General features: G+C 41.1%; 5 protein-coding genes across 5 annotated transcripts in view; 2 read left to right on the plus strand and 3 right to left on the minus strand.

Moving 5' to 3' along the window:
• Positions 1–15,775: 15,775 nt before the first annotated feature.
• On the plus strand, positions 15,776–44,758 carry rock2a (rho-associated, coiled-coil containing protein kinase 2a). The gene is made up of 31 exons (XM_080042336.1): positions 15,776–15,890; positions 16,635–16,735; positions 17,160–17,297; positions 17,907–18,167; positions 19,003–19,147; positions 20,795–20,933; positions 21,201–21,292; positions 21,643–21,802; positions 22,143–22,197; positions 23,052–23,140; positions 23,270–23,318; positions 23,803–23,938; positions 24,830–24,921; positions 25,630–25,876; positions 28,046–28,152; positions 28,888–29,047; positions 29,666–29,826; positions 30,340–30,524; positions 31,940–32,009; positions 32,444–32,547; positions 32,751–32,937; positions 33,987–34,080; positions 34,186–34,280; positions 34,691–34,882; positions 35,443–35,590; positions 36,184–36,254; positions 36,367–36,455; positions 36,608–36,686; positions 37,137–37,395; positions 37,922–38,135; positions 42,334–44,758. Exons 2-31 carry the CDS (start codon positions 16,670–16,672, stop codon positions 42,335–42,337), a joined length of 3,888 nt encoding a protein of 1,295 aa, XP_079898462.1. The 5' UTR covers positions 15,776–15,890; positions 16,635–16,669; the 3' UTR covers positions 42,338–44,758.
• A 14-nt stretch (positions 44,759–44,772) lies between these two features.
• Positions 44,773–50,832, minus strand: slc66a3 (solute carrier family 66 member 3). Its single transcript, XM_080042338.1, has 7 exons — positions 50,598–50,832; positions 48,212–48,294; positions 47,466–47,535; positions 47,087–47,144; positions 46,340–46,460; positions 45,656–45,697; positions 44,773–44,883 (listed from the first exon to the last, which is right to left on the minus strand). The coding sequence occupies exons 1-7, from the start codon at positions 50,741–50,743 to the stop codon at positions 44,783–44,785; spliced, it is 621 nt and encodes a 206-aa protein (XP_079898464.1). The 5' UTR covers positions 50,744–50,832; the 3' UTR covers positions 44,773–44,782.
• A 1,679-nt stretch (positions 50,833–52,511) lies between these two features.
• cimip5 (ciliary microtubule inner protein 5) lies at positions 52,512–54,142 on the minus strand (the record flags this gene model as incomplete). Its single annotated transcript, XM_080042308.1, has 3 exons — positions 52,512–52,709; positions 53,747–53,786; positions 53,910–54,142. 3 exons carry the CDS (start codon positions 54,140–54,142, stop codon positions 52,512–52,514), a joined length of 471 nt encoding a protein of 156 aa, XP_079898434.1.
• A 1,224-nt stretch (positions 54,143–55,366) lies between these two features.
• On the plus strand, positions 55,367–87,954 carry LOC307262196 (CAP-Gly domain-containing linker protein 4). Its single transcript, XM_080042982.1, has 15 exons — positions 55,367–55,439; positions 58,379–58,510; positions 59,563–59,702; positions 60,177–60,270; positions 60,474–60,635; positions 62,797–62,915; positions 66,312–66,560; positions 71,333–71,468; positions 72,100–72,231; positions 79,021–79,176; positions 79,275–79,409; positions 81,136–81,259; positions 84,350–84,414; positions 84,563–84,641; positions 86,505–87,954. Exons 2-15 carry the CDS (start codon positions 58,393–58,395, stop codon positions 86,866–86,868), a joined length of 2,073 nt encoding a protein of 690 aa, XP_079899108.1. The 5' UTR covers positions 55,367–55,439; positions 58,379–58,392; the 3' UTR covers positions 86,869–87,954.
• A 16,849-nt stretch (positions 87,955–104,803) lies between these two features.
• Positions 104,804–125,000, minus strand: part of LOC307261367 (ALK tyrosine kinase receptor-like) — a gene marked incomplete at its 5' end in the record, with an annotated part of 326,954 nt that continues 306,757 nt past the window's right edge. Inside the window, 10 exons of the mRNA XM_080041892.1 lie at positions 104,804–106,287; positions 107,606–107,696; positions 108,636–108,770; positions 109,079–109,180; positions 113,136–113,228; positions 118,639–118,736; positions 120,088–120,217; positions 120,320–120,384; positions 120,560–120,650; positions 122,632–122,818. Coding sequence (XP_079898018.1) covers positions 105,241–106,287; positions 107,606–107,696; positions 108,636–108,770; positions 109,079–109,180; positions 113,136–113,228; positions 118,639–118,736; positions 120,088–120,217; positions 120,320–120,384; positions 120,560–120,650; positions 122,632–122,818 — 2,039 coding nt within the window. The 3' untranslated portion in view covers positions 104,804–105,240. The remainder of the gene's footprint in view (positions 106,288–107,605; positions 107,697–108,635; positions 108,771–109,078; positions 109,181–113,135; positions 113,229–118,638; positions 118,737–120,087; positions 120,218–120,319; positions 120,385–120,559; positions 120,651–122,631; positions 122,819–125,000) is intronic.

Genomic DNA, 125,000 nt, shown 5'->3' on the forward strand with positions numbered 1-125,000 from the left:
AAAAGTGCTGAATCAAAATCACTTGTAATATGCATGCATTTGTGTAAAACAGAATCCTTAAACTTCCTACAAGGACATTTTAAATCTTAAAGAAACAGTAACATTTTCCCTGTGATGATCATAAACGACCTGTATCAGAACATCTGCTAAAACAATGCTATTTTTGTATAGTTATTATTAATGCCCTCGCACGGGTTCCATCTTTCCCGATTCATGGCAGGCAGACCGAAACAGCCTGTGTTTCCCCAAAGGTACTGCAACGAAGTGTACTTTGCTTCAACATTGTCATATTACCATTATTAATCTGACATAGTGTGACATAAATACATTACCCTTCTCGACGCATCCTGAGGTCTCTCACGCATATGTCTTAAAAACACTACCGCTTTTATCCAAAACATTGATAGTTCCTCGTAGCTACTTGAACATATCACTGCATGTCCTAACTGTTTATTTTAAGGGTTGCCAATTGCATACAGTATATGAATCACAGGTATTCCACTTAAATATTTCTGTCTTGCATACCCCACGTATACTTGTGGGAAGTGAGCTGGTGGCTGGAGGTGCATCATCACTGTCTCTTCTGAGGTGATGGATGTAAGATGTATTCACATGTGTTTATACAGCCCTTAATGGGTCACACAACAACTGACCATTTAAAACATCTATAGTCTGATTATCAAGCTCTGGATAGAGCAGTACTGTGGACCTCTTTCATTAGGTGTCAGCACGTTTCATCTACTGATACAATGTGATGGAAACGTGTATCATGTCAGATACTGAGGCAATAGCAAATCATTGTCCCCTTTGGAGATAGCACAAGTTCAAGTTTTCTTTTTGAGAATGAAGTTATTCTATGCTATTGCAGTGGAGACAAGACTTTGATTGTAACACTCCAAACTAGTATACGAGGCTGGATGCTTTATGGTGAGTTTTGTGTAGAGATAAAGTTGTGTAAGGAAGTGGAAAACTCCCCCGATTGTTCCAGTGTCTGTCATGTAGCTAGGCTGAAATGGGAAAGAGGGTCTTTTGACACTTAAGATTTTGTTAGTTTTCCCCAAAACCGAGGCTCCAATGTGTGTGGACGCAGGGAGACTTATTACAAAGCTTCACCACTAACTGTAATTCAGATTTAGCTTGCGGCACTGTGTCACAGAACCTGCTTTGGCTGCGAAGTCACTTCCGTTTTAGTGGTGGTATTTGAATTTGCGGGCCCCCCTAACTGGACCTGACAGAGGGCAAACACACTGTCGGCCCTATCTTAAAAAGCATCACCTCACCCCTTTTTAATGGGCCCCATCTAGCTTGGGGCCCCATGTACATCACCCTCACCCCCCCCACCCTCCCACATCCACACACTATTTGAGGCACTCCTGGTCTAGTCCCCCTTCCCCTAAAACATTTAGTGAAAATACTTGCTCCAACACCGGTGGTGGTGTTTACTTCCTGCACGCGGACGTGTTGAGTGTTGGAGACAAAAGTGCAGTGGGAAGCATTGCGTAGGAGAGAGCTGGCTGCAGTTTGCCATTTTTAGCTGCTCTTGGGTTGCTGTCGCTACTGGGATCTAGAAGTTTTGCGCGCGCACACACACACACACACACACTCACACTGAGGGGCTCGGAAATGTCCTTTTTTGCAGGTGGAATAAAAACATGCATACTTGAAGTGCCGTAATAATTGCTCACAGGCTCATATTCGGTAAACAATGACTCACAAAGCTCCTGCTATTGTGGCATAGCAACAGCAGGAGTGAGAGAGAGGAGGGAAAAAAACATTAGAAGAATCTGCTCTGTTGACTATTATTTAATCTCCTAAATAACAGCGTAGTTAAAGAAACATGTCCTTTTTTAGTCCACTGGAAGTGAAGATGTATTTACTTGCCAAGGAGCAGAGGGGCTGCCTACCCCTGAGGATACGGAAAGCTGACATGGAGGAATCTAGAGCATCTGTCAAGTCAACTCTGTGACCTTCCTGTAAAGAAAGCTAGAATGTACAATATTAGAACTCCTATTATTTCTCTGTCAAGTCTGTCACCTTTGCCCACTTTCAAAAAAGATCAGAATACCCTGTAGGAATCACACAAATGGAGTTTTAATGGCCGCCATATACACTGTGCTCACGTAACACTGTATTGCCTCTTTCAGCGTTTGATTGATGGTGAATGAGCCTGAAGTCTCAGCGACCTTCTGCCGGTGTAAACTCTATAGCGATCATTATTTGGCAGCACACACCGCCGTGCCGTGCCGCTGAGTCAAGTCCTGCTCTCACTTGTTGGCAGGCCCACAGTACGGGCCTGGGTGGGGAGTGATTGTTGAGGGCGAGCGCTACAGATAAAGGGCATTTGTCCAGATTAAAGAAAAAATACGGACACTTGATTGCAAGTCACATAAGTTTGTGCCTGCCGTCCTGGAGGAAATGACCTCACTGAGTAAATAGTTGGCCAGCTATATATGGAGCTCAAAGTCCCTGCCAATGACTGCACTTTCCCCCTTTCACTATTTTAGCCTTATCTCTTTTTCTCTGCTGGCTCTGCTTCTCTCTCTCTCTCTCTCTCTCTCCCTCTCTCTCTCTCTCTCTCTCTCTCTCTCCCTGTGTGCATGCAGCTCGGCCCCTCCTCTCTCTCTGGCTTGTCAAACACACTGCAGGTATTTTGGCCCCAAGCCTTTTGACTCAGCTGCAGACCGACTGCCAGATGACTTAATGCACGGTGTTTAGATGTGAAGGATCTGAGATATATGGATGATCAAGAAGAGCTGGTCTGATGCATTGTAGATCATGTCTTTGGTTGGGGACAGTCCCTGTCTGGCTGTCTCTAATCTATTCATTCACTATGGTACTCTTCTTACTCAGCAATGAGGGGTGATGCCATTTAAGGCCAGACACTGCAAAAACGTTGTGGTTTTTCAAGCACTGGTCCAATTTGAGATTTGTTTGCTATTTTGCCTCCATAGCATGTCTTATTTCATACGGTCCAAAATGTACATTTAGGTGTTTATTTTTCTAAACCTTGTCTGTTTGCGTTTGTATATTTCTCCTATACAACCATCTTTTACAGCCGTTATCTCAACATAAGTTTTTTTGCAATACTCTGAACCGTAAATCACAACTTGTAAAAACACTTACATCAACTTAACTTTCCATAATCATTCTTAACACTATTCTGAAGGTTTTTACAGAAGGATAGGTTCATGTCGTTTGTTGTCTGATTTGTGATAGCCTACATTTTGTTCTTCTAAACGTGCTGTATAATTTTTTTTTTTTTCTAAAATTAAAAAAGGCTGCATATTAAATCTGTTCAGTAAAAACTTTGGTAATGACCATTATAACTCTGGCTTTATCTAACATTTAAATTTTTAGTTTAAAATATATATAAATAAAGATACTTTAAAATAGATATTGACAAATGTCCATATCTATTCAAACATTTCTTTCACAATGATCTCTATAAGTTTAAGATTTGACGCCATTCTCCTGCAGGGCCTTACCTTAATAACTCTGCACTGGTTGTGTTTCTGCATAGTGTTGGTTATTCATTCCATTCCCTCCACTGCCCCCCTTTCCTCTCTTTGTTTTTCTCATCCATCTCCATTCACATATCCCCCGTTTGTTCCTTTCTTGTCCACTCACCTCCCACCTAATGTTTATCATGTTTATTATCTCCTCATCACCCAGAAAGCCTTGTCTCCCTCCTTTCTCAATCTCCTCTGTCCATACTGCCCCCTCCCCCCTACCCATACCTCTTCCTTAAGGCCCGGACACACCGGCCCGATAATCGCCGTCGTAGAGTCTGGAGGGGGCGGGGACACAAATCTGTTTGGTGTGTGCCGTGAAATCGGTCGTCGGGCTTCTTTTGAGCCGATTGAACATGTTCAATCGGCGGCGGGCAGTCTTTCAGTTGGAGCAATTTGATTTGTGGAGGGCTAGCGAATCAGTGAAGCCCTGAAGTGAGGCGGGTAGCACAAACGGCTAACAACAGTTAGCCATTGTTTTAATGTGTTTGTTTGTTTCGTTCAGCGAGTACTCACATGCATCAACCCTTGTTGACTGCTCGACACCATGCTCAACACTCTCTGCTAAAAATTATGCTCTTCATGGTCCATAAATATAAATACGTATTTCTATCTATGTTTATGGTCTAGAGAGCCGTCCCATCATTTCCGGCTTCCGTATTTGTTCGGGTCACAATACAGATTAGCGCCGCCTGCTGTTATGGAGACATTACGTCCCACGCAAGCGCAGAGCGTACGGAAAGTCAGCAGTCGGCTTGGTGTGTTCTTTGCACTTTTTTGTCCGCGACGGGAAGACTAGGGCTGCCTGAATCGGCAAACTCCATTTTCGGGAAGTCGGACTGGTGTGTCCTGGCCTTTAAAGGTGTAGCCCTCACGTGAGCTCGGGGATAACCCTGTGTGTGTGTGTGTGTGTGTGTGTGTGTGTGTGTGTGTGTGTGTGTGTGTGTGTGTGTGTGTGTGTGTGTGTGTGTGTGTGTGTGTGTGTGTGTGTGTGTGTGTGTGTGTGTGTGTGTGTGTGTGTGTGTGTGTGTGTGTGTGTGTGTGTGTGTGTGTGTGTGTGTGTGTGTGTGTGTGTGTGTGTGTGTGTGTGTGTGTGTGTGTGTGTGTGTGTGCTGGTCCCTGTCTTTGCCCTGATAGTCAACCTGAGTGTCCACTTTGGTCTCTGGAGTGCAGTTGAGTTGCTCTCAGGCAAGCAGCAGCACTCCAGGCTTCAATGTGCTAGCTGGATAGAAACGCTGCCTTATAAGGCACTAGGGACGGTGGCCCCGGCCAATTTCTTTTTTTTCTTTCTCTCCTCCTGCAAAACAAGCCAGTCTCTCTGCTCCACACCTCCTCTGGGTGAGACGGGCCGGTTCTCTCCGTCTCAGTCTTTGTAGGCCTTTTGCTCCACTCCAGTGAAAAAGACCCCAACGTCTTCTGTTGTGTTCAAGACCCTAAAGCGTCCTTAAAATGCCACACTCCACTTCAGCTATGTACCAGGCCTGCTCTTCTTAAGTGGTCAGTTCTAAGAAACTTTATCAGGGATTTCCCTGTTTATTAGAGCCATACATGGCCCCCTAGAAGTTTGTCTATAGAGGTTGTGTGTGTGTGTATGTCATGGCTTAAGTATTTCCCATTAAACATACATAACATGTTCTCTGTAGAATTGAATTTAAGAGTGTATGTCCTTGAAGGAATTAGTTCAACATCTGCTTTCTTGCCAAGAGTAAGATGAGAATTTGATCTTACTCTCATTTGTGTACGGCAGATATGTACATCGTGGTGTGCATTTTTATTTTTATGGATGTAATGCCATTGGATTTCAGATCATCTTAACTTTTCCCATTTACATTCCTAATTTTTGATTGGTGGAAAATTCCAATTGAAAGTCAACATCTGTTGTGAATGGGCTGCTCCTAAGTTGAATAGGCTAGACTGTTGTTGATCTCCCAGCTGCTGTGATAAATCAGAGCACTGTTTAGTGTTCACCTTAAACTATCTTCTAACTGGAAGGTACAATATGTCCAGAGGATTTAGGATGTTATGTCTCTGGAACAAAAATGACTGTACATCCTGAGTCTTGTTATTTTGCTGTTTAAAAGGTAAAAGGATTCCCCCACAGCCCTCTGTAAACCATTCATTACAATCTCACACACAGACAGACAGACAGACAGACAGACAGACAGACAGACAGACAGACAGACAGACAGACAGACAGACAGACAGACAGACAGACAGACAGACAGACAGACAGACAGACAGACAGACAGACAGACAGACAGACAGACAAATAGACACATCCTTGAGCACCTTGATTACACATTATATAATACTGTGGGCAAATTGAAAAAGACATGAGCCATGGTCCAAGATCCACCTAACAGGGATGTGAGAAGGAATGCAAAAAATTAGGAAGAATTCAATCTCCAGAAATGAATGGGTGTGCATATCATTCATCGCTTAAACTTGAGTGACCACTCGCTCTATGCTGCGACCTGGTTGCTCATTCAGTCGCATGATAAAGCGTTTAAACAAACTGCGGTGGAGCACAGTTGGAAGGGGGATTCATTGATGGTGTTTACAATGGTACAGTATATATGGCTCATGTGAAAGGAAATGTATACACCCAAAGATTTGTCTTAATCTGGCGGATCTGGTTGTCTAGACATAAAGACCGTGGCTGAGATAATGTGGCTGTGAACACAACGGGGCCATTCAAGAAAAACGCATCCCGTTTTTTTTTGCGTTTAACAGCGAATATTTGTGCAACGTTTATGGATATATACCAGCAAAAACGATTTGACTTGAAGAACTTTTCACTTTCAAAGAGCTTATGTGGTGGTGACATAAATCTTCTAAATCTTTCTAAATTCTGTTGTTGGCTTGCGAAAAATCTTCGACCCAGTGTGTGAGTGTTTTGCAGAGATCGATACCTGAGTCTCCTTGGTGTATTTTTAGTTTGAAATGAGGGTGTGAGTGAGTGAGCAGAGAAGAGGACAGCAGTCTCCCACGCATAACACACCAAGCATCCATCTGGCCCTCAGCATTATCATTCCATCACAACCTGCTGCTGCCTCCCACACTAGTACACACATAAACGCATGTGCACACACACACACACACACACACACACACACACACACACACACACACACACACACACACACACACACACTGTCTCACATACATGCATGCACACGCACACACTCATATGCACTGGCCTGACCACTCACGGACACACATTTTCACAAGCAAACAAAATAATCACTTGATCTTGGCAACACATAAGCTGCATTGTGTGAAACCAACAGCAACCATAGAGTCCAACACATTACCAAGCAGTTCTAGATGTTATGTCACTTCAGATTCCATTTTCTTTAACAATCTTAAACAAGAGCATTTGTGTCCAGCAGTGTTATAGTGTTGAAGTTGGAAGTTATAATGTAAACAGTTTGTGCCAATACTAAAAAAACATGTATAGTGTCAAGTTAACTTGCCCTTGCAGATGGGTTGAAACTGAAACTCTCAGTCGATAGCCATGCTAATGATGTCATTCAAGTGTTAATGGTTTTATTAGAAGTTGGCCCGCTGAGGTTCTGTCCTGCTTTAGATAAGGAGTTGTGTACGTGATGAACAAACTATCAAAAAATAAACAAGTAAGGACATAATCATTTCAATGTTTTAAAGCACAGTCACTTGAGTCCAGCTTTTTAAAATGTGAATATTTAGCATTTTTCTTTTACTCCTCCAAGATGGTAAAAAGAATTTCTGGCAGAATTACACTGTTGTTGGTCAGACTAACATCTTAACTAAATACATCTTCATTGGCTTCGGGAACCTGTTGTGGCCGGTTTTTACTATTTGCCGACATTTTATAACACTTTAGATTATTAAAGACAAAATGCTCGCCTCAAAATAAGGTCATTTCTACTTGTGCCCCTTTATCAATGGTAACAACCGTTGAATCGACCTACATTATGTGCATCAGTAAAGAGATTTATTTTAATCTTGAGGCATGACGGGGTGAAAGTATTTTGCTATAAAAAGGAAAACTTGTGGGGGTGTCTCCTCCTTTGGGAACCACTTTGTTAATCAATAATAAGAAGAAATTGTTAGTTGCTGCCATTTCGAGCTGTACATCATGTGAAACCAGCAGACATATTGTCCTTACCATCTGATCTGACACAGATTGTATATTGTATTGTCCATTCGAATGGACCATAGGCATACATGTCTGACAACAATGTGGTTTGTTTGCAGTTAACAACATAACTCTACGCTGACTACTGCCTCTGTAAAGCCCTCCTCCGTCATGTTTTCCTTCATCTAAGTGGAACATTATGAGCTTTTAGCAAGCTGAGTTTAAGGTTAACACACAGCAGGACCTTGTGTACATGCAGTCCTCCCTTTGCTATTTATGATTCCCTGCACATTCCTCACTATATTTTATAATATAGCACCGGTGCCAGAAATGCGCAGGGCACAGGAGCATGGGACAGAAATCTGTCAGATTTATGAGTAAAGACATACTCTGGTTATTCCCCCTGCGGAGACATTATCTGTTTGTGTTTGAGTGAGCCTCTGCATGGTTCTTTCCGTTGTGTGTGTGTGTGTGTGTGTGTGTGTGTGTGTCTCTCTCTCTTGGTAGAGTTTACAGGTCCTGCCTGGCACGGTCCCCTGGCTGTGCCCGGCCCGGCCCACACCGATTATCCCCCACAACTATTTTTAAAACGGAGCTGGAATTCAATCAAAAACATTAACGTTCTGCTCTAGCCTTTTAAAGCCCAGAGCAGCCGCTGCTTGTTTTCTGTTCCACATGCCTAGTGATGAGATGGGTATGAGGGGAGGAAGAGGGTATTTTATATATTTTTTTTAATATATTATTATTTTTGGGAAATAGCTGCAAATGGAGCAGTTGTGTGTGATGTTAGAGAGGGGCTTTGAATAGCTTGTGTTGTTCCACTGGTGTGTTTTAGCTTCTTTCAGGTTAACATCATCACCACATTCCAGCCTGGTGGATCCACGTGGGCTTTTTATAGGGTGATAAAGAGTGGAAGCAGGCGAATGGGGGGGAGATTGACAGTGCGGTAATGTCAGCGGCAGGTTGGGTAAATAAAAATGGAAAAAGAATAGAATGAGCTCAAACCGCCGGGCTAATAAAACCTCTTGGCCCGCCGCCGCTGCTGCTGCTGCTTCTCTTTCGCTTCAACTGGTTTCAACTCTTTGTATTTTTGCCTGCAGAGTTGCCTAGCGACCGGTCCATAACCCCCATTCACTGGATTAGAGTATAGCCTGAGATAAAATCCGCTGAAGTGCTCTCTAATAGATATACATAACACAACAACTCATTGTGATAAGCCTTGACTGCAGCAGATACTCCTATCAGCTCAGGAAGACATTAGTGTAAGCCTGTCGCTGTCTTAAGTTGTTCAGGGGAAGTTTTCCCGTATATCAAGCCCTGCTAGAGGACCTGACATCACGCTTTGTAATTATTTAGATCCATTGTTACAGAGATAGCGTTGCACTCTTTTGATGTAAGTGAAGGAAAGGGACGAGCGCTGTTTGTCTTTAGCAGATCCAGATATGTGCCAGATGCATTCAAGTTTAAATGGTCAATTCGGCTTTACCCTTCCCCAGACACTTGTCGGTTATTTAATATTTATAAATAGCCGCGCTTAGACTGAGTAACTGATAAAATGTCCCCCCAGAGTCTGGTTGGCATTTTTTTTTACTGGAATGCCAATGGAGGCTAAATGGAAAAAAAAGCGGCATGCAGCAGCCATTCCTCTTGGAACACACTGCACAACTTATTATGTATGACCTGTCTTGAAATGTTTGCTTAATAAGGTTTTAAAAAAGCACTTTAAGGGGGGATGGCCACCTATTTTCAGAAGCAAAAATATGTCATCAGCCAACCACGAACAGGCCTATAGCTGACACCCCTCTCATAGTAGTTTGTCTGCCTGGATGTTTTGAACAGTTTTGAAGTGCAGTGTGATTTGCAACAGAAAGAAAACTATTGTGCCTCATAAAGATCCACCAACTTGATCCTTCACAGCAGATGCCGCCTCTCGCCATCACCAGGGCAACAACAGGCCTTTATTTATCATTCCGCTCCGCCACACTTGATTCATCTTGTTTAATACGGAGATGTAGGAAATGACAGACGCAGTAACAATATGTCACCACAGACGTCCAGTTTGTTGATAAGGAGTGTTTTGCTACATCATGTCTGTAGCCAGTCGCAGCGTTGCAACAGAGTGTTTACTTTGTATTTCTCTCGCTGCTAGCAACCCTCTCTCCACCAAACAGCCTTTCTCATCGTTTTCATGTCCAAAGTTGGAAATCTGTAAAAATGAATCAGCTCTCTCTACTTTTACCACTTTGGCAACAGAGCACCATATCTTCCATTTCAACTTCATAAACGGTGGATTGATTATAAATGGATCTTTTTGATGTCGAGTGACTTTTCTTCACAAAACACTTAAAGGAATACTTCACCAATACGGAACCGGCGTTCTATCATTATAAAATCGCTATTATGATATAATGAATTAAGTTTTTCTTCCCTCAGTCTTTCCTCAGTCTTCCCTTGGCCCAACTGTCCTGTTAATCCTTACCCTACATGTTCCCATGTGTGATGACACACATGGGGAAATGTGGTTAGACAGTGAGACCATAAAACACTCTTTCTGCCTTTTCTCAAGTACATTTATACTACAAAGGATCTCAGAGTTCAATACACCTTCATATTTCCACCAGTGAAGTAGGTCTTTAAGACTTGTTCTGAACTACTTAGTGACACTTGATCTCTGTGTGCTTTGAACAAGCATTGTTTCCATCCTCCTTTGCATTGGACAGAAAAGTAGACGCACCCCAGGTACATATACTCCACACGTGTGCCAGTGCTCCAGATGTGTCTTCTTGCCTCTATCAAAGTTTTTGCCTTTTATCACAGAAATTGAGTGACAGGTGCACATGCTTTACTGCTGAAAGTAGGCAGCAGCAGCAGCCATTAGTTCACTATACAATACTCCTGGCTGGAACATATTGTTGTGGTTTGATTGACTCATTTTGCTTCATAGTTATCAGCGTGGCCACGTAGGTAGTTCAGAGCTTTTAATTTGACCAAGTCTTGATCGTACTTCACCAGCATCAAATATATCTGTCTGATACTTGAGGCTGCTGTGGTTTTGGTTGCTACAAACACAGTGTTTTAAATGATAACAGCAATACATCAAAATGACTTGACGGATAAGCCAGCATTCATTTTATCAGCACAGAACCTCCATGAAGAATGATTCAAAATGGATTTTTTTTAAACAACATTGAGACTAAATGCATGTCTTATTTGAGGCCTGTAGCATTATGGCAATGATATCGGAGGGCCTATATCATTGTTGTTGCAGTGCTTACCTTCCTGCTCCTTAGACCCACAGTATACACGTGCCATTCTGCTGGCATCACTCACAGAAATGGAAATGACTCATGATTCAGTACATAGTCTGTGTCATTATTAGGACATAACCGGATACAAAGTCACAGAGGCTGGATAAAAGCCAGTTATGCCTCGTTTCCACCGAGTAGAGCGGGTCGGATCGGAGCGGCTCAGAGCGGGACAGCTCACTTTTAAGAATCTCGGTGTTGTTTCCACCGCCGACCCTACCCTTACTGGTAGGGCGGGGTTTAGGCTGGACTGCGATAGCCGACGCCAGAATGTGGGTCAAACTATCGGGCTGTGGGAACAACTGTGGTCAAGCCAGCGGTCTCTTGTTTTTGCTTGGTCAAACCAGCCGCTTCTTTATATATTCCCCCCGTGTTGTGAGCACAGAGACGGCTCGGTGCAACTGATAGAGACAGTGAGCGAACAGCACTGGCTGCGGCAGCTACGTGACATCGTAGCAGTGGGACACAGTGTAGCCAACTGATTCATTTAATGACGAGGAAAAACACCACACAATAAACAGTGCCGCGCTCACATTTTCGCCAAAACTCTCTTCACTCTAGCCGAGGTGACTACAAACGGCGGAGATGATTCAAACCAGCCGCTTCTTTATGTATTCCCCCCGTGTTGTTGTGAGCGTGTATTTTACTACTATCTATGGCGTAAACACACAGAGACCGCTCGGCGCAACTCATAGAGACAGTGAGCGAACAGTGCTGGCTGCAGCAGCTACGTGACTATGGGACACAGTGTAACCAACTGATTAATTTATTGACGAGGAAAAACACCACACAATAAACAGAGCTGTGCTCACATTTTCGCCAAAACACAAGACTCTCTTCACTCTTGCCGAGATCTACACATGGCGGAAATGATTCTTTCGACCAATCAAATGACGGCAGTGTGTAGCTCCGCCTTCTCATGCATTTTCGGCCCGCTTTCAGGCCGCTAGTACCCCTACGGAGGAGTACTGAGATCGGGAGCGGCTCAGAGCGGTTAGGTGCGCTTAAACCGTACCCTACCCAACTTTTGGCAAATGAAAAGCCAAACTACCCGGACCGAACCGCTCCGACCCGACCCGCTCTACTCGGTGGAAACGAGGCATAAGTAGACAATACGTGGTAACGTAAGGCTCCTGATTCAATGTTATTGTCCAAAACAAATATTTTGAAGAGAAGGAATCAGGAAAGTAAACCCAATGTGAGTCTATAATAGAACTTAAAGCTATATATCACCTGTGGTTAGTGCAGTTGCTGTCTTGTTTCCCCTGTAGCTTGACATAAACCACAGTGTTATGGGTAACGTAGCCGAGCCACCACATCAGCTCCACCTTTCACACTGAGCTTCCTGGCCCTGCCGTGTGTATATGCACACATCTATTGAGTGAGTAGGCGTTCGTCCTTGCCCAACTAACCGGTTGAATAAATCATTTATGCCTGCTGCCATCAGTCTGGTCAATGACCACATGTAAATATGTGATCTGTTTGTGTTGTTTGTTGTCTTATATGTTTGCTGTTCTTTCTTACTGCTGGCTGTACAACAGATTGCCCCTCTGGGATAATAAAGATACCTAGAACCTTGAACCTTCAGAACAAATGCCATTGATTTCAACTATGTGTAATGTAAATTGTGTGTCTAACACAAAGTGGAGTGGGTGCTGTATACACCTGGTCATCACACCTTTTAGCTGTCTGTCAGGCATGTGTAAATAAAGTTTTTGGCTGCAGACGAATGGAGAGCAGCAGCAGCAGAGAATGCTGCCTCAGAGGAAATGACTTGCACACAGGGACTGACACAGTCAAGTTATCTGCCAGCCTCGGGGTGGGGTGGATCGTTTCCTGTATTGCCGTGCGCGTGGGGGAGATCCTCGCGCTTGTGTGTGTGTGTGTGTCTGCCTGTGTGTGTGTGTGTGTGTGTACGCGCCCGGCAACCCCTCTCCACCCCCACCCCCCTCCGGCGTGTGTATTTTTTTTTCCCTTAAATAGTAGTTTTGTGTGAGGTCAGTCCTTTAATGGGGAAGTTGATATGATGAAACGGAGTGTGCAGACTACAGACTGTAGCCGAGCGGTGGAAAGGATGGAGAGAGCGCAGGGAGAGGCAGATAAGACGAGAGAGAGAGAGAAGGGCAAAAGAACAGTGGGGGAGAAAGGAGTGCAGAGGAAGGGAGGGAAACAAAGTGTGCCATGCTGTCTAGTAATGACAGGAGAACCAGAAGAGAGAGGACAAAACAGACAAGTCCAGAACAAGTTAGAGAGAAAGCAGTTCAGAGCACTGGGTCAGAGAGTGGGCTTCTCTGTTTGGCTTGCTCCACTGTTCTCAAAGTGCTCCTCATTGACCGTTGAGGAATGCTCAGCTGACAGAAGTTGATAGATGACTTCCTTATTGTCACACACACTGTACCGATTAGGGGTTAGAATGGGTTTGTCTTTTGCTTATTTAATGGTTTGTCTACATTGCCCTGGGTCACACTAACTATGTCCATTTGAAAATGCTACAAATAGGCAGCTTGTGTTCGCTTGACCAAACATGCTGCTGCAGTCCAGTTCCCAGCCTCTGTGCCTGTTCAGGCTGCTCAGACACACACATACACAGTCATACACACTCTCTCACACACTCTCTTTGTTGATTTCCCTTTCCTCAACATATTTCCTCAATTTTTTCTGTATCATGTGAAGAAGTTGAAGTGAAGAAATGACCAATGAGAGCTAGCTGCCTAGCTGAAGCTAACTTTATGATATACTGTACAAGTACACTAGCCAGTGCATCGTTACAATGGTAGTTTATAGCTAACAGCTAACTAATGCTATTGGAAATTCACAGACACCATGCTTCTAACTTCATGTTCAAGCATATTTCCCTTGTATTCATCAAGGACGTCCATACAATCAGTCTTGGACTTATGTCATCATTATGTGGCAACATTATTTATTGATGAATTTAATTTATATTCGTAAAATATCAGATTTCTTTTTGGGGCTCTGTAATATGATACCTTAAATTTTAATTCCAATACGTGCATATTTACCTTTGAAGTACAGGGTGATAGAGAATTAGATGTATTTAAGAGCAAAGGTTTAGGTCTGTCTTTGAGTGAGTGGGATAGCCTGAACAATAGTGGATTTTTGAGGTCAATAAATACAGAATGTTTTCCCAGTATATTGACTGTGTTATATTACTGAGTGCAAACCAACTAAAAGCTAAAAGCTGTTGCACTTTTGTAAAGACTGTATCTACACCTCGGAAATATCGAGCATGGTTTTGCTTGATGGTTTCAGAAAGCATCATATCATCAGCTGTCATGTGTTTTACTGAATGCTGGTCAAAGGGAGCCATGTCTGTATTGTGTTCATGCAGGAACATATAGAAAACAATACGTTACTATGATAGTGGTAAATGTAGTCCTGAGCCAGTGACTACACACTGTGTGGGTGAGATCATCCCTGTCAGACTGACTGGCCACTGAAACAGTAACAATGTGTTCATCATTTGTCAGAAGGCTGCTGCTGATGTAAGAATTAGTCATGGTGCTGCCTAGCTCTCTCCTGCACCTAATAGTTCTCCATCTAACTTGCTGGGTAGAACAGGGATGTGTAACTGTTTATTTCTTCTGCGCAGTGGTGAGAAAATAAACAGAAATTGAACTCCTTAGAAATGCTGTGTGTGTGTGAAGGCACCTGTCAGTTCTCCTGCACTCAGCGACCTTAATGTAATGAATGTAGTAGAGTGAAAGTTGGATAAGGGAATCAGAAATGAGAGCATTAGGCTAATGATAAACATGTAAGTAATAGAACCCAGAAAATAACATGTTATGTCAATTTTAAGTATCATGCCCTTCTGCTACACAAATTTAAGGAAATACATATATTTCCAAATCTACTCTATTATGATATTTTTTTTGGCATTTTTATGCTTTATTGATAGTGTAGAGACAGAGTTGGAATGGGGCAGAGAGGGGAGTGACATGCAGAGAACGACCGCAGGCTGGAATCGAACCCGGGTCTGCTGCTGGCCGAGGCCCATGGGGGGGACGCCTTACCAACTGAGCTAAGGGCGCCCCTACTCTATTATGTTTAACGTTATAGCCTGAAATCAAGTGTATGTCTCATGTCAAGACAATGGATGGCCACCTCATCTGGGTTGGTCTTTGATTAGCTGTCTGGTTTAATTGCGACACAATAACTTGCAGTATGACTGGTTTTAGAATGGAAGAATGTGTTCTAACTTGCTAACTGCTTGCATCTGCTCAGATACTTAAATGACTGTACACTTGAAAAAGAAGTCATAAGAGCAGCTGGGGGTCTTGTATCATGCTGTGTGATCACACACAATCTGCTCTCATTGTATAATCTTAGTGCCGCACTACTTTACATAGTTTAATGCTGCATCTCATGTCACTCAGATGAGACAGATGGACACACAGGAAAGCACTGGGTCCTTGGTCTTGTGTTAACTGTTAATTTTACAACATAGAAATGCTTGGCCTATGTTCTAATCCTAAACATAGTGTTAAATCTTATGTGTTTTTAAACAGGCACATCACTGCCTTACCAATGTGTAGCCTATATGTATGTTGATGTCACACTGCAGTATAATTGTATATTTATCACACCTTCATTCATTCATCCATTCCTTGTAGCTTGAAACAAATTCTTCTTCCATTTCAGTGATGATATTTTCTACGTGTTCTCTGACATTTTACATTAACTTCCCTTTTGGTCATAATATTTTACATCATATTATGAGATGATGGAGATTGTCACCATGGTTCATTGTTTTGGCTATCTGCAGACAGCTGTTGAGGATGTTGCACTTTGTTTACCTTTTGTCTGTCTGTTGTGACTGATGATGACTCATTGTTCTCTCTCTTGCTATGTAGGACTCCATAAACGCCCTGGTCCTAGACTTGGACTACCCCGCACTACGCAAGAACAAGAACATCGAAACCTTCTTAAACAGATGTAAGTTGTTTTTTGTGAAAGAGAAGGAAACGGTGGACATTAACCCATTGATGACGGCTGCTGCGCGATGCCACATTGCCTCTCCTGCCTGATGCTGCATCGTGCAGCATTGTTACTTTATCTAACTTTCATGGCATGCGCAGCATAGAATGCACTGTCATTGGTTCAAATACACATGAAGTGGGTTTTGTTGATTTTTTAAGACCACGTGACCACCCAAAAGTTGTGTGGTTTGCCGAAAATCACATCAATCAAAAAAATAAAAAATAAAACAAAATAATAATAAAAAATAAGCCGGCTGTGTCAGCGATAGTGTATTACAGAACAGTTAGTGGCGTTTGGTGCGCAGAATCAAGGTCCACTATAGGCTACTGACGAAAATCACACTAAATATTTTATATTATGTATTCTTTTTTTTCTCCCCCATCTAATTTTGACGATTTTTAGAAAAATTTGTTGGTGTGTAAGCGCTAAGGGAGCATGTTTAAATAAAACCTGTGAACCTTAACTTTTAAATGTATTTTATTTCATGTTTCTATATGGTACACAGGCTTAGATATTAAGGTTTTGGTAGACTTGACAATTCGTACTATTTTTTCAGAAAACCCTCAGGCATTAAGGACATGCATCCTAGATTGCCATAGTCATCAATGGGTTAACCTTTTTAAAAAAAGCCGAAATAGATTATTTTGGTCAATTAATTCACAACATGATTAAAGGATGATTAATTCTCTTTGTGCTCAGATGAAAAAGTAATCAGTCAGACCCGGGACCTCCAGATGAAGTCTGAAGACTTTGACAGAGTGAAGGTGATTGGTCGAGGGGCATTTGGTGAAGTCCAGCTGGTGAGTAGTATTGGCTTCTTTGTCAGCTGTCTCTAACAAGGGTTCTGTAGAGTGATGAAAGAGAAGGTTTTCTCCAAGAGTACACACACATGCATTGTATCATTATAAGATTGTTTTGTAGTCAAAGCCTTTCAGCATCTACGTAAATATTCCTAAAATTAATTGACATGAAGCTGTTCATTCCACAGTGATAAAGCATTTTTATCCCACTACATTGAATAGAAGATATGAAAGCATCTATCGTGTTAACTGACATTTAAAGGCAGGCGGGTGATTTGATATACCCTTTTTTAAATGTAGTTTGCAGTTATGTGTAACATTTACAATTTAGCAAAATGTGTGTAAGAAATAAAAGTTAGACAAACAATCTGAAATTCTCCATTTGCTTTTTGGACTCTGAATAAGTGTTTCTCACTGCCATCAGGTCCGACATAAAGCCTCTCAGAAGGTCTACGCCATGAAGCTGCTGAGCAAGTTTGAGATGATCAAGCGCTCAGACTCAGCTTTCTTCTGGGAAGAGAGAGACATCATGGCCTTTTCCAACAGTCCCTGGGTTGTACAGGTAAGACATTCATTTACTGTGCAGCTTTACATGACTTTATGTTGCTTCCACAGTTGAAAGAGTTGAAAGATGGCAGATATTTTCTGCTGTGAGACTGAGTAATGTCCCCTCCAGTTAATGAGACTGTTACTTTTTTATAGTGCGTAACTTTTTGATATAAATGAGTGTCGGTGACATTCAAACCCTCGCCAAATGAGTTGACACAAAGTTGATTAAGCCTATCAGCTTCACAAAACTCTCTCTGTATATCTCAGTATGGCAGCGTTTACAAAACGGTGTCACCCCCTGACACTGACACAGGAGCTCAAGAAGCGCCTACGAAATGTTTCAGTTGTTGACTTACCCGCTAAGTAAAAACCTGGACGCACAGCAGAAGGTATAAAATCCCCAAAAAGAAAGTGACCAACGATCACCTAAGGCTTACGTCATGTAGATGCGCCTACAGTGTTGCTTTAATTACTCAGAATTCCTCTTGGGGGGTTGAAAACAAGTTACGCACTACAGCTTTAAGTATTCAAGTAACGTTACATTGTCTCTTTGTGTGTTACCTGTACCAACATACAGCAGCTGTCTCTAGTAATGCAAGCTTTTTGTCTCTGTGCTGTTCAGTTGTGCTGTGCGTTCCAAGACACGCACTACCTCTACATGGTGATGGAGTACATGCCCGGCGGCGACCTGGTCAACCTCACCAGCACCTACGACGTGCCGGAGAAATGGGCCAAGTTCTACACAGCCGAGGTAGTAATGGCCCTGGACGCCATCCACTCCATGGGCTTCATCCACCGAGACGTCAAGCCAGACAACATGCTGCTGGACAGCCTGGGACACCTCAAGCTGGCTGACTTCGGCACCTGCATGAAGATGAACTCTGTGAGTAGTGGGTCCCATCGCTGAAAATGTGTCGAGTCACAGAATGATGCGTTACCTAAAAGTTAGACCACAAAGAATATAGATGCCAGACGACTGTTAAGCAGTGATAACAGTTCCATATACATTATCATGGATTGTGACAAACAACGTGCCAAAAATAATGAGCGCAATATAACCTGGTGAATATACGAGCCGGAACAAGCACACAGGAGTGATTAGTTCAGTTGATCTTCTTGCCGCCAGCAGAGGCAGGCTACATGTTCTCATTAGCTACTGGTGCTTGAGCGAAGCTAAACATGTCAAATGTTGAAGTATTCCTTTAAGGTTGATTTGCATGCTTTCTTGAAATTTCCCACTTTTGCTACTGGAACGCAGTAAAACTAAGATGTGACGTCGCTCCCAGTTCCGACCTCCAGATTCCAATGTAAAAGGAATGCAGCGTAGCAGTCAGTAGTATGTTTGAGATTTATAATAATAATAATAATAATTCATTTTATTTGAGGGCGCCTTTCATAGCACTCAAGGTCACCTTACAGGGCAGTGTTTAAAAACAAAAAAAAAAAAAAAAAATCAACAATCATAAAAAACACAAGAACAAGATACATTGAAACAATTTACACAAGTGGGGTGAAATGGGTGGGAGACAAGGACTGATACTTATAGGACTGAAGGGTAACTTGGTCAGAGCTGCTGCTGACACATATCATAAAGTAGTATGTTTGAATGAGTGGCCATCCATTGTCTTGACATGAGACATAAACCTGATTTCAGGCTATAATGTAAACCATAACGGAGTAGATTTAGAAAGATACTTATTCCTAGCTTTGTGTTGCAGACGGGCATGGTGCACTGTGACACGGCCGTGGGGACTCCAGACTACATCTCTCCTGAGGTGCTCAAGTCCCAGGGAGGAGACGGCTACTATGGGAGAGAGTGTGACTGGTGGTCGGTGGGGGTCTTCATCTTCGAAATGCTTGTTGGTCAGTGAACATTTTTTATTTATTTTTTCAACATTGTATTTATTGTTTTTTAACAGTTTTGCACATACAAAGTCTTACACATTAATCAGCAAGTTTATAGGGTAGAGTGGCCTAAGTTGTGCATTTTGGAAGTTGTTCCACCCCTTGTTTCTAGAAAACCGTGGAAGAAATTGGAAATGTGACCACATATTTAAGAAGAGCCATCCATTTGACTCATCCTGTAAAAAAGGGAGACACAAGGAATAAGATATAAGCACATTTAAGCTAAAAAAAACTGTGTTTTGCCTTTCAAAGTAAAATTTCCATGATCAAGGTTTTTTGATTATTGTGTCTGAACACTTATAGACAAGTTTGAAAACATTTGACACATGTTTTAGTGCTTTAGTATGCTACATTTTGAGTCTATACAGTTAGCACGATGTCAGCCCTAAATTGCTGCATCATGCTTATTATCCAAATTTCTGGGATTGGGGTGATTTGTGCCAAAGGGTTATAAGTAAGTAAGTAAGTAAAATGTATTTATAAAAGCACATTTATGACAGTTTGCACTGTCCAAAGTGCTGTACATAGTGCATTCAGTAGGTAAACAATGAAGGTAAAATAACAATAACCAAAATAAAAGACGTAAAGCCCATACATCCACATAAACACAGATAGTAGTGCAGAGGTAAGATAGTTAATGGGGAGGAAAAACCAGGGTGTAAAGATGGGTTTTGAGCCTTGATTTAAAGGCAGAAATGGAGGGGGAATCACATTTGTCATGTGGCAGTTGGTTCAACAAGCATGGAGCAACTAGTGCGAAGTACATTTCTGAGAGTTGTGCCATTGGCATGGCTGTATACGCTGGTCACCAAAAGAAAGTGATCGTTTACAGTAGCTCAGAAGAGAGTGACATCTCCATTCCACTTAACGACACCACTGATGAGAGTTCAAATGGCCAGAAAGATGATGATGGTGACTTTGTCATTGTGAGCTTTGCAGGTAAAACCATTAGATCTGCTAGGCCTTAAGGTTTAAGAAAATGTTCCTTCAATCTTTGTAAAATATTTACTTTATTTACTTTAAATAAACCTTAAATAAGTGATTGACTAATGGATGTGTCTTGCATTACAGTTTAAGAGATATATAGCAATGGCACAATTTACCCCATGGTATTCTCTCCAACCGCACAACTTACACCACACCGGGGGCAAGTTGTGCAACAAGACAACTTTTTTTCTGAAAGCTATATTTCTTCAACAGTTTATTCCAGATCCAAAGTTTGTATTGCCAGGGATGCACAACACCCTGAAATATATGTACATATTTGAGTTGGAGACTTTACTGTCAAGGCCTTACTTTAAAGTCACTTTGAGTGAAAAGTTGCACAACTTAGGCCACTCTCCCCTACTATACATTAGCACAAATGTATAGGACATCAAAAAATAATGATAATAAATAATAATATCACAAATACAATAACAAGAAAATAAAAAATAATGCAAGATCCCCCCCATCCTCCTCAAGACAGGAGTCGGTCAGGGAACATTTAAAAAAAGTCGCATTGCTTTAACAAAAAAAAATAAAAATGGAAAGGTGTTTTTCTGAAAATGTATATGCGTCTTAAGCGTTTCATTCTAGCTAACTGACTGTACTTGGGCTGGCTAGGCGACACACCGTTCTACGCCGACTCTCTGGTGGGAACCTACAGCAAGATCATGGACCATAAAAACTCCCTCAACTTCCCCGAGGAGGTGGAGATCTCCAAGGACGCCAAGAATATCATCTGCGCCTTCCTCACTGACAGGTAGCAAAGAGTTACAGTCTGGTGAACTGCAATACTCAGACATTATATAACATGTTGACGTTATCGAGCTGCACTCAGCACCCTTTTAATGTTTGCTCTGTGACGCGCTAGGGCCAAGGGGAAATCAAAGTCTGTATATTTTTTGCTGTGGGATTTAACTTTGAGCAGGGAATATGTATCAATAGGTCATGTTTGCCTGCTGCTACTGATACCGCTGCACTGAAGGATTTTCTACAACTCTTTCTCTCTCTCTCTCTTTGTTTTGAGGGAGGTGCGATTGGGGCGGAACGGCGTGGAGGAAATCAAGCGACACCCTTTCTTCAAGAACGACCAGTGGACCTTCGACACCATCAGAGACAGTCAGTATTGCTGCTGTTGTTCCCGTGCCAACAGAATTAGCCTTTTTTCTTTAAATACGTCAAAACACAAAGCAAAGAATTTGTTTGGCACAGCAGAGTACGAGATTAAAAAAAATATATCAGACCTGAAACTACACCTTTTATGTTTATACAGCACTTCCTCCTCCTTCCAGCCATTGACACGCTGCCATGTTTCCTTTCTGCCCCCCTCTGTCTGTCTGTCTGTCTGTCTGTCTGTCTGTCTGTCTGTCTGTCTGTCTGTCTGTCTGTCTGTCTGTCTGTCTGTCTGTCTGTCTGTCTGTCTGTCTGTCTGTCTGTCTGTCTGTCTGTCTGTCTGTCTCCTTCCTTAGCGGTGGCCCCCGTGGTCCCGGAGCTGAGCAGTGACATAGACACCAGTAACTTTGACGAGATTGAAGATGACAAAGGCGACGTAGAAACTTTCCCCACACCAAAGACCTTTGTTGGAAATCAGTTACCCTTCGTTGGCTTCACGTACTTCAAAGAAGACCAGTAAGTCATCTCTTTTTAAAGCCAGCTGTCGTCCTATTTAGGCCCACGATACTTTCACGTATAGTAAAGATAAATTATATTTATTTTATTTATTTATTTTGGTGACCTTTTATTTAACAAGGAGATCTTAAATCTCCTTTTCATGAAAGTTCTGGCCAAGAAAGCGGCATCAAATCATAAAAGTTTCACTTAAAATTTCACATTTAATCATAAAAAACAGAACACTACAAAACACATCAAACACAATCACAATAAAATCACAATAAAAAAAAAAAGATTGTTATAGGCTTCTTGGCTGTTGTGAACCTTTGGCTTTTATTTTTTTTAATTTCTTTCTTAGGTTACTAAATGCTTCCAACAATGTCTCGGTGACTCGGGAGAATTCCAAAGGAGAGGTAGGCACTTTCACTTCCACACACACACACACACACACACACACATACACACACACACACGCTTGACTGCCATGTGCACCTTCAGCAACTCCAGCAATGCCGTCCGTCCACCATTTTATCCGGAAACAAATAAGCCAAGTTTACATGCCCACACCAAACAGGCCTGTTGACATTGCGATCAGACTATTGGGGATTAGGATGGAAATGACTCAGAGAAGGATTTATTCCTCTGATCCCATGCTTTAGTTGTACTTTGTTAGAATTTCAGTGTTCTTAGCCACACAGAAAAAAAACCCTTAAGCAGCTTTTAGTTTTAAGTGGCTGAGCTAAGGGCTGATCTCCTATTGACTTCAGTATAAACTCAAACTCAACAAATTACCACTAATAAAGGCCCTGGTTTTACTTACAAAGTCATATGTTTAGTTTCTAGCTTCTATCATATGTGTCTGTAATTAATATATACTAATATAATCTAAATATTTTACCTTGAGAAGATTGAAGGAGCTTATCCTCCATTTAAGTCAAAACTTAAACGCTAATTTCATCATACTTTTTTATATTTACTATGGAACAATAGACTTAATTTGTGTGAGTGGGTTGCTCTTGCTCATAGTGTCAAACACCCACAGATAATTCTATCCATGCTAAAAGGAACAAAACGATTGATAAATGATTCCTGTCTGGTTGTGTTGACTGATCACATAGTCCTACATTGTGAAAGTTTTGAAGGTTGTGATGTTCAGATTGTTTTGAAACTTAATTGATTTATTTTTTTAAATCAACAGAAGTGTATTTAAACTATCGTCCCTTTTAAGTCACAGTGACATGTGTGATTGGTTGTTCTCTGTCCACAGTCGGCGTTACTGCAGAAGAAACTGCGCCACCTGGAGGGGCAGCTGAACAATGAGAAGCAGGTCAAAGACGAAATAGAGCACAAATACAGGTACAGGAGTTCAAGAGACATTACTTAACAGTTATCGCTATTGTTCATGTTAAAGCGCTCCCAGACTTTTAAGCACAGCGAACCTCACTGCTGTCAAAGCTCATGTTATGTGGTGTTTTCACTTTACAGAGCTGCCACCGGCCGCCTAGACAAAATCTCCAAAGAACTCGAGGAAGAGGTAAGGCGATCACGGAGAAAAACAACAGTGAACCAGTAAATCAACAGCGCAGAGACACCTGTTAGTGTTGGAGATGACTTGCATATTCTGGCTCCGTCCAACTTTTTTAATATTTGCTGTTGCAACGGCCTGGTTTCCCCCTCTCAGGGCTCGTACAAGTTACGGCTTCTCCCAAAAAAAAAAAAAAAAAAACTTATTACAGACAGGATAATGATTTTCTCATCTCTCACTGGGGGCCATGTTTTTTTTGTTCCAATGGCAATCGTGTCCCATCCAGTGAGATTCATCATGGGAGCGCTCGGTGAATACTAACAGCTACATTAACATGTCTGTCGGGATTGGATTTTTACATTGACCCCCCCTCCCTCTACCAATTGGATTGTCAGAAAGCCATTTGCCATAAAGCGAGTTATGAAATGGCAGTACAGTGGAAGCAGCCTCTAATGGGAACGTGTTGAACAGAGTATTGACTGATTGCTTTCAGGTGAGCGGTAGGAAGAACCTGGAGTCCAGTGTCAGGCAGCTGGAGAGAGAGAAGGCGCTGCTACAGCACAAGAGTCTAGAGAGCAACCGCAAAGCAGAGAGCGAGGCCGACAGGAAGCGCTGCCTGGAGAATGAAGGTGACACCCACACACAATTAGTTTAGTTTGTTACACGCATACATACTGTATATGATTGTGTGTGTATAAAAATATGTATTTATATATATATAGAATGTCGATATGCATTAAAGGTGGAGTCAGGGATTCAGGAGTATATGCTTGTTGACAAAATCCCTTTTTGTCAAAATCAGTACACACAGAGTACGGACAGGTAGAGGATCGGGGGGAGATAATATTCACTGATTTGGATAAAAAGTGATTTTGACAACAAGCATTCTCCAGAATCGCTGACTCCACCTTTTAATCTAAAAGTCAAGAATGTAGAAGAAGTATAGAAGTACGGATAGATGTTGAAGGGCGATAAAAAAAGTAAGTGTTATCAGATGATATTATGGAAAGACAACTTTCAGAGTGAGACGTTAAATTGTTTAAAAAATGGCAGCTGTGTTTTGGTATCACAGTTTTCAGAAGCTATCGAGTCAACACATTCGGTGACTCACTTTCATTTAGCTGTGTTTTTGTTTATTAGGGTTAATCTGGAACCAAGTGAAACATGACATTCTGCTTGACAGCTTCCTGAATGAACATACCAAATACCTTTTTTAATTTGGCTTGTTTTTTTTAATTTGAATTTAAACAGTTTTGATGGAGGTTAACTGACAGACTGATATAATGTGGATGATACTGCCATCACCTGGTCAAATAGTCAGACTTTAACCGTGTGGAAACATACAGTTAACTTGTCTCTGCTACCCAAACCCCTCATTGATCAACACTAATTAAGGCATAATAATCCAATATTGTGTAACTATTTCAGTAATATAATAGAAGACCTTTTCATTGAGATTTCATTGAAGAGAGAGTGAGTTTACTATAACCAATGGGTGTGTGTTCTTCTGTGCTTTACAGTAAACGGCCTTCGGGACCAACTGGATGATATGAAGAAAAGGAACCAGAACTCACACATTTCCAATGAGAAGAACATTCACCTGCAGAAACAGGTCGGTCACTAAGCTATGCAATACCTTAACAAATATCACTATTGAGAGGTTATTGAAGCATTCATTATTTAATGTGATTATTTTATTATGGGACTTCAACCATATTGTGTGCAGTACCCTATATCTCTCAAAATAGTTATTATGACATAAAAGCCTTGATATGAACAGAAATATGTAAAATCCCCCAAAATGGGAAGAACTAAATCGTCTATTATAAACTGAAATTAGACTTTTAATCCTTTATTAAGTACTTGATGAGAAAAGTCTGTATGTAGCACAGGGCTCATGACATACTGGCTGTGTTCGAAACTAACGTCCTCCCTCCTACATACTCGACACTTATTATATACTACATACTGTCTACTTAACGATTGATTGTGTATGCGAGGTTCGTCGGACCGTATACACTGAAGTATACAGAAGCAATAAATAATTTAAAAAAAATCTTCTGTGCATTGTGGGGCGGTTGAGTAGGAAAGGTATCCTATCGATCCATACGCAAAATCTCCCGGAAGTTTGTACTCATCTGGCCATTTCTCGCCTACACAAACTCGCATACTCAAATTGACGTCAAAATTAGTACGAGTAGGACGGTAGTAGGGCTTTTCGAACCCAGCCATAGTTACTGTAACAAACTGAGAAACAATCCAAGTCCAGCTTCTAAATCATCTTCAACCCTGTATATTTTGTGGTGCTCTCCTCCCCCAGCTTGAAGAGGCCAACACGTTGCTGCGGGCTGAGTCTGAGGCGGCCACCAGGCTGCGGAAGAGCCAGACAGAGGGCAGTAAACAGCTGCAGCAGCTGGAGGGCACGGTCAGAGAGCTGCAGGACAAATGCTGCCTGCTGGAGCGCAGCAAGCTCAGCCTGGAGAAGGAGTGTATCAGCATGCAGGCCGCTCTGGAGACGGAGAGGAGGGAGCACTGCCAGGGGTCAGAGACAATCAGCGACCTCATGGGTGGGTCACACAGACATAGAGAAATCAAAGTTCAACGTACACACAGGCACGCTCTCTCTCATCACTCACTCACTCACTCACTCAAGTGAAAATAAGTTCTTATGCAAAGTCAAGAAGACATATTGTGATTGGGTGTTTCAGCCCTTTTATCTGGTGTGGAACAAATGGATGCCTCAATGTCGCAAATGAGAATATGGATCAATGAGCAGAAAAAAACATGTTTTGACGATAAGTCAACTATAGGCAAGATTAGACTAATCAGATTGGACTATGTAAATTCTTAGTCGGGGACACCCTTCATTTGTAAAGATTTATAGACCAACGTGGTGGCCGTGATTGTTATAGAGTAAAATGCAGTTCTGAGCTCATGACATTCTTCCTAAAGGAGTTGCCGATATAGTTACCTGTCGTTTTATGAGGTGGAAATTCTATTACACGCCTCTGGTAAAAACGTGATATCTCAGCCAGCTCTGTCTGCCCAGCAGTTTACATGGCAGATTTACTAGAGCAGCTAGGTGGGCAATGGCAACATGCCACACAACTACAGAGGACACAGAGGCTTTTTAGTGAGCTTGCTCTGCAGAATCTATTCAGCAAACAACACATTCAATATCTGTGGGTGGGTGTGGGTGTGTGAGAGAGATGGATTTAGAATTTAACCCATTGATGACTATGGCAGTCTAGGATGCATGTCCTTAATGCCTGAGGGTTTTCTGAAAAAATAGTACGAATTGTCAACCTCTACCAAAACCCTAATAGCTAAGCCTGTGTAGCTCATAGGAACATGAAATAAAATACATTTAAAAGTTAAGGTTCACAGGTTTTATTTAAACATGCTCCCTTAGTGCTTACAAACCAACACATTTTTCTAAAAATCGGCAAAATAAGATGGGGGAGAAAAAAAAAGAATAAACAATATAAAATATTAAAAAATAATGTGCTAAATGAGGTTACAATCCTGCTTCCTTTTAGCGTGGATAGTAGTGACTGAGTGTACAGTGGAGAGATAAAGATAGACAGATATAGGAAGGAGGAGATAGCTTTATTTTATTATTTAGTTCAATTATCACTGGCACCATAAATCTGATTTCCCAGTACAACTGGAACGCAGACTGACTCCCGCTGTCGGAAACCGATCAGCTGGTCCAAACGGCTGTATACCACTGAGATGAAAACGAAACTGAAACTGAGCTATCGCCTGGCTGGCTGAATTTGAGTTGGAGCAGCAAAATATAACCTAGATTCATAAATATTGTTAATAAATAGATGAAATGTGTTCTGTGATTTTTGTCAGTAGTCTATAGTAGACCTAGATTCTGCGCTCCGAACGCCACTAACTGTTCTGTAATACACTATCGCGGACACAGCCGGCGTATTTTTTTAATTATTATTATTATTTATTTATTTATTTTGTATTTTTTTGATTGACGTGATTTACGGCAAACCACACAACTTTTGGGTGGTCACGTGGTCTTAAAAAATCAACAAAACCCACCTCATGTGTATTTGAACCAATGATGGTGCATTCTATGCTGCGCGCACCATGAAAATGAGATAAAGTAACAATGCTGCGCTACGCAGCATCAGGCAGGAGATACAATATGGCGTCGCGCAGCAGCCGTCATCAATGGGTTAAAACAGGTTTGTCCCGAGGAGTTTTACACAAACAAGCACAAATGCTTAAGCCCCCTTTTGCCACGCTAGTTTAACAACATTGTGTGTCTGTGGTCGCACTGGTCCGCCCCAGAATGCATTTGTGTAACTGTACGAGGGAGTGTGTTGTCATTAGGGCCATTAATTCAAGCTTAATGTGGTTAACTTAAGGCAGTACTCGGGCTATTTAAAGTGTCATTAAACAAACGCTTTGATCTGTTTGTGTTAAATAAGGTGATGTCATACATCACACATGCAGCAAACACAGCTCAGTGAACACACGTCAATGACGTGCTGCTTTCTGCTATTAACCGGGGCATTGGAGAAATGGCGTTCGTGTGAGCCATGTAAATAGGCAATGATATCTGTTTACTTTGAATAATCAGGGTGTTTCTGCAAAAGCTCATAATGACATTTCCATTTAAAGTGTTTAGTTTCTTGTATGCTCTATGCATTTGTTTGGAGACATTCTTGTTTTTCTCTTGACACAGTCTTTGTCTTGGTGTTGTCATTCAGGCCGTATCTCCGGCCTGGAGGAGGAGGTCCGTCACCAGAGACAGGCCATGTCCAAAGCTGAGACTGAGAAGAGACAGCTTCAGGAGAAACACGCCAATATGGAGAAGGTAGAGCAGAGCATATCAGACCAGAATATGATATACGTCTTTTATCATCTTATGGACTATACAGAATTCTTTATTATTCATTTGGTTAATGTTTTGGCATTTACAAACTCCTTCATTTTTTTTGGTCTTGTGATGCTCCTCATATAAGTCTGCGATCAAGTTGTGGGCCTGAATACAAATATTTTAAAAACACATTAAAATAAAACTGTATTGGCCACCAGCATTTCCTCAATGCTACGCCAACAGGTTGTATAGTCATATGATAAGATAAACTCATCATAATAACTCTTCCCCCCCACACTTTCATCTACAGACTGATTGATGAGGCCTCTGCTCTATAACTTTATAATTTAGAGATAAGGCTTTACAACTGAAAAATTACAACTTAATACATTTCTGATTACACTTAACCTGATTGCCACCATTTTTTTATAGAATTGTAATCCAGCACTTTAACATGGATCAGCCGTTAATGTCCATTTTGACTACTAGACAATTCAAAGAGGAGTGACCCACAAGGACTTTGTAGTTTTGTAGTTGATGCTTATTTTATGTTTATTAAGCATTTACTAAGCATTTATTAACAGTTAGGTAATGCTAAGTAAATGCTTACTAAGCCTTCAATTAAGCATCAACTAACAGTTAATTAATGTACCCTTATTGTGAAGTGTTACCCTGTATTCTGCTGCAGGAAAGTGTTTGTCTGAAGCGTCATCTTGTTTTTCTTTGTTACAGGAGATGAGCAACAAGGAGATAGACCTGACCTACAAGCTGAAGGTGTTGCAGCAGGAGATGGAGCAGGAGGAGGCCTCTCATAAGACCACCAGGGCCATGCTGGCAGACAAGAGCAAGATTAAAGTCACCATTGAGGGCGCCAAGTCAGAGTCCATGAAGGGTAAGGGCAACCACCACTTTTCATTTCCTGGAAGTTGTTCTCTCTCACATACTCCCTCATAACCTTCAACCTGTTTGTTTATCCTGGTTAAAAAGACAAGGATTTTTTTTATATTTCGGCAAGATTAAGTGTAGCCTACTAGTGAAAAAAGGGTTGTGCCGCGCAACCAGGGGGTTCCCGCCCTTTTTTTGTTCCAAGGACTGGCATATTCATTTGAAAACAATTTATGGACTGGTAGTCGATTTTCGCTGGTTCGCGCCAAACTCAAGGTCCAAGTATGTGCATTTTGACATTCACACGGCACCTTGTCTGTTGTGAGAAGAGGTCTAGTTTGCGAAGGTAGGAGGAAAAAGTCCAATAAGTGACTGAAAAGGGATATTTACACACACATAGGCTACATAAATGCGCATCGTCTGAAGATATCGGCATTGTGACATGGGGAAAGGGGCATCTGAGGGAAATTAGGATGAATTATTATTATTATTTTTTAACCGTTTATCAGATAGTTTAAACCGGTTCTAGATCTTCTTAGCGGTTAGCATTTAACCGGTTTTAACCATGGACATCCCTTATTGCTGGTGCGTCTATTGACATGATGTAAATAACTCCTCTATGTAGAACTGGAGCAGAAGCTGTCGGAAGAGCGGTCGGCCAAACTGCGCCTGGAGAACCGTATCCTGGACCTGGAGAAGCACAGCAGCATGATGGACTGTGACTACAAACAGGCTCTGCAGAAACTAGACGAGCTGCGCAGAGAGAAGGACCGCCTCGCTGAGGAGGTGAGGGGGGGGGGGGACCTAGGCTTTACATTCTACATGACTGGCTTTTAGATTTGAAACGCCACCTACAGATAAACAAAATGCTCTGGCAATATGCAACAAAAAGTGTCAGCTCTGAACTGGAGAGTGAATAACTGAAGTACAGACGAAACAAAAACTAAAGCCCTTTTTTTTTTAAATACTTTATTTAAATTTTTTTTATGAACCTGCACACGTAAAAAAACACATAAAAAAGGAATACAAAAATAAAAGATAAAATAAAATGAACAACAAACATGGCATACTCTACTATACAGGCTTCTATGTAACATTTTAAACTGAAAGCAACAGTTATTTGAGGTGTCAAGTAGGTCCCTTTCAGAACTGAGATATAGCCAAGGAAAGGCTGCCAAATTAGTTTAGACTTCTATAGCTTTCCCTGAAAACAAAAGCAGTTTCAACAGTCTCTTAAAAAAAGCAAAATACACAGCCAGTCCTTACTGTATCTCTCCCCTGTATTCCATTCTCTTTCAGGTGAAGAACTTGACGCTGAAGAGTGAGCAGGAGACCCAGAAGCGTAACCTGACCCAGAACGACCTGAAGGCTCAGACCCAGCAGCTGAGCTCTCTGAAGACCTCAGAGAAGCAGCTGAAGCAGGAGACCAACCACCTGCTGGACATCAAACGCTCCCTGGAGAAACAGAACCAGGAGCTACGCAAGTCAGTCCACCATTTTGTCACTACTTCTTTTTTTAAGTGACGCGGCACGTAACAAAACAGTGAGAGACATGACAAAAACACCATTGTGTGGGGGACAGATTTGGGACAAGACAAAAAATTAAATAAAAATATTTATATTATTATTAGAGGTGGGCATAGATTAATTTTTTTAATCTAGATTAATCTAGATTAATTTTGGAATTAATCTAGATTAATCTAGATTAAAATGTCTCATTTGAATTCATTCATAATATGTGTGTGCTCCCTAAATAATGACTCAAAGTAAGTCTTTGAGAACGTGTTTCTCAAGCCAGGTGGCGCATCAGACCAGGGGCTCATCTCCTGTGCAGGTGCACACCTAATGCATCAAGTTAACTTGCGTGCAGAAAGAGGATGTCACGGAACTCATGTCCGTTAGCTTTTCAATATAAGACTGTCAAAATAAAAGTCCCGCAAAACAATCGTTATTTTGGGGATTAACTTCTCCGCGTGAGAAATTTGAGTTGTAGGCTAGCGTGTGAGAGTGTGAGCTGGTTGATATGAGTGTGTCTCACGGCCAAAAGGGTGAGACTTGGCAGCTCTGTCAGTTGTCAAACAAAGCGGACGGACGTGGTCTCTATAGCAACGAGATCAGCTGAGCTATCACTGATAAAAAAAAATATTGTTTCTATAATGATTTCCATAGCCTTAAGCCATAGGCTAGCCTACATGTTGTGTAATTCAGTGATTTTCAACCTTTAATGAGTCGAGGCTATGCATTGGCTTTGGCGATTTCCCTTGCCTCTTTTTTTTCTCTCCACACAAAGCTCTCCCATTGCACACACGCATGCCCCGGCCGCTTCCGAGAGCACAGACTGTTAGAACTCCTACAGTAAACCAATTCCGCATTGCACAAGGTGCAAACAACCTTGGTCTTGTCGAGGTTTCCATTGGGAAGCTTCTTAAAAATACATTTTCCCTGAAGCAAACCCGGCGGCTTCCTAGCTGCATCCATGTCAGCACGTTACGTTTGATGTGGTAGGCTACACAGGTGCGAAGTCGGACTCGTTCTGACTCATGCACTACAGTGCAATTCGGCCAGGTATATATCCGCGCTAAAATAAGAGGAACAAGAGATTAACGGCGATATTTTTTTTTATCGCCGATAAGAGTCTGGCGTTAACGCAGCACGTTAACGCCGTTATCGGCCCACCACTAATTATTATACATATATAATAAAGAAATAGAATAAATACAGAAGGACTAGCAGTTATTCATGGCATAGTGTGTGTGTGTGTGTGTGTGTGTGTGTGTGTGTGACTGTGTGTGTGATTTTATTTAACATTTGTCAAACTTTTTTATCTCAAAGCTTTTCATCTTGACATAACGAGTATGATGATTTATTTATTTATTTTTCATTTATTTTTTTAATACAGAGAAAGACAGGACACGGACGGGCAAATGAAGGAATTGCAAGACCAGTTAGAGGCCGAACAGTATTTCTCTGTGAGTGTTTACTAAAACCTACACATTATGGTTGCTGATTGTGTGGGCTGCTCTGCAACATTTCATTTTATTTCGGTTGCTAATGCATGTGTTTGTGTGTATTGAATAGCTGATGAAGAAATCAATGTTTACTGTTCAGTGTTCATCTATTTGTTCTTCATTAATGTCTTATATGATAAATAACAACCATCGCATAACATGTACAAACAAATTGATCTTTTTAACCTGTACGATATGACTATATTTCTATTTGATCTTATCTGTAAACACTGTGTTTATTAAGTAGGTCTCAGGAAAAGTGTTTGATTTTCATGTTAAATCGATAGGAAATGTGCAGTAGTAGGCTGCTGAATGCACCTCATGCATATGGAGGTGGGTGTGTGCATCACAATGTGTGTTGCTCATTTCGTTGACTTGTATGCTTTGTCTCCCAGACGCTGTATAAGACTCAGGTTCGTGAACTGAAGGACGAGTGTGAGGAGAGGAACAAACTCTACAAAGACGTGCAGCAGTCTGTGCAGGAGCTGCAGGAGGAGAGGTGGGTCAGCTCTTTGAACCAGAATCACATTGTTCTCTCTAATCCACTTTAAACATCGGGGAAAAACTCAATCGCTGTTTTATGAACCATGACCAAAAAGACAGAAGAAATGGCTGGGAAAAAGTTCATTTACGCTTTCTGAGTGGAAAGCATTTGTATACTGAATTTTCAATTTTAATTTTTTTTGAACCTCTTTTTTCCAGGGATTCGTTGGCGGCTCAGCTGGAGATCACACTGACTAAGGCTGACTCAGAGCAGCTGGCGCGCTCCATCGCTGAAGAGCAATACTCTGACCTGGAGAAGGAGAAGATCATGAAGGAGCTGGAACTGAAGGAGATGATGGCCCGACATCGCCAGGAGCTGAATGAGAAGGACATCACCATCTGCTCGGTGAGTGCTTACATTAGTTTTTTAAAACCTTTATTTATACAGGTAAATCCCATTGAGACCGGAGACTCTTTTGCAAGGGAGACCGGTTCCCATTTACACGTTACCATTCACACACACACATCCGTACAACGATAGCAGGCTTACCTATCGACATTCACACGAGGCAAGGTGGGTGAAGTGTCTTGCCCAAGGACACAACAACCATGACACAAGTAGCAGGGCGCGGATCGAACCGCCAACCCTTCGATCATTGGCCGACCCGCTCTACCACCTGAGCCACAGTTGCCCCTTGTTAAAACCCTGACAGGCCTTGTGTATCGTAAGGGAGTAGTGCATCACATTAGGTAAAGAGGATAGTAGAGCTGTCAGCGTTAATAGTGTGTCAACGCATTAATCGTGATTAATTAGTTCGAGCATGACCGGATGAGCAATTTGAATTAGGCGTCTACCTCAAGACCACACTGTTGTTGTAGCATTTCTTTCTGTTTGAGGCAAGCTATACTTTTGCAGTATACATAGTGTTACTGCCTCAGGCTCATTGCATGCATTTTAAATAAACCTAAATGTCAAGTTAATAAATGAAAGTTCTTTGCATTCATTTGATTCTCAATCAAGATGAACTGGTATGAATTGCTTTACATAGTTATGATGGACTTTAACGATGTTGTGAAATGCAAAATAGTAGAATTTTAACCACACAATTACAAAATGCAACTAATCGCGATTAACTATTGAAATTCTGCGATTAACAAAGGCAACAAAGTGTAAATCCAGTACTTTCTCTACTGCACAAAAACACTATGAAACAGACCTAAGAGTTAAGGTGAGACAACAGGGGGCAGTGGTGGACAGTGTCATGTTCTCTGCTCATAATTACTCATAACAAAGTGACTATTGTGATCTCTAAAAATGCGATTTGTAGTGTCTTACCTTGATGTATTTTTTTGCCACTGTAAAGCACTTTGAATGGCCTTGTGTCTGAATTGTGCTATATAAACAAACTTGCCTTGCCTAGCCTATGAAGTTAAAGTATTTCCTGTGTCATGCAGCTGGAGGAAGCCAATAGGACGCTGACCAGTGATGTCGCCAACCTAGCCAACGAGAAGGAGGAGCTGAACAACAAACTGAAGGAGGAGATGGAAGGTACATTCAAATGTTTCAAATGCAACTTAACATTTTATCACAACAAGCCAAAAAATATTGTCAGGGTTGAAGTGAACCATTTCTCTGTGCATCATCATCATTTAGAATCAGAAAAGTCAAAGGACTGGGAGCAGCATATCGGCCAGATGAAGCAGGCGTTTGAGAAGCAGCTGCAGTCGGAGAGGACGCTGAAAACTCAGGTGAGTCTGTGTTTTTAAACTTCAACCCAAAGCCATGTTATATACCACACATGTGCTCAGTAAGACAGCAACTTAAGCAGTGTTCTTTTTCTTTTAAAGATTTTTTTTTTTTTATGAACAGACAACTGAAAAAGTGAACACAAACATCTAACATGGCGTACACTACTTTACAGGTTTCTATGGTCATTGTTAAACTATAGGCAAATGTTAAGCAAAAAAATAAAAGGTCAATAAGGTGTCACGAAGGTCACTTCACTGCTGCTATATAGTCCAGGAAAGGCTTCCATATCTGATTCAATTTGTCTGCTTTTCCTGAAATGTGAATGGTATTGTTTTAAACAGAAAAGAGCTCTGTCACACTCTAGTCTACACACTAAAGCTCACTCTGTGATGTATGTGTCCGTGTACAGGCCGTCAATAAGCTGGCAGAGATCATGAACAGGAAGGAGCTGCGTGGCGGAGGCAGTCGGCGTGGTAACGACACGGACATGAAGAGGAAGGAGAAGGAGAACAGGAAGCTGCAGCTGGAGCTCCGGTCAGAGAAGGAGAAGCTCAACAGCTCCATCTTCAAGTTCCAGAGAGAGATCAACGAGATGCAGGCGGTCAGTACAACACACACACAGGGACAAGTAGGGATGTGCCCAATATCAGTATCGGGTCCCATATGGCTGCAATCTACGTATAGGATATCGGACTGACAACTCCGATTTAAAAAATAATAATAATAATAATCAAATTTAAATAATTTTTTCTATGAAATTTCACTTTTAAGACCATAGCTATGTGATATTGGACACTAAATTCTAATATTAGAATTAGCAATTGAAAAGTTGAGTTCTGATGTTCTGCATTCAAACAGTCCAAAGCGGTTAGGATAAACCTATATGCATTTGTGTATATGTGTTGCTCTTTTAAATTAGAATTGCTGTGTTGCTTAAGCCTTCCTAACCTTACACATAACATCACAACCAACAAAGAAATGTAGTATAATTATGATATCGGACAGTATCGGTATCGGTCAATATCCAAAATCCAGATATCGGGATCGGATCTAAAAATAGTAGATCGGTGCATCCCTAGTGACAAGCCACCAGTGTTTACACTTCTCATGGCTCTGATGGCAGCTTTAATTGAATTCTGTGCTCTGTTCGCTATTTTGCAGCAACTGGCGGAGGAGAGCCTGAGACATGTTGAGCTGCAGATGGCTCTGGACAGTAAGGACAGTGACATAGAGCAGCTGAAGAACCTCCTGCAGGAATCAGCCAGCGTCAGCAGCGGGCCAGAGTTTGAGCCTGATGACCTTTACACAGGTAAGAGCTAAACACCTGGGTCAACCTGCCCAACAGTCATGGCAATTTATACCTTGGAACAACAAAAGACACTGATTCAAAGTGTATGTCATGAAAACTTATTCTAAAGGGTAAGATTTTTTCAGAACAATTTTTTTTTACCTTAGAATGAGCCTTTTATATCTACATAGGAGCGTGTTGCATCGCCATGTTTCTACAGTAGCCCCTTACACGTTTTTATATATAGTGGGTGTCGTGGGGAAATGCACATGTTGAAAGATGAAGAAGTACTATAGAATAAATATCTAAATACATCTTCACCTCATCACTTGATATTGTGGAAAGACCTGGGGCAGTGGTGGATCTTGCTATCTTAAGATACTTGCTTCTTGTCCTTGAAGGCCACCTTAGCTTCTGTAAATGATCCTAAATGGAGGGGGTAGAGACAGACTATTTCAATCTAGAATCTCAAGCCGCTTCTTCTTAGTGTACAAATAAAAATAAGGGAAGCTTACCTGTATTCTGGTTGACTGGAAAATGAGTTTTCAGGTGACACTGACAGATTGTCCAAACTCTTACATACTATAACGCCCATGTGATTTTCTCCCACGTAGAATCAAGGCTGGAGGGTTGGCTCTCCCTCCCTGTGCGGAACAACACCAAGAAGTTTGGATGGGAGAAAAAGGTATAGCGCGTCACTTTAACGTTTGATACATAACCTGACCTCATGTTATTGTTATGTATGACCTAATAACGTAACCAACATAACCATACGTACATGTCTTCTGCTGCCGTAGTACGTCGTGGTGAGCAGCAAGAAGATTCTCTTCTACAACAGCGAGCAAAACAAAGAGCAGTCCATTCCCTACATGGTGCTGGATATAGAGTGAGTAGAACACAGCCCAGGACTCCTGTCATGATTCAATTTTATTTATGGCTTCATCATCTCCTCAAGGGGCCTTTGCTGTTGAATGGAAATGCAGTTGACATGTTGTGTGAAGGAGGACTTTTAATAAAGCTATTGTCTTCTTCCCACAGCAAACTCTTCCATGTGAGGCCTGTCACTCAAACCGACGTGTACCGTGCTGATGCCAAAGAGATTCCCAGGATATTCCAGGTCTGTCTCAGCAAATGTTTTGCCATGGATTTTCTGAACTGTAACTTGATGTCATCTATTTAAAGGTGCACTATGCAGTTTTAAGGGAGGGGGATTTTGTTAAAATGTGCAGAGCCTGCAGTTAGTTTACAACACATATTTTTTTCTAAATGTAATTATTCTTCTTGAATAATTCTATCACCATAAATCAAAACAAAATTATTTTGAGGCAACCCGGAACCAAAGGTAAGACTAGAATATGTTTGTAAAACAAACTGTGGGCCTGTGCTGCTGTAAACAACAACAATGAAACAATGAAAAATTGTTTATTCAGTTATGAAAATATACTTTAGAAATGGTTTACTTCTTAGTTGCATAGTGAACCCTTAAACTTTCTGGAAAAACAGTGACTAACAACAATACAAATGTACACACAAACAAAATCCTTCATCCTCTATAATTTTTTTCCAGATCCTTTATGCCAACGAGGGCGAGAGCAAAAAGGAGCCGGAGGAGCCTCTTGCCATCGGGGAGAAGTCCAGTTACATCTGCCATAAGGGCCACGAGTTCATCCCCACGCTCTACCACTTCCCTGCTAACTGTGAGGCGTGCACCAAGCCGCTGTGGAACATGTTCAAGCCTCCGCCCGCGCTGGAGTGCCGGCGCTGCCACATCAAGTGCCACAAAGACCACATGGACAAGAAGGAGGAGATCATTGCTCCATGCAAAGGTTAGCACGCTGCTGTGCATTCACCTAGGGAACCGATGAATGAACTGGGTAGTTTAACCGTGCATCTTAAGCAGTGATTATCAAATGTGGATATGCTTACCCCTATGGGTACATTGTGGGTACTGCATGGGGTATGTAAGATAAAAAATAAATAAAAAAAGGCTGATTTACTGTATATAATTATATATGATATAATATTATGATAAGTACTAAAATAAAGTGAAGTGCAACTATACTTATACTTTATTATTGGAAGTGTTTTTCAGTTACAATTGTGTTGCTCAGTAAATCAGACACTGATGGCACGTGGCTATATTGTAATTATTTATATAGACTATTTTTTGGACCAGTCCAGAGGTACTTGACTGACCAAATATATCAAAGGTGTTTACAATATTGAAAAAAGTTTGACAAGCACCGCTCTAAAGTGCAGCTTCGAGATGTGATGAGGAAATACTTACATTTTCAGTTACACCACTGTAGTACATGAGGATAACTGAATACTCAATCCACTCTCTACCACCAGTGAACTACGACGTGTCTACGGCCAAGAACCTGCTGCTGCTGGCCCTGTCCCAGGAGGAGCAGCAGAAGTGGGTGAGCCGGCTGGTCAAGAAGATCCCCAAGAAGCCTCCTCCGCCCGAGCAGTTTGCACGTTCCTCGCCTCGCTCCTCCATGAAGGTCCAGCCCAGCCAGTCCATGAGGAGGCCCAGTCGACAGCTCCCCACCAGCAAGAGCAGGTAACTGAAACACTGGCTCTGACTCTGAACAAACTCTGAATTATGACAACAGTACAGTATGTATTCATTGTGTTCCAGTTTATGTGACATGTCTGGTCGTGAATCGAATAATAGGATTTAATAATAATAATAATAATAATATATTTAATTTATATAGTGCTTTTTTTTATTTAGGTTATAAATACACTATCAAGAAAGTAACCTTTTTTAAGTGCCTTTCCATTTGCATTCAGGCTAATGTTGGAATGTTTTATGGGCTCAATCTACATGCATTATGTACTGTATGTGTTGTGTAAGTGATCAGAAGACACTATGGTTGGCTCTATAAAGCCCTAAAACTCAATTAATATAATTTTTATTAACGCGACATACCTTAAAGTACTAACATTCATTGTTGTTACTGTATTACAGGCCTGTACTTATTGTTGTATTACTTCTTTGTGACTTTTCTGAGATTGTTTTTCAGTTGGGTTTTAGCTCCTTCTGATCTGTAGAAAAGCTGCTGAGCTCTTTATTATAATATTATGTATTATGTTGCTGGCCGTCGCTATTTGTCACCACAGATTGAGTGGGCTTAACAATGCTTTCCTAGCTAATGTTAATAGCAGCATTAGAGTCACTTTGCAGCTACTGTAGACTTATCCACAGCAACAGGTTCACCCAGCGCGGCTGAGCAGCTAATTAGCTACAAAAGCCTTCTATAGAATCTGCAGAGCGTTTCTCTAAACTGGACTTGACCAACACACAACTGGCCCCTATGATCAGAGGGAATCCAGAACATATTTAATTGGGAGGAAACACAAAAGAAAAACAATTCCCCCGAGGCTCCGTAGTGGAGAGTTGTGTTAAGCTCTCTTTGTTTCAAAGGCTTTTCACCCTGTTGAGCGCTAATCCAAATGAATGAGTTTTTTTGGCCTGAAAATTGTCAAATTTAGAAAGCTTACAATTAGCCACTTTAAAGCTATAGTGCATAACTTCTGTCGCCTGCCAGGAGGAATTCTCATTTATTTCAACAACACTGTCGGCGCATCTACATGGGTCAAGCCTTTGGTGATTGGCGCATGGATTTTATACTTATTGCTGTACGTCCAGGTCTTACGCGCCCCACACACATCCTACCTCTACTGCGCGTCTACCTCGCGTCTGCGTCTGACTTTTTGTCACAGACTGTGAAATCAACGTAGAGCGAGCACACATCCAACCTCAGACGCACTGCTGAGGCGCGTCGGAGGCACGTCTGCAGCGAGGCTCCCCTTCACCTCAGGAGGCTCGCCTATTTTTTTCTGAGAGCAGCGCGTCTCTCTCGCGTCTCTGTGCTTTAACTGATAGAGAAATACTCTGCTGACAGTCATACCAGCAGCATTCACTCTAGTTACACGTTTACCCGGTGTGTTTATTTCAAAATAAAACATCCCTCAGTCGTATACGCAAATAATCCCTTTATTTCACGATTTAATTGTGCAATCAAAATCCGAGGGATTTAAAACCTCATTTTCAATTAGTTCTGGCATTTCATTTTTGGATAAATGACACATATAGAGATCCAATATAGTGAAGAAATAAAAAAGATCATGATGAGCGCAACAGTTTTCCGTTGCTCTATCTGTGTCTACGGCCTTCTTCTTCCCCGACCACACCCCCCTCTCTCTCTCCCGTATAAATCAGTAAAGTGATTTTTGAAATACTCTGCTGAGAGTCATATTGACTTCATACTGGCAGCTTTCGCTGTATTTTCACCATTTCCTGGTGTGTCCCCTTCAAAATAAAACTTCCAACAAGCGAAAATATGGCAAAAAAAAAGAAAAAAAATGGCAATGGGGCGCACGGATTACTGTCCAGACTCAATATAAATCATATGCATCAAAGATGACATGAAATAACTTAATTTTTAATGGGAATTATCTATGAAAACTCTATGTAGAAAGATAGGGCTTTTAGAAGCAGCGCTGCAGCAGCAGCTGCTGAGACGTTGCATGTGTGTCCGAGAAAAGTCCGAGAGAGGCAGCAGTAAGGTAACGCGACGCGCTCCAGAGGTAGACGCAGGATGTGTGTGGGGCGCGTTAGTAGTAGAATCAAAACAACTGAAACATTTTTTTGGACGCCAGTTTGTAAACGCTGCCACAGTACTGAGAGTTTTGTGGAGCTGATAGGCTTAATCAACTTTGTTTCAACTCATTTGGCGGTGGCTTGAATAAAACCAATAATTGTATATACAGTATTTAAAAAGGTTACGCACTATAGCTTTAAGGTACTGGTGAATAATGCTGGGGTGGGTCTCATCTATAGTGATTCAAGATCCATCTGACAAAAGAAATCTTTATATTTCTACTACGCTCAACCCTGTGTGAAACCCAAAAGACTGTTGTATTGATTCAGTGAAGGCGTTCTGGTAGAGGAGAAGAAGAAAACCTGTCTGTCTGTATTTGTGTGTGTATGTGTGTGTGACAATTCACTGCAGCTTCAGTCAGAAGTGTTATTTGAGCTAGAGCAGCTGTGGAGCTTTGTTCTCTGCATACATGATTAGCCTGCAGAAAACGAGAGCAGCTTTTCAGTTTTCCCCCCATCTGGTGACTATCGCTGTATATCTGCAGGATCCCCCCCTACACAAGAATAGGCCTTATTTATAGACACCAGTTTGACTGCGGTAAGTAGTTGTTACCTGCCATCAAAACTAATCTCCCACACTTTCAGATTGGAGGACTTTGGTCTTCAGGACTGGCACTGGGCATTGGATGAGATCGATGACGATTGTTCCTCTATTGGTTTCTGAGAAGCGCGTATGGTAACAACGTGTGTGCTGTGCAGTGCAGTGTGCTGATTTGAGTCTCAGTGGAAAGCACGGTTTCCACCAGGCATCAGTTTGAACCGCTACAGTCCCCATTTGCTGTGTTTCTATAAAGAGAAGGAAAACCCCAACTTTAAACCCTCATCTTGGATATTTCTTAATGTGCTGTTCTTTAGTTACATCACCCCTGTTAGCATCCTTAAACATGTTGTACCCATGGTAACCTTATCTCCTCTTGCCTCAGCCCTCGCAGGAAAAACGGCTTCAAAATGAAGCGGGAAGATTCCTATTAAACGGTATAAACGATGACCCCTCCTCCAACCTTGTTTTTCCTTCACCCAGATATTCCCTTTTAACACCTCAATTCCTGAATGTGTTTTGTTTGTATACAACCACCAGGTGTCTCTATGCACTAAAGGTTCAGACAGCGTCCTGGTTGTCAGTGTGTGGTGGTGGGTTACATACACGTTGTTGGTCCCGGTGCATGACGTGCTTTTTTTGGGGTCAGGCTCAACTGAAAGTCTGAATCAACTTGTCACTGGGTGTTTCAAAGGAAAGCAAACACCTTGTTTTTCTTGGTTCAAATAGAAACTTATGAACTTTTTATGTTTTTCCTCATCATTTATTCAAAGGCTGAACATCAGACAGACTTCTTAATGGATCCCCTTTTTCTCATGCAACCCTGTGCCAGTGAAAAATATCTCCTGTGTGTTTTTTTTATTTTATCTTTGCTTGCAATAAAACGACCAACAGTAATATAAAACCTTCGATTTCTTTCACAGTTAGCTTCAAAAGACTGTATTTGACACCTTTAAAGGTGCAGTGTGTAAAGGTAATTGGTGTTAGAAATGGAATATCATTTTCACAAGTATGTTTTAATTAGTGTAAAATCGCTTGAAAATAAAAGATGTTGTTTAGAATTAGCATTTCATATCTACATATGAGCTGGGTGCCCTCCACGGGGGGCCGCCAAGTTGCACCGTCATGTTTCTACAGTAGCACAGAACGGACAGACTTAACGGACGTTTTTTATATATATATACTGTGTATATATATAGTATACATACGCCAAAATACTACACACTACCTTTTTAAATGGCTGCACTTTGGTCATTAAAAGTAAAACTTTGATGAAAGCCAGGGAGAGAACTTCTTACATCAAATACTGCACACACTACATATAGGCTTGATTTTGTATTTCACACCATGAAGTCTAATGAGCAGTGTATACATAGGACCAAGGCAGTGAAGGGACCAAATAAATTCGAAGATATTTATTTTGTTTTGAATGCAATATTGTGTACAAGTAATTAGTGCAGGATTCTTATTTAAATCTTATGAGGACACAGTGTCATGTAATCACTATTTTATTTGCTGGTACTAATGCCCATCTCCCTTTCTCTCTTCCTCCAGTTAACCTTGCTGGCGAGTGTGGCGCGTCGTCAAAGGCGTTGGAGTGTGTTTCCTCCTGAAATCAAAGACTGTACACAAAGCTCCTGTTTGCAGACGAGCACACTGAACTCCACATCACTTACCCACAATCCACCCTGCCGTGCTTCAGCCTGCCAGAGTTACAAAGTCTCTTTTCATCCCTATGTTGTTTGAGCTCTCTCTCTCTCTCTCTTTCCCAGCCACTTGAAGTGGTAATAACTATCAAACTCACCTGTTGTTTTAGTCACCCAGTTGGATGGCTTGTAAGCACATCAGCCAAAGTCTTCTCTTGGGACCTTAACTAGAGCAGTTATGTGTCTCTAGGGGGTGTGTGTGTGTGGGGCGGAGTTACAGCTACCGTGCAACTGAAGAGAGCTCTTATAAGCCCAAACCAAGGCTGGCAAAGGATGGGGATACACTTACCTCAACACTTCTCACCAGGACTCAGTCTGATTGAAGGACCCAACAGGAATACTATCCACTTTTCCTCACCAACTTTGGAGGATTCTTGTGGCCAAATAAAAAGGACGTTTGAGGATTGTGAACAGTATGAAGGGTTTATTGATGAACACTACACTAAGAAGATGGTCAATTCTGTAGGTTGTTTTTGTTGTTGGTGGAATGCAGCTGAGGTTGTTGAGCATCTGTGCTTTGGCTTATTCAAACTCTTTTTACATATTGATCACAGCTTCTTGCTTTCGGCGATTCTGCATTCAAGTTCGCATCCACACAGGTCAGAGACACTTGAATAAGGTACTTAATCAAAGCAGCTGTTACTTCCAGGAGGGGCAGGGCAGGTTAAGGGAAGGGAAGGCAAGGGAGGGTCACAGTCCTTCAGGGGGTGAGCAAAATAATTCCTGGAGTGCATCTTATTCAGATTTCAGACCAAGGCACGCTCTGTATCACCGTGTTTTGTCGTTGTATGGCTGCAGTGAACGGTTACAAGTGGAAGAGAATGCTGCTCTGAATGGCATTATACAGTAGATGTGGAGGCCCAGGCATGAGACCCTCACAATCCCCTAATCTTTCCAAACCTGCACTGTCAAGTCACGAGGGTTAATGTTTACTGAATTCAAAGGGGTGCACCGTTAACACATTTCTGATCCGAGCTCAGCTCCTTTTTGTTGTGTTTGAATGTACATCTGGGCTTTAGACCAGAGACGACACACAGGCATTGTATTACTTTCTATCCAATTATACTTGACTGAAGCCCCCCCCCCCCCTCCCACGTTCATCACCAACTACTCTTGAGTGAACTTGCATGTGTTTGCCTTTTCAGGCCTCACACTTCAGTGCTGTCACCCACAGGCCTCCACCTATAGACATGTAGTTTGAAGTCAGTCCTGACAATGAAAACGAGGGGAACTTAACAATAAGAAGCAGAAAACAATGAAGGTATGCAATCATATCGCATGGGTCAAAATACTGAGCAGCACTATTCCATTGAAAGTTTTTTTCTAAAAGTGTTTGTCCTGATATTTTTGTATTAAAAGTAACCAAACTCTTGAGTTTGGGCACATTGTTGCGTGTATGTGGCTCATATAGCAGGTGGAGAGTAACTATGAGTGTGTGTTTGTATGTATGTGTGTGTGTGTGTGTGTGTGTGTGTGCTGAGTGCCCTCCTTTAACCAAGAAGCATGTTTTATACATATAAATATACACAGTATATATTTTACATGCCATACAGTGCACATTATATTATTTATACAGCCTTGTCCACTTTGTATTTAAGGGCTCTACATCCAGATCGCATGTTTGCTACCAAACAGCTCTATAATAATAACTACTTCAACAATAAAGACATGGATGTGCCTTTTGGTTTTTGGATTATTTTTCTGTCTTCAAAAAAGGAATATATTGGAAGTTTTAATTCTGTAAACGTGTACAACAACATTTTGTTGGGGTTGAGTTTTTAAATGCATGAGCCTGAAATGACCACAGTGTAAGAAGTTAGAATGTATTTGCTTTATTAAAATAATTCAGAAAAAGAACTTCACACTTATAAAAAGCTTTTCAAAATACAGTATTTTTTTTTCTCCTGAGTTGGAAGATCTCAGATATACTTGGCTTGTGTCTGCCTCTGTCTTACCTAATATAACGCTACATATTTTTGCAAACAGTATGAAAATGCATTGGTCTCTGCTCCAACTCAAAGTCTAGGCAGATTTTCAGTCACCGGATGTTATAAAAAAAGGAATGTGTGGGTTTAACACTGAGGTAAAGATAATATAGGAACAAAAAAGCACATTTCCTGGGTCAGTATGACAAAGAGCTGCTCACATAACCGTTGTTAGCTGTCTGTTTAGTTTATCAGTTCCTAGCTGGGTCCAGAGTAACAGTTATCTCTCTGGTGAACAGAAGTGGAAGACACAGGGGTGAAGTGCAGGTTTACAGAAGAGACTGTCGCTTTGAGGATTTTAACTATCACAGTTTAGTCTTCTTTCTTGGAGGCGCGGCTCTGTCTCTGGTAGTAGAGCACAGTGAGCAGCACCCACATGTTGAGCAACGTCATGGCAATAAACCGCACCAGAACTAGGACAAAGGGAGAGAGAGAGATTTCATTAGATTTTCTTTTTTTAAGATTATTCTTTTTTGGCATTTAAGCTTTATTAAATAGTACAGAGTTGAAATTGGGAGGGAGGGAGGGGGGTGACCTGCAGTAAAGGTCCAAGGGTCTGCTTCGAACCCACGACCACTGCAACGAGGCCTGAGCCAATATGGTACTCGCTCTATCCACTACACCACCGGAGTGCCCCAATTATATGAGATTTACAATAGATAGATACTAATGCTTAGGATAAGGATTCAAACGTTTCACTGTTAGACTGAATTGAGAAAGGCATATAGAACAACAACATAGTCGCAAAAGAATGACAAAGTCATAAAAAAACAACTACAGAGGCAAAATGAACAACTAAAAAGTGACTCAAAACTGTTTTGTGTCTTTTCAGTCAGGGCTTTTTAATACTACATAGGAGGGGGAACTTTGACATGTCTGTGCCCAGGGGCCTGTGGTCTTATAGTCCATCTCACAATATTTAACTCAACATTAGCCTGTTATCAGTATTTTCATTCTAAGTAGCATGTAAAAGCTACAACCCTGAGTCACCCCAAAATGTGTGTTTTTCTTTAGTAATTTAAAGTGATTAAAGTCATATGCACATAGGCACGATATGACTAATAACATTGTAGATACCACCAGGTTTTCCCATGGCAAAAATCCAGACTGTATAAAGAGTTCATAAGAAATCCCTATCTGGGATACAGCGCATCCCACAGTCATGTATCATTCTGTGTGACTCACCCTGCATGTCTCCAGTGGTCACAGTGGTGGTGTAGATCCGCGCTGAAACAGAAGAGGCCTAGTTAATGACATCCTCATTATCCAAGAAGAGAGCAGCTCATATTTCATTAATGAAGTGTGGAATTGCTGACTTATTCAATTAGGAGCGGAGTAAGTGGTACAATACATATTCATAGCTTCAACCATCACAGTAACAGTACTTAGGGGAGGGGAAAAGGTCTCGTAAATTGTTTTCGGCATGTCAGAGTGTATTAGGAATGCTAAACATGAAGGCTAGACAGATAAGAGGGGTGATATTGGCCTTTACTTCGAAATATGCAGAAATACATTTATATGCGTAATAGTTTGAGACTATTTCTGAGACTCCATTAACCTGAACTAATTGGTATTTCTAATGAGACAAGTTCCAAAGATTTCTCCACACCATCAATGTGATACTAATTGTGGGGTCAATGCTTGACTTTGCTATTGTAAATATGTTTGTTGTTTTAGCAATTAGTCGCTATAGAGACAGATAAAGCCCTTAGGAGCTGGTGAGGAGCAAAATCAGAGCTAAAATAAGAGTGAATATTAGATTTTATTTTAAAAATTATTGTTATTCCTGTTCTGGAGTATTTGTTCTATGCTTTGCGACTGACAGAGGACTAGTGTGTATTTATGTCCAGAATGCCATACTTTACTCACCCATACAGGTGTAGGTAGCCATAGTCCAGGTGAGGGCGCTAACCTGTCCTGCGTCCTTAGACTTCCACAGGCATTGCAGTTGGGCCAGTTTACTGGTTGCACTGATGAATGTGCACAGGCTCTGAGAAGAGAGAGAGAGGGGAGGTCAGACTCATCATTATGACCAATGTGACTCTACCATTCAACTTAAAGGTGGAGTCAGTGATTCTGGAGATCGATGGTTGTCAAAATCACTATGTCAAAATCAGTGAATATTTCCTGGATCGGCTGTGTGCATTGAAGAAAAATCTTGTGTTAATACACAGCCTAGGCTCTGTAAACTGGTATGTAAACAAAGGGTTGTAGACAACGGGGGCCCACAGTACCTAGCAATGCCTGCTTACAGAGCCTTGGCTGTGTAATAACACTGGATATCTTACTTTAGCACCACACAGTACGGACCGGAGGAGATATTCACTGATTTTGACAACAAGCATTCTCCCGAATTGCAGACTCCATCTTTAATTTCAGATAGCTAACATTGTTGTTGCTGTTCTCTTCTATTTATATGCACAAATGCCTTCAGACTCATTCAACTCATTTACCCGACAAAAGGCATTTGGCTTTCATAAGGTGTGGGAGATATGCACACCAGGTGCAATGAGCTCTCCACCTCATTACTGCTGACTGCTGACGCGCCATCTCTCCTTTGCTTACTTTGAGACACACTGCCACGTATGATTGATGTTAAAAGGGCTTTATTATTACCATAGCCAAGTCTATGATCCACTTATCCACAGTCAGGAGCCTCCAACCTCCAATGAACCTGGGCACATTATGTCAAGGCCATAACATGCTGTATTAAGGGTTGTTGATTCTCTTCAAGCTCTATTTAGATAGATAGATAGATAGATAGATAGATAGATAGATAGATAGATAGATAGATAGATAGATAGATAGATAGATAGATAGATAGATAGATAGATAGATAGATAGATAGATAGATAGATAGATAGAAAGAAAGGATGGATATACTTTATTCCCACCCCCCACACAAACAAACACACACCCTAAAAACTAAGTGTAATTTGATTTGATTTAACCCTGCCGAAAGAGATGAAATGAATAAATAGCAGTGAAAGGATACACCAAGGCATAGATGAGGCTCTGTCGCAGGCTGCCATTGTAGTGAAGGATCAGGAGCAGTAGAATGACATCTGAGGACACAGAGGAAGGTTATAAACACACTCAACAGATCAATGGAGGGGGGGGGGCTGCACTTTTCAACCCGCCCCACAACAACAAGCTAATATTTCTGATGTTGTTGTCAGGCAGTCTTTATTGTTTCGGTCGGCAGACGGGCCTCTTGGGAAGTGGATATGGGTACAGTTTAGAAGAGTGATGGGCTGTTGTTATTGAGGTGGTTGCATATGGCAGATCAATAGAGGTCATAGATGAGTTAATAGCGCTCTCTAAGGAGACCCATGTCAAGTCATTTGTTTTCTATTACGTGTAGAAAACAGTTATTGCCTACATCAACCATGCGGATGGTCTATTGATTTTCCGTCAAACCCCCATGTGTGTAATATTAAACTGTGGACCATGCACTTGTCAATTTGATGTTCTGCTTTGCTCTAACATGGCGAGTTACTGTGTTAGAGTTCTTATTTAAAGGCAATATAGATGGGACAGTGTGAGACTTTTAGCACCGACTGTGTTTCAAATATAGAAACCAATTTCTGGCTCCACAAAAATAAATTGGACAGGAGAAAATTACAAACATGTACACACCCTTACATGAGATATTTGGACCCCTTAAATTAATCAATATTCTTTTTTTTAAACTGGCACTTCACATAAACAGCAATCTGGTAGTTCATAAAAAAAACTCACCTTGAGCAATGAGTATTGGATATTCCAGGTATGTTGGGGGTGGGTAGTCATAGTACATCTGGTATGTGACAAAAACGATGTACCTGTAAAACAAACGGTTCCATGTCATTGCATTGAGGTGTTGAGTTTGAAATCACACAGGCAACGATCAAAAACAAACGTGGCAGAAATGGGATGTAGTGTGTGAGGGTTTTTTTCCTTTGCCGCCATGTCTGGGTTTGCTCAGGCATTATGACTGGCAGTGACACATTGTTTAATAGCCAAACAGTGGCAGGCGTCAACATAAAGTTCACTTTGTCTAAGGAGGGGGTTGGCTAAACACAAACAGGATCACCACTTGACAAACTCCAGATATGTTTGCTTCAGTTACAACAAACGTGGGCCTCCAATTAGCGGTAGCCTTTAGCAAAGGAGTTGCTGACATTCTTCAGCCGGGGATCCTGTTGTTTACCAAACATGGCAGCTGGGTGTGTGTGTGTGTGTTTACAGGCTGTTGGCGTGCACAGCTTTCTATATGCGGCAGGTGGAAACTGATGCAAGTTGAAGTTGCCTTGATGAAAAAACAATCAAAAGTGACTTCAAATTAAAGCTGCACAAGGTGTGATGGTCAAATAGCTATCGGCTATTTGACAACAGGCCAGCATGCTGTGTGTGTGTGTACACTGCACAGAGCCAGCGCATGTTGAGCAGCCACGCCAGTTTGTGATGTTTTATACATTACAGACCGAAGATCTCTCTCTCTGACAGCAGAGGAGGAAGTGATGCAATTTCATCAAGATTGATCTGAACAACACAACTTTCCACTTCCTACATAAAGCATGAATATCTCACTCAAGTGCTCACTCAGTCAAGGCATTGCATACTATGTAGCATTGAAATGTTACTTATTGTACCTTTAAGATGTGGTTCTATGGAAGAGGATTAGGGCCAGGTAAAAAAATAACAACTTTAAACTCAGGGTTCTTCTGAGTGTATTCTCAGAATCTATAACTGTATTCTAGTGATCCCAGAACCCTTTGCTCCATTAACAAAATAGCTTTCTCTAGGACCTCTCATGCACACATACTGGCTGAAATCCTACAGCTTTGGTCAACATGACGCACAGTGACACTCTCACTGAAGTTGGTTCCCTAAAGGTTCTCATACCTCTAGGTTTAAAGTCAGAATACTGAGTTTGAAGTGACATCATTAACATTTTTTTCACATTTTGGTCTAAACCTCTTTCATGGTGGACATGCTGTGAATAGTGAAAATGGCACAGGAGAGTCAGTCCATTACAATGTAATACGTATATTTTATAAAATGTCTTTTTTATTGTTTCAATCTTGACACTGTACCCAGTGCAGCTTTATGGCTATAGGCGGTTTGACAGTAGCATGCACAATGACAGCTGCAGGCTTCTGCTCACCAACACAGTAGGGACATTGAGTGGAGTGCAGCTACAGCCGGGCACAGAGGAGAGAAAAGGACATTGGGAAATGATAGAGCCTTACAGACATGAAACAGCTTATAGTCCCAAAGTCACGTCCTATAGTGGAACATTAAAACATGCAATAAGTAGTTAGGTTAGGCGACATGTGTCCACCAACCCAACCAGGAATACCGGCTGTAAGTTTGAAGACAGTAAATGTCTATCTTATCAATACCCCCTGTACACAAGAACCAGTGTGCTGCACTGATTTACAAGCGCACATGGCACTGTGGCATTAGGACATGTACAGACTTATGGAGGACACATTTCCTACACAACCTCAATAAATCAACCAAATCCTCTGCTCTGACACAAACTGCACACTCGTTTTAAGCTTTCCCCGGTGGGATTAGGTTGTATTGGAGAGCAGCTGTTCTGTGTGTGTGTGTGTGTGTGTGTGTGTGTGTGTGTGTGTGTGTGTGTGTGTGTGTGTGTGTGTGTGTGTGTGTGTGTGTGTGTGTGTGTGTACACAGGAGACAATCTCTTAATGCCCTATATTTATTTTAAACTTAATCTTGAAAACAAACTGGTTGTGTATCCCTGTGGATGAGGCTGCTCTTCCCTTATTGTCCTTACCTTAGGATAATGTGTTTAACTTTGGTTAAATTATAGCCTACCAAAGACAATAATCATTCTTTTGATTCGTTTGGATGTACCCAGCGAGGAACAGGAAGACAGATTCACAACACATCAGCATTGAATAACAGTAAGTAGCAAAATAGTCTACACTGTGACTGCATAGTAGGCTATACCTTTATTTACATTTGTCAAAGTTCATTTCCCCTTTCCCCCCATGCCACAAACTATACAGACAATATATCAGAAATTATTATTATTAATTACTATTATTGTCATAAAATAAATACTAATTAATCATTGTAGAAACTCAAATAACTTCTGCAATAAATCACATACCCGGTCATCTCGAGGAGAAGGCTGTTGAGGCTGACTCCAGTCGATGATTTCGCACGCATGAGTAGGAAAATCTGAGGGAACTTGATCACCATGCACATGAACAGCGTGCTGAAATTAGCGACATGCAGCAACGTATCGGTCTGCATTGTGGAGATGAAAACAAAACAATACAAAGGATAAACTTTCCAACGTCAGATCTCAGTGAATGTTTTGCCACAAGTAGCAGCCAGATGTTTCTACCGCTGAGGATTATAAACGTCAAGATGGAGGATTTTAATGAACTACTTCCGTTCTACACTTTCAAAGTAAAATCAATTAGAGCTTATTTTGAAATGCCGTCCAATTTATGGGTTTTGTTTTTGTAATTGTCGTAAAGATGGCTAACGTAAAATACTCAATTTAGTTCATTGGTACACAATTAGCTATACTTTCCAAACAGTTCCAAGAAATTAGATGCGGTTACATTTTATTTCGAAGGCGAACACGTTATATTTTCTTTGCTTTTCTGTGAGCTTGACGGTTTCCTGTCAACCGGCGTCTATTCTCACTTCCGCATACATCCACTGCAAGCTGATTGGCTTGTTGTGCTCAGGCTCTAGTCTAGACCGAAGCATTTCAAATGCTCACTTGAGTACATGTGATGTCTCTCTCTTCCTGCCTTCTTAACGTTCTTGAAACCACACTATGCATGTAGCCTATGCAATCATATTATGGAAAGCCTATATTCACTTTTACTTAAATAATACTATAAGAAACTCTCCAACTTGAATTATTGCAAAGTCTGCCTTTGAAATAGCATCATAGTCTCCTTCTCTGTAGGCCTCCTTATTAAACATGTGGTAATATCTAGTAGGCTACTTACACAACACAATCAATTCAGTACACCCAGACATTACAATGCAAACTCTTTATTCCAACGAGACAATGACTGCGAATACAATCTAGCCACATCCTGATCATACAACCATGTGATGATACCTTTTTAAAATTCATTGAGGAGCAACATTTTCTGTTCAAATTCAGACACAGTGGCAGTGATTTAGAACAATGTTGAAATATACAGAACGGCCTTTTAAGGCACCTACAATGGTACACATATCGGATACATGCTGCCGTTCACATAAGGTGCAGATAGATACAAGCTACATCATCATGAAAGTCACACACACATTTAAAGGTGCAGAAATAAAAGAATAAAAACAAATTGAGAACCAAAATAACATATGCTCTATGAGTATCAGTAAAGATTTTTATCAGCTGTATTCTATGGTTTCTTAATTCTTTGGTGTTTTTCCTCTGAGTGCTGTTTGAGTGAATAGAGATGTGGTGGTGATACAGGCGCTCACTCCAAATCCAAATCTGATCAGGTATCTTGTTAGATCATCAAATGTCTTATCAAATACCTGATGGGGCTCAGATGACATGAATTTGATCCGTGGGTGTCCTCCCCTCTCACCTCCATGTATTGGTGAGCTATTGCCTTTAACATAAGCTTTGTACTGCTTTGCATACCTAAAACTACGAGTAAACATATTGTCGATAAAGTACAATATGATCATTAAATGACTGCATATCTATCTATAATACATATATCCATACGTGTAGATTAGCAGATGTAGGACAGCAAACACACCATTTCCCCTGACTCCTTCCCTGATATGGCTTCTATACAGATGTCTGTATTTTACATAATATTCACTCTTCAATAAAAATGACAAATGACAAAAAAGCCCAACAACATTACAGGTGCGGCTCAGAAAAATTTGAATATCAATGAAAAGTAAAATTTTACAGTAATTAATTTTACAATACAGTACAGCCCCAGCCTTATAGAGTCCATGAGGGTGAAGACATTAGATGTTGATGTACAGAGTTTTTAGATGTGTGAGGTGACTTGTGTAGCGAGCAGTCTTATTAGCAGGGCTGCATCTCTGGATCCAGCTTGCGTTTGTGATTATTTCCAGACCAGAGTAAGAGCCTGTCCAGTTTGACCAGCTCACTGCCCCGCGGAGTGGACAGTCTGCTACCAAACATCCTGTTGGTGGTGTTGGGGACGCGGTCGGAGAAGAGAGACACGTAGCTGGGTGAGGGTACTTCTGGCTTCAGCTCCCCCTACACACATACACATACACACACACACACACACACACACACACACACACACACACACACACACACAAACACACAGGGGTTAAGTCATATTAGCTACTATATTATACAGCTGAATTGTGAGCTGTAGCTAACGTGGCTAAAAGGTGCTCTGAGGAACTTTCAGTTTGCGTAAATTCTAGCACCCCCTTTGGACAAAAGCGGTAGTGTTTTTACTACGCCAGCTGTTGTTCCTGGGTGAGCGTACACGGACAAAGGCATTAAGATAAAATCTATATAAAAATAGCATTCTTTGCACTGATGGTTTCGTTTGCTGTTTCATGTAACGTATGATCATCAGAGGAAAAATTTGACTTTTTCAGAAATATTGAAAAGTTCCTCGTCGTAGCACCTGTAAAGTTGTCATTTAATGTAGCAGTGCCAATGGGGCTTGGTTGTCAGCTGTAATCAGATAGGATGCTTTCTACAACACTGTCATCAACAATGACACTGAGTGTAAAGACATTACTTCAGTTTGATGCGCCATTATAAAGTGATTGTGTTTTACAACAAGCTGCTGCATTGAACCTAAAGCTGCATCAGGCAGAATGGGGCTTATAGTTGTCAGCTGTAATAAGATAGGATGCTTTTTACAATACTGCCATCAACAATGATTATCAGTCTAAAGAATTCACAGGGAGTGATATTTTAGATGAAAGCTACAGCAATGAACTATTGCTGACAATAGAACATTTCAGATGATGGGGTTTATGTAGTAACTATTGTATTACTCAGTGTATTAATAAAAAAAATATATTACCCCTATATTAATTTGAATACAGTCATAGTAGGTTCAGCACTGATACAGGTGTTTACATGACAGGTATAGGCTAGTTGAAATATCACAGGAATAACTACATTGGTGAAATTCTCTCTCTCTCCCTCTCTCTCTCTCTCTCTCTCTCTCTCTCTCTCTCTCTCTCTCTCTCTCTCTCTCTCTCTCTCTCACACACACACACACACACACACACACACACACGCACGCACACTTTTAGTCTTACCATCTGATCATAGTTCTTGAGAAAACCCCAGTTCTTCTCCCTGTGGACCAAGATGTATTGGTAAAGCCTGTATGGATTCAATGACCTAGAAAACTAGCTAGGCTACAACTTTCAAATGAGTGCAAGAATTTAGTTTGAAAGCAACATCAGAGGTTCTTCTCACCATTCCCGCACTCCTCTCCTCTCACTCAATACCACGTCTCTCCACAACTGGTCCTGTTTGATGGGTTCCTTCAAGTCCGCTTTCTGCTCTGCGGCGGACGCAGCGTCTCCTTTAGCGGCGTAGTGTGTCCTGTTCTCTGCAGGAGGCTGGCTCGTTCTGGGCCTGCTCCCATTGTTTCGTTCTGGTAACCGGTACCCAGCCGAGGACACACGCCTGACACTGTTCAAGTCCATCATGGTAGCTAGATTCAAAACTAATGCTGCCTGCTACTAGATTGGGAAAACTGATTTGAACATATAATGCAAGATTGAAGATAAAAACAAGTTGTGGTCTCTGCGCATTGAGCGGAGTGCGTGTAGAGAAATCACTGCCAGCGCTTGCTTGAGCCTTTTTGTTTACGTTTCCATGGAAACTGTGAGAGGGCAAATAAAAACAGTTTCACAATAAAATTTCGCGTTTAAAAAGCCCTGTAGTAGGCTACCATTTACCACGAGGGAGTTTGCAACAAGTGAGAGCATACTGGTCTTGAAGCACAAGTTAGGCCAGGTTCAGATCAACCTAAAATGAGGACAATTTGACAGAACAGCTTCTGTCTGTGCAATAATGTAGGCCTATGATGCACTGACCTGTGTTCACTTTCCATTCGTTTTTTTGTTTATCAAGAGGTTCCTAATTTCATCATTTGAAGAGCTATTTTACCACAGGCTTCAAAAAAAAAAAAAAAAAAAAAAACATTTTAGTAGGCCTATATAAAAACCAAACATTGAGCAGCTCAAATTTTTTCTCTCTGTAGGCCTATCACTGATGCTGACACACTCCTGCAGAGGATAAAAACATATTCCATGTCTCGTTCAGAGTGTTTCAGAATATGAGTAGTAGGCCTAAAGATCAATTGCATCATCAAAGTGAGTGTCAAAGATCATATATATCCAGTTGAAAAGTGTAGGCTACCTGTTAAAAATAAGTGAGTAGCCTATGTCTTCAAACACTTGAATAAGAAATGTGCTTGTAAAGAAACAGCTTGCTTTTAGAGATATGCACATTCAAACTTTTTTTTATCAGATTAAACCATCCTTATGTGTAGCCTACAACCAGACGTTAATCTACCATTAGACCCCATAATTCTTTGTGTTATTTTTTTTCTTTAAAAAAAGTAGGAAACAATAAGTGCCTCGAGACTCGCTGATGTATTTGATAGGCTACATTTTTGATTTATTTAATTTAATTTTTTAATTTGTTGTTTTGAAAAGTAAGTGTGCTTACTGTAGTAGGCTATCTCTTTGCTCAAGATTGCTGCTTGCTATAATGAGTAACACGTTAATATGAAAATGCCTATTTTGTATTTTGAAAACTTCGAATAAAGAAAAAGATTACCTTTATTTTGAAGATTTGAAAAATAAGGTTACAATAATATGCCTTTACTGTGAAACCGGATGTACCATAGATATGTAGCATACTGGATGGAAATTTAATCCGTGGCTGACATGTCATTTTCCCAATGAGCGTATTAAAACGAGCAGCAGGGTTAAGGTAACGTATAGGTCTTTTTTTCCACATAGCCTACCGTTAGCTAAACATGACATGTATTTCTATTTTGTAGTCCTACAGTGCATTATAAGCTGGTAGGATGCTCGGGCCAGTGTAACACTATCCTTACCTCCGAAGAGCTAACATGGAATGTCAACTCTCGTGGCAACTTTTTCCACATTGTATGGGCATAAAACCTATGGCTGCTGACTACTTATTTACGAGGCATGGAATAAAATAAATATTAAGCAGTGTAGTTTTATTACGTGCTGTCTTTTTACCATATGCTAGCCAGCTAACATTTTGGTGCCAGCTACAGTATGTTATCTATGCTAATGTAGGGCTAAATAACATGTGTTAACATCCAACGTTGATGCCTAATTAATTAAATGAGCGTTATGACATCTGATAAGCTCGCATAGCTTCAGCTGTCCTTAATGCTACACACCTGTGAGACGAGGCCGAGGGAGAGCTAGGTGGACCTCTTCGCCTCATGATAATTGACTAGCTAAAAGCAAGTGTCACATTACGACATAAGTGTAGCTCTTTCATGTAGCTTACACATTCTATATAGTATAATAAGCAGCCTTTTGTTTGTTACTAACTTGCATAGCAGTTATATTTCTGTGGGACAAAATGTGTGAAAAGCTGAGTTTTTTTCCCCCGGTTGTATGCTATCTCTGACTGGGATGCTCACAGGTGTTTTCAGTAATCGAGGCTGATTAGACCGCCTCTTATTGAAGGCAGGTGACAGGGCTGGCTAATTAGGCTAAGGGTAAACACCTGTGTTAGCGCACCATTTGTGTGTAGGGTCTTTTGACGTTATGGTATTCAATGAAGTGAACCTAAACCCCCCCCCCCACACACACACACACACACACACATAATTAACTTTTTACTCTATGTGAATGTTTCTGTGCACGACCATAGACCTACAACAAAGTTGTGTGTTGGTAAATGTTGAGAGCAATGAGTTTGAAACATGTCGCAGTATTGTCTGTGCATTGGTTGTGAGGATGGGAGCACTCAGCAGGGTGACATCATGCTTTGGACAAACAAGGAGAGGCTTATGCCAAAGTAGACCATTGTCCCACGTCGCACTGTCAAAGTCCTAATCTGTCTACATAACAGTCAGAGAGCCTTATAGAGAATGTCTTGTGGATGCTTAACAATTGACTAAGATGGCGATTAATGCTCTCTGTTTAACAGTTCAGTTATTAGAAATAAAGACACTTGGTTCATGCTTTTCACATTTAAATTGCAATATTTAATCAATCACCTTATCTGTCTAAAATGATTGACTTACTAGGCTTGTGATGATAACCCTTTGAAGTGTTTTGCATCGAATCATATAATCTTGAATTAACTTTGTAAAATGAAACCATTTCCCTTTTCTAAAAGACAACCAAATAAAAACGTTCTGAGTTCCATTTAGCAGTTTCAGGATCATGCTATTGTGTATCCTGACTCACTGTCACTCTCTGTGGCTCTCTGGGACATTTGAATACAACTGAGACATTGAGACATGTTATTATTGGTAACACCAGTGCTTTCACTACCAAGACAAATCCAATTGTTTTGTGTGAAAAATGTATATGACTGGACCTGTTGCTCTTCACTTCCTGTAGTATCTTCTATATGGCTGCATACTACTGTTAGCTTAAAAATGTTCTTTTGTCCCATTAAAACAACATATTTTTCTTATAGTAAAGTGTATTTTTTTACAAAATGTTGTTGTCTTGTACAATGACAATAAAGTTCTATTCTATTCTATTCTATTTTTGCGGGAGGGTGCGGGTTCAGCTGCTCCCTCTTTCTGTAGCTGGTACTGTTGCCTAATGCCTATGGGTGCTTTGGCAGGGGGCTCTCAAAGGGGAATGGGTCACTGGCCTCTTAAAGTGAGGGACAGTTGTCCTAATAAGATACACTCTGCTGCCCTTTTTACACTGTGTTTGTTTGCACTGTCACCCTAAAGCCACATTCCCTGCATAGTGGGTCTTGTGGTACCAGTCAGATGAGATAGCAGTGGGGTCAGCACATGACTGGAAAGTGAGAGTGATATGCCAGCCTGGGAGAGTCAAAGTGAGTAGGCTGTAAATAGCAACTAGACCTGGGAGTCAGGGGATCAACAGGATATAACCAGAGAGAGAGAGGGGGGGGGGGGCACTGTTGGAGATAGAGGAAAGGACTGTCTATGTGCTTGTTATTTCTGGTTAGTTGTTCTGCTGGACCCAGGGTGTGTCTCCTGATCTGAGCTCTCATGGAGATCAACAAGGAAAAGGATAAAGGAGGAGAGGACAGTGAGTGTTGGTTTGTTTGGAAGTGTTTTGTGCTTTTCCCGTCTTAGCAGTGAGCGTGTGCGTGTGTGTGTGTGTGTGTGTGTGTGTGTGTGTCGGCTTGCCGGCTTGCAGTTCAACCTCCTTCCTTTTTAATGTCAGGGTTTGGTTATTTTTTATTTATTTTTTACTATTGTCCTCCTCATGCATTTACCGTAATGCACATGAATACATTAGACCTTGTCACTCTTTTGTATAGAAATGCCACAGACCTCACAGGAAAAATGGTTTCAACATGATGATAATGACAGCGTTGACTGTGCTGAAATGTGTGTAATAGTTACAACTGTTAGGGTTACTTTAAAGATTATGTTGTAAACATTATTAAGGCTGTTGGTACTGTCATAATGTACTATCAGTTACTTTACTTACCAGTAAATGCCACCTTGATATCTAATCTGACACAGTAACATACAGTACTAGTCCTGCTTTAAAGGCAAATGGAGAAGCTCATTGTCTTAATGGGACGGTGCCAGATCAACCAAAAGCTTCGGTTAAGTCATTTCTATTCCTCAAATAAGTGGAGTTGTCAGTTCTTTGTTGAGATGAGACCTAATTGTGTTGTCAGAATAGGACTTGTAACGTTGTTGTTGCTGTGTGCCACAGGCCTTGAGGGGGAGATGACAAAGGAGGATGTTTCAGAGTGTGTGGAGGGAGACACTGTGCTGGGCTGGACCTCTTCCCATCAGCGGCCACTCATCCACCAGGTGGCCTCTGCACCCATGCCCAGTGACTGTGGTGAGGATCCACGCACGCACGCACGCACGCACGCACGCACGCACGCACGCACGCACGCACGCACGCACGCACGCACGCACGCACACACACACACATTCAATAGGCACAGTGGAGCGCTGTGACATTTCAGGCTAATTAACACACTCGCTGCACTACCAAAGAGACTATGAAAAGATTAAACAGCTCTATGACTGGAGCTGGAATTGGAAAAATGCTTCCACTGCATTTTTGATCACACACTTGAAATAATGATCAGTTGACGACACGTTGAAAGTCTCAAGCTTTAACGATCAGAATGAAGATGATCCAGACGGGATGAAAGATCAAAGTCCTGAACACTAAATAACTGCTGATGTGAGCCCCGTCTCTTCTGGTGCTAGTAGATATCTAGTTTCTCAATTTCTTGCTCATCATTTATTATCGTTATCATTTAATGTCATTTTTAATATTGTGAGTGAGCCACAGTTTGGATGGTTTCATTCAACAATAAATGATGGTCACATTTCTTACAGATTTGTTTTCTCTATTTCTAAAAGGCTAACATGTTATCAGTGGATTCTGAGTGCTGGCGTACAATCCATTTTTTAAACCAGAACAAAATGAATTAAATCATGTTGTTATTGAATAGTGTGAAGGGATCTTAAATTGAATATCTTTTATGAATTTCAGTCAATAAAGCAAATACAGAAGGTTTGACGCTGGTTAGATCCAGTGTTGGCATTCTCTGTGAAAGGCCAAGCTTATTTGTTTTCAGCCTCAGTAGGATTTTTAATGTTTCCCTTGGTGTAGGCCATACCATCAACTCTCACTGATCTGATTTCATTCGCCTCCACCATCACAGCAAATACATTTCCCAAGAGTAGTCATTTGATTGAATCGATTGAACAATCTGTTGCAGTAAGTTAATGTATTTGGTGGCAGAATATCACACATGCTCTCTTCATATGCATACTGGTAAATAGAACATAAGGCTACGGATTCCCAGTTTCACTTATTCAGGCAAAATACAACATAATTCAAATGTACTATCTCTGTGTTTTTTTTGTCCCCAGAATTCTCCTTCTTTGACCCAGATGAGCCCCAATGCAGAGAGGTTCTTGTGGATCCCAGCACCTCCATACCAGAGCTGTTTGCTGTGCTCAGGCAGTGGGTTCCCCAGGTTCAGAAGAACATCCACCTCATCGGCAATGAGGTCAGTGTGCTTTGATCTTTTTAATTACATTGCCTTTGTGCAAACCCTTCTCTGTTGGTGCTCACACTTCACACATGCTAATTGAATGATTAAACATTGGATGAACAGAAGCTAAAAAACAAAAAATGTAGTGAATACACCACTATAGTTTAGAATATAATAAAACTCTTAATAAATACAAGTTTTTGGGTTGAGACCCTGATGATAAACCCTCAACCCACATCCACCTAGAGCTAAATAAAGTAGCTGCAATCCAGTTAAAGTCTCACTGGTGAAAGCAGACTGTTTTCTCTCACGGTCTGACTTAATAAACGCTACCCTTGAGAAATGCATGCTGCGTTTGTTGATGTCAGTTTACGAAACAACTCTTATCCAGATTTAAAGTTGAGTTTTTAGTCCCAGCTTACTGGTCATTTATCAGATCAGTGCCCTGAGGTTCCTTTTAGTCTGTTATGTAATACTGTCTCTGCACAGATTCTAAAGAGAGGCTGTGGTGTGAACGATCGAGACGGTCTCACAGATATGAGCCTACTGCACTACTGCTGCAAGGCTGGGGCCCCGGGCATCGGTAAGTATGGACAGTAGTGTTGAATAAAAACTCTCAGCTGGTCTGTAAAAGTCTATACACATGTTCTATGTCTTGTACATTAAGTGTGTTTACTTTATCTTGCTACTTTGACCACTGAAGAAGCTGACATACTCTATGTTCATACACCTATACTCCCCAACACACACACACACACACACACCTGTATCCCTGCTGTTCCACAGGTGATGCAGAGACAGCAGCCTCCTTTGCCCGCCAGCTCCTGTCCCTGGGTGCTGATCCTAACCTGCGCTCCAGATGGACCAACATGAGGGCCCTGCACTATGCTGCTTACTTTGATGTGCCCCAACTTATCCTGGTGGTGTCACACAGCTCACAGCCTGGAGGTGAGAGCAGGGCAAACATTTCTATTTTCAAATCCAATTGCAGTGTGGTAAAACAACTGAGTTTCCTGTTATGAGGTCCACCCACTAGCTAGAATTCAACACAACATCCCTGCATTGCAGCCTCGTATTGGGTTTTTGTTATAGTTGTCAGAGAAGTATTGATTGTACTTTATGGAGGGGGAAGTTTGTGGTGCTGTTGCATTACATGGTAAGGTTTTTCTAAAATGTGTCCACCACATTTGAACTCAGTGGGTCACTGTGGATATTGGTGTAGCTACAAGCCACTCTCATTTTATGCAGACAGTGATGTTGCAGCATGGATACACTTGTAAAGTTGCAGCAGGAATTTACTACAGATTGATTACATTACTTTTAATTATAACTGGTTTCACTCGTGTGCGGAGTCCAATTTATCAAAGTGCCTGCTCAGCAGAAATAGCTGATGATGCTGGAGCCTAGATGGAATGAGGAATATGGAAAAAGCATTGTGCATTGTAGTCTGTGGTGGAAACGCTTGCCTCAGTAAGTGAAAATTGCAGATGGACACAGTGTGTGGAATCATTTCCTATAATTCATTACACATAAGCAAGGAAAATGTACTGCACAGTGTGCCATGTACAGCTGTTTAGGTGTGTTTGTTGTAGCAGAGTTGAGTGTAATGATATTATTGATTCTATTGATCATAGTTTGGCAGCATGATCAGGTAATTTCTTGTTATATATTTGGGATACTGACAATGTTATTTTGTTATTTACATTGTGTTTGTACCCGCTGTGAAACAGCTTTTGTGTAATGAGTACCGAGTAGAGAGACTTGTTAATGCCCAGTTGCACTGTGTATACAAATAGTCATTATTAACAACAACAGAAACCCATTTAAGTTACCGTATTTGCTCTGCATATCTTAGACTTTTTATAATAGAAGAATGTATTCTAAGGGAGATCAAATGATTCCTTTGGGGTTGATGCCAGAGGCTATTGCTTATGGTTAAGTACACACTGCCAGGGATATAAAAAAATACTTTGAAGAAGACAAAGACATACTTTATTTATCCCCGGGGGGAAATTCAGTGTTAAAGCCACTACGAGTAACATTGCACGTTGGCGGCCCCTTTGGACAAAAACTGTAGTATTTTTACGACGCCAGCTGTCGTGAAGCTGTTTTCTAGCTCGTGCCGGGCGTGCGAGATTCAAATGATCAGGAAGCAATATAGTGCATGTCCATGTGTTGAAAGTGTGAGGGCACCGGACTCTTTTCGGCTCCGTGAGAGTGGTTAGTGACACAGCATCAACTAATGCCAGTCGGTGCTACACACACCTGATTGCAATGAGTTGATGCAGTGTCACCTCTCACGGAGCTGAAAGATTCCGTGTCCTCACACAAAGCGAATGAACGAGAGACGGCAGTTAGTATGGATCACGATGAGGTAATGTGTTTATGTTGTTGTAAATAATGACTATTTCAGATGAATAATGGTCCTCTGATGATGCTGGTGAGGCAAAGTAAACTTTGTTTTAGTAGGCTACCGCTCATTCATTTAGGAGTAAACACTGCAGTCTAGTTCGCTACCGTGAAATTGTGTATACGTTGCTTGGCAACGCCCTCCCGCCCGCCTATCACTCTCCCTTTTAGCTTTTCTTCATTGCATTTTCTTTTTTTTCTTTGATGGTTCAGCCCCGTTATCAGTCATTATGACGACAAACAACTGTCTCAAACAAGGCTCCCGCTCCCCTTCCCTCACCTGGAGGGATAGGCTTCTCAAATCGCGTTGCTGAGCCACACTGAAATCTGCGACCAATACGGATATGTGACCATAGAGCATGCACGCGTGAACCGAAAATCGGACTGGGTGTGCGACCAGACCAAACGCAGTAATAAAAACTATATAAAAACGTCTTTCTTTGCACTGATGGTCTCGTTTGCTCGTTTGATATTTAAATGTTACTCGGAGCTGCTTTAACACAGCATACTGTAAACACCCTGAGGAACCTGGTTCATGGAGGAACCCCCTGTATTGTCCAACTGTTTTCAAGTTCTCCTGTGTTGTGAATATCAGGTTGATCTCAGTGTCTTTATTTGCAGTAAGTAACTATCTTAAATCATCAATCCCAAAAAGTCTAATATAAGTAACCAGTGTACCCTGATTGACTTTTCTTTGTAGAGGTAGATGCCACCTGCAGTGACTTTGACTTTGGCACGGCCCTGCACATCTCTGCCTCCAACCTCTGCATGTCAGCTGTCAAATGTCTCCTGGAGCTGGGAGCCAACCCGGCTTTCAGAGTAAGTTACATTGTTTACTTACAGGTGAAACTCGAAAAATTAGAATATCGTGCAAAAGTTCATTTATTTCAGTAATTCAACCTAAAAGGTGAAACTAATATATTATATAGACTCATTACATTCAAAGTGAGATATTTCAAGCCTTTATTTGTTATAATTGTGATTATTATGGCTTACAGTTTATGAAAACCCCAAATTCAAAATCTCAGAAAATTAGAATATTACATAAAATCAATAAAAAAAGGATCTTAAATACAGAAATGTCAGCCCTCTAGAAAGTATAATCATGCATATGTACAAAGTACTTGGTTTGGGCCCCTTTTGCATGAATTCTTGCCTCAATGCGGCGTGGCATGGATACTATCGGCCTGTGGCACTGCTGAGGTGTTATGGAAGCCCAGGTTGCTTTGATAGAGGCCTTCAGCTTGTCTGTATTGTTGGGTCTGGTGTGTATCATCTTGCCCTTGACAATACTCCATAGTTTCTCTATTGGGTTCAGGTCAGGAGAGTTGTCTGGCCAATCAACACAGTAATACCATGGTCAGTCAACCAGTTACTTGTGGTTTTGGCACTGTGGACAGGTGTCAAGTCTTGCTGGAAAAAGTAATTCAGCATCTCCATAAAGCTTGTCAACAGACAGGAGCATGAAGTGCTCTAAAATCTCCTGTAGACAGCTGTGGTGACTTTGGACTTGATAACACAGTGGACCAACACCATCAGATGACATGATGCCTCAAATCATCACTGACTGTTGAAACTTGACAGTGGTCTTCAAGCCCCTTGGATGTTGTGCCCCTCCACTCTTCCTCTAGACTGTGGGACCTTGATTTCCAAATGAAACGCAACATTTAATTTGGATCAGTGATGATTTGAGGTATCATGTCATCTGCTGCTGTTAGTCCACTGTGTTATCAAGTCCAAAGTCACCACAGCCATCTGCCAGAAGATTTTAGAGCACTTCATGCTTCTGTCTGTTGACAAGCTTTAATGTGATGACAATTTCCATTTCCAGCTAGACTTTATGGTACTGCCCACAGTACCATAAACCACTAGTAACTGGTTGACTGACCATGGTATTACTGTGCATGAATTGCCAGACAACTCTCCTGACCTGAACTCCATAGAGAAACTATGGACTATTATCAAGAGGAAGATGATACACACCAGACCCAACAATACAGATGAGCTGAAGGCCACTATCAAAGCAACCTAGGCTTCCATAACACCTCAGCAGCGCCACAGACTGATAGCATCTATGCCACGCTGCATTGAGGCAATAATTCATGCAAAGGGGGCCCAAACCAAGTACTTTGTACATATGCATGATTATACTTTCTAGAGGGCTGACATTTCTGTATTTAAAATGCTTTTTTTATTGATTTTATGTAATATTCAAATTTTCTGAGATTTTGAATTTGGGGTTTTTATAAACTGTAAGCCATCACAATTATAACAAATAAAGGCTTCACATATCTCACTTTGCATGTAATGAGTCTGTATAAGATATTATTTTCACCTTTTAAAGTTGAATTACTGAAATAAATGAACTTTTTCACGATATTCTAATTTTTCGAGTTTCACCTGTACATTCAAAGGTTTTGTTTTGACACACAATCACACTGAATGAATCTATGTGGTAAGGTGTTAATATTTGTCTGTATCCTACCTATAGCTAGCTATACATGTTAACGTAATACATTTCTAAGATCGGCCTGATATTTACATTGAATTGATGGGAGACATTTGCCCAAAGAAGCCTTGATGCTCATGTACATGTTTTTTTTTCACATTTCCAAATTGGAATTTCTTGTCTAAGTTGGCAGGTAACACCTAAAATGTCAACTGTTCTCACTACACATTTCCAATACATGTTTTGAATAGATCTCTATCACTTGAATACTCTCTCAGTGCTCAGTCGATCAGCCTAGTTCCTCTCAGTTCAAGTCATTTACATTTACAATACATGTTAATGACATGTCCTTTGCATTAAACAAAAGCATTCTTTCAGATTCATTGAAGCTGTTTGTGAACTTGTGCCTGTTATTTGTAAGCACTAATCTTCCCACTGGAGGTCACCAAAGCACTGTACTCCATAATCCAATAATCCCCCTGCTCAGAGATGAGTGTAGACGCTCTATCCATTTGTGTGTGCAAATGAAAAATATGCCCGTTGATATGAACCGGCTCGTTAAAAAACACAAAAACATTGATTAAATGGGTTAGAGTCATGGGCATGTTCTCATAATAACACCATTGAGTGAAGCTTCTTTCCTTTCTACATCATATTTTACTGCTTTCAATTAGCCCTAGATATACATTCACCGGCCACTTTATTAGGTACACCTGTTCAATGGCTTATAAAAACAAAAAGCTAATCAGCCAATCACATGGCAGCAATTTAATGCATTTATGCATTTAGATGTGATCAAGACAATATACTGAAGTCAAACTGAGCATCAGAATGGGGAAGAAAGGGGGTTTAGGTGACTTGAGAGAATTATAGGAATATGGCATATGGGTATTTTCTTAGGCTGGATTTTAATGGAAGTAGAACCCATACTTGTATAAATGCTATGAAAGTGGCAAAACCATTTGCCATTTGTATGTGGCTGACTTTGACAAGTAAAACACTGCTACAATGTTTGAGCTTGGCATTGTGTTCACTGCACTTAAATGAAATGCAGCGAAAGTATAAATTAGTGATATAAGTGTTCTGTTGAATAACATATCCACCTAATGCACAAATGGGGAAATGAGTAGGTGGAATGTTGTACAGAAAAAAAAATCCACACTGAACTAAACATTTCTTTCCCTGAACCATTCCTGTTCTACTGTCTCAGAAGACAGCAGAGCAGCCCAAAAGCATTCATTCAGGCCAATGACGTTGCATGTACATTATTTCAGTGTTAGAACATGTTCCCATTGTCTGTCACACCTCCACAGCCTTGGAGCTTGCTGTCTCTCTCAACTCTCACTGACTTTAGCTTCTTTGAGCCACTTGACTGGATGTTAGGTGCCTGCTCATCAGCTCCTTTGAAACACACAAAGGACAGATTTAGTTCTGATAAGATTTAAGATTGTGTTAAACCAAGCATCCTTTTGGCTGAAATGATCCGCTCTACATTTTGGAATGGAAGCACAATACTGCTTCTGTATTATCTGATGTCATATCAGTCTGTTGTCAGAAGAACTTACCACATTTTATATTGATCAAAACTGATTATTTACATACAATTTACTTGGCATGTTGGCAAATTTAAAAATTATGATTTGATGATTTGATTTGATATTAATATTTTTAGTATTGCCCTCGGTGCAACTTTCTTGTATCTTCCTAAAGGTTTTTACTTTGTCAATCACTTTGTAACATTGTGATTATTATCTTCATGATTACAGAATGAAAAAGGGCAGTGCCCAGCAGACGTGGTGCCTGACCCCCTGGACATGCCCTTGGAGATGGCAGATGCAGCTGCTGTGGCCAAAGAGCTCCAGGCTCTACTGAGACAGGCTCTACCCAGACCCAGCTCTCCTCTGCCCCTCACACTGCAGACACAGTCCCTGCCTGCTCTCTCAGACAAGGCCAGGATTCAGCTGGCTGCCTTGGGAATACGACTAGGGGACCGTGTGGTCATTGCTGGACAGAAGGTGTGTGGTAGGTCACTGTCAGAAGCCAAGAACAGTTAGATTGATCGTTATTATTTATCCAATGTCTGCATGTTCTGAACTATCACCTTTTTCATTATCCATGTCTTGAAAGTGGTACAAGAAAGTTTCCCAACACTATAATGAAGACCAGCCGATTAGCTGCATTCAAATGAGTGCATAGGGAGAGCAGCAGTGAGTGAGTGAGTGCTGCATTTAAAGACATGTGTCAAAAACTTGTAATTATACCTTACGTGAAATACAGGGATAAGTAACTAACTATGGGTCAGGGGCTGCATTCACCCGATATGTCTACCACTACTGATAAGATAAATGAGGTCACTCCTTTTTGTATGTTACCTTTTTGCATAAAGTGAAACAGCTCAATGAATCAAGCTGATGTATTAGTAATTGCATTTGATGCTTGGCTTTAATGCTTCAGTCATTGAATCATTTACTTAATCATTTTAGTTTGTCAATTTTTTGTTGTTGACATTTTTAATATTTCCAGAACAGTTTTGCTGTACCCATTGATATATTTCCCCAGCTTCCAATACTCCAAACCAGGCCCAGCTAGAAGAACCTAAGACCCTGCAGTGTTCCACATTAACAATGTTTCTCTGTGTGTTAATACCGAGACATATAAGGAGTGATATCAGACTCACTAATGCAAAGAAAGCTCAGATATAGTTACTCAGTGGTGCTGACTGAGCAGAATGAAATGGTTGGAGCTGAATTTCAGCCATGTCCCTTTTCAGGATTGGCAGAGGATGTGCTAATGTTTTTTCTAAGGGATTATTGTATGAATTGATATATTTTACAAACCCCTTCTGTACTAGCAGTGGCACATAAAATTAAAGAGCACAGCATGAATGTTAAGTAAAGCATTAACATAAAGGGATTGATACACAATCCATTTGTGTCTTTACTGTAGCCACATCACATCTGTGCTGTGCAGCTGTGCCAGGGGTTTATACAAAACAAAGACAGGAGCTTTGCTTAATTTTCTTAACAATTATGTGAGCCCTCATCCAAAAAAATATAAAAATAAAAATAAATATATTCCAGTTGCTTAGTAACACCCTTTTGGAATCCATCCAGAATTAATAATAATATATTTAATTTATATAGCGCTTTTCCCGCACTCAAAGTGCTTTATATAGGAATAATTCTGGGTTATGTCTTGACAGTTCATTCTAGCATATCATCAACATTTACCGGAGCATAAGTTCATCTATTTGCGGTTCTGTGAAATATCTGGTAACAATGTTAGAAGTTTTATAATGCCCACGCTTAATTTTTACTTTTAGCTGTTTATTCTTCATCAAAGCCCAAACATTCCGTGGTGAGCACAGCTGGCAGTGTTAATTGAGCTATGTTGGTTAATTTTTTGGGGATATGTGTAATGTCCTTGAGTGTCAGACAATTGATAAGTCCAGCGATACACTGCAAAAGTCCCATACAGCACGGTAATAGTTAGTATTTATGGAAATGTAATTATGTTATTAAATACATTTAGTTGACTCTTTTTTGGTTGCATCAAATAGTTTAGGTGTGTGTGTGTGTGTGTGTGTGTGTGTGTGTGTATGATTTAGGGGTGGGAAAAATTATCGATTCTCCGATGCATCGCGATTCTCTCTTGAACGATTCCGAATCGATTCAGAAAATGTAATAATCGATTTATAAAAAATAAAAAAAATATTTGATTATTATTTATTTTTTTACTAGTATCTAATACTAGTATTCCCTGCGCCACTGCGCATGCACACCACACAAGTGCGAGTTGTTAAAAGTGGCGACAAAAGGGCTGAGAGCAGCAAACCCATATGACCTGCACTGGCTTTGTTACTGTTTACATTTTTGTATGAGAGCTGAATTCCAAGCCATACTTCAATGTGTTGAAATTACATATAAAATAATAGAATAGAAATCCTATTGAAACATGATTTACAAGAGTAGAAAGAAAATTAAACTGAATCGGTTTAGTTTTTACATACTTCCATATTGTGTTGAAATGCAAGCTGCATTGATTATTGCACTGTTCATAGAAAGTTATATTTGTGACAAGATTTTTTTTTCCTTTTAAATCAATATTAGAGAAGGTAAATCATCTGTTGATTGTATTTAATGATCATCACAAAAGTAGGAAGTGATTAGCAAACTGAGTAGCAAACTCAGATGTGTATATAAGTATATTTTTGAAAATCACACATGGGTATGTACGTAAAAAATGTTTTGCATCGGGATGCATTGATAATCGATTTTGAATCGAATCGTTGACCACTGAATCGGAATCGAATCGTGAGGTGCCAAGAGATTCCCACCCCTAGTATGATTATGGAGGTGCTTCTTAAGGTGTTGCTGCTGGTAAGATTCTCAGCACTAGTTTTTCTTTACTGATGTAATGCACATCATTTCTTAAGCATGGCTGCTTGACCTAACCACCCAACTTCAGTGTGGTGGTGTAAGCCATGTGTAATCCTTTTGACAAGAGGAACGCTTTGAAAGCAGTGGAGTATTACCCCCGGAAGGTCAATAAAAAAAAATTGCCATTTTCTAAGTATGGCCATGGCATAGCTCAACTTTGAACATATTCTACTCAGTGCTCCTGCTCCAAAATGAAATGAAACCCCAGAAATCCATGCTCTCTGTTCGTACTTTGTATTTACATTTTGTAAGCACTCATAGACTGTTTATAAGACACAGCCCATACACAGCCTATTGGTCAGACAGCAAAGTGAAGTGGGAGGCTCCATCTCTGCTCTTTTATGCTACAATGATTAATTATAATTAATCAGTGCTTTCAGTCAGTGTTTTCCACATCACTTCAAGAACAGTAGACAGATTTATCTTTTGGCACCGTTGTGTACTTTTGGTACTTGCACCAAATGTCAAACTGGTCTATTAGCTTAGTTTCTTGGTGCATGTGCTGTGAATGTGTAGCAAGATGCAGTAGCTTGGGCTTCAGTTGACATATCTGTAACATGATTTTAGCCTCTCAAGTTAAAATCCTCAGTGATTGGGCTAACTCTTCCAGTCATTTGGGACAATAGCAACCTAGAGCACCTCAACCATGCTGCTCTTTTGAATATTACCCATGTGCTAGCACTCTGGGAAAGTCAACTTGATCAGCCTCTGAAAGTTACAGCCATTCTGTGGTGTCATATCAGTGTAATCTCTCTGCCTTTTTATGAGTGTGCTGTTATTCCCACAAGCGCACTGAAAAGCAAATTAATTATACTCACTATACACAGTGGTGCTGTGGAACACTTGTTTTCTTGATCCCTGTGGCATAGAGTAATTATTATAAAATAACTATGAAGTTTTATCGCTGAGATCCTGACAAGTGAGCTGATCAGGGAATGCCTTTTTCTACTCTCAGAGCTGAGGAGTTTATTCAATTCTAAAAGGGCCTAGATCTTTTTGAATTAAAGGCTATGGCAGCCGGCTTATACGATGAAAAGGTTTGGGTTGGCCACCTTTTGTATGTTTCTCAGAACATTTGAAAATAAATTCATCCAATTAATCTTTCTTTGTAAATAGTTCTGGTTTAGTTTTTTTCTGAATTTGTTCCACTTATCTGTCAGGGTAAACAGTCTGTCTTCAAGCCTTTTCAGATTCACCATGCAAGTGCCTTACGAGCAGCTTGCAGACAAATCAAAAGTCTAAGTCAGTGTGGGTAGGGGAGTGAACTGTTTACACAAATGTAGTATCTATGTTATTGCATAGCAGTAGAGGAGGCCTGTTGGTCGCCGTTTTTTTTTAATTAGCTTAACAGCGAAGACTTGCACAGCTGTTTACTGAACACGTTTTGAAAGAAGTCCTTAGTGGTGGAAACTTTTTAAATAAGGGTAAATGGAGAGCAGCGATCATTGGAGCTGTACGAGTCTTCAAACACATCTGCCTTTCATATTGCAAGCTCCAAGTAGCAGCACCAATTTTAATCTACAGTGTAGTATAAAATAACATTTTCACATCTGTTGACCATAATACTGTCTATCATGGCCAGCTCCTCTGTGAAACGACCATATTGATGAGTGTCATGATAATGTATTGTTTGACACATCCATCTGGACTTAAAGCAGTCCATTAGTCCTTTACCCTCCATTTACTTTAGTTCAGGAAAGTTAACTGACTCGCAAGCCATCAGGAGCAAGGATTTTGATGGGTGCTCGTCCAAAAGAAAGTCTACCCTCATGATGGATAGACAGTATTAGCTTCACCTAACTTTGTGTCACTGATCACACAGTAATGCCACTATTACCAGCCACAGTTTTAGCCATCTAAGCCGGGCCTGTTTTCAGTCTGAAGTCTGCTGTTTGCCCTTGTATTGCTGTATCTCCATCCAAATTGCACACACGTAGACGCAAACAGACATGTCGACAAAGCAAAATACAAATTCTAGCCCAGTTGGACAGATTGAGCCCTTAAAAGAGTTTTGTGCCACACTGATTCACAGCGTGCTGAGTTGCGGAGCTCGGTTAATCAAAAACTTTTATTATCTTTTCCTGCACTTTCTGTAACAGTCCAATGCTTTGATCTCCATTTTCAGTTCTAATTTGTTTTTCCCCTTCTCTTCTGACGCTTTAGAGAACATGGACTCATCAAAATGTTGCTCGCTCATATAAAACATGGCATGGAGATGTAATGATTTCGCCACTACTCTGTGAACTGAGCAGTTATTTATCTGCATGACTTGATTTTGTTTTGAATACATTTACACACTGTGTTTATCTGCGTCCTGACTTTGTGCACTTTATAATTGTGTGTTGCAGGTTGGAACGCTGCGATTCTGTGGGAGCACTGAGTTCTCTGGAGGCCTCTGGGCCGGAGTGGAGCTGGACAGACCAGAAGGGAAGAATGATGGCTCGGTAGCAGGGGTTCACTATTTCACCTGTCGAATGAAACATGGTAGGTCAGGCCACAACTCAGCACTTTAAAGGTGGAGTCAGCAAATCTGGAGAACACTTCAAAATCAGTGAATATCTCCTCACCATCTGCTACCTGTCTGTACTGTGCGTGCACTGAAATAAAATGGGATGTTAATACACAGCCTAGGCTCAGTAAACTGATATGTAAACAAAGTGTATGTAAACAAAGGTGGCCCACCATAACTAGCAACATGCCCGTTTTCATAGCCTAGGCTATGTATTAGCACTGGATTTTTTTCAGTGTGCACTCGGTAGTACGGACAGACGATGGATCGTGAGGGGATATTCACTGATTTAGAAATGAAGTGATTTTGACAACAAGCATTCCCCCGAATCACTGACTCCACCTTTTATAATCAAACGCAGCGCTCCATCAATCTCCTCTACCATTAGTAACTTTATATCCAATCAGGTTTTCAGTGGTATCTTATCCAACCCCTGGAAATGAGATATGTCCATTTTGTCAGTTAATTTAATGAATGTGTTTTACTTATGAATGCAATGTGTCTTTTGCTGTTTTATTTATCTCTCTATATTGATTTGTCTAACTATCAATCTATATAAAATATCACCCTTAATAAAACCGTTGAATATTTTTATATTTTTCACAGGAATCTTTGCTCCCCTCTCTAAGATAAGCAAACCTTTGGAGAGACATAAAAGCAGCTCCATAAAGACGTCGACACCAATACGGCCCCCGCGTCGCATTGACCTGTCTCGCATCACCTCCAAGATTAACACAGGTAAACCACTCACACCCTCACAACAATCGAGCTCTGCGTGTTAAGTATTTAGTAACAATGCATATGATACATCATACCTGAATGATAAGAAATGTTTGATGAGAGAGCTACAGCCCTAAGGACAGAGAAATGTGTGAACTATTGAGCACAGGTGGAAAAACATGCGGACGGGGACGACTTCTTCATGTTAAAGGTAATCTCATATACAGGCCCCTGGAGGAGATCACCAGATACATTATTAGAGACCATATTTCATCAAACAAAAACAAATAACTGCACTAACCTCATAGAAACACGGACATTTTGGAGTGACAGTGTTAGTCTGATAAATTGCTTCCTAATATTGCCTGTTAGTTTGAGAAATAATTCTTCATGTGTGCTCTCTTGGGTTTGGGGCATAAACTTAGATTACATTATCAATACAAACAGTGGCCTGTGCCGATCCAGTTTTCTTTACCTTGGGGACGATGTTCTGAAAATGACAAGTGTTGGTGGTGCTAATAAAATTGGCCACTAACTGGATTACTTAGTCCTCTACCTGTGTGATATTCTGGTTCTCGTCAACAAAAGGGAAGAGAGGTGTCATTGTCTATTGACTAATAACTTAGATGAGGGGCATACAGTGATATGTATGGACAGCTATATATATGCAGTATATATCTGTTTTTAGATTTAGTTAGATGTACAATCTTTGAGTTGTAATCAATACATTATTACTAGGGCTGTCAAACGTAACGTGTTAACGGAGGGTGATTCATTTCTGGAATTAATGCATTCATCTTTTGAACGCATGCGCAGAATGCCCCGCCCAATATGTCCCACCCACTCTGCACTAGTAGTCGTTCTAGTGTTATGGCTGACCCAGGATATATAGGCTACTGGGCACAATGTCGAATGGGTATGTTCACTTTTGGTTTTATTTTATTTTTCGGTGTTAACAGTAGGCCTACACCATCATTTGGATTTGCCATGATTAAAAAACAACGTTAAATGTATACATCCACTTTCTGTCGTTCATCTTTCCGTTGCTACAAAAATATACTACAAAGAAAATGAGAATTTTTCAGGCATTTTTCGAATGCCGATTAATAGTGATTCATCATGGTTAATCCACAGCTACCCTGTGATTAATCTGATTAAAATTTGTAATCGTTTGACAGCCCTTATTATTACAGTAGCCTAAGTACTCCAGAGAGCAAGAAAATCTTAAAGTGCTTTGCAATGTGTTTGTGTCTAATACTATTTATTTGGCAAATGAAAAATCAAGACAAATATGCATTGACTAAGGATCTATTAAATTAAACATACAAAGTTGTTGTTCTATTCACAAGTTGTTGTAGGATTCTAGATAACAAAGCAAATGCCTGTACTGGCAGTTTTCATGCTGACAGTGGACTTATAGCCTACAGCCTATATAGAGGAACTGAGTCCACAAGGTGTCCACTAGAAGCCATCCGTTAGAGTCATGACTCTAGCTGATAGCCTTCTGGCACAAAGGAGGCTTTCTCAACCGTCCAAGCCTATATGAGCCATATCACTGCGTGGAAGGATTTATTGCGTCTGGGCTTTCATATTAATCTTACTTGAATGCTTTGAAGGTGAATTCTGAAGCGGTGCCAAAGGACAATGCATAAATTAGAAGTATCCTCAGCTCCTGACTATGTGTCATCTCAAAATCTAGTCCAGTCACCATAACACTGAAGAGCTAGTCTTGGTTGGCCTACTGCGCCGTCTATGGATTACAGCTGTATTGTGTTGGTGTATTATTATTCAAAGGTTTGGAAGGCTGATAGATGTGGACGTGACTGGAATAGTGCATCTCAGAGTAGCCTATGGAATTTGGTGATTGATAGTCCAATTAAGCAGGGTTTAATAACTAGGGCATAGACAGGCTGAATTACCTGGCAGCCATTCATCACAAAGTGGTGTGAGTGTGTTATGTGTGTGTCAGCACATCCATACAGCCCAGGAACCAGACTCATTTATGTCCAAACTCTGTTCACTGGCCAGCCTCCCAGAGCCCACCTGTGTTTTAGCATTCCATTGGATGGACAGTACACATTGCTGGCTGGTGTGTATCTATTTCATTTTCATTTCATTTTCCTTTATTTAACCTCGAAAGATCAATTGAGGGGTGACCCTCTTTTACAATGACGTCGAGTTTGTACAGATACACAATATACAATGAGAATACATAACAAGTTTACACACACACACACACACAGACAACAACAATTTAAAACATTCAGATCAATTGAATGAGAGACATAATAACCTAATTAAAACAGTTACAAGTGTAGAGGGGCTGGTTCAAAATAATAATTTTAAATTGGTTAACAGTTATGAGTGTATTTATTTTAATTGTATGTTGTAGGCTGTTCCAGGAGTCAGGGGCACTATGGCTAAAAGCGGTTTTACCAAGCTCAGACCGGGCATAGGGGACATATAACATGAGCATGTCAGTTGAGCGGGTTTGATAAAGCCCATCTGAAATAAGCAGCATTTCTGTCAAATATAATGGTAACTTTCCAGTCAGAGCTTTATATATAAAAATATGCCAATGTGCATCACGTCTCTCCTTAAGGGAGGACCACCCAACCTTTTCATATAAAACACAATGGTGTGTATCATAAGCATCTCCTGTAATGAATCTCAAAGCAGAGTGAAATACAGAGTCTAGGAGTTTAAGGCATGAACGAGATGCATGCCGATAAACCACATCACCGTAATCAAGGACAGACATAAAAACTGCCTCAATAATCCTTTTCCTACTGAACAACGGGAAGGTGGCTTTATTCCTATAAAAATAGCCAATCTTTTGTCGGAGACGACAGACAAGATTTTTTATGTGAAATGTAAAAGAGAGTTTTTCATCTATCCAGATGCCAAGATATTTATATTCAGTGACTCTTTCAATATGAGATCCATTATTTGTGTGAATAATAAGATCATTAAAATGTGTAATTCTTGCTCTGGAAAAGCACATATATTTTGTTTTTTCTATATTAAGGACAAGCCTGAGATCCACTAGACAGTTCTGCAGGGTGTTAAAAGAGCTCTGTAGGTTCTGAACAGATTGTTGCACTGAATCAGAAATACAATACAGTACAGTGTCGTCCGCATACAAATGGGCATGGCAGTTTTGTAGTGATGAAACAATGTTATTGATGTAAATTGTGAATAGGACTGGACCTAAAATTGAGCCCTGCGGAACACCATTTGTAACTGTTAAAAACTCAGTTTGGTAGCTTCCCAGCTTAACTGACTGCTGTCTATCAGAGAGATAGTCCCTAAACCAGCTACATGTAGAATAATCAAAACCAATTTCATGCAGCCTCTCTAAAAGCAAATGGTGATCTAAAGTATCAAAAGCTTTTGACAGATCAACAAAAAGTGCTGCACAGTGCATTTTTTTATCGATAGCTGTAACAATGTTGTCTAAGACCAAAGTGACAGCAGATACAGTACTGTGGCCTGCCCTAAAACCAGATTGAAATGGACTCAAAATGGAAGCACTGGATAAAAAGGATTTCAACTGAGTATTAATGACTGATTCTAGAATTTTTGCTAGGCATGGGATGGATCATGATGAAGTGCCTGTTTCACTAACCAGGAGAGACGAACACAGCAGAATGCCAGGCTCCCTATTAGAGAGTCAACTGTAACTCAGGCCTCAAAGGGCTGTGGGGACACAAAGCCCCACTGCTCCATTCATACAGTCTGTGCTGCAGTCTGTTGCTAGAAGCAAACACATGCGCGCGCGCGTGTGTGTGCGCGTGTGCGTGTGCGTGTGTGAAGGATAGATAGTGCCAGGAGGACCCTACAAGCTAAAGGTCAAGTGACAACATTTTTTAGTATTCTGAGTTGAAATGTAGTCTCCTCTTTGGAGTTTGAGAGATAGGCTCTGCCTCTGTCCCAGTGCTCTCCAAATATGAACTGAAATGGCAATCAATAAATACCAGGATATTTTGAGATTCCTTTTTCTAATTGAAAAGTTTAAACTTAGGTTACATGTTAGACAAGTGGAGCGTAATGGCATGACGTTTATTAGCAGGTGGTTTATGTATAACTGTTTAATAGATGTTTATTAAATGGCTTTTGTCAGTTTAATTGTAGATTAAGCTCAAGTCAACACCCCATATAATAAGCTTGAAGTTAAGTTTCTGAGCATTAAACTAGTTAAAGAAAATATGATTACTGCTGCAAGAAATGCTCTCATTGTGCGCTATTTGAGTCTGTACCAAAACTCCTTTGAAGTTTTTTTTTGTTCTTTTGTATTCATTGTCTGGCTTCTGTGTTGTTCTAACTGCTTGTCTCAGCATATTTGTATTGTGTGTTGGAATAAGAGAGACAATCTTAGTTTAGTCTGGACATTGCCTTTCAGTAATTTGTTTCATTGCATCTGGACAATGTCACACGTCCTGTATTTGCATTACTTGACTCTCCTGCTCTTTTGTTTTATCATTTCAGTGTAGCTGTTTTGTTCCTCCATTTTAATTCTGTCACTCTCTTCTTAGATCCCTCATTTGTTCTTCTCTTTGTCTCCAAACTCTATTGACTTTACAAACTGCCTTTCTACATTTTGTTGTATTATATGCAAGTCACTTTACCCTTGTTCATTATATTCAATAGATACACCATGACAACTATAGAAAGTATTTGGACAGGTGTAATCCATTATCATAGTTCAGCTCATTTCAACTGTCAAACTAAAGAATAGAAAAAATAGTTTTCATAATTTCAGTTGTCAAAGAACATTTCCAGTTGTACAAACATTACTTTAAATAACTTTGATATAGCATATTTCATCTGTCATCATTTAATCTGAACACTTTGACCTCTGGGTTGAAAGTAGTCACACTGTCTTTTTTTTTCTGTGTTTGTGGGTGGAAAGGTTTGTCTCCATCTGTCAAAAAAAGCCTTGATTATCAAAACCGTTCACCTGATCCCAATCAGGGCACAGAGGGAGATGCCTCAGTGACAAAGACAGGTACTGCAGTTCCAGCTGAGTAGCCTATAATGCACAGTGTATCAGAGGAGCACGTATGGGAGTGAGTTTGAAGTATTTAATAGAACTGGAAATGATTCCAATGTTCTTAGTTCCACACACTCCATCTCATCACCTCTCTCTGATAACTAGTGTACCTTAATACTTGAATCCATCAAAATCCATCTGTAGTTATTTCAACAGGAACATTAATGCATTTAAAAAAAGCCACCGTTTTTGTTACCATCTAAATTATGCGTCAGTAGCAAATGTAACACTAATGGATACATTCCAAATGCAATTGAAACATAATTCAGATGGTTAAAAAATCCCATGTGTTTGGTGCAACACAAAATATGTTTCCAGAAGCATCTGAGAATTGAACATAATCTGAATTCCATATGTTTTCCTCAGCCTGAAAATATGATTAGATTGATGAGCTCAAACAGAAGTTACAGAAACCGAAGCATCAACCAACACATCTGCATTTTCATCCACTCTTACTGGCCCATTAGCTAAGGCTTTCTGATTAAAACAACTTTTGGCAAATGTTTGAGAAGGTTTCGGCCCATCACTGTCAGGGTACCAATTGATAGTAAACTCAATTTAACCTCTGTCTGAAAGCACTTAGACATGAATTTAAACAATTAGCTTCTTAGAGTTGGGCACTTAAGGATCATATGGCCTGTGAAGGTCTGTGAAAGTTAAAAGGTTGATGACGTCCTGCATCCAAATGGCTTCTTGAGAGAGAAATTGGGCTCCCCTCCTCCATCTTATTCCTGTGAATAAGGAGGGGATTAACATGGTGGACCCCAGTAACGGCACAAGCAACTATATATAATAATATATCTTGAAATGTGCTGACCAGCTGCTACGATTTCTGAAAAATCCAATGGGCACTGTCAAAAGTAAGAAAAACACAATGAACAACAGACTGAGCTTCATTCATTTAATGGATTGGTCCCTGATATCAGCCTAAAAGGATGGATGGTGGGTTCAATATTAAGAGGGGAAGCACACAGTGTGTCCTGTGTGATTTTTGGACTGCAGAATGGATAATAACATTCACATCCAATGTGGAGCCTAGTAGAATAGATGAAACAGCTCATGCACCTTTCTGAATGATGTGAATAGCTGCTAACTAAATGCCTTCAAAGAAATGGGAGTTATTAACAACGCTTGGACTGTGTTCTGTTTCAGTCACTTGTTTAGCATGGTTTTTTATTTAAAGAGGACCTATGATACTTTTCGACTTTTATGACCTATAAACGTTGTTATAATGATTTATAGTCATGTTTAACCATACTAGAGTATCAAATAATTAAGTACATGCATTTCGACGTATTCCCTGCTGACTGTCTGGGGTGGCTATGCAGAGCACTAAACACTATGGCAGCCGGTCGAGCCGAACTCGTTCAAATTTCCGGATAGTTTCTGTCACGCTCGGGTCGTTTCTGTCATGTTTCCACGCATGATAATGAAGCTCCGGCTGCATGCCCCCACCTTCCTGAAAATTTCCCGCTGCTGGAAGGAAGGTAACCAATCACAACGGAGTGGGGTTTGCAGCAGGGGGGGCGGAGAAGCTCAAAGCAGTGTGTAGAGAGAGACTGCTGTGCTCGTTAGGGTAAGAGGAAGACTGTCCCGAAAATCTACATAGTTTTTTGTGATGTGATTCGTGTCAGGTTGCTCTATAGCAGTTTTTAACAAGAAATGAAGACCAGAAAAGTAGTATAATAGGATCTCTTTAAACCCCCTGTCTCCTGTGTGTCTCTGCCACTCATTCCTCTCTCTCTTTACCACAGGTGTTCTGTCCCGCTCTCTCTCCTCCTCCTCCTCTTCTCTGGACTCTCGGCCGCTGCCACGGCAACGCCATCCTGCTAGGCAACGAAGGGAGCGCAGAGCCACAGCCTCCCCGGCCCTCCGCTTCTCTCCTGACACCACTGCACTGCCTCCTTCAGGTCTGTGATATCCTGAAGATCACTGTTATTTCAGAGGATTTTGAATCAAATAGGGTCAATCATTTCTAAATTAGTGAAACACTGTCTATATCTTGTAGGACTTCGAAGCAGAACCCCCTCTGCCAGCAGTTCAGTGTTTGGGGAGCCAGAGGTGCGTCTGGGGGAGAGGGTGCTGGTGGTAGGCCAGAGAACTGGTGTAGTCCAGTTCTACGGAAAGACCAGCTTTGCTCCAGGTCAGTAGTTAAAAATTCAAATTCTCCCTGCAGAGATGAGACGGGTGAAATCTCACAAAAATGATATTACACTTTTATATTTCAACAATAATCCATTATTTATTTGGTAGATGATTTGCAGCTTTAGTTGTGTTATCATTATGCATGAAACCAAAACAAGTCCATTGTTCAATTCAGACGATAAAAGATTTAAAGAGATTCATAATTCATTGTGTGCATTGGCGTCCTCTCTTGGGGACCCATTAGCTAAATTTGATAGGATTATTTAAATATGAATGATTGATGCACATGCTGAAATGCTTTCTGAAGTCTAATTCCCAAGTTCTCATCAACAACCACAACCATAGCTTTAAGAGCAGGAGGGCTGTTTCTCAATCAACAACAAGCCATGATAACGACTGCCCACTGAATGGTTTCACAGTTGACTATTTTAATCATTTGACTTAAAGCTACTAGCATACTACAGTAAATACAGTATATATTTAGTTTACACCAAAAGGATTTAATTATAAACACTTGGGCCCAAGAGGACCTAACTGTACTCTTATCAGTGAGGGATATATAGCACCTTGTGTTTTAGGAAAAACACAACACAGCTTTCAAAGTAAAACTAAAACACATTATCCCCTCAGAGTAAATCACTTCCCTTTCCAGTACATGCATTAAGAATTATAATCACTGCAGTTTTCTTTAACCTTTCCCTAAGTTGATCCTGGTATTTTTAATTGGGGAGCTAACTGGTGAGATGGTGATCATTTATTTTTACCAAATGAATGGTGGAGATTGCACAGCTCACCTTGTTGTTATTGTATGTTAAAAGATAGCTTTTGGATTATTTTAATACACGACAATAAGATGCATCAGAGACGGGTCTCATCTCTTCTAAAACATAACCAAACAAAGTTAATATAATGATCATTGGAAAATACCAAATAAGTTGTTTCCAAAGAAATACATGGAAGAAGGAATCAGGTTCATGGATCGGCGGGTTTGTGTCTAAATATAGAACTTATCTTTGGTTGTGTTCACTAAGAAAACTTGTGAATTTATTTTCCATTCATTTCTTTTCTAGCAAGAAATGTCTGAATAGTTTGAATAACTGTTCAGTATCATCATTGTGCAATGAGAAAGTGATCGCTCTCTTAAGCTCCTTTTTTTCTATTTGCATGAGCTACATTGCAAATACTTTTCGTTTCAAAGGCAAACCTTGAGTCTGACGGAAGATAAGACATTAGAAAGCTTTTGCCAGGAAAAAAGCCATTAATACTCAGACAGAAAACAGTTGACGCTACTCATTCATATTCAGGCAGTTCAGCGCAGGCATCAGTCATGTATGAATAAGTACTAACATATCTCACAACACTCAGGATCATGTTTGAAGGGATTTCTCTCTTGCGTTTTCCTTTTGATACAAAGCTCTCTTATCTCATCCTTAGTGCATTGAAGACTGTCTCTACCAAGTCTCTTCTTCAGTATTAACTTCTTTTTTACATTTTGTGAATTTCTTTGTGGCACACGTAAGGTCCTAAAGTTACAGAGAAAAAAGAACTTACTTTCTGGGGTGCAATACATGTCATGACTTTGTGTTTTTGGCTGAATAACAGAGAAGCATTATTTACATTTTGTTTACTGATTGCTCTTCTGTGTGCAGATTGGCCAGCAAATATAGTTGATAGGATTTCTAGGGTGTTCTATGTGATAACCAAAGGTCCTCCTGTCCATGCAGGGCTCTGGTTGGGGATTAAACTGGACAAGCCGAGTGGAAAGAACGATGGATCAGTGGGAGGAGTGAGGTACTTCAGCTGCCCAACAAAACATGGCGTCTTTGCTCCTCCGTCACGTGTTCAAAGGTGAGTGCAGGCCCTTTAAGATAACACATTTTCCTTAATGAATATTGGTCCATATTTAATTGTACCAGTAGTCAGCCAAAGAAGCAAACCCATATTTGTCAAAAGATTTTGTACTATTGACAGCTGAGTGTGAAGAAAAAAAACAAGTAATTTTATCTACAAATATTATAGTAGAATTGTTCAACACGTATGGTAAATAATCGATACCTATACAGCTGTATCTGACTTGGTAACATTGGGAATTTCCTAGGTTTATTTTGGTTGGTGACCTTACCAGCAGTACTGTGCCTGACTGTATGCTGTGTAGAGTGTATCGTCTGTCAGACTAGCTGTCAGCATAGATTAATCTTTTTATTTTGTGGTGGCAGATATTGAATGTTGGAATGCTTATTAATGTAATAGGAAACATTGTATTTTTCTTGTATTACTCCTGTATGTCTAAGGTTAAAATCAGAACATGAAGCCTCTGTTGTTTGATTGAATACTCCTTGCTTGATTATTAAATACACTTTGTTTGATTATTACAGTCTTAAGATCTCACTACATTTTCACTCACATTTCTATTTCTAGTTCATTTCATTTGGTTTTGGTGAGCAGTTTTCTGTGTATTTTATTTTCACTCTGAAGCCAATGATTAACTCTACTTTCTATCCTGTGATATGATACATTCTGAAGTGGTCCATTCATGCATCACTGTGCTCTGGGTTTTAAATGATGGAACAAAAGAAAAGAGGTCTTGTAGCAATGAATAGTATATCAGATTCTCCTGGCCAGTATCATCTTCTATACTTTTAACATTATCATTACCCTGGAGCAGTTATACTAACGTTGAATACATTGAGCAAAGTTTCACATGCATGTACTGGTCAACAGAATTAGCCTAAACGGTGCCACTGAATATTGTTTTTGGCAGTTCATCCCAGTTCTGTGATTTTCTTATTAATCCCCTTCTCTGTATGTAAGTGATAGTAAAGTTGTATTTCGTCTTTAACATCTCAAGACAGAGATTGGTCAATTTTACACTGATGAGAGCTCCATTCTAAAGATCCTCTCAGCTTAAGTACACTTGTCTCTTGAGGTGTCTAATCAGCCTCTTCTAATGCTCTGTGGTGTGTGCAACGTGGTGTGGTCACACATTCAAACTAGTTATTCCTACAAAGACATATAGTGACAGTAAACCCATTAGAATGCAGGACCAAAAGCAATACACTTGAATCATACACATTACACATGGGTGTGTTTTTGAATGCAGCTTAGCATCCATCTTAGATGTGACTTGAGTTTGAAGTGTGATAGTTAAGACTGGTCTTAACTGTTAATGGATTTTTGAAGACATTTCCTAAACCATGTGCTATAAGTGGCACAAATATGGATAATTTTATACTCTTTCTGATCCAATTTCTGCTTCAATGAATGTGCATATTGGCCAGTAGATTAATTAAAAACAACAATGCTGCAGCAGGCATTTTGGAACTCTATTATAGAAATATAAAGCAACCAATTCTCCAACTCTACTGGAGCAATATCAATATTCTTCCAGAAAATGTCCCCTAACTTATATGGTGACAGAAGGACCAAATATGTGTCCTGAACCAAATGTATTTGAGCTAAATTAATAGATCAAGTAGATCTTAGCAGTGCACATTGAGTAGGAGTTTCTTCGGGTTCTTAATCAACATTGTATATTTAATTCAAGATTCAGATGAAAGGGTTCATGGTTTGTGAAATTATGTACTTAACATTACTGCAATTTGTCTCCCGCTAGTGATTCATTCGAGAGCTAACATTGTTTTGTTCTTTTTGCCTAACAGTTCTGTTTTTCATCTATACTGTATGGATAAATTCCATATGCAACAAAGGATTTACTCCTATAGGGCAGCCATGTTGACCTGTTCACAGTGCACAAACAAAGGCAAAGTCCATTATAGGCCTTATTATCTCTGCATATCAGATTGGGATTGTACACTATTCAGACAAAGTGTTGGCTCGACATACGTATCAAGTGCCTGGGTGGCTATTTATGGGTTTTATTTATTCCTGGAAAATGGAAACCACTGTCTCTGATATACATATATTCACAAGCTACCAAGTTATTCACATTGTTCACTTCACATTTTCTGCAAGTGGTGCACACTAGTGTGAGCTTCTTTATTGGAAGGCAGATTAACTGTCCAATGCCTCAAGTATCTATTTTGTGTTATAACTGATTGAAAGCCCTTAGAGTTAAAAAAAGCTTTTAATATTTGAAGTAAGAGAGAAAGTGGTTCTTTAGATTTGAAGGATTTCTGGTTAAATGAACACATTCCATCTTTCTACGGAGGTATAATAAGTCTCTTTGCTTTCCTCTGCTGCATGTGCTTCATCTGAATGCAGAGCCACCGTTCAGGGAGTAGTTTTCCCTGTTTGCCTGCTGTGTTCTAAACCCACTGTTAACGTCTACCATGAGATAAAAGCTACGTTTTGGAAAGTCTTCGCTAGTGTTTTCTCGCCATCTCCTTATTCCTGTCTATTCGTCTTTCCTTATTAACCCTGGGGCACACAGTGAGCTAAACTGAACGCATGTGGTTTACCTCCTTCTAATGAACAATCACACATTTTAGTCATCCTGCAGCATGTTTCTCCTTCTCTTTCCCCCGTCAACAGCTATCTTAAGCCATGATTAAAACACCCTCCCCCCCCACACACACACACGCACGCACATGCACACTGTCCCCCACCCCTCCAATCCCTTCCACTTTCTTCTTTCTTCTTCTTTTTTGGTCATTTCTTGATATTGGCAGTCGTTCTCTTAATTGCTTTCATGCTCTTATGTTATTATAGTCATGAATGTTTTCAGGAAAATCCCAAATAAGTGGAACTGGTGCTCTCGTGCAAGCATTTGGAATGGGCTTTTTTCCCCTTTCTGCTGATGTCTGTAGAGGGCAATACATTTAGCTTGTCATTTCTTTATTGATCATTTAAAGTGAAGTTTGATTGAGTTTTTACATTGTAAGTTGACTCATTATGAAACTCAATGATGATCTAAATGTGACTTACTTGCTGTTATGTATGATGTCATCTCATGTTTGTGTGTTTGTCTCTTCCCCACAGGATCCATGGATCAGTTGATTGCCTTTCAGAGCTCTCCTCCTCACGCCTCAGTCACCTTAACAACGGTGAGTTCTGCCTTCATTGACTCATTTAAAATGTGCCTTTGCATGTATTATGCCGTGAGTGCTTGAGAAGTCATTATTATTCCATAATATCGTGTACATTGTAATACAATGTGTGTGGGTGTACTTGACACTTGTGCTTACCGTGCAGGGATAATCCGTCGCAGTTTGAGCACATCATCGGCCATCGCCACGCAGAAGGAGTCGAGCAGGAGAAGCCCAGTCACCAGGTGTGTGTCTCTTTGCCTCTCATCTCACCAGCGTCATCCTTATTCCCCACAGCCATGGCACCATCAATGCTAATAAGAAGCAGTGGCATTAGTCAGCAAAGGTTCTGTTTTTAATAGCAAATGCATGAGTTGGGATGGGAATTGATAAGAATTTAACGATTCTGATTCCGATTCTGCTTATCGATCCAATTCCTTATCGATTCTCATTGTGTGAGAAAATAAGTACAAATTTGTTTATTTGTATTAACCTGCTTAAATATCTGATCAGAATTGTGTCTAGTGTGTGCAAAGATTATCAAGAGTACTTTAGGATTAGGAAATTGTCAATTTTCACATTAATTGGTCCGGAAAAAAAAAAATTAGGTTTGCCTTTTTAAGCCCAAATGCCATTATGTTCCCTAAAAACACAGACTGAAAACAGTCAAGGAAGAGCTTTTGCCTTTTGGAATATTAACTGTGCTCATTTGCAATAAACTTGAAACAAAATTCAACTGACATAAAAAAAATACAAAGAAGTCTTCTGTAAAGATAAGAACTATCAACTTTGTCAAATAAACCATTTGTTTGCAGAAAAAATATCATGTAGGAAGGATACGAGATATTGTATGTACATGCTGTTCTAATGTGCAGCGCGCTGTTTATTATTAATATACCGGCCCGTCATCAGACACATTTGCACATCGGTCGCTCCTCAAGTAATCCAAGTCTTTTTTTTGTATGGTCAGAGGTCGTTATTTAAAGTGTGTAGTTACAAAGCTTCATGTTTAACTTTAGTGTAGGCTACTGTTTCCTTATCACCGGACCGCCGTGTTCCGCTGTGTGTTGTTTTGGGTTTGTCTCGTGCGTAAAGGGTGCATTAAAACAGCTGACGGGAGTAAAAAGAAAAAGGCTCTCACCTTTTTATCTCTCTTCCTTTTGTATAAGCCCGCCCGCTGTCTATTATTAATATAACGGCCCGTCATCAGACACATGTGCCGGATGCACACCGATCGCTCCATCAAGTTATCCAAGTCAGTGCTTTTTGTATGGGCAGAGATGTATGTTGTTTTAGGTTTGTCTCCACCCGCCGTGCGTAAAGGCAGCATTATAACAGCTGACGGGAGGAAAAAGAAACAAACCAGCTGACGAACGTGAGTAAACACTGCGTGGCTTAAGGCAGCGGTCAAGAAAACCGCTTTGCTTTCCTTTTGCTGCTCTCACCTTTTTATCTCTCTCCCTCTTTATTAGCCCACATCTAGGCCTACTGACACGTTCATTCTCACACATTTTATGTGCAAGTCCAATGGGCAATACTGGTGTCGACTAGACAGGCAGCGGACATTTAATCGTTTAACCGTCACAATCGCCGTCTGCTCGCTTGTGCTCGTGCTTGTGCGCGTGTCATTTGACGAAATGGAAACTTTACAATTATGGCAGGTGGCCGTATTGTTGTCTTTTCATGTGAAAAATAACCAACATTTAGAGAGATTCTGTCTCAACGCCATGTTTGCTGCATTCTGAACCAAAACAACGCAGCGCGAGTGTCAAGTCATGACGCATTTGCAACGAGCGGAACCGATAAGCGGAATCGTTAAGTAGGCATGTTAACGATTCCAGTGAATTGGTTGACTCGGCACCGGTTCTGAAGAGGAACCGGGTCTCGATTCCCATCCCTATGCATGAGTGTGGTTAGAATGAGAGAGAACAAGGCATTGTAGATCCATCCCTCAAACCCCAGCCTGCTGTTAATATTCCACTTACTGTTAAGGTATCCTCTCATTCTGCATACCTTTTTTTTCTCTCATAAATCTTTCTCTGCTGCATTTTCCCCTCTGCTCCCACAATTCCGCCTCATCATCAAAAAAACAAATGACAAATCCATAGAAGTCGCTCCAACCCTCACCGTCGGCGCTGGAGCACCCTGAGTGGAGGTATGGGTGTTCCAGGGAGTCAGTCCGGGTCCAGCCCCCTGCCCAGCTCTGATGGAGCGGTCTGCCTTCACGTGGGCATGCAGGTGCTGCTCTGCAGTGCTAATGAGATGGCTGTGATCCGGTACCTGGGCACAGCAGACTTTGCCCCGGGCCTGTGGCTGGGTCTGGAGCTGCGCAGCCCCAAAGGAAAGAACGACGGCTCAGTGAGCCAGCGCCGATACTTCACCTGCAGAGCGGGACACGGTGTGCTGGTGCGCCCCAGCAGGGTCACATACAGAGGCATCAACGGAGCACGCCTCGTCAGTGACAACAGCTGAGGACGCTTTGACTTTCTGTTGGCAAAAGCTTTAAGTTTAATCTCCTTCTTTTTTTGCTTTGCGTATCTCTTCTCATTCATATAGTTAGTAATCTGTGTTCTTCCTGGAGGAGTGGGAGTTACATAATATAATGACTTATTAACACTTCAAATTTAGACTAAAATGAGTTTTTGAAAAATCTAGTAGGAAAAGAAAGCACTTTATAGGAACAACTTGAATTCTTATTTGACATTGTTATGATAGCATACAGGGAAAAAAGTCTTAAGACATGAAACGTTGCACTACTTTAAATGTGATTGCACTAGAAAGAATCAATATGATAGATCAGAATAAGATAAACCAGATTGTATGCAAACATGGAAAACTATTTCTATACCCAAAGCTAATTTTGATCAAATCAAATGAAGATTTTTATCATATAATGTTGGTGGTAATGTAGCCAACTCTAACCAACATGGTGCTGTGTTTGTGATTATGTGTGCATGTGCATATTGATTAAGAGGACTTTGAAACAAAAGTGAAGCGGCAAACCCTATGTTTGCTCTTCTGGTTCCTTTAGGCAGAGAAAGTCTGACACACGTCCTTGTTGTAAGCACACACAGAGATCGTTTCATTCGATGTTGAGTGTGATTTATTACACGAAACTCCGGTTGACTTTCCGATAAAAAACATAAACAGCTCAAAACAATGTCACTGATAAGCGGCCAAAACAGGGTTCTTAATATACAAAAAACAATACTTTTCTATGTGAAATAATATGAGGTAATGCGTGAGCGTGAGCGTGAGCGTGAGCGTGGTCAAAAAACTGTTGGCTCTCTGCCTTCCAACCTGAGTGAAAGCAAAGTCCCTCCCCTATAAGGTAGAGCACGACACCACAGGTGACACACATTACCAATCACCACATAAGCAAGATGCGCTGATATACATATGAATAAACATGATTAATATTCACACACTTACTAATTCATAAATCATAATTTGCCATAAACTAAAAATGTATTTCCTTAAAATATATTAAACACAAAAAATCTCTAAATGGCTCCAACATACCGGCCCCTAATTGTGATGTTACCACAAAACAATTACTTAAATTAACTATATGGAGCCAGATATGTACAAATATTAATCACTTAAGTCCTTCAAAAATATGTCAAGTAGCTTTACACTAACACATCACACCCAGCTTAAGTATCAGAATAAACACGACACAATTTACATAATCCCCTCTTGAATTCCCCCCAAAGTTCATGTTGCATGAATGTCTCTTAGGCAGGGATAACCAGTCCAGTGAACGCGGAGTTCATGTATGCAAGGAAGGTGTGTGCAGGGCCATTTGTAGAGGGGCATGTAGGTGTGTATGTGTGTATGTGTGTGTATGCACAGTGGCATTCTTCATGTTATTAAGCTCAGTTTTCAGCTTCCAAAAGCAAGCAGAGCTTATCGATGGGCCTTTGCAGGGTGTTCGTCTTTGTTCGGACCAGAACACTTCGGACGAGACCTTTGGGCCCGGGAAAAGTCTTTACTACACGGCCAAGGGGCCATGAGTTCCTTGGTGCAGTCTCATCTACGATGACCACCACATCGTTGATGTTGAAGTTTCTTCTGGTGTTAGTCCACTTTTGGCGTTGCTGCATGAGTGGCAGATATTCCTTTATCCACCTCTGCCAGAACAGATCTGCGATGTATTGGACTTGTTTCCATCTCTTCCTGCTGTAGATGTCGTCTTTGCAGAAGAGTCCAGGTGGCATGAGAGGTTTAGCTTTCAGTTGCAGTAGGTGGTTCGGTGTTAGGGGTTCTAAGTCGTTGGGATCAGTTGATACAGTCGTGATGGGTCTGTCGTTGAGGATTGATTCCACTTCACACAGAGCTGTCTGGAGCATCTCATCGTCCACTGTTTGCTGTCTCAGAACTGATGAAAGCACCTTTTTTACCAGCCTGATCAGTCGCTCCCACACTCCTCCAAAGTGGGCTCCTGACGGAGGATTGAACAACCACTTTACTTGACTGTTCAGCAGTGAATCCTGGATTCTTTGGTGATCCAGCTGTTTCAAGGCAGACTCCAGTTCCTTCTGAGCACCCACAAAGTTGGTGCCGCAATCTGTTCTGATGGTGAGTATTGTTCCTCTCCGACATAGGAAACGCCGTATGGCGTTGATGCAGGAGGCCGTATCCAAGGAGCTCGCCATCTCCAGGTGGACGGCTCGACTCACCAAGCAGGTAAACATGACTCCCCATCGCTTTACCAGTGATCGACCTCTTTTCACTTCAATAGGTCCGAAGTAGTCAATGCCCACATGAGAGAAAGGTGGAAGATCTGGTTGAACCCGATCCTGGGGTAAGTCTGCCATTTTCTGCTCACCAACTCTTGCTTGTGTGCGTCTACAGAAAACACAGGATCTTATTATTTTCCTGGCAAGAGAGTTGGAAGAGGGTAACCAGAACTTCTGGCCTAGTCTGGAGAGCATGTGGCTTCTTCCTGCGTGTCCAACCTTCTGATGGATGTCACGCATGATCAGCTGGGAGACGTGGGAGTCTTTGGGGAGGATAATCGGGTTCTTCAAGCTTGTGGGCAAAGCAGATTGACTTATCCTTCCTCCAATCCGTATAATTTTGTCGTCAAGAATTGGATCCAATTTCCGAATGGAGCTGTCAGTTCTGACAGGTTTGCCTGTCCTCAGGAGCGCAAGTTCTGAGGCAAAGTAGCGCTGCTGCTCATAGCATATGACTGACTTCTCTGCTTCATCCAAGTCATCGACAGTTAGGCCTTGTTGTTTATCTGCAGGTTTGGTGTTAGACACACATTCCTTTGCCTTTTGTCTTTGAAGCAGCAGGAGTCTTTTAAGTTTTAGCAACCAGCCAACAGCTCTCTGTAATTTTTTCCAGGAGGAGAAGTGTTCAATGAGGTCACTGGTTGCACTTTTGCTTATACTTAAGCAGCTCACAGAAATTTCCTTTTTTATTTCTGGATCGTCTGAAGGAATGTGGTGAATATCCACTGGCTCCTCCGGCCATTCAGTTTCCTTTTGTGACAGGAAGTCGGGACCATTCAACCATTTAGCTGAATCCAAAAAAGTTTCTATCTTCAATCCTCGTGAAGCATAGTCTGCTGGATTGTCCTTTGAACTCACGTGCCTCCACTGGTTTTCCTTGGACAAGTTGTGGATCGTGGCAACTCTGTTAGCAACGTAAGTATGGAAACGTTTGGTTTTGTTGTGAATGTATTTCAGTACGGATGTACTGTCTGTCCAAAAGGTAGAGTCCTCCAATTCCATATGGAGTTCTCTTTGTAGCATCCTGTCTACCTTCACAGCCAGTGAAGCAGCGGCAAGCTCCAGCCTTGGGATGGTGATCTGTTTTAATGGGATTACCCTGGATTTCCCCAGTACAAACGTAACATTAACGTCTCCCTTGTCATTTGTGAGTCGGAGGTAGCTTGCTGTTCCATATCCTATCTCACTGGCGTCGCAGAAGTGATGCAGTTCAGCAGTCGTCGTGAGTCCAAAACTTTCAGGCTTTATACACCTGTCCACTTCAAATCTGCTCAGCTGATCAAGTTCTGCAATCCATTGTTTCCATGGTTTTGCAAGATGCTCTGGAATCACTTCGTCCCATCCGCACTTTTCCATACACAGCTTCTGCAGGATTTGCTTGGCTTTGAGGATGAAAGGTGAAAGGAAACCAAGTGGGTCGTAGATAGAACTGACAATAGAGAGGATAGTTCTCCGGGTGGGAACTCTGTCTTGGCTGGTAACACTGAAGCCAAAGGTGTCACTCTGGATGTTCCACTGGATACCTAGAACCCTTTCAAGAGGTGGTTTCTCTTTGTCTAAATCTAGCTGCGCCACAACCTTGGCTCTGTGACTTTCAGGCACTGTAGTGAGCACCTCTTGGCTGTTGCTTACCCATTTGGTAAGTGTAAACCCTCCTTGGGCACATGCTTCCATAAGGTCCTTTGTTAGCTTGATTGCTTGACTGGTTGAGGCCACGGACTTGAGACAGTCATCGACATAAAAGCTGTTCTTGATAGTATCGAATACTTCCTTGCTGTATTGATCAGAGTGGTCTCTTCCAGTTTGTTTTAAGGCAAAGTTAGCAATACTGGGTGAAGATACTGCGCCGAAGAGATGCACCTTCATCCGGTACACTTCCAGTGGTTTGCTGATGTCTCCCTCAGGCCACCACAGAAACCTGAGGAAGTCCTGGTGATCTCTCTGTACTTGTACTTGGTAGTACATCGCTTCAATGTCGGCCATTACTGCAATCCTCTCCTGACGGAACCGGAGCAGCACGCCCAGTAGGGAGTTGGTTAGATCTGGGCCCTGGAGCAGTTCTGAGTTCAGAGATTTACCTTGGTAGGTTGAGGAACAGTCGAATACCACCCTCAGCTTCTTCTTTCTTTTATGGTAAACCCCATGATGAGGAATATACCAAACTTGGCCGTCATTTCTTTGTACTTGCCCTTGGGGTACCTTCTCTGCGTAGCCTTTCTGCAGCACATTTTCCATGAAGACCTTGTATTCTTCAGCATAGGTAAAGTCTCTCTTGAATTTCCCAGCCAGGTTCAATGTCCGCTGAAGTGCCACGTTGTAATTATTTGGCATGACTAGCTCTTTTTCTCGAAACGGCAGGGGCAAGATGTAATGTCCACTTTCAAACGCTTTAGAACTTTGGGCCAGCTCCATAAATCTCCTGTCCTCACATGACATCTCTTTCCTTTCCTCAGATTCCTTTTCTGGGAACTCTTGGTTGTACTGCCTGAGTAGCAGGTCCTTCAGATTTTCCATTGAAATGCGATTGACTGTCATTGATGCTGTATGTTTATCCATTGCAGATGAAGACTTGAGGGGCCCATTCACCACCCATCCGAGAAGTGTCTTCACTGCGTATGGTCCATTACTCTGGCTGTTAATTATCTGCCAGGGTTCCATCGCTTTAGGAACATTCATTCCTATCAACATTTCAATGTCAGCATCAATCTCTTCCATTTGGATTCCACAGAGGTAAGGCCATTTTCTGAGTTCTGATTGGGTGAGTAGGTTTTCCTTTGAAACAGGGATTTTAGCTTGTGTGTAAACTTCAGGTAGGTCAATAAATTCATTTCCATCTAGGTTGCCAACTTCCAGTCCTGTGATCTCATAACAACTCACATTGTTTTCCTGTCCCATCGTCTGCAGCAGAATGTCAGTTTTGCGTCCGGTCACATTCAGTTGGTTCATAAGCTTTTCAGTGCAGAATGTGGCCGAGCTTCCCGGATCAAGGAAAGCGTAAGTTTGAATGCACTTACTTCCTTTTGCAGCTTTAACTTGAACTGGAACAATAGCAAGAGCACATTCTTTACCGGCCCCTGTTGCATCATCAGCCGACACCTGTACACTGTTTATTGACGTCTGCTTTGGTGCTGGGGAATTGCGGTTTAGCAGGGGTTCCTTATCTGAGGTTCTTGTGTCAATATGTAGCAGGGTTGGATGTTTCCGCTGACATGTTTGGCAGTCTAGTTTTGTCTTGCAGTCTTTGCTCATGTGACCCTTCTTTAAGCAACCAAAGCAATATCCATTTATTTTCAAACATTCCACCTTTTCGTTGTGTGGCTGTGATTTAAACTTGAGGCAGTCCAGTAGTGTATGCTTGCCTTCACAGAAACAGCAGACAGCTGAATTAGCAGCATTAAAGTTGGTGTGTTGTTGCCCTTTAAATGCATACTGTCTGTTGTCTTGTTTTCCAGGTGTTGCCACAGCTGTCACAAATGTACTTCTGCTTTTGAGTGTCCTTATTTCAGTGCTCCTGTTAGTTGGGGATATTCTTTGAGCAGGAGTTGGGTCTTTAATATCACCAAATGCAGGGTGCAGTAAGATGTTAGCTTGATTTTCAATAAATTCAACAACATGTCTGAAATTAGCCCGCATCTTTCTTTTCTGAAATTCCTCATATGCTCTTGACCGCCACCTCTCTCTAAGCTTGTAGGGAAGCTTGGATACAATGAGCTTTAAGGTGGATGTCACATCCAGCTCATCCATGTACTCCAAGTCCTGCATGGCGTTGTGGCATTCCCTCAAGTATAGAGAATATGCCTGAAGTGCATTCCCATCATCCGCTTTAATAGCTGTCCAGTTCAGCGCTTTATTCAGATAAGCATTTGCAATCTTCATTTCATCACCAAAATGTTTTGCCAACAGTTGCATTGCTTCTGAATATCCTCTTTGTGCATCCATGTGCATACAGCTACGAACAAGGTCTCTGGCCTGACCTGCTGTAAACTGTTCAAGAAAGTAGAGCCTATCCTGTGAGCTACTTGTCTTGTCCTCTATTAAGTATTTGAATGCATGCATGAAAGGTTGGTATGATAGTGGATCACCTTTAAACACTGGCACTTCTCTTTTAGGCAATAGAGACAGATTTTGTTGCATTATCATGAGCTCAGTGATATCCCTTTGACTTTTAACCATTGTGCTGATGTTTTCATGAGTGATATGATTGGTTGCAGGGTTTTCCAGGTGTGGGGTTGGAGCCCTTGTTGTCACTTGAGAGCTATTATGAATGCCACCAACCGTTCTCTGTAGTGGAGTTTTAGGCACAGCACCTAATTGAATGAATTCCATAGCAGATGTGTCTGCAAATGTTTGTTCCACATTTTCCTGTTTGCTTGTTCCCTCAAAATATTCATTCATAGCATCACCGTCAGACTCTGTTACATTTGGGTTTAGGAGCACTCTTATTTTTGCATCTGCTGCTGCAATTTCTCCATCCAGTTCCACCTTTTCCATTTTTGATTTGATTAAAGTTTCCTGCAACTGGAATGAATGTTGCTGCAACTGCAGTGAATGTTGCTGCAACTGCAATGAATGTTTTTCCTTTAATGCAGCAGATTTTGCCTCCAGAGCTGCTTTCTCAGCTGAAGCCAGCCGAGCAGCAGAAGAAGTGGTTGATGCAGTTGTTCTCCTTGAGATATTTGATATGCTGTCCAGTGGGTCAACCCTTAACTGTGCACTCTGTTCCCTTTTCCATGTTTTAACCTCATATGTTAAGTAGTTGAAGTTCATCACTCTGGGCTCATACCAGTCCAGAGTGTCAGTTTCTTTTTCCTCTTCTGATAAGAGCTCTTGAACAGCAATGTGCACCTTGTTAAACTCATCCACAGCTTGTTTGAATATATACATAGATTTATCAACATCATCAATATTTTCCCCTTCAGTCATCAAGGCTTTTGTTTCGTGCATTCTCCTTGTGCACACTCCCAGTTTCCCTCTGCGTGTCGCAATCAGAGATTTTAAGAGATCATCCGCTTCCGCGGCCGTTTTAAGTTCAGACATTGTCCCGTTTTATTGTAGTTTGATTTATTGATTTCCTTTTATTAGATCGCTTCCTTATTTATTTAGCTCCGTTCACTTTTCCACCGCGTCCGCGGGATGCGCGTTCACACAGAGCTTCTGTTGCCACTTTCCCTTTTGTCACTTTTTTTTGTTTAGCAATCGCATCATAGTTCATATCAAACAGACAGTTAGAACGGGGCTTTAAACGCGGATCTCATCCGCACATCCAAATTCACAAGTGCTTTTATAGTGCACGGCTCATCCATGGGTTTTTTTACTCACGGCTTCCAAACGAGCTGCGCGCGCCCGTCTTCCTTGTTCCTTTGTCCTCCAACAGTTTGTCAGACTCGTGGAGTTTTTTGACTGTGAAGCGGCAAACCCTATGTTTGCTCTTCTGGTTCCTTTAGGCAGAGAAAGTCTGACACACGTCCTTGTTGTAAGCACACACAGAGATCGTTTCATTCGATGTTGAGTGTGATTTATTACACGAAACTCCGGTTGACTTTCCGATAAAAAACATAAACAGCTCAAAACAATGTCACTGATAAGCGGCCAAAACAGGGTTCTTAATATACAAAAAACAATACTTTTCTATGTGAAATAATATGAGGTAATGCGTGAGCGTGAGCGTGAGCGTGAGCGTGGTCAAAAAACTGTTGGCTCTCTGCCTTCCAACCTGAGTGAAAGCAAAGTCCCTCCCCTATAAGGTAGAGCACGACACCACAGGTGACACACATTACCAATCACCACATAAGCAAGATGCGCTGATATACATATGAATAAACATGATTAATATTCACACACTTACTAATTCATAAATCATAATTTGCCATAAACTAAAAATGTATTTCCTTAAAATATATTAAACACAAAAAATCTCTAAATGGCTCCAACAAAAAGAGTGATTGATTGTTCCATGGTTGTCATATGGCTTACAGATAATTGATGGAAGTCCAAACTGGATTTCACTTTCTCAATCAATGTGAATTAAACAGGATTTAATTAAGTCTAGACCTTTATCAACCTCCATCAGATTCCAATTACATCAACAGAAGTGCTTTGCATCTGCATAAAACCCTCTGAGACTGTCTGTTAAGCTTAAAAAGATAAATAATATGTCATGCCATGGGCAGCACAAATCCCACCTGTTGCCCAATTGGCTCTGATTCTGTACAGTAGCATTTCTCAAGGTTTCCCTGATAAGTATATTGATTTCAGCTGAGAACACATAATTGGAAACTGAGGAGTCCAACTTCTTCCCTTCTGACACATTATCACAACTGTCAGCTGTCACATTCTGCTTTTCTACAACCTGAATTTGGTCAGATCTGATTGTGTTTGTGATGGAAACAATAGTATGAGACCTGACATCTTTTCACTACAATATGCCATCATTCCATCTCAGAGCATTGGATTTGATGCTTATTAAAGCAGCTTGACACAGGAAATATGCAATTCATTCAGAAGTTTCAGGGATAAAGTTTGTTATTTGATTAGAGCCGTCAGGCCAACTTGGCAAAGAACAAGACATCGATTGTGCATGTGGAAAACAAGGCCCGCTATTCAGTAATATGCTCATGCACCATCCAATTAGGGCCTGTAGGCAACAACAGTAGCTGTAGAATCTCCAATGGCCCTCTCATTGATCTGTCTGGTCAGGCCCGTAGTGTTCGCAGCCAAGGTTGACTGAAATATCGGCCACAGATTTAACAGATGAAGCGAGGGAGCGTTTTTAAAGCGCATTCTTTCCAGATTCCCTTTGAAACATTTAATCAAACCTTCATTTGTATTAAACCTCTGCTAATTTCTGTGAAAAATTCTAGTGCTCCAATTTCTTCTTTTATGTTGGGGTATCTGCAATCTCTATTGTATTACTGCATGAGTGATTGCACATTCCACTGGCTCATATAAAAGTACCTTTGCTTTGACTTTGTTCTTGTGGGTAATAAAGGAGTTTTCTTCATGATATTCCTGATCTGTGTATTTGAATAATGTGAGGGAGAGGAAGAAAGGGATTCAATCTGATGCATTTACATGTTGTGGAATAAAGCAGTATTTGTAAGAAAATAAATAAAACATTCTATTCTACTGACCTTTTTGCCTGTCTGTATTTCTTCTTTGGCTCTGTGCCTTTATTGAATACAGTTGCACCAATGAAAAATATGTTTACTTGACTTCTATCTGACTGTTTAAGAAGTGCAAAGAGGTGTGTTCAGGGAGAGAAAATTAAATAGCACAAGCACTTTGAAACGGTTCCATGTCTGTTCACTTACCATCTGATTCCACCGGGGCTCAGACAGCCTGCTGCTGGAGAAGTACCATTGTTTTATACTGATTTCTGATTTATCTGCGCTTATTGTTGCTTCCTTTTATAGTCCGAACAGGAGAAAACAAAACCAAGGGAAAGGAACCAGGGAAGCAGTGTTTGCCAGTCCAAATTATCCATCAAGAGAATGAGTCAGGGGGCGCCTTTAGCTCAGTTGGTCCCCTCCATGGGCCTCGGCCAGCAGCGGACCCGGGTTCGATTCCAGCCCGCGGTCGTTCTCTGCATGTCACTCCCCTCTCTGCCCCATTTCAACTCTGTCTCTACGATATCAATAAAGCATAAAAATGCCAAAAAATATATTTAAAAAAAAGAGAATGAGTCAGGTGAGCAATACAATTAATCCAGAAACTGTCTGTTAATGCTCATCATAAAATCTTAACCTTGTAATCCATACAAAGGCCATATGCAAGGCATCGCAAGCCTCCATTATGAAAAATACTATTTTGCAAATCTTTATTTACAGTCTATTATTTTAGCATAACAAAATACATAAGCTGGATGACAAAATAGGATGAGGATTGTTGTAGATCATTCTCTGGAACACATTTGACTTAAAACTTAGTGATTTTTGCCAGCCCTTTGTCTTTGACGTAGAATTCATCCAACTTTGCTTTGTCAAAAGTGGAAGTGATAGTAAATACCAATTATAGATGGCAAAGTCTGGTTTAGTCAGGGAATATTGCTTTAAAGAGGTTATGCAACACTTCAGTCATCTCATGAAAGGGAAATACGACTATTGTCACATTCCTTTCATTCGCAGTAAATAGAAATGTTTCAACTTTTAAAGAGGGTTCACTGCAACATGCTAGTCCTATTCCCAACTGTGATTCTTTGTTTTCCTGACAGCTCAACAGTTTTTGATCAACAACAACTATTGTTCAATGTTATTAAACCCACATGTATTGGATACAGTGTTAAATAGCCAGTGAACAGATGGGGAAGATTCCCATTGTCTACCACCCTTCCCTTATGACTGGAACGTGATATTTCCTCTGCTGCTTAGGCACAGCAGAGGAGGAGAGGTATTGACCTCACACCTGAACCCAAGCAGCAGGCCTGCTGTTGAGGAGGCAGAGCTGGGGGACTGTGGCAGAGGTCACTCTAGTAGTGGATACACTTTGCAGTCGCAGTGCACCAGAGGTAGAGGAGATGCTCGATGCCTTCCATACTTTAAGGTGAATGAGCTTTGTCAGTGATGTGCTGAGATCAGGGACAGTGTATTTGATGGCACTTCCTGCCTGTGGAACACTAGGTCAACTCTTTAGTGTGCATGCTGGATGAGTCTTGGGATGCTTGTACATGCAGCCTATGTGTTAGTTGGTGGAGTTTGAGATGGCCTCTGGTTCTGTGGGGTTGTGTAGGTCCTGAAAGGAACTGGAACTGCATACTCTTACTCAGCAGTAAGTTCTCAGTATGTGTGGGGCTCCTGCAAAGCTGTATATTTTCACTCAGTCTGACATTTTCATGGAGAGGATCTCAACATGAAGATGAGGAGTAGAGAGTAGAGTGATAACAACAAATATAGTTCTTAAATATAAGAACAGTATACTTTATCACTTTTTGTTTATTGATAGTAACTATGACTGCTGCCATTGACATGGATTTTAAGTCTGTTGAAGCATTCCCTCAGTGGCCCTTCAGTAAGTACAACTTTGCAAACTTTTGCAGTTAAATTTATACAGTACAATTCAATACAACAGCCTTTGATTCTACCTTTACAAATGTAACAATGTTCAGTTTAATTTGAAGTATTTCTAATTATTTGTAATTTCTATTTGCATACATGAAGAGTTTTAGAAACGCTTCTGAATATAATGCAACCTCCTTAATGTAAGCCACTTAAAGCTACTCTACTGGTCCAAAGAGGGATTCTTTAAATTGTGAGTGCCACTTTTATTTGATTCTTAGAGGAAGCAGCTCTGACAAGGAAAAAGGTTCACATACTGTGTTACGTTATTGTTGCTAAAAGTGTGAGCGCTTATTTCAATGCCTTGCATATGTAAATGGTGACACTAAAAGCAGCTAGCAGTAGCAGAGAGCATAAGTGGAGGAGCAAAGTTGTGGGAGAGGCAGTAACGCTTTTGAACTCTGCCTGACTACACGGTGATGTCTTTGTCCTCTGAAAATCATATCAGGATGAATAACTTGGATATACTGTAGCTTTTGAAATAATGGATTGGCATTGGCCTATGTGTGACTTTTGCTGTTTGAAACCCCTGTATCTTGTATTCAATTGGTTTGTTATCAGCCATCTGGAATGAGATGAAGGCAAAAGCTGAAACAAAGCCCAGACATACTGTATCACTGTGTGTAAGTGCTTAGTTGCACCATCAGCACTTCTATGAGTGTAGCTCATCCCTGATGGGAGACAATGATCTTAGTAAGACCCTGAAGGAAGACTCCAGTCTGCTTTTTAATATGATGGAGAGCAGCACTGGCACAGCTGGCGCTATCGCTAGCAAATCCATACTGGCAGCAGTACAAGCCTCTCCATGTAGACATGTTTACAATACAGGGATAATCCTACTGAGGTCTCCATTCACCCTGTCAGGGCTTATGTGCAATAATGACCAGCTCACTCTACATAATCCTGCTTATTACACTACTCAAACAAAGTCAGCTGTAATGATTAGACACAAAATATTGATTTAGAATGTGTTTATTTCCTGAACAATTTAAAGATCATTCTCATTACTAGCAGAATACGTAAAATCCCTTCACAAAGATATCAACATCCACCTCTCTTTAAAACATAACCACAATGTCCCTGCTTTTCATTTCCCTCCTCCTCATGTTTACCGTCCCTTCACCATATTTTGACAGACTCAACGTTTTTTAAATCTCTACAACCAAGGTGGCAAGTGTGGCTGACAGCCACATTTGTGAGCCCCAGGTTGAAAGACACCTTTAAATGTCAACTTAACAGAAAGTAAAATGATTAGTGTCGCTTAAAAAAGATCCTGTATACTGCCACACAGGCTTGTACTGAAGGCACTAGGCATGATGGGAGCATCACTTCATCCACCTCTCTTCTTACCCTGATGCCATTACTCTGGAACAGGGTCAACCTGGTCTCACCAGACCACACAACCCTTTTATATTGCTCTAGAATCCAATCTTTATGTTCCCTAGCAAATTGAACCACTATCTATCCAGCTTTTAATAATGCGTTGGACAGTTCTTAACACGATTTTAGGAGTTTCATCTTCTCCTGAGTAGTTTTCTTTGTTTTATGCAGTCCAATAATTTCATACCTTCTGCAACAGAGTTACATATCTTCCAAAACCACAGTATATGTCTTCTGAGTCTGACATGGTTGTTTAAGAAATAAGAAGCTATTCACTGCATCAGTTAGGGTTAAATAACTTGTTGCCAACTGAAACATATTAATCACTGCAGTTTTTGACCGATGGAAGGCTCTTTCCCATTTGCTTAGTAAAATCCAGGTGGCAGCTTTCTTTTGGCCCAGGCTCATGTCTGGCATCTTAAAAAGCACTGTTTGATTTCTCATGGATCTCTATAGAGACTTGCTCTGTACTTGCCCTTTTCTTCCTTATTTTTCAGTTCACCTGTTCTCTCTGAGAAGTCAGGCTTCTCAATGAGCCGTGGCATTTGTGTTTTTGAAGTGAATAGAGCACAACACAACATGAATTTATAATTGAACACATTTCCTTTTATCCAGCTCTTTTATTCTGTCTCGGTTACTTTTTATTACCCTCACATTCCTGTAAAGGGTGATAGAGTCAAGGGTAGTTAAACACATACTATTAAAAGGCAAAACAAAGGCTCCTCAGTAATAAATGAAATCTGCAGGGGAAAAAGGCAGGTTAGCAAACACAAGAGTCTCAAACATTTGAATCATCGTAGCGGGCTGAACACATGAAGAGAGCCATGCTGAGTAGAGGTGGAGGCAGACACATCGAGGGAGCTAGGTCCAGTAATACCATGAAGAATAAGAAACTAATCACAGTGAGCAAACTGTTACTAGTTTGTATTGTAAATAGGATAGGAGGTCTGCTGCACTAGGCTGAGGGCAGGAGATCATGTGGTCAGCAGCACTGTAAAATCAGGAGGACAATGATCATCCTAATTACAGTCAAGTCTGTGCAATCAGTAAAAAGCAGCATACTCTTATTAATGCCATAGTAGATTATGGATATAAATGGGACATTAGCTCAATGCTACTGTTGCAATGCTAATACAGATACACATGAATATTGAACATGAATGTTTTGCTGACATTCTGCTGCATCACCTGTGACATTAAAACAAATCTCCCCATAAGTCGGAGCATCTCTGGATGAGTTTAGATGTCAAAGATAAAATGCAATAAAAACTAAGAGGATAGTTTCTACAATACATAACAGGAGACATTGGCCCTCATTTACTAACAGTGCGCATGCACAGATTGGTGCCCAAACCGTGCATAGTACAAACGTTTCACGCACAAATCCTGATTTATAAGTATTATATATACATTTTTAAAAGTTCCTCGTAGCAGCTTTAAGTGACAGTCCTTTCTTGAATTCATCGCTTTCGCCCTCATGTTTTGGCAAAATGCCACTGATGGACGCAGTGGCGAAGTTAACCATTTGGGGGCTCCAGGCAGACAGTCATTTGGGGGCCCTTGCATCTACCGGTCTAATGTACGCATAATGAGGTGATACTCCATACAAACTATACATTCAATGCGGACTGACGTTTTGCTTGGATGTTATTTTAAAGTAACGTTACTTCAAGAAAGTAATTAATGCTGACAAAGAAGTTAGTGGCAATATTTCTTGCTCACTAAACCTGATTATTAGCCAACTGTTACAAACCGTTAGCTTAAGCTAGTGAAGCTAACACAATGTAGCATACTCCTCCTAATAACACAAGGTTTTTTGTGTGCTCTGTCGAAATAAAGGTGATGTTTTGTCCGCTTTCATTCTCAGATATTAACTGATTTAGTGCATTGATTACAACGCGAGTTTAGTAACAACCACAACACTTTTTTCAACCAAACATGTTGCTTATAGGCTATGTAATTACGCCTAGCGACCAGTGTGGTTGTAGTAATGATTTATGGCCACAGGAGGGCGCGTGCAGTCACGCTCTGAATAGGATTTTACTATCTATGGATTGGATATGGACTGATTGAGAACTATTGGACCGACTCCATAAATGTCCCTGTGTGTTAGTACCTCATTGTGGCCACATGAGGGCAGTAAAGAGGCATCATTATAAAGAGATTTATGTCTTATTGATATAAGTTCCTCTCACTGAAAATAGACAATAAACTGTTTTTAAACATCTGGCAAATATACATATAATATAATTTATAAATATAATCTTCGATTTTCCCTTCATAATTTTTTTTATAGATTAATTAAAGAGAAAATAAAAAGTGATTTATTTTTATTTGTATTATTACATTTGTCTTTATCAAGTGTATTGTGTGTGTGTGTGTGTGTGTGTGTTTGCGGGACTAGGGAAGTCGATTGGCAAACTGATTTCGGTTTGATGAGGGCGTTTCTGTATGTTGAATGCAGAGAAACGGGCTTGCGCCCGTCAGTTTAGAGTGGTTCTGATTTTCCAACATACTCGGCTAATGGCTAACTAAAAATCGGCTGGTACCCATGTCCATGGCTGGTACGCACGTTTCGTAAATCTGACGGTGTTATTGCGTACGCTACTAATTTTTTTATGATCAAGTAAGAACGTTTCCATGCACATATTAGTAAATGAGGGCCAATAACTTTAAACCCACTGTGGAGTAGCTGCAGTATAACAGATGGTAGGCCTGCTATATGTATTAGATACATTGAAGTTGAAGATGTTCAGGAGGAGGTAATAAGAATAGTTATAGGAATACATAACCCACATAGCCTAAACAATTGCAGCATTGCTTGTATCAAAATATTGAATTAGTTTGTTATCCTAGTTGCTATTAACACGTCCAATCACTCAGCAATTATTTGCAAATCTCTCTCTGGCCTTATGAATGTCGGCTGGATTTCCCATTTTGGTGATCTGATGTTTGAGTTTTACATGTTACTGAAAGCAAGCGGTGTTGCTCTGTTGTCATAAACCTCCCTGCTCTGCCTATGCTGCTTGTTTTTGCTGTTGTGGATCAATGTGATCCATGTGTTCAACATGGACCAGCATACTTAAGAATAGTGTGCACATCTTTATTATATAGTCACTTATTCAATCATACTGAATATGTGAACTTGTCTTTTGATGCGATTGTGTGAGCTTGGATTGACCTTTTATGGAACAGCTTTAGCCCAGACTGATTTGTTAGGTTCATTCAAGTCAGGTGTTGGACTAATCCCCACTTTTCTGAGCACACTTTACATTTATTTCCTTTCTATAAGAACCTCTGTTTTTATATTGTGGACTAGTAATCCAACTGTTAGAATATTCGTACATAGCAGGTCACTAATGGTGCTAAAATGGCCCTTTCACACAGTCCTGCTGTATTTAATTTGTAACATGAATACATTCTATAACAAAAGTACCACTCATTTTTATTTATTTACTTTTTGGCATGAGGAGATAGAATTGGTCTAATAATACACTTACCGGTAATTACACGTAAATGAGCCAATTTAAGGATGTCAGGGTGGCTCATTATCAAGCAGCTGTCTGCTGAGGTACATAGGACTTTGTGTGGAGGCTGATAACCTGAAACCTTACTGATCTAACATTATGTTAACAGCTCTCAAGTCCATTACCAACAGCTTTTACTTATACCACTATGTATCAATAATCTTCACCTGCCTTAAACATTCAAAGTTACTGCTGTCAAACTAAAGTATGACAGACATGGCAAATAAAGGTTTGACTTTGCAGTTGGTGGAAAAGCCTTCATTTGGTGCACAAGCATTATGTTACTCTTTCAGTTGATCTGATTCATTTGGCCTCAAACCCAAAGAGGGTAGTAAACAGACAAATGCAAAACAGGTTTATGTAGTAATTTATTAATTTTGGCGACAATCTTTTGAAGGGCATTTACAGCTTTTGACAGAGCCATAGAACAATACTTATAATTACAACATTTACATGTGCACTTCAGTTCGTCTTGTTACATGAAACGATGGAGCTGAGCGATGAAGGGAACACACAATAGATGCATTTAACACAGGTACAGGAGACAAAGCAAAATACTTTCCACTGGCCAATATTTCACTTGCTCATTGTAATGGCAGACAGAAATGCATTTGTCTTAATCAGTCACTGAGCATCGTGACACACGTCACAGCTCATCAGCAGAAGACTGACAGGATTGCCAAATACAGACAAGCAAAAGTATTAAAACAACAGACACATATTGTTGTCATTCACCTAAATATCAACACCGCCACGCTCATGGCGTTATCTGATATACTGTATGTTAAACTTAAACCAGACGAGTGGAAACACCGGAATGAAACTCAAACTGATCTCCACTTCCATTCATGTGTGGAGCAAAAGCATGTTGTATTTAAACATATCACCCAGACTCATCTGTATTCCATAACACTCATCCTAAAATAGAAAAGATAATATATGTAAATGTAGAAACGCAGAGTGCTTCGAGATAGCAATTTGAAGTTTAAGATTGATTCAGCAATATTCACTGTGAAAAAGATACACTTTTCAAACAAGAAATGTATTAATAAAAGGTTACTGAAAGAGCCATAAGTAAAGACAAGCCTCAACTTCACTGTCCCGAAGCACTCTTTCAGCAGAATGGAGGAACAAAAAGAGTCTTCAGCAATAGTAAAAAGCTCAACTCTTAATGATGCTGTTGGTTGCTGTCTTTAATCCACAATTTTCCTTTGTCAAATATTCCCAACCTGCTTCAGTACTGGAAAGTCTCCACACAGCAGATATCCTGTATCAGTGTTCTGAAGAACCATTCAGGATATTTAGAGATACTTTAGTGGATCCTTTCTTTTCTGTTCTTACCATGTCACCGAACAACAACATTTCTGCACTTTAGAAAACCTAAAGGTAAACCAGTTGATGCAAAAATGAATGTTTGCCTTTGAAGAAGCGTGTTCATGAATAATTTATAGAGCCACTTCCAAATAATAAATAAACAAATGAATAAATAAACAAGCAGGCAAGCAAACATCAACAAACACAATTTTCCCAGGATTTATTTTTTTGTATAAATGTCTGGTAATCCAGTGCTCAATTCTATGATATTCTTGAAAAAAAGTCTGATACAAGTTATTTAACACACTTTTTTTTTCCAAAATGATGTGGATAAGGAACACTGAGGACTCTGCAGTAGGACTGTCACATGTAGCTGGCAGCTGAAGACAACTTTGTAGTTGCTACAGTCAAACTGCTTCAGTCTGAAGTCTGGCAACAGATTTGAATCCTCCTAACAGTTCATTGACAGACAGACAGTAGATGTCCTGAGCTGTCCATGAACACATGGAAAGTAGTCTTTCTGTGCCCTACACTCTCCATTCGTATTCTCTGTCATAATCCCTTCGGCATTGAAAAAATATTTTTTTTAAACTCTTAAAACTAGCTTTCACTCTGCAGCCAGCTTCACAAAGCTGTTTAACTTCTCTAATGTGCTTTAGCATCCATTGGGGAATTTACAACACCTCCATGATAAAAGACTCATCCAGCTCTGTTTCACACAAGTAACCAAAATTGTGGGACAGTAGAGTTGGTGTAAAATGGTCTCTGTCCTGACACAGTGTTTTCTGTCATGTGTCCTGAAAGCAATCAACAACAGAACAGGCATTTGGGCTAAAGCACGGTGGCGTTGTGGCCCTCCATCCTGGGCAGCCTGGGGTCCTGTACTGTCCCCATGGTAACTAGCAGTGGACGGCTGTCCTCGGACATAAGCGAGCGACCCAGGGACACTGAGGAGGGGATGGACGCCCCCCTCTGGAGGGAGGACATTGAGGTTCCCTGTGGGGGTGGAGGGTTGGGGTAAGCGTGGGCGTGTGCGGCCTCCAGAGCCATGCCTTGCTCCTGGTAGCCGTAGCCGATGTTCCCACAGGGGAACCGTCTCAGTCTGTAGAGGGGAACAGGAGGCAAGGCGGCAGAGTCTAAGAGCAGAGGTGACTGGGCAGCAGGTGGTGGTGGTGGGGGTAACATGGGCCTGCACATACCCAGACCCTGCTGCTGCTGCTGCTGCTGCTGCAGCATCTGGAGCTGCTGCTGCTGGAGCTGCTGCTGGTACTGCTGGTGTTGGTGCTGGAGCTCCAGAGCTCCTGCTACCTCAGACACAGTCCGACCCACATGCTCCTGCCCCTCACCGGGCACCCTGCCACCGCTGCCCCCTGCTCCACCCACCCCGGCCTGCCTCTGCTGCTGCTGCCTCTGCTGCAGGAACCAGGAGCCGTAGGTGGGGTTCCAGAGGCTGGTGTTCTTCTCCTTGTCTGGCATGTGGCCCTGTGTGAAGGCCAGGTTGACGTGGCCCCCCCCAGGGCCGGGCTGGGCACTGACGTCAGGTCCCTTGGCAGTGAGCGTAGGAGCGGCCGTGGAGGTGGCTGTGTTGGTGGTGGTCATGGTGATGGAGTTCTGGGTGTGAGGCTGCTGGTGGAGGTATGGTTGGGGCTGTGCTTTGGCCTGCGGTGCTGTGCTAGTCACCACACTGTGCTCCCCTGCTTTGAGGCTCTCCTCTGTGGGATAGGACGGGGGCGGCTGTGGAGCCTCTCCATCAGGCACCTGGGCGTTGACCAGCACACTGGGAGCTGAGGGCTCTTCAGGGCGCATAGGGACATGCTCCTCCTCTTCAGGGACCGGCCCATACTCTATAGGCAGCGGCATGGTCACCACATCAGGGTCCTGAAAGTAGGTAGACCAGGCATCACTTTGAAAGTTATGAAGATATTGTAGAAAGAGTTTGTATGGTAAAATACAACATTTATTAGATTGATATGTTAAATCTGACAAAAAAAATATTTCTGTAGTAAAAAAATATATATTTAAAGTAGGGCTGTCAAAATTATCGCGTTAACGCAAGGTGATTAATTTCTGGAATTAATGCGTTAATTTTTTTTATCGCAAATTAACGCATGTGCAGATTGATCCGCCCCGTACATCCCACCGGCTCTGTACTACAGCCACTCAAACGTTGCAGCTGACCCAGGATCAGTAGCTGCGCGCAGCCAAACATCACAGCACGCTAGCCCATGCCGTGTTTTAAACTGCTAATGGTCACGTCTGTGTCGGGGGCATAGATAGTAGCCTGTATAAAATCAACTGCCGCGGGTTACAGTTGATGTCGGGAGCAACAGGAGGAGAAACATTGTCCGCTCTGTTCAGAGCCCGCAAAGACACAAACGTCTGCAGTTTTCAGAGGTGTGTGTGAGTAGACATCAACATAACGTTGGCTTCCTGGCACAAATGAACAGTCCCCTAGGACGTGTTTGCGCGTACACACACACACACACACACACACACACACACACACACACACACACACACACACACACACACACACACACACACACACACACACACACACACACACACACACACACACACACACACACACACACTGCGGACTGTAATCAAGTTGTATTCAAGAATGCACAACCTATAGATTCACCAAATAAATGCCATTATATAGCCTATATTTGCCCAAAGACATAGTAAAGAGACAGACCAATTGAATTATGGTGTGGTAGGTATATATTTTAGTTTGATTTAAATTAATTTTTAGTATTAAAACCATCATTTGGATTTTCAATTAATAAAAATTCTAATTTTAAATGTACATCCACCTTCTGTCCTTTATCTTTACAACAATATACAGAGAAAATTCGAATTTTTCGGGCATATTTCGAATGGTAAAATTAATCGTGATTAATCCACAGAATCCTGTGATTAATCTGATTAAAAATTTTAATCGTTTGACAGCCCTAATTTAAAGTTGACTTAGCAAGCAACTGCATCATTTTATCTGATCCTTTTTTCATGCACAAATAAAATTATGCCTAATCCGAACACACCTGGCCTTATCCATTAGAGACAACCAATACAAGCTTGAAAATAAAATCAACTAATACTGTAAAATCCTTTTAAGGAATACACCCAATGGCTCAGTTTAATTCCTGTGTACACAGCTGTCAGAATCCCACAGTGTGCTCTGTTTAGTTACCTGTAGGCAGTAGTCGATTCTCTCCAGGATAGTTGAGAAGTTGGGCCTGTCGTCAGGCTGATGCTGCCAACTCTGAGTCATTATGCGGTACCTACAATTACACATAGAACATACTTATTGAAACACACAGTTTACATCCGGGGACACTTTCTCCTACCCCATGCAGATATAGAGAAAATCAAAACATAACAAGCTATTTTACCAAATGCCAGATTGATCTATTGAGACAAAATATTTTCAATTGGATAGTAGTTCATAATAGTTCAATAATTGTGTTAAAGGGGTGATGCAGTGAAGTTAATTCCTCATGTCCTTTGGTTTATTGCTCAGCTAATTACAACTGTAGCTGCTGCTTTCATTTAGTATTATCCTAATTATTATTTGTGTTTAATACTAGAGAACACAGCAGGACCATGTTTTTGAAAAAAAAGAGAAAAAACACATTTACAAGGAACATGGAAGTTTGTTAACTGATGCAAGGTGTAATCTGCAACACTGTGGCCAACAGGTTGTAGTATAAAGCTGTGAAATCTCAGAAGCCAAAGTGTGGTTAGAAATGTTTAGTAGAGAGAGAAAATGTGTGTTATTGTGACTGCCCTTATAGGTTTTATAATAGAGTTGGCATGGGTGGCAGCATCTCAGAAGTGGTTGAAAAATACGGTGTGATATGGAAATGGTTTTGCAGCTCTTGATCCGCTCCCCGTTACTTTTTCCAAATTGGGAGTCAACATGAAAGAAACTGTTGAAGTGCTTTTCCATACTGAAAGCACTAAGAGCATTCTCCCATACAATGTTCTGACGCCTTCTAGGTCACAACTCATCTACGTGTCAGTATGTGTCATCAAATCCTCACAGCCTCTCATGTCTGCCTCTATGCCTGTGTTCCCAATATATACAGCACATGCAACTGAGTGTCCTTCTTTCTTGTTTATGATATTGAAGCTCATTCTATATAATTAGACCTCAAATGAAGACATATTTGCTATGGTCATGTGAGGCATTTGGCATCTGTGTGTGGATGTGCACTTACACCGGGCCCGGGCAGTTTTTAGGTGGGTCCATTCGTCCACCATTTGTTACAAACTCCAACACTTCCTGGTTACTGCGACTTGGATACGGCATGTAGCCCAATGAGAAGATCTCCCACAGCAGAACCCCAAATGACCTTAGAGAGACAGAGGAGGAGAGGGCAGATTAGTAACAGGGAGACAAGGAAAGTGAGTGAGACAAATCAAGTCATCATTTATAAGCATCATCAGCACTGAAGCTGGAAGGGATGAAAGCAGAGGACAGAGACAGAGATAAGACAAGACAAGGAACTAAAAAAAACATATTGCTTTAGATCAAAGGCGTAGAAGGAGAGAGGAAGGTGAATAACACAACGTCTGAGTGTAAGATGTATGAGGTGAAATCCCATTTAGGGCTCAGCCTCCACTGAAGTAAAAGTTAAAGAGAAATGAGAAGGATTCTCACCACGTGTCTGTTTTAGATGTGAAGATGCCCTCCATGAAGGCTTCAGGTGGCATCCACTTCACTGGTAGCATGGCACGTCCACCCTTCCTGTAATAGCTTGCCCTACACACATACAAACAGAGAAATACACCCAAACACTTTGAATTGTAAAATATTTGACGACTTTGGCAACTAACAGTAACATTGCTCTTTGTTTGACTCCCAGTCAAGCAAAATGGAACAGCATTAAAATGAAATCCAGAGATTGTAGTTTGCAATGCCATCACCATGGCAACAGCACTGTCCTCAAAAGCAGAGGGTAAAACAAAAAAGAAAAAAAATCTGACATCCAGCAATTAATTCACTGTTTGTCAGAGGCTGTATCAACACTATGATCCAATCGCATTTTTAGCTAACATGCTGGAGTGAGAGACCCTCTAACAACTCCTTATCTTGCCAAGATGTGGATTTTGTCTGGTCCAGGTTGTGTTCAATGCCGTTTTGTGCTTGCAGCTGCTGCTAGAGAAATGAATCAGATGTGAGCTTGGTGGTGTTGATAGAGGTTAGTCACTGGTTGATGTGGCCTCGCTCCAGGCTGACAGCCAGCACAGACATGAACCAGGTTCCACACTGAACCGCTGACAACCATCAAGATCTGACTCAAGTGGTGTCAGCTGTGTTTGGCTGGCAAATGCATAATTTGGGCTTGTTTGCTGTTGCAGAGGAGGACATTTGTTTGCCCCCAAGTGAATTTGTCATGATGAAAATGAGACTTTTCTTCTTCTAAACAGTTGTGTTGTAAACACAGAAAGTGTTTCATGATAAACAGGAGTGGAATAGCCTGTACAGACTGTTGATTTAGTGGACGGTTTCCAGTTCAAATCCCTGGGCCTTATAGAGAAAGTAGAGGAGTTACTACTCCTGTATTTCTCAAAATGTATACAAGTGAACCACCACCAGCTCTAAGCTGCGCAGGACGGGCCTGTGTTTACAGTGGGCAGCTCCCATGTGTCAGTGTAACGCAGGATGAGAAAGGAGCATTATGTTCACTTTGCATTCCCTGGACAAATAAATGGAAAAAGGAGAAAGTAAAATAATGGTAAATGCATAAATGCATATGTTGCTTTCATGTAATAAAGAACAACAAGCAAGGAAAAGATTGAGGCTTTGTCCAAATGAGCACATCCCATGCCTATAGGCTTAGCCTGCATGAACCCTCACATTCTGTCTTTAACTTGACTTTAGTTTAATGTGGATTTCCAGCTAATGTTAAGCTCTGTTCTTGTTCACCAGGGACACAAATGTATGAACTATAGTTGAAAGCTAGAGCTATGAAAACCTTTAAAGAAATGTGCAAAACGAAATCCTAAATATTCTGCAGCTAGTGCCAGGAGACTCAAAGAGATGTAATAGGGAATGCAATGTGCACAGTCTGCAGCTCTGCCTAACTGAAGCCGCTGAAGCAAGTCAAGAACAAAGACAAAGGTTCATTTTGTAATGTTTGTTACTTTCTAAACCCAACTTCCTTATATGATATTTACTATAATAGAAATTCATGGTTGAAGGTTAAAGGAATGAGAAACAACAGCATTTTCCACAGTGCTGACAAATAACAAGAGCCAGCATTCAACATTTGGTTTTACTTGTAACTGTGTCTACAGGGGAGCAGTAAGTGGAGATGAATATAGCCTATGATATGCTGTCAGATGATATGGCTACAAGAAAAATATACATTTTGCAAATAGCGGAAGATAGCTTTTAAGAATACTGCACACAATCAACAAGAAAGAGAGAACAATCACATGTAGATTGTGTTGGTTAGATTGACAGATCAGCTCAGAACTGCTGCCAAGCCAAACAACTGTGACTGTCCTGCTCTTGTCCACTTCAATGACATCCGGTTTGCCTTCTATCATTTTTTTGATTCTATGCTCTACTACAGCGAAGTAGTGAGCGACACAAACAAGCATAAAATGTATTAAGATCAATCGGCTGTGGCAGATAAATTTGTTGCAGGCCACTGCCTTTTTCTGACATCTTCAAATGAAAGACATATTTAAAAAGAAGACCTCCACATACAGTATGAAACCTTTGCATGCCACTATTCAGTCTGTTTTCTGCCCGTTACAAAAAGCGGAAATATTTTGAAAAGATAGAGGGATGGTAAAATACAGAGCATAACACTGATAATCCCCCTATCAGTGGATTGACTTTTTAGCATAGGGTTTACAGACATATGTATTACTTCTGCCAACACCACCAACAAAGACTGAAAGCTGAGCTGCAGATTAGAGGCTTAAATGCAGTCCCAGGCAATCTAAAGAACAAATGGTGTGTGTGTGTCTGTGTCTGGAGCAATACTTTCTTTTATACGATATTCAGTGTGCAGAATGGAAGCTGTATTATAGAGAAGTATTAGATGTAAAATCTAACATTATGGGAAAGAGGCATGGGGCAAACTGTTGAATGGAGAAGCAAGATAGAAGAACAAAATGTGTTTGTTCTGCCTTTACTGTGTGTGTGTGTCTGCATGTGTGTGCAAAAGGCTGACTTAACTAATACAACCTTAAGTCATGTTGCACACAATTGTTCATAGACTTTCTGTGAGAGTACAGGTACGCTCAATTAAGGAGAAATAACAATTCTTTCCTGAAAACACAGTCAATTTCTCTTCATAGTGGGTTCACCTCGTAATGATCACTGACTGACAGTTGTTTACCCAGCTTTTTATCACCACCAGTGTGCAAGCATGCATGAGAGACTGTGAGTGAATGTGTGTGTGAGACAGGAAGTCCATGGAACAAGCCTGCCTGTGGCTCTGCTATAAAAGCTGACATTAAGCCTGGTCCTGGTCCCTCACTGTGACATCCGTCCCCATGTCCAGTGGACTCCCACGTCCCCGATCAGAAAGCAGGAGGGCCACATCATAAAACAGCTAAAATAACGCCAACAGAGTAGCAGCATTGTGTGCTAAACAACCATCTCTCCCCCTCACAATAATAATATTAAAAAGATTCCCAGTCCCAGCAGCATGGCTCCAGCCTCTAAAGATAAAAACAAAATCACACGCAGGCACCTGAAAAACTGACATCAGCAGTTAAATCAAGCGCTCCTTAATGCAGCTCCCCAGGGGGCTTCATGCAGCAGCCTTTCCCCGATGCTTCGAGAGTGACTTTTTTAGAACGGATGATTGTCAAGTGCTGCGTTGATGTAGCTGAATGTTGTGACATATGCTCGTAATTTCTCGTCAGATGAAAGGCTTGGGAGATTTCCCTGCTGGATTGTGCATTCATTTAAACAGTGTCACGTGAATATGCGCTAGCTAGCTATATTAAAATATATATTGAACGATTTGAGCTAAGAGTAATGAGAAGACAGTGTGATGGAGAATATAAAAGCCCTTCACAGCTGACCTTCAACAGGCTCTTTATGAGTGCCATGGCCTTTACATCACATGGGAAAGATACCCCTTCCTGAGTACAGTGTGGGCACTGCACTGGATGTTTCTTCTTCTCTTGATACTCTGTTATATGTCCTTGAAGTTATATTCACTTGCTTTGTCGTGCTAGCCACTTCAAAAAGGGAATAAACAGTTTCTTTCCTGTTTTCTGAGTTTTGCTCTAGCATTTTGATGTGTCATGTCCTGTGGTTTTATGAATTGTCCACCCAGTTTTCACTTGGACAATAAAGGGTTGAGGTGACGTCACTGGAATAGCAAAGATGCATTTCCCCCAAAACATTAAGGTTATACTATATTGGGTATTCAGTGCACGTGTTGAATACAAGTGATTTGATTCTGATATACAGTATACAGTACCTATTAATATAATATAATAATAGTTCCAATACACCTGCCCAGTCTAGGGATTACTTAGAACTTTGTCTTTGTCCCAGCCACAAGTGCACGCTTGTTAGTTCCCCTACATATTTGTTTTTCAAAGATTTTCTGAATTTGGTGTCAGATAGCTTGATATCAAGTAACTCCAGACCTTATTCAGATTGAAACTTAAACTGAACCTAGTCTAGTTGTACGGATCCAGCCAAAGTGGTGAGTGATCTATCTGTGCTGGAACTGTACCTGTAAATGTCCCGAGCCATCCCAAAATCTCCAATCTTTGCCACACGGCCTGGTCCTTTGAAGGTCAGCAGACAATTCCGAGCTGCAATGTCCCTGCAACATGAGAAACACACATCCATACATAACTCAGTAAGTCACTAGAATGTAAAGTCTGAATAATGTCATTTCTACATGATGGGGGTAAAGCTAGACATACAAAACATTGACACTCAGACAGTGCTTGACCTGCTTCTTCTTTTCACTAGTTTACCAATGTTTTTATATATTTGCATGAGTGCTCCATGTACAGTCCCCTCCATAAGTATCGGAACAGTGAGGCCAATTCCTTTATTTTTGCTGTAGACTGGAAACATTTGGGTTTGAAACCAAAATATGAATATGAGACAATAGATCAACATTTAAGCTTTAATTTCCAGGTATTTACATCTGGATCTGATACACAACTTAGAAGATAGCATTTTTTGTAAAGGAACACCACATTTTTAGGTGAGCAAAAGTATTGGAACAGATAAACTTAAAGTAAATTAAAGTGAATAAGACTTAATATTTTGTTGCAAATCCTTCGCTTGCAATAACTGCATCAAGCCTGTGACCCATTGACATAACAAAACTTTTGCATTCTTCTTTTGTGATGTTTTTCCAGGCCTTTACCGCAGCCTCATTCAGTTGCTGTTTTTTGGGGGGTTACACCCTTCAGTCTCCTCTTTAGCAGGTAAAATGCATGCTCTATAGGGTTTAAGTCTGGAGATTGACTTGGCCAGTCTAAAACTTTCCATTTCTTGCCCCTGATGAACTCCTTTGTTGTTTTTGCAGTTTTTTAGGGTCATTACCTTGCTGCATGATGAAGGATCTTCCAATCAGTTTGGTTGCATCTTTCTTTAAATTGGTAGATAGAATGTTTCTGTAGACTTCTAAGTTCATTTTGCTGCTGCCATCATGTGTTACTGTGTTGTTGTCAAGATGAACCTTTACCAAAGTGATGGAAAGGCTAAAGTTTGGAGAAAGAAAGGATCTGCTCATGACCCCAAGCATACAAGCTCATCTGTGAAACACGGTGGAGGCAATGTCATGGCTTGGGCTTGCATGGCTTCTTCTCGGATGGGCTCATTAATCTTCATTGATGATGTAACACATGATGGCAACAGCTAAATGAACTCAGAAGTTTACACAAACATTTTGTCTGCCAATTTAAAGAAAGATGCAACCAAACTGTTTGGAAGATCCTTCATAATGCAGCAAGATAATGACTCAAAACACACTGCAAAAACAACACAGGAGTTCATCAGGGGCAAGAAATGGAAGGTTTTAGACTGGTCAAGTCAATCTCCAGACTTAAACCCTAGAGAATGCATTTTACCTGCTAAAGAGGACACTGAAAAGAGTAAACAAACAGCAACTGAATAAGGCTGCGGTGAAAGCCTGGAAAAGCATCACAAAAGAAGAATGCAAAAGTTTTGTGATGTCAATGGGTCACAGGCTTGATGCAGTTATTGCAAGCGAAGGATTTGTGACAAAATATTAAGTCTTATTAATTATAATTTATTTTAGGTCTATCTGTTCCAATACTTTTGCTCACCTAAAAATGTGGTGTTCCTTTACAAATAATGCTATCTTCTAAGTTGTGTATCAGATCCAGATGTGAATACCTGGTAATGAAAGCTGAAATGTTGACCTATTGTCTCATATTCACATTTTGGTGTCAAACCCAAATGTTTCCAGTCTACAGCAAAAATAAAGGAATTGGCCTCACTGTTCCGATACTTATGGAGGGGACTGTATAATACACCTCGCCTCTTTAATAAGGACGCACTCCCACTGGGCCATCCGTACCGTGCCCAAGTACGTTTGCCGCCTAAAGTCTAGTATGTTTGACCAGTGCGAGTGTCCCATCCGTACCCAGGCACGGTACACTTCCTTGGCCACGGCACACTTGAGAGAGGTGTACTCAGGCCAAAGTACATATGCTAATGAGCCAGCATGCACATAGACCGCGATCCTGACATCAATTCATTAGGGATGCACAGTCGGTTAAACATTTAAACGTCCGCTGCCTTACTAGTCGGCACCAGAAGTAATTTATTGCCCATCACTTGGACTTGAACATAAAATGTGTGAAAATGAACGTGTGTGTAAAAGGGAGATAGCCTACAGTAGCATTTACATCAACGACTTGGTAATTGTCTAGAAGAATGTTAAGGCTGAAGGTAATTGTGCTGAGGTACGGTACAGAGCAACTTTGCCTAGTGTGAGTGCGCCCTTATGAAGGACAAAGTGTGCACACTGCTAGTCATCAGAGGAAAGAAATGTCCAGTAAATATCCAGAATTTAACATGAAAATAACAATGTGAGACTGTGCTCAGACTAAATCAAGAGACAGGGCACTTCACATTCACTTTATCAAGAAAAAGATGTGTCACTTTGCTTGTGTTCAATTTAAACCGAAGCAGTTCAAAGCAGGGCCAGTGAACTGAGTTATTTAACCAGCTACAGATCATTTTCTAAATGATGCTATCGCACTAAAACATTTCTATTCAAGGAAAAGCCCTTATCAATCTACTTAGATGCATTCTCCAAACTTCAAGAAGACTGAATCATTTCTGTCATAGCATGTCTACAATCAGGGAACACACACACACACACACACACACACACACACACACACACACACACACACACACACACACACACACACACACACACACACACACACACACACACACACACACTTTGTTCTTTCACTTTCATAAGATCCATTCTCATGAGGTGCTGTGGCTAAATCCAAGTAGTCCTTGTTTAATGACTCGGAGGAATTCATGCAAATGATTTGTTTTTCCTGTAGGCCGGGGCGAGACTTGAAATGCAGCAGTAGCTGTCACAGACTGCCAGCTGTGGGCTTAAGGCAAGGACACAGTGCTATTGTACAAGTAGCACAGTGATGGAAGACTGTTATTGAAACAATGTTAACTGGCTTCATACTTTAGACTTAATTACAGTCAATTTTAACTGCGGCTTAAGGAGCCATTTCACCGCGGCACTTAGAGAACATTCTGTGTTATTGGTCTTTCTTTAACACTTGAGGTGAGGTAGCATTTAACTACTACTGCTATTCTCCTCAGCAGGGTTTCTTTTTGTTCACGTCTCCTGAAATAAAAATATATGAGATATAATTAAAAAGATTGAATCCACTACAGAAGCATAGAAAGACAGGAAAAGTCAGAGTAAGTTGTTCTCAGACAACATTAGCCTTGTGAGCTCAGCTGTAATCCTTGAGGAAAAGCTGCAGTTTCTGAGTAGCACCCTTCCTCTAGTTCACCTGCCCTTTACTCAACTCAAAGTAAACACACCTCCATAAAAATCCAAATTAGCCTCAAGGACACCGTTAGGGTGAATTTAATACAGGTTTGAAGGCACACAAGCAGAAGCTCACGAGCAGCCTCTGGAGAAGAGTCAGCCATTATGTGGATTGATGGGACTTTACTGTGCCACATTGGGGCAATCAAGGTTTAATAGGTCTTTTTTGTCATTGGCCAGTTTTTAGGAAGTCAAAGAGACATGAATGAATGAATGAATGAAGGGGGATGCACTTCAACTGACTTGATGTGATTGTTGGTGCAGTTTTGACCTTTTCTCATTTTTCACGTGACTTTCCTCATAGACACTCCATGAAGGAGAGCTTTGTTAAGGCCAGGACACACCGGCCCGATAATCGCCGTCGTAGAGTCTGGAGGGGGCGGGGACACGAATCTGTTTGGTGTGTGCCGTGAAATCGATCGTCGTAGATGTCAATCGGCGGCGGGCAGTCTTTCAGTTGGAGCAATTTGATTTGTGGAGGGCTAGCGAATCAGTGAAGCCCGGAAGTGAGGCGGGTAGCACAAACAGCTAACAACAGTTAGCCATCGTTTTAATGTGTTTGTTTGTTTTGTTCAGCGAGTACTCACATGCATCAACCCTTGTTGACTGCTCGACACCATGCTCGACACTCTCTGCTAAAAATGGTGCTCTTTATGGTCCATAAATATAGGTATTTCTATCTATGTTTATGGTCTAGAGAGCCATCCCATAATTTTCGGCTTCCGTATTTTTTCGGGCCACAATACAGATTAGCGCCGCCTGCTGTTATGGAGACATTACGTCCCGCGCAAGCGCAGAGCGTACGGAAAGTCAGCAGTCGGTTTGGTGTGTTCTTTGCACTTTTTCGGTCGCAACGGGAAGACTGGAGCTCCCTGAATCGGCAGTCTCCATTTTCGGGTAGTCGGACTGGTGTGTCCTGGCCTTTAGGGCTCACTCACACTAGGGCCGCGGCCCCGTGCCCCAGCTCATTTGCATACTAAAGACTAGAACGTTTGGCTAGTGTGACCACGCCATCGGTATTCCAGCACGGAACAGCCCCTTGGCCACGGCACACTTGGGAGAGGTGTGCCGTGGCCAAAGTACAGATGCTAATGAGATGATACGCACACACGCACGGAAACGCAACCTGAGCTGGCTGACTTAGTCCATGAGCGACCCTTCTTCCCCACAATAATTTTAAACAATGGTGACAAGAGTTTCACGAGTGGGTTCTGGTGCGATCGCGAAGTGGAGAGTTTGCTAGAAATTTGGACCGGCGACAGTATTCAGTCGCAGCCATGGTCGCAGCTGGATAAGACCCACAAAAATTCGGAGGTGTTTGGGGGCAATCCGCGACTACTGTTGTTCTCCATTGTTGTTCTACTAATTCCAGCAGCGAGTACGCTTGGTGATGACGTATGTATCGTATTACAACGTGATGATGACGTATGTATGATGGAGCAATCGTGCCCAGGCCTTTGGGAGCAGTGTGACCAGTGGGGAGGGGGGGGGAGGATCTTCCTGCAGCACGGAACAGGCAAACTTGCCTAGTGTGAGTGCGCCCTTAGACAGGTTGAGGAGAATGATCTTGATATTCTTCAGTCACATCCTCCTGTTCACTGACTGCAGTGAATATGGAAATAGACGGGGCACTGTTGACTTGGGCCATGGATACAGACCGTAAAAAGACAAGCCGGCTCGCCCATCTGTCTGCTCTGATGTTAAACTCATCACTTGTCCTTTCTGCTATTATATGAGAGGCAGACGGCATGCAGAGTCCATATGTTACACTTGGACGGCTGCAGTCAGCTCATAATACTGAGTACAAGTCAGCACATGAATGTTGAGATGTCTGTGTTTGCGATTTTTCCCTTTGCACGTTAGCATACTCATGTTGTTTATTGTATACAATTAACACTCACTGGCCACTTTATTAGGTACACAAGGTATAGGTAACATTCCTCAGAGGATTTTGTCCATATTGACATGATAGCATAACGCAGTAGCTGCAGATCTGGCGGCTGCACATCCATGATGGGAATCTCTCGTTCCACCGCATCCCAAAGGGGATTTATTGGGTTAATTCTCTGTAAACCATAGAGATGGTTGTGGTTTTTTTTCAACCCACTTGTTTTTGTATATTTAAGGGCAGTGTGGTGGTGTGGTTAAGTACCTGTGTATAAACTGGTTCTCCTCCAGATACTGGCAGCCCTTAGCGATGTCTCTGGCCACATTGAGAAGGTCCACCATGGTCAGGCTGGACGGGTGCTCCTGATTGGACAGAGAAAGACCCACAATGCAATATTAGAGGCAGTTTTAGAAAAAGTTAGTTAGTTAGTACACAATGTGGTTGTAAAGAAAACATGAGTACATGTTTAATAAGCCGACACATCTAACTTGGATCAAAATGTTCAAGTCTGGGACTCTTATGAAAAGAACAGTATTAGCTTTAAAGGATAGTTCAGTATTTTTGAAGTGGGATTGTATAAGGTTCTTATGCATAGTTAGTCTGTTACCTTATGGAGATGGCAGTCAGTGCAGAGTTTAGGGGAGATGTCGCTTTAGCATAAGTCAGCCTTGTGCTGTTGCAGAGGGGGCCAGTGAAAAAACATTTTTACCCCCACATATATAAATAAGGGCTGTCAACTAATTAAACGTTTTAATCGGATTAATCACAGGGTAGCTGTGGATTAATCTTGGTTTATCGCCATTTGAAATATGCCCCCCCAAAGAAAATCTAATTTTCTCTGTATATTGTTGTAAGAACGAAAGATAAATGGCAGAAGGTTGATTCATACATTTAACTTTCTTTTTTTTTAATCATTGCGAATCCAAATGATACCATCTATTGGCACAACGGACAGTTAATATCTCGTCCCGTGTTTTTATGATTCTAAGATAAAATAAAATAAATAATTCAATTTGGCTGTCTCTGCTATGCCTTCGAGCAAATATATAGGATGGCATTTTTGTGTTCTACACCAGAATCAATGAATAAATGTGGGTTTTCATATGTGTGCAAGACATTAAAGTCAATCATTTCTGGTCAGCTTTTGCATTCCTGCATAGAACTTGATAGTAGTCCGCTGTGTGTGTGGGTTTGTGCGCACGCCCATGTTCTGGGGGACTGTTCATTTGTGCCAGAGATCGACATTATGATTATGTCCCTTGTTTGTGTCTTCCTTGCTCTGAACAAACAGACAATGAATGTTGCTCCTTCTGCTGATTCCGACAGAAACTTTCGCCCGCGACAAACACACACACACACGTGGTCATTAGCAGGTCAAAACAAAACGTGCTGCTACATTCCGCTGGCCGAGTGCTGCCGCTCTTCGCCATTGTGCCCAGAAGGCCTACAGATCCTGGGTCAGCCATAATGCTAGAACTACTGCAGAGCGGGTGGGATATTTTGGGCGGGTCATTCTGCGCATGCGTTAATTCCAGAATTGAATCATCCTGCGTAACTCATTAAAATGACTGTGCTGTCTGCCAGCACCATTGGTAACACACTAACTATGCATAAGTACCTCATACCACACCACTTAAAAAATACTGAACTATCCCTTTAAGGTGGTAAACAGAGGGAATGTGCACTTGAGCGTGAGAGAGCAGTGTGTCTCACCAGTCGGGGTCTGGTCTCCCTCAGGAAGGACTTGAGGTCTCCTCCGGTCATCAGCTCCAGCAGGATGAACCTGGGCATGGCCTGCAGACTCACTCCTATACAACGCACTATGTTCTGGTGGCTGAACTTACTGCAGACACACACGCACAGCAGGGACCAGTAAGGAAACAGAAATGAATTTTTTGGAACAGTTTGAGAGACAGAATTGTGTTACTGTCAAAGTGTATCTTACCTAATGATGAGAGCCTCCATAAGGAAGTCCAGTTCATCTTGCTCAGAGCAAACCTCAGGAAGAGTCTATTGGAAACAGAAAAATACATCTCAGTTCATTAAATCGTTATAACATTAACATGCAGTAGCTATTGGTGTAGTGCCTGATTCTTCATGACACAAGTGGTAGTGAAAGAGAGTGTGACTAGTGTGTTTGTGAGCAAAACCTTGAAAAACTCTTATTTCTTCAGATATAACCTACCTTGACGGCCACTTGCTGTGGGCTGGGTTCTCCTGGTATCCCCACTGCCAGCCCTTCATAGACTTCACCAAAAGCACCATGACCCAGACCCCTTGAGACACGCAGACATTTATTTATTACAATTAAATTCATATTTTAGACATGAAGCTAAAGCTTTAACACAGTGGGGACATAGAAGAGCAAAGTTTAAACTGAGATTTCCAGACTGAAGACATTAGAAGCAGCCAGCAGTAATACATGTCCTAAATATACCTGCGTCCAAACAATGATCTTGTATGAACAAGGTAAAGAAATATGAGCCATGTAAAAAAAAATCAACAAAATGTATTGTGAACAGCTAGGCAGAGGTGCTTGTCAGTATTCTTAATTAACTGAGCAGCTTTTCAGCCCACAAAGACCAAAACTGTATCAACAGTGGCTTGAAAAAGTATTCATACCCCTTGAACTTTTCCACATTTTGTCACGTTACAACCACACACATACATTTATTTTATTGGGATTTCATGTGATAGACCAACATACAGTGGCGCATAAGTGTGAAGTGGAATGAAAATTAAATATGATTTACAAATTTTTTTATAAATAAAAAACTGAAATATGTGGTGTGCAAAAGTATTCAGCCCCCCTGAGTCAATACGTTGTAGAACCATCTATCGCTGCAATTACAGCTCCATGTCTATTTGGGTATGTCTCTACCAGCTTTGTACATCTACAGGCTGACATTTTTGCCCATTCTTCTTTGCAAAATAGCTTGAGCTTCAGATTCAGCGTCAGATTGGATGGAAAGCATCTGTGAACAGCAATTTTCAAGTCTTTCCAGATCTTCTCAATTGTATTTAGGTCTGGACTTTGACTGGGCCATTCTAACACATGACTATGCTTTGATCTAAACCATTCCATTGTAGATATGGCTGTATGTTTAGGGTAGATGTCCTCCTTTAAAGTGAACCTCCACCCAGTCTCAAGTCTTTTGCAGACTAACAGGTTTTTTTGCCCTGTATTTGGCTCCATCCAGCTTTCTATCAACTCTGACCAGCTTCCCTGTCCCTGCTGAAGAAAAGCACCCCCACAGCACGATGCAGCCACCACCATGTTTCACGGTAGGGATGGTGTGTTCAGGGTGATGTGCAGTGTTAGTTATCTGACTATGCTGTTTCCCCTGAATGGTTTCTGGCAAGTGTTGGAGGAAGGTGCTCTGGTCAGATGAGACCAAAATTTTAGTTTATGACAATAATGCAAAATGCAATGTGTGGTGAAAAACTCACACTGCACACCACCCTGAACACACCATCCCCATCGTGAAACATGGTGGTGGCAGCATCATGATGTGGGGGTCCTGTTCTTCAGCAGGGAAGGGGAAGCTGGTTAGAGTTGATGGGAAGATGGATGGAGCCAAATACAGGGCACACAACCTGTTAAGAGTCTGCAACAGACTTGAGAGTGGGGTGGAGGTTCACCTTCCAGCAGGACAACTACTTTACGTGACAAAATGTGCAAAAGTTCATACTTTTTCAAGCCACTGTATGTGACATCCTGCTGCAGATGACAGAGTGTAGAATGCTGAACTTTGACACTAAAATATAGTCTGCTGCTTTTTCACTTGATTCTTAACTTGACTCAATCTAGATGCTAAAAGATATTCATTGGTCCACGAGAAAAAATTCTCACAAAGATTAAGAAGCAGAATGAAAAGCTGGTGAACTATAAGCACATGAAAGATGCATTAAAAATGTAAAAGAGCCCTGGAAAAAAATACATTTCTCAACTGCTGGAATCACTGCGTTAGACCCAAACACTTCACACTCTATTGTTAGGCTTTATTTAAACGGCTACTTCTTTCACCAGGCTCTATTTATGAGCTTTTTTCCAAATGGATTTACATCATCACAATAACAGTTAATTGTTCTATTTGTCATGTTTGTTCAGATAGTGACGCAGTAGACAAGGTTGCAACAGGTCCATTCAACTCATACTGGGTCTGTTCATAATGGCCATTTGTAAAGATGAGATTACAATTTCCCAATTCACAGTGTATGCTGCAGGAACTAGACTGTTGCTTGAGGGCTCTTTACCTGCTGAGGGAGATGTTTCTCCGCGGTACTTCCTTCAGGTCGTTGACAGATGCCGTCTTGCCAGCGAAGCAGTAGTTTGGGTTGTAGTCGGTCATGATGGTGGAGGCCCGCAGCTTACTGAGCTTACAGTCTGGACTCTGCAGCTCCAGCTGAATAGACTGCAGCTCTGTGTGTTTACGCCTGTACACTGGTGAGACCAACATGAAAGAGACAGTTTCACTGCACTACTACAGAGACATCCACAATTTAGAAAAACAAACAAAACCTTGAACCCATCTTGTTTTTCTTGTTAAAGAAAATTATTGATGTCAGCCAAAGTAGAAAGCTTTTCCATGTATTATTTCTCTATAGACTCTTTGTGCTTGTGCAACAACTTGAACGCTTGTACTTTTATGAAATTGAATTCCTTTGTGTCTTTTGAAATATTGATTCTCTCTTTCCAGATGCCAGATTTGTCTTTTCAAAACAATCCAATTCATTATGTTTTCATTGTGTTAAACCCTCACTCTATAACTACGTCTTGTTCATCTGTCAATGCAAAGGATATTTTAAAGTGCATCGTAAAAGCAAACCTGGCAACAACATGTTCAAAGGACAACTTAAACCTATTTCCTTCATATTGCATTCAAATGCACTTACAATAGCCAACTGCATGAAACATTTTTATTGGATAGTTTGAAGTAGAAAGTGACAGAGTGAAAATGGTGAAAGAGGGGGGATGACATGCAGTAAAGGTCCACAGGTCGGATTTGAACCCGCCACGACTGCGACAAGGACTGAGCCTAAGCGCTCTACCCACTACGCAACCGCAATGCCCCATGAAGACACCTTTTCTCTCCCTCACACACACACACACACACACACACACACACACACACACACACACACACACACACACACACACACATACTAAAACACATAGGGGGCGCCCTTAGCTCAGTTGGTAGGGCGTCCCCCCCCCTCGATTCCCGCCCGCGGTCGTTCTCTGCATGTCACTCCCCTCTCTACCCCATTTCACCTCTGTCTCTTCACACTATCAATAAAGCATGGAAAATGGCAAAAGATATCACACCCACACACACACACACACACACACACACACACACACACACACACACACACACACACACACACACACACACACACACACACACATTCTTGAAGACAGTGGAAAGACATTAGTTGCAGAGAGAAATGTTTGTGTGTGTGTAGGAGGGGAGTTATTTATTTACCAAGTGCTTTCTAATGTACGAGGGCTGTCAGCCGCCGGCTAAGTAGCTATCCATCATTAGCACGTTTCATTCATCACAGTGGTAGTTCCATACCTCCTTAGCTCCCGCCTAGTCTACTCATGTGTGCTCTACAGAGTAGGCTGGAGTCTGGATGTGTACGTCAGGGTAGAAGTGAGTGTGTGTGGAGGAGATGATGGAACAATGATGCATGTTTCTGGATGTAATAGTCTGAAAGCAGGCGGGCTGGGGGATGTCTGCCCGGGCCGCCAAGCTCCTGTTTAAGGCCATGAAAGGGACCAGAAACTGGGACCAGTGAGTGAGTGAGTGAGTGAGTGAGTGAGTGAGTGAGTGAGTGAGTGAGTGAGTGAGTGAGTGAGTAAGTAAATAAATTCAAGTGCTTGTAATGATCAATAATTAAAGCTCCCATATTATACACTTTTCGGTACTATTATACACCATATTATATGGTCTTAGCGGTCCCTAATACGTTTTTCTTTAATTGTTTGCTGAAAAAAACTTTCAGATAATTTATTGTACTATGCTGATGTTCAGCTAATCTCACAATGGCCTATTTTTTAAAAAGAGCTGCAGCTCCCCTCGTAAATATACAATCTTTGAGCTCCCCCCGCCCCCTGTCCGGAAGCGAAGCCAGATACGCCTCACCCTCTGTCTGTCAGGGCCGTGGACCAATAAGAAATAGGGGTGTGGGCTGCACAGTGGAAGCTTCTGGCTTTCCACTTTGTGAGGTCAGAAAAGGGGAAAATTCTGACTGGAGTATATTGGGGGGGGGAGGGGTGGGGGTTTCAGAAAGGGGGAGAGTGAGAACAGGAGAGATTGTTATTTTTTAAAATATTTTGGCAGTCTCTAGGCACACCGTGGACCCATGGATATGTTAGAACACATTAAAAAAGTGCATTTAGCATAATATGTGACCTTTAAGAACTACACGTTGACATAAGCTTTGATATTTTACACCACACTTTACTATATTATACTCAACTAATACATTTACAGTATTATACTTGATATTAGATTCTATTATATGTTACATTGCTGTACTATACTGTTTATTATGTTATACTATACATCATTGACTCCCCTGCTATGATTCACACCACTGTCACTTTACCTTATAGT

The sequence above is a fragment of the Ammodytes marinus genome, assembly GCF_949987685.1.
Source record: "Ammodytes marinus genome assembly, chromosome: 15".
NCBI classification, from domain to species: Eukaryota; Metazoa; Chordata; class Actinopteri; order Uranoscopiformes; family Ammodytidae; genus Ammodytes; species Ammodytes marinus.

Bases quoted from the DNA above. Each gene is read 5' to 3' on its own strand.
- rock2a (XM_080042336.1), top strand. From the start codon at position 16,670: ATGAAGTCTGAAGACTTTGACAGAGTGAAGGTGATTGGTCGAGGGGCA. The intron at 32,010-32,443 runs GTGAGTGTTTAC...TTTGTCTCCCAG, and splicing joins AGGCCGAACAGTATTTCTCT to ACGCTGTATAAGACTCAGGT. The intron at 36,255-36,366 runs GTATAGCGCGTC...CTGCTGCCGTAG, and splicing joins AGTTTGGATGGGAGAAAAAG to TACGTCGTGGTGAGCAGCAA.
- slc66a3 (XM_080042338.1), bottom strand. From the start codon at position 50,743: ATGCAGACCGATACGTTGCTGCATGTCGCTAATTTCAGCACGCTGTTC. The intron at 47,145-47,465 runs GTATCCTTTCAC...TAATGTGCCCAG, and splicing joins AGCCTCATCTATGCCTTGGT to GTTCATTGGAGGTTGGAGGC. The intron at 46,461-47,086 runs GTAATAATAAAG...CTCTCTTCTCAG, and splicing joins GGATCATAGACTTGGCTATG to AGCCTGTGCACATTCATCAG.
- LOC307262196 (XM_080042982.1), top strand. From the start codon at position 58,393: ATGACAAAGGAGGATGTTTCAGAGTGTGTGGAGGGAGACACTGTGCTG. The intron at 59,703-60,176 runs GTCAGTGTGCTT...GTCTCTGCACAG, and splicing joins TCCACCTCATCGGCAATGAG to ATTCTAAAGAGAGGCTGTGG. The intron at 66,561-71,332 runs GTGTGTGGTAGG...TGTGTGTTGCAG, and splicing joins TGGTCATTGCTGGACAGAAG to GTTGGAACGCTGCGATTCTG.